Raw genomic sequence first — 137,241 nt, forward strand, 5'->3', positions numbered from 1 at the left:
CAAAGTTCAGAGAGGGCACACATTAACAAGACTCAAATCACCCTGTCCAGATAAGGACATTTAGATGTTTAAAGTTAGAGGTTTGTCACAGTCTCATGACTTCTCTTTTGTGATTTCTTGGGGTTTTTTTTTGTGTGTTTGTTTCTGTTTCTGGCTCCTCTCTTAATCAAAAACAAGATAAATATAACACTCAGATTATGGTTTAAATAGTATATATAACAAATTTGAAGGCTTGTAAAGCTTTATTTTGAGAAATTTATATTCAGATTTTAGAATACATTACTAGGGTCTTTTGTTGAGAGGTGTTTGTTGTTGCCGTCCATGTGTGTGTGTGTATGTGTGTGTGTGTGTGTGTGTGTGTGCCCACGCGCACGCACTCGCACAAACACATGCACAAGCATTCTTTATATCGTTGATGCTCCCACCTCAAAGAAAACATGGCCCAGGACATGTATTCAGGTTGCTTGGTCTGAAGTGTTCTAACATGGAAAAGATTACATGAACTTTTATGGATCCAGAACTAAAGAAAGTCATACTATAAATTAAGGCGTTTACCAAATGCATTGGTGGGGAGTCGGGTATGCAGTTTCTAGATACTGTCTGATGACATCCTTATATTTATTTGGGGTAGTGGGAGATAATGCTGTTATGTTAACACACTGGAAAATATTTTAACTAGTCCTTGAAAGGAAATTAGGTCAGATACACATGTGGGAAGAAATGGCTGATAAGGGGATTAAAAATCACCCCAAGTGATTTTGGTTAGGGATCTGCAATTCTCCACAGTTGTTCGTGTGATTCCTTACCGAAGCACAGACGTGGATTTTTAATCTAAGAATTTCAGTTCACAGTATATTCTGCATATTAAGCCTTTGGCAGATTAATTGTTTACAAACATCTCCTGGCATTCTGCACGATGTTTCTTTACTCTGTGGCTCGTTCCTTTGCAGCCAGAAGCCTCTCAGCCCTGTGCAGTCCCATTTGTCTAGTTTACATTTGTTTCCCGAGCTTTGTGGGTTCTGTCCAGAACATCATCACCTATCAAAGTGATGACATCAAAGTCTTCCCACTTGTTTGTTTTGAGATGGAATCCCAGTGTACACTTGGCTGCCCTGGAACTCACTGTGTAGCCAAGGCTGGCCTTGAACTACAGCTTTGCCTGCTTCTACCTCTGAGTGCTGGCATTAAAGGCAGAGGCCACCATGTCCCACCTCTCTCTGTTGTTTTATAGTTTCAAGTATTACAGTCATATCTTTGTTTTCAGTTGGTTTCTGTGTAGGAAGGGTTGGAGATGAGGGTCAGCTTTTGTCCTTACTTGTAGATACCCAGATTTCCCAGTACCATTTATTGAACAGTTGATTTTCTCTATTGCTGGTTTGGACATTGTTTTTGAGATCAGTTGACTGTAGATGCTTTGGATTATTTCTTTTTTTTTGATTGTTTTTATTTTATTTTATTAGATATTTTCTTTATTTACATTTCAAATGCTATCCCGAAAGTTTCCTATACCCTCCCCCCACACTGCTCCCCTACCCACCTACTCCCACTTCTTGGCCCTGGCGTTCCCCTGTACTGGGGCATATAAAGTTTGCAAAACCAAGGGGCCTCTCTTCCCACTGATGGCCAACTAGGCTATCTTCTGCTACATATGTAGCTAGAGACACGAACTCCGGGGGTACTGGTTATTTCATATTGTTGTTCCACCTATAGGGTTGCAAATCCCTTTAGCTCCTTGGGTACTTTCTCTAGCTCCTCCATTGGGAGCCCTGTGTTCCATCCTATAGATGACTGTGAGCACCCACTTCTGTGTTTGCCAGGCACTGACATAGCCTCACAGGAGACAGCTATATCAGGGTCCCTTCAGCAAAATCTTGCTGGCATATGCAATAGTGTCTGGGTTTGGTGGCTGATTATGGGATGGATCCCCAGGTGGGGTAGTCTCTGGATGGTCCATCCTTTCGCCTTAGGGCTTTAGGTTATTTCTAAGCTTTTTATTTTGTTCCTTCTGTCTATTTGTAGGAGTCAGGTCAGTATCAAGCTGGCTCTGTCACTTTATGGCTGTGGTGTATCTTGAGATCAGACACTATAATGCCACTAGCTCTGTTCTTTTTGGTCTGTTCTTTTTGATATTTGGGGTTTTTTTCTGTCTCCATAAACATGTAGGACTTTTTTTCTAGTTCTTTGAAGAACACTATTGATATTTTTATGAGATTGTACAGAGTCTATGTATCACTATAAGTTAACATGGACATCTTAACAGTATTAATTCTTCCAGTTCAATAATATGGGGTGGGGTTCCTTTTTCTTCCGTGTTTCTGTGAGTGAAAAAATGAATTTTTTCATTAGTGTCTTATTTATTTTTTGAGACAGGATCTCACTCTCTAGCTCTGGCTGTCCTGAAATTCACAGAAATCCACCTGCCTCCGTTTCCTTGGTGCTGGGATTAAAGGAGTGTGCCACCACACCTGATTATTCCCATCCTTAACACAATGTATCCCTAAGCAAGTTTTAGTCACATGACTCGCACCCAGTGATGCCGGGCTGGCAACCAAGCCTAGGGCTTTGTAAATGCAAGGCAAGCACCCTACCAACTGAGCCACATCTCCAGAACCCCTAGACTATTTATTTAGTAAATTAATTTGTCTCAGAAAGTTTGGTGCACAAAATGATGTTTTATATGTTAACTTTGTACACCTCAATTTTACAAACTTAATTTATTAGTTCTCTTAGCAAGGTCTTTAAGTCTTTCTATATATAGATCATATCACCTGCAAACAGAGACAATGTAACTTCTTTTTCAATTTGTATACTTTTATTTCTTTCTCTTCCTAATTACTCCACAGTCCAGTACTATACTAAGAGTGGCAAAAGGGGATGCTCTTAATGTTTTCCAGATCTTAGGAGAAATACTTCCAGATTTCCCCCTTCACTTTGACATTGGCTGTGGACTTGTATTATATAGCCTTTATGATGACACAAGGTTTTTTATTTATTTTATATGCATTGGTATTTTGTATGCATGTTTGTCTGTGTGAGAGTGTCAGATCCCCTGGAACTGGAATTATAGACAGTTGTAAGTTGCAATGTGGTTACTAGGAATTGAACCAAGGTCCTCTGGAAGAGCAGCTAGTGTTCTTAACCACTGCTTCTCTCCAGCCCTGGCACACGTTCTTTATACAGTTAGATTTGCTCAAAGGTTTTCTCACAAAAGGATGTTGATATTTTATGTTTTGGGTTTTTGGTTTTGTTTTGTTTTGTTTTGTTTTTTTGAGACAGGTTTTCACCATGTTACCCAGGGCTTTTCATTAATGACCACCTTACCCAGACTTAGGGGTAGCTGGCCTTACAGGTGTGCTTGACAGCTCCTGGCTGGAATGATGTCTTCGTTGTGCTGTTGGAATCGTGGCTAGATTGTCTGCTTGTTTGTTCTGAAATTTTTACTTCTTTGTTTCATCAGTGATCTCTGTCTAGACTTTTCATTGCCTTTCCCCCTTCTTTCTCCTTTTTTCTTTCTATTTTTAAGTTTTAAAGAAAATAAGTCTATTTTTGCCCACAACTCTAGTCGGGAGGATTGCACCTGATGATGCTCTTTTTGTTAGTAGTCTGAAGGTAGAACAAGACCTGTGGCAAGAGACTGTGTGTGAGCGTGTGCATGGGGGTGTGTGCATGGGTGTGTGTGTGTGTGTGTGTGTGTGTGTGTGTGTGTTTCTCTTGTGTCCTGTTTTGGTTTGGTATGAGGAAATGCTGGCCTACAAGAGTTTGAAAAAGCCCCATCCTTTCAAGTTTAGGAAATAGTTTGGGAAGAATTGGTGCTTTTGTTTGAAGTCTCCCGTCCTGAACCTCCTTTTTATGGTGACTTCTCATTATTTGCTATTGGGGTTTTTTTGTTTGTTTGTTTGGTTTGGTTTTGGTTTTGGTTTTTCGAGACAGGGTTTCTCTGTATAGCCCTCGCTGTCCTGGAATTTACTGGGTAGACCAGACTGTCCTCGAACTCAGAAATCTGCCTGCCTCTGCCTCCCGAGTGCTATTGGTTTACTCAGATTTTCTGTGTCGTTACTGTCTAGTTTCTCCGTTTATTCTATTGTTTCAAACTCGTTTCTTCGGTATTAGTATTATGTTTCGATTTGATTTGTTTGACTCAGAGTCTTGTACTGTGGCCCTGGGGGAGGGGGTGTAGTTATAGAATGGGAGGAAGAGGATTGGCAAGATGGCTCAGCAGGTAAAAGAGCTTGCCACCAAGCCCAACGATCCTCAGGATGGAGAGAATGACTCCTGAAAGTTGTCCTCAGACTTCGACATGACCTCCCAAACACACACACACACACACACACTACATAAATACAGTTTATGGGGGGTTTGTTGTTTTAGAATTTGCGTGCCAGGCTGGAAGGTGGCTCAGTGTTTAAGAGCACTTGCTGCTCTTGCACAGGACCCAAGATTAGGTTTCTCAACAAACACATGGGAGTCCCAAGGCCCTGGCCTCCTTAGAAGGCAACAAGCATGTGATGCACATTAATATATCAGGCAATATTCATGTGCACACAAAACAAAAATAAATATTTGAGGGGAAAATTTGTATGACAAAGCCTAAAATGAAGAATCAGGAGTAGAATAAGCCACAAAATATTCGCTTCTCCAGAGTTTCATTCAGAGCTGAAGGAACATGCATGTGCTGAGCTCCTAGCAGCTCGCCGGCCCAGCGGCCCAGAGCTGGGAGGCGGAGAACGCGCCCCGGTTGCCTTGGAAACCGGCCAGCGTCTGAGGACCGTTCCCTCCGCCCCCTTTCTTGGTGCAGCTCCCCGGGAGAGGGCGGGGCTTCACAGTGAGCTAAGATGGGTCACGTGTCGAGCCGAGGTTGCTGGGCGCCGCTGCCCTGACGCAGGCCGGCTGGTCGGTCTAGTGGTGGGCTCTCCGAGGGAAGGCTTCCACATTGGCAAGCGGGTCCTGCCTCTCCGTGCGGCCGCCATGGATCTGACGTTAAGCCGGGCAGACTACCTCCAGGTAAACCGGTTGGCGGGCGCCCTCATGGGTGGACGCGGGCCTGGGGAAGCCCCGGTCCCTCCAGGCCCGGGTCCTGGGGGTCTCCCAGCCGCTCCCAGTGGTCTTGACCGCCCTGTCAATCCCACTGGGCCTGACCACACCAGCCAGATTTCATGAACCATCACAGCCCTACTGAACTGACTAAATCATCACAAAAATTTGCTACTAAGGTAGTTAGTGCAAATGAAGAGTCAGGAGCCCAGAGTAGGTAAATACTTGGCCCCGTAGTAACAAATCATGCAGTTGCTGTTTGAATCAAAGCGCCGGACTCCAGAGCGGGTATCCCTGTGGTGCATGGCTTCTTATCCCTCCTACCCATCTCTTAAGAAGTTCTTCGTGGTATAAACATCCGCTTAGTTTCCCAGGGCGTTGGGCCAGATAGTTCTCTTTAGTATCTTATGGAAGCTACACCCTGACAATATCTCTTGGATCTGTCCAATTAGTCACCATCTCTGTGATTCCCAGTTTGGGTTCTCATCTTTAGCTTGGATGGATAGGACCTACAAACTCCAAGTCCATCTTCCCCAAGCTATGGTGCAAAGCACTTGACAATATCAAACTAAATGGATTGCTTAAAACTGTAGCAGCGTGCCTAAAAATTCAGAATAGTCATACGTGCACCAAGCAGGTTTTCTCATGATTGGTTGTTTTTAAGTTCTGGTGACAGTCACCTTTGATGAACAAGCCGTGCTGTTTTTCCTCCCTGTGCCTTTTGTAAATAGTCATGGTCAGTTACACTGGAATCTTATGATGTCAGCAGGTATATTATTTCAGCAGAAGTCCCCTATTTCCCATCACTAGTAGGAAGGGCTTCTGAAGATATTTTCTGAAGCTCCTTGCCAGTAATGTTACACAATTATATATATATATATTAAACGTTTTGGATTGTTTCCTGTATTCCGACCTTCTCTGACATATTTCATCAAAATGAAAGTTAACTGATAAGAATATACATTTCAGTAAAAAAAAAAAAACCCTAAAACTGAAAAAAAACTAAAACTCCCATGATGTGGTCAGTTCTTCTTAAATTGTCTATGTAAGAACTTCAAATTACAGCATGTCCGAAAGCATCCACTAGCTGGCTGTTCTGCTTCCTTAGGTCGGAGTGACCTCTCAGAAGACTATGAAGTTGCTCCCTACCTCAAGACAAAGGGCTACACAAAAGGTGCTGTAGATGCTGCCTTCTCCGCCTTCTCCTGCCTCTCAAAGGGCAGGCTCACGTTGCCATCCTTATTGGTACCTTGGTGTGTAACAGGTGCTCACGTTAAGATGGAAATGAACAAAGTTGAAATAGAAGCCAACATTTACAGAAAGTAGTTCTCGGACATTGATATTACATACAAGTAGTAAGTTGTGTGAGAAAACTCGGTAAGAGCCATACATGGTGAGCTTCAGTTGTAGTTCAGTAGTAGAGACGTAGTTACCATGTCCAAGGCCCTGAGGTCAGTCCCTAGCACTGAAAAAGCAAAACCAACACTCCATTTTTGGTACTAATTCACTCTGTGTACCATGGAAAAAGAACAGAACATTGATTTCTTTAAACTTTCTATTTTGTTGTTTTGTTTTTACTTATTTTCTTTTTGAGACATGCTTTGATGTGGCTGAGGCTGGCCTCGAACTCTTGATCTTCCTACCTCAGCATCAGAAGTTCAGGGATTGTAGGCATGTGCAATCATGCCTGGTTTAAATCTACCCTTACTGAATTAGTATTTTTAATGTTGAACTTTGTATTAGCTTGACATCTTATAGACAAAAAGTAATTATTTTGTAGAGTAGTATGGTATTTTAATAGCTGTAAACATATTATTTTGATATGTTAACATTTATCAAGATGAATTACAAGATTTTTTTCTTGATAAATGGACTTAAATACATTATTTGACCTTTGGCTGCATTTTTGAAGTGATTTACATAATAAGGTCAGTTCTTACAAATAAGGTATTTAAATATATGAGAGGAACCTGACATTTTAAGCAGAATTTAAAGAATAATAAATCACGATTATTGTTTATTATATTCTATATATAATAGCACTTCTCCAAAAGTTTACTCATTTAAATTGCTGAGGATCTGAAAGAACTTATGTATGTAATATCAGAACTTACTGTATGAAAATTAAATCTCAGAAATTCTTAAATTCATCATGTTTACATTAAAACCATATTTTTATTAAAATATCTAATAAATATTTATTTAATAAATATCTATTATTTTCAAAATAGGATAACTTAGAGATAATAGTGATATTATGTTATATTTTTGCAAATTCATAAGCCAAGGTAGATTTTTCTCTGCTTTCAGTCTGTTGTGATGATTTTGTTTTGGTTGCAATACATAGGAAAAAACTCATTAAGTCAGTTTACTTGGATATATAGTTGAAAATAGAGAAAGATCTTCAAGTAGCTTTTTCAGATAACTGTCACTGTTGATGCTATATTTAAATCTGATGGGGTTTCTTGGGTGTTCCTGTAGTGTATAACCTGAAGGACTGGTGAGCCTTTACCATAACAATAAATTTAGACTCTGAATCCATGTGTTACAGGTAGTTCTTGGAGATCAAGATGGGGTAGTGATATGCTTCGGCATGAAGAAAGGAGAGGCTGTGGTGAGTGGAGCTGTTCTAGGGCGGCAGCTTTTCCAAAAGACAGATGCACTACTTGCTGGGTACTCCGAAGTTAGAGTCTTCCTGAAATGTACAAGTGGGAAATATTTGTTAACATTGTATAAGTTTAAAACCATACAGGAAAATGTTTACAGTGAAATAACTTATACACTTAACTTTTTCCCCAATTGATTCTTACAGCCAGTGTTCAAGACTTTACCAGGGCAGAAGATCTCGAGGCTGGAACTAGGCGGGGCTGTTAACACGCCTCAGGAGAAAATCTTCATTGCTGCAGGGTCCGAGATTAGAGGCTTTACAAAGAGAGGGAAACAATTTCTCTCTTTTGAAACTAACCTCACGGAAAGCATTAAAGCTATGTATGTTTTGTTCTCTTTTATGTTTACATATGTGTCTATCATACATCTGATTAAGTTAGTATACATTAGTAGGTTTTTCTGGAAAGGAAATTTGGCTACAGGCATTTCATTAGTCAGAACCTGGAATCAATACACAGTTGATTGACAGTTGAAATGTTTTCAACTTCACATTGTGTGTGACTGTGTGTATGTGTGTGTGTGTCTGGGTGTTTATGTGTGTGTGTGTCTGTGTGTTTATGTGTGTGTGTCTGGGTGTTTATGTGTGTGTGTGTGTTTATGTGTGTGTGTATGTGTGTCTGTCTGTGTGTGTGTCTGCACTCACATTCACTTTGTTTTGTGATCATTTTTTAAAATATATTTTATATTTTTCATAGATATACAGTAATTGTGTGCATTTATAAATCACAGAGGCATGTTAATATGTGTATATGATATGTGATGTCAGATTGGAAGAATTAGCATACTCATCACCTCTGACAACTTATGTTGGGAACATTCTAATTATTTTTTGAAGTGTGCTAAGTATTTGAAGTGTGAAGTTGTATACATTCAACTTTCACTGTCTGGTTCAGTTATGATTATGGTAATGATAAGGTATATGTAAAAAGTTAAAAAAGAACAACGTAGGTACACAGGATCCTATTCCTCAAGTGCCTGTGGTAGTTCTGGTTCTGAGGTAACGACATTATATTAAAAGGGTGACCGGTCCCTGAGTGTGCTGGTTCTTGTCTGTAATCCCCATACTTGGGAGACTGAAGCAGAGGGTTGTCACAAATTTGAGGCCAACCTGGGGTGTATAATGAATTCACCAACCATATGGGCTATGGAGTGAGACCTGGTCTTAAGAAAAAAAATCCTGTCTTTAAAAACCCGTTCTTTAAAGTTGATGGCCACTAATGGTTGTAATTTCTGGTGAATTGGGTAAAACTACGTGAAAAATACAAGGCTTCCTGGCATGTGAAATTTCACAGTTAAAAATTTAGACTTTGTTTCCTATCGGGTGGTGGGGCAAGAGGGTAAGAGACAGAGATGGGCCTGCGTGGGCTGTGGTTTATGGTAGAGATCAGAGGACGAGTTCACAGGGTGACCCTCCTACCTCTATGTGAGTTCTGGGGCGAGAACGCAGGCCACCAGGTTTTACGTGGCAAACTCTTTGCCTTCTGAGCCATCTTGTCAGTCCTGAACTTTTAGTTTTTGAGCAATGGGGGCTAGGGAGGCCATAAAGTTCATGTAACTTCCCTCCTTTTTTTCATTTGTATTTATTTATTCACTCTACATGTCAGTTGCTGCCCCGCCCCCAGGTCCCCTCCCTTACACAGTCCCTCCCGGCCATGTCTCCCTCCCTTTCTCCTCTTCTCTAAACCCTATTAACCCAAGAGCTTCTTCGGAAGACTAGCAGCAGCAGCCTCCCTCACACTTGCTAAGCAGAGTGACTAGGAGTGGCTTTTAAGTTTCTTCCTTCGCTGCAATGCAGCCAAGTGGTCCATGTAGCCAGAGGCCTGGTTTGGACACTCCTAGCTGACAGCATCTCTCTATGGTGGACAGAAGCTATGTGCCATTCTGTGCAGGGCACGGCACTTCTCTCGACTGAGGACTTTAAACATCTGGTTTGTGAAGTGAGACAAGAGTCCAACAGCAACACGTGAAAAAGATTTCAGATGGTTTTTAAAAATATATAATGTGTTTGAAATGATCTTGTAGACCAAGAATTAGAAACTTGCTGTGATTCTTAGCTACACTTTGTTAAAGCCCATTATAAATGAACTTATTCCAAAGATAACATTCTAATGAAAACATTTCCATCATTCATTCATCACTTACCTTAAAATCAGTGAGGTGTACTTTTCTAGGCGCATTAATGTGAAGCTAACTCTGCAGCTGAAGTTACCCCCACCTGCCGTCTCTCATTTCCAATATGAGCCATTAGTCCTGGGCACACTTTGCTATTCGGTTATCAAAGGGACACTAACCTTCTATAGGATTGAGTGCTAGTGTGCTACTTTGGGTATATCAATTAGAACGGTGCTTGGCAAATGGTACACACTAAAAAAGTTTCTCTATTGATGTTGTTTTATAAAAACAAACAAATGAAGACACGTGTTGTTAGTTTTTCTGAGCCCTTACTGAGATTCCTGACTTACCATCCTTGCTGGTGGTTGTCAAGTTGTCAGAATTAGAAGTGGCTTATGCATCAAATGGCTAAAGATTAAAGCTGCACGGTTTGTGCCTATAATCCCACACTTAGTGGGGAGAGCCAGTGGATACTGGTTCCAAGGTTGTCCTCAGCCATTAGGATGAGATCAAGGACAGCCTAGAACTGCTCAAGAACCCGTCTTTAAAGAGAGAGGGTACATAGAGATTAAGTGGGTGAAATGAAAAAAAAAAAACAAAAAACAAAAAACTTACCTTTATTAAATGCAAGTAAACTGTTTTCACCTGTTTTAAAAAAAAAAAAACAAAAAAACAAAAAACTGTCAGTTGCCTGTGCTTAAAATGACCATCCTAAATTATCATGTTAATGTCTTCAGGTACATCTCTGGCTCTGACCTCTTCCTCAGTGCAAGCTACATCTATAATCACTACTGTGATTGCAAAGACCAAAATTATTATCTTTCTGGGGACAAAATCAATGATGTCATCTGCCTTCCCGTGGAAAGGTTATCTCGCATGACACCGGTGTTGGCCTGCCAGGACCGGGTGCTCCGAGTCTTACAGGTAATGTCCTTTGAATTTTTATGACTCTTCATTATTCAGTAAACCATTGTGAGTGCCATTAAAGGTTACTTTAATGCTTCTATCTTATTCCAGGAAATGTGCTGACATCTTTTGAACGTTTTTAGAATAGATACAGAGAGGGAAACAGCTACCTTCCACTCACGCATCCCCAGTCCGAAATGCCCACCATCAAATAGAGAACTTGGGTACTGATAACTATTGTCCACACGGTCCCCACTTGCTCCTTCAGTACTTTTCTAGTCCTCAAAAACTAAAAGGAAAATTGGATAGAAGAGGAGGCGACAAATAATTTGAATTTATCAATCATTCAAACACATGTGGAATAAAATACTCAGTAAATAATCCATTGCATAAGTAAACGGTAGAATGTTTGCCTAGCATGCTTGAAACCCAGTGCTACATAAACCCGATGTTGTGGAGCAGGCCCGAAATCTCAGCACACAGGAGGTGCAGGCAGGAGAATCAGAAAAGCAACATCATCCTTAGCTGTGTAGGGAGTTTGAGATCTGCCCAGGGTATATGAGATCCTGTGGCAAAATATACAAGGCAGGAATGGGTAAGCAACCAGCTAGAAGTTACCTAGATAACTTCTAGATTTTGCTTTGTTTCATAAGAGGCTATCTGTATTCTTATTTATGTATTTATTTATTTATTTATTTATTTATCATTTTATTTTTTCTAGACATGGTATTACCATGTAGCTTCTGTATGGACCAGAACTTTATAGACCAGGATAGCTTCAAACTCACAGAAATCCATAAGTCTCTGCCTCCCCAGTGCTGGGGTCAAAGGTGTGTGCTATCATGCCTGCCTGCATTCTTATTGTTAAAAGTAAATCACCAAGGACATGTGAAAGGAGAGAGCAGAACTCTTCCCTTCTGCTGCACTTATCTCTCCTTTCCTGCCTCTGAGAAGACTCCATCCTCTGAACTTGCCTCTTTTACAACTGTGCGTGTTCCTTTTTTGCTTGTAGATGTCTATAAATTTAAAAATGATTAATAAAGTATACACATATGCCTTTTTCCCAAGTTCTAAATCTACATTAAAATTTTATAAGTGGCATAGTATATTCACTGAATTATGTAAGTGGCAAAATTGAAAACAAACAAATAAAACACGTACAAGGCCCCAGCTTGTTTTCTTATCTAAGTAGTAGACAAGTTTGTCTCTGTGCTGCCGTGAGTCTGCAGAATACCAAAAGGCAAAGCCAGAATTTTCTTACGAGCAGCTTTGGGGGTGCTCAGAGTTTTGAAGGTATTCTATGTAAAGCTCCAGATAATAACAGAAAAGACAGAAGAAATGACACTTGTTACTGGTAAGTTTTTAAAGGGGTTCACCAGTCGGTGGTTTGCAGATAAGCAAACATGTTATAAATGCCAACACTCCTCTGTCTAGAGGCTCATTAAGTTGTCTGGTCTTTGGATCTGGCTATTATAGATTTTCTTTTTCTGATGAAATCCAAAGTTAAAAAATGAAAGCTATTGAAAGTAGAGAATATATTATGTATTTTTCTCCTTGGCATATATATTTTATTTCCAGTGTGTTAATATATGCAAAATTATTGACACATTCATATTTATGACCTATTTTCTTAAAGCATTTTGATTTGTTTAGATATTGATGTCTCTAATCATTTTCCATATTCTTTTGAATGTTCTTCAGTTTCAGTTTTTAAAATTCTTGTTTTCCTTCAGGGATCTGATGTGATGTATGAAATTGAGGTTCCTGGTCCACCCACTGTCTTAGCACTGCATAATGGAGATGGAGGTAATCGCATTCAGTATCGCAGCCAGCCATGATGCAAAGCGGGGCGTTGTTACACAGTGTAGCAGTGGTGTGCTCTCTTCCTCTCACTTCCTGCTCAGTTATAAATTAGGAGTCAGTGAGCTTCCTCATCTTGAAGTCAGTTGTAGGGAATACGCCTCACCTTGTGACGACATGGTGACGATTTCATTCTAATTTCTGTAATCATAGAAAGTAGTTACACGGTGTAGGGGAAACATGCTTGGTTCTCTTTGATGACAGACATTGTTGTCTTAATGAGAGCATAGACACGAAGGTCATATTGTTAGGATTCCATAGGCACCACCTCGGAGCAGAGGAATAATAATAGTCTCGAGTTAGAACTTAAGGGCCAGCTTTCTTAGAAAGAAGAAATGCTAGATAAAGTCATTTTAGTTCAGAAAAATTAAGTGTAACCAAAAGGTATTCTGGCATATATGGAATTTTTTTCTAATTTTTATAAGTTTATTTTATTTACATAAAACCAAACTATATATGAATGGTATCATGATGTTTTGATACATATATACCTAGTATTTCTCCTTTAAATTTTTCCCTTAATGTAGCATTTGAAAAATGAGAATTTTACATTAAAAGGCTTTTAGAAGGTATTTGTGTTTTTGTTTGTAGTTGTATGTTTGCTTTAATTTTCACTAGGTGACTCTGGAGAAGGTCTTCTGTTCGGCACATCAGATGGAAGACTTGGGCTTATTCAGATCACAACATCCAAACCAATACACAAATGGGAAATTCGAAATGACAAAAAGCGGGGAGGTAGGCTTCCGCACAGGTCAAGTTATGGAATGTCGGCAATCATTTAGTACAATAGAGTGTGCAATGCATCCTGTTTGATTTAGTTCTATTAGAGAGCGCGCTTAGGGATTTACCGAACCACCTCTGATGTACCTAGTGTTTGCTTATGGCAACTGTTATACTATAGATGTAATTTTTAAAATTAGAAATGCTACTTGTAGTTTGGGATAGACATACAGGTTAATACCCTTTAGTCCATGTTAACTGGGATAGAGAATTAATTGGAATCTAGGATATAAAGAATGTAGTAGTGGGTCAGAAATTATTCCAAGTTTTTAAAGACATTATATATTTCCAAAGATTTACACCCAACTTGGCAGCCAGTGAGATGTCTCTTTATACGCACAGGCTATTGTTCATCTGGTCAGGTTTTCTTTAGCAGATACTTCCTGTGGGCGAGAGCGCAGATGCTGACGCTGTGTTCTCCCTGCCCCTGGTCCTCTGAAGAGAGCACAGTAACGGTGTGTGGTAGAGGGATGGTGGGCACAGCTCCTCGTAGACTCCGTGGTCAGAGGAGGAAAGTGCTTGAGGAAAGGCAAATTTGAGCTGAGATTTGAGGAAAGAATATTCTAAGAGGAAGAAAAATTAATAATTGCAAAACCCTTGAGATGGAGGTGAGCTAGATTCATTGGAGGGCAATGGAAAGACCTGTGCGGCTGAGCAGCAGTGTGGCCTGAGGAGAAGATGCAGGAGCGGGGACAAGGACTGTAGGTCCTTAAAGCCTTGGAAGAGGGAATTGCAGGTAGAGACTAGCAGTGGGTAGTCCTGGGAGAATTGTATGTGGAAGGTTTGACATGGCCAAATGGATCTGGGAAGAAACACACATTGGAAACATCAAGAGCTTGGAAGCTGTTGTAGTTACCATGATTTATTATAGTTCAGAGCGTCCTGGTTCATCCTTCCTATTATGGAAGTAGAAAGAAGAGAAAGTCGGGACATATGTGGAGGCCATGCATGGGTTTGATACAGAGAGAGTAAAGAGTGATGTCAGAGATAGAGCCTGGAGTTGTTTCGTCTGTGCAGCTGAGTGGTGTAATTGACTGAATGGAGGCCAACTGGAGAGTGAGCAGTGCTGAAACACAGTAGTAGAGAAGTGAACGGTGCTTGGGAACAGAAGTGTGTGGGATGCCCGTGTGTACAGGGAGGTGCCAAACTGGACATAAGAGCCTAGAGCTTACTGAGGGTCAGAGCTAAAGGGAGATGTGAATGTGGGTGCATTGCTGTGTAAAGTGTGTTCAAAGCTTTGGAAAGAGGGAAACACCCAATTATGTGCAAAGTTGTTCTTTTTTTTTAACAATAAATTTTTGATGACTTGTATGAAGATATATGAATACATGTCTACAGTGCATCTATCGGTTTCCTATCTCACCACTCTTATTGCTTATAACTCCCCTTTTTATAGGTATCTTGTGTGTTGACAGCTTTGATATCATGGGTGATGGGGTTAAAGATTTACTTGTTGGGAGAGATGATGGAATGGTGGAAGTGTATAGTTTTGAAAATGCAAATGAACCTGTGCTACGATTTGATCAGGTAAGTTGATTTAGAAAGATTTGTGTGGGGACTGGAGTGGTAGCTCAGCGTGGAGGACTTGCCTGGCGTGTATGAAGTCCTGGTTCTGCCCCAGTACTGTAGACCAGAGCAAACAAAGCAAAACACAGACTATAGACTTACTGTTGGCTAGTTATTGTAGAGATGGGTGATAGTTTGAATTTTGGTAAATTAAGAATATAGTACAATATATTTAAAAAATAATAATGTTGTTATTCTATCCCAATCTGGTGGTGAGGCCTCTAAATCCCAACAGGAGGCTGAGGCAGAAGGATGAGGAAGTCCAGGCCTGCCTGGAAAAGTAATCAACTTTAATGAGACTCTGTTCTGTCCCAGAGCAGAAACAGAGAGGGCCAGGACATTGCTCGGTGGTAAACACTGGCCTAAAGTACCCAAGGATCTAGGTCTGGCCAGCAGGACAAATAAATAAATACTTGTAAAAATGTTCCCATTCACCATTGCACACACCAGCAAGATTTTGCTGAAAAGACCCTGATATAGCTGTCTTTTGTGAGACTAGGCAGGGCCTGGGGCCTGGCAAACACAGAAGTGGATGCTCACAGTCAGCTATTGGATGGATCACAGGGCCCCCAGTGGAGGAGCTAGAGAAATTACCCAAGGAGCTAAAGGGGTCTGCAACCCTATAGGTGGAACAACAATATGAACTAACCAGTACCCCCAGAGCTAGTGTCTCTAGTTGCATATGTATCAGAAGATGGCCTAGTCGGCCATCATTGGGAATAGAGGCCCCTTGGTCTTGCAAACTTTATATGCCTCAGTTCAGGGGAATGCCAGAGCCAAGAAGTGGGAGTGGGTGGGTAGGGGAGTGGGAGTTGGGCGGGTTATGGGGGACTTTTGGGATAGCATTTGAAATGTAAATGAAGAAAATACCTAAGAAACAAAAAAATTTAAAAAAAAATTTAAAAAAATGTTCTCATTATCAAAATCTCGTGTTTACTCGCAGAGTATTGCCCGTAAACTACAAAATAAATTCCTTTTTCATTATCACTCTTAAATATAATTTTAAATTTATTAGGTATTAAATATTTTATTCTAGCTTCTATAAATCATAACAACACAGTATAGGGGAAACGTATGTTTCAGTTTCATTGATGAGATTTTTGTTTTAAGGTAATAAGAGTGTAGACATGTAGGCCATACCATTAGAATTCCTTAGAAACTACCTTGAAGCAGGCACTTCCTAATAACAGTCTCGCATCTAGACACTTAAGGACCTGTTTTCTTAGAAAAGAAGAAGTACTAGGTAAAGTCATTCTAGTTCAGAAATTTTAAACGTAATGAAAAGGTATAGAATCAATATAGACAAGCATTCTGGCAACCATGGAATTTTTACCTTTTTTTACTAATTTATTTTTCTGACACATACAAGCAAAAACTATATATGAATGGTAGTATATAATGATACCAAATATTCTCCCTCTAGATGTTTTAAATTGTTTATTTATAAATTTATATATTAATGTTTGGGGAGCGGTATTTGTGTGTATGTTGTATGTAAGTGCATGCCACAGCACACATGCGGAGGTCAGAGGATAACTTCCGGGTGTTGGTTCTCTCGTTTCACCATGTGGGTCCCAGGAATCAAACTCAGGTCTCCGTTTGGCCGCAAGCATCTGTACTCACTGAGTTGTCTTGTGGTCCCTGAATATACTGTTTACATAGGGTAAACATATTTCTTGGGTGAAAATGCTCAAGATGGTTTCTTGTAGCCCTTTGAAACATATGCTAGATAATTGTCACCTGTAGTCGCCCTATACAGGGGCAAGCACTCCTCCTTCCTGTGTCATGATTCACCATCAGAATCTCAAGGAAAACTAAATCAAGGGTCTGAACTTCATATATATGTAACTATATCGATGCTCCTTAGCCAGCTTTCCCGGACTCATCCCTTCCCTACTCCTCAACAACTGCAGCACCCGCCATCCTGTCCTTAGCCCCTGTGAGGGGAGGGCGCTCTGCATAGGAATGAGAACATGTGTACTTTGTCTGGCTTATTTCAATTCTTTTTGTGGCTAGATAGTATTTTGTCTCATAGACTGTTGTTACCAGCACTGCTTTTGATGGCTGTGCTGATGTCTGAGCGGGCAGGCTGCTTCAGAGAGACAGTCAGTGTGGCTCGGTTCTTAGGAGAGAGCAGTAGGGTCATGGTGGTCCTGCTGACAGGTTCCTAGTACTCTTCTTGCAGAGGACCCACACTTTATTCCCTGGATGCGTGGCGATGGCTCACAACTGCCTGTAACTCTGGCTCTGAGATGCTCTGAGGCTTCACGCTTTTTTGGGTGCAGTCATGTGCACTTACCTCACCTACCAAATACATATAAATATAAAACCATGTTAAAGGAATTCTATCTAATTATATTAAAATGCATGAGCATGAGTATATTACACTAAAATGAAAATATATGGGGAAAGTGCAATGAAAATAAAAGTTGATACACACTATGTATGTGTACACATGCACAAATGTGTGTGTGTGTGTGTGTGTGTGTGTGTGAGAGAGAGAGAGAGAGAGAGAGAGAGAGAGAGAGAGTAATGTTGACTTTTAAAAGCAGTAGATCTGGCCAGACGGTTTAGTGTGTGGAGGTGCCACACAAGCCTGGCAGACTGCTTTCAGTCCCCAAGGCCATGTAAGGTGGAACAGGAGGGACAGCTCGCCAGGGTTGTCTGACTCCACACTCTCACTGGAGTGTGCATGCCCACACACTGCAAATGAAAATTAAAGTTCAAGGAGGAAAAGGAACAATGTAATGTTTATTCTCTTGCATTCAGTTATTCTAACTGCTGTTTCTTACGTTCAATGTCAATGATTTTGTATATACAACTTTCCTGGTATTTAGAGTCAATGGATGTGAATTTTTGTTTGTTTTTTAAGATTTATTTCTTTTATCTGAGTGCTCTATCTGCATTTACGCCTGCATGCCAGAAGAGGGCATCAGAGTTCATTGTAGATGTTTGTGAGCCACCATGTGGTTGCTGGGAATTGAACTCAGGACCTCTGGAGAGGCAGCCGGTGCTCTTAACCACTGAACCATGTCTCCAGCTCTGGGTATGATTTTTAAATGCCATGGCTTTAAAATATTATGTACAACTTCCATAAGATTATGATAAAAGTTCTAGACGTTAATTTAAGATTATGCAATGAAAGCATAGATTATTTTCATTAGAGAAATAGAAAGAACCCTCTGAAGAGATTTACAGACTACGTTCCTGAGCTGTTTTGTTTATATAATTTATATAATTTATATAATTTACAGACTAAGTTCCCTAGCTGTTTTGTTTATATAATTTATATAATTTACAGACTACGTTTCCTAGCTGTTTTGTTTATATAATTTACCAAACATCTCTTCTTTATGTAGTTTTGTCACAAATATACTAGCTATTTTGAATCTTCTTTCTTATATTTAAAAATGCTGGAATTTTCTAGCATTCGTTCAGGTTTTCCTCAGTGTTTGCACATGATGAACATACACTAAATATGTTTTGACTATCTGGAGACAAGAAGCAACGTTTTGTGACCTGTTTTAACATGTCTTTGAAATGTTTCAATGTTAGCGAAGTGGACTTTACATTTACTCTAGATGCTGTCTGAAAGCGTCACCTCGATCCAGGGTGGCTGTGTAGGCAAAGATGGTTATGATGAAATCGTGCTGGCCACATATTCAGGTAAGTAATGATAGCTGTAGTCAAAGAATAAGAAAAACTTCTAGGTTTAATAAAGGTTTTGACTAATTTTATTACATTCGTGTGTGTGTGTGTGTGTGTGTGTGTGTGTGTGTGTGTAGAGGAAGAGGGAGAGAGAGAGAGAGAGAGCGACTTGGTGTATGATACCTGTGCTTGCAAAGCCTGACAACTGAGTTCCATCCTCAGATGCCGTGTTGGGAGGAAGAGAACAATTCCTGCATGTTGCCTGGCCTGTTCACACAGTTGCCCTGCCATATTGCCCTTTATGCCCCTCCCTATCCAAATAAATGTAGTATTAAAGAGATAAGGAAAATGGCTGGGGCTATAGTTCAGGGGTTTTATTGCCTCAAATGTGTAGGGCCCTGTGTTAGATCTAAAATTTGAGTAATATTTTGAAGACAGTTTAGCCTGTCTCTAGTACCTTTAAAATTAAATTGTTCAATTTAAAGAGGAAATATTTACTAAAATCAAGACTATGTTTTGGCCTAATGCATTTCATATAAAAACTTAATTTTGATGTTTAAAAAAAAAATCTCACAGTAGTCATACCAGTGCAAATTTCCATGACAATAATTAGCAACAGCCAAGTCTGCTTTGTCAGCCACATTGAATTTGCTAGAATGTACTGACTTATACCATACTTGGAAACTGAAGTTTATAAGAATTGAAAGATTGTAGCACTTCAGGGAAAATGCAGTGTCATGAAATGCTTGAGTACTTCCTTTATAGTGTGAATAGTTTTTAGCTTGAACTTTTTGTTCCATTTTTTAAGAAGCCCTGGGCTTTTAGGTGGATGGTGATGGACATAGGGGGTGTAATTGGGGGTTCTACCTGCTATTGCACTCAGCATTGAGTCATGTGTGATTGTAATTCATCTTCCAGGCTGGGTGACAGGGCTGACTACAGAGCCAACTCATAAGGAAAGTGGACCAGGAGAAGAACTAAAACTTAATCAGGAAATGCAAAATAAGATTTCTTCTTTAAGGTAATGGGGTTTTTTCAAGATGTATTTATTTATGTTATGTATGTGAGTACACTGTAGCTGTACAGATGGTTGTGAGCCTTCATGTGGTTGCTGGGAATTGAATTCAGGACCTCTGCTCGCTCTGGTCAGTCCTGCTTGCTCTGGCCCTGCTTGCTCCGGCCCAAAGATTTATTTATTATTATATCTAAGTACACTGTAGCTGTCTTCAGATGCACCTGAAGAGGGCATCAGATCTCATTACAGATGGTTGTGAGCCACCATGTGGTTGCTGGGATTTGAATTCAGGACCTTCAGAAGAGCAGTCAGTGCTCTTAACCGCTGAGCCATCTCTCCAGCCCTAAGGTAATGCTTTTTTCTTTGCTGTTTCTGTCTCAACATTTGCACCTGTTTCTTCTTGCTAATCATAGGACCACATGCTTTATTTTATTGGTAGGAATGATACATCTATAAAAGTCAACTTGAGAAAATTAGCCATAAGTACTGATTAATATTTTGAGTTTGAAGTATACCCCCCCTGTGCATTATTCTTTCTGTTGTTGTTTTGTGGGACATGGTCTCACATAGCCCAAGGTGTTCCCTAACTCATTCTGTAGCTGAGGATGCCCTTGAACTCCTGACCCTTTTTGCTAGGTGCTAGATCCCAGGTATGCTGTCCCGCACCCACCTAGGGCATTAGTCTGTCCTACTGATCCAGAATCGCATTGTTTTCATTTGCTCAGCTGGAGGCAGTTACAGTGTTTGCTGCTGTTTTCCCAAAGCCTTACAAATAAACGAACAGAAGTGACAGAGTTCTTCTTTAACCCTAATGTTGACAGCCCGTGAACCCTTCTTATCTGTAAAATTCTCTTGCTGGACCTGAGTAATGCTGATTCCCTTCAGTTCTGAGATTGCTTTCACGGCCCACTCAATTCAATATGTCTTGAGAAGAGTTAACCCCATGCTCACATACAATAAGGAAATCAATAAGGAAATGGAAGATGATAAAACTTTATTGACCCTGTAGCCCTTGCTAACATGTTAGGGAAGTAAGAGCTCACCTTTTTGGCATAGTTAAAGGCTACAAGAACTGTTAAGGGAAGAGATGCCACAATTACCATTAGCATGTTCTTATTTGTAAAGACCACTAGGAAATCATTATACAAACTAATATGCCTGGCTCATTCAGGGCATCCTAGTTTCTGTGATAGGAAATAGGGAGGTGGCTCAGCAGAAAAAGCACTTGCCAGGAAACCATAAAGTCCAGAGTTCAGATCCCCAGCACCAATGGAAAGAGCTGGGCAGGTGGGGTGGGTGTACTGGCTGGTTTTGTGTCAACGTTACCCAGGCTGAAGTTATCACAGAGAAAGGAGCTTCAGTTGGGGAAATGCCTCCACAAGATCCAGCTTTAAGGCATTTTCTCCATTAGTGATCAAGGGGGTAAGTCCCCTTGTGGGTGGTGCCATCTCTGGGCTGGTAGTCTTAGTTCTATAAGAGAGCAGGCTGAGCAAGCCAGGAAAAGCAAGCCAGTAAGTAACATCCCTCCATGGCCTCTGCATCAGCTCCTGCTTCCTGACCTGCCTGAGTTCCAGTCCTGACTTCCTTTGGTGATTAACAGCAATGTGGAAAATGTAAGCTGAATAAACCCTTTTCTCCCCAACTTGCTTCTTGGTCATGATGTTTGTGCAGGAATAGAAACCCTGACTAAGACAGTGGTCTACCTACAATCCCAACACTCAGGAAGCAGAGATGGAGGCTTGCAGGCACTAGCTAGCTAAACTAACTGCAGTTACAAATCCAGGTTCAGTGAGAAACCTTGCCTCGATAAATAGTGACAAGAAGGCCCTACATCAATTTCTGTCCTCCACACATATATGACATACTTGCATATGTACCTATACACAATGCATCTCCATGCATGTAAACATGTGAACACACATGTATAGCACACACATATGTACTGAGATTTCTGAAAAATTGTTTCTTTTAAAAAACACAGAAATATTATATAAAACTGTGCTTTTGTTTTAATTCCAGGTGTAGGGATGTGGGGTTGCTTCAGCCTGACTGCAGCAGCTGACTATGATTTGTCTCCTGCTCTAGCAGAGATGTGGTTTTGCCAGCTGCAGACACTTTCTGCAGCTGTGGGACATTGGAATTCTGGGGACTTTTCAGAGAATCTATAAATGCTAGGGCCCCGAGAGAGGCAGGTTGGTGGTTGGTGGTTGTCTTAGTTAGGGTTTTACTGCTGTGAACAGACACCATGACCAAGGCAAGTTTTATAAGAAACAACATTTAATTGGGGCCAGCTTACAGGTGCAGAGGTTCAGTCCATTACCATCAAGGTGGGAGAATGGCAGCATCTAGGTAGGCATGGCACAGGCAGAGCTGAGAGTTCTACATCTTCATCCAAAGGCTGCTAGTGGAAGACTGACTTCCAGGCAACTAGGGTGAGGGTCTTACCCTCCAACCAGGTCACACCTATTCCAACAAGGCCACACCTCCAAATGGTGCAACTCCCTGGCCCAAGAATATACAAACCATCACAGTGGTTGATGGTTGGTGGGCGGGGTGTGTGTGTGTGTGATTTGTTAGTAGTCCTGCTCAAAGAAGAAACAAAAGGAAAGAAATTAGACTCAAGTCTCTCTCTCTCTCTCTCTCTCTCTCTCTCTCTCTCTCTCTCTCTCTCTCTCTCTCTCTCCCCCCGCCCCCTTCTATATCCAGTCTTCTTACTCTTCAATCTTGTGATAGGGGTGAAACTGAGGGATAAAGAGTGGAAAACAAAACCCACCAAGTGGCAAAGACCAGCTACACACATACTTTTTTAAAAGCATCAAATAGAGCTAGTGACTATTACTAGTTCCTCAGAGCAATTCCTAGAAGAGATTGTCAGATCCTTTGAAACTGGAGTTACAGTTGTGTGCTGCCGTGTGAATGCTGCAATTGAACCTGAGTTCTCTGCAGGAACAGCCAGTGATCTTCACAGCTGAGCCATCTGTCCACCCCCCAATAGCTGTTTTAATAATATAGTCTTCCCCTTCTTGATCATATTAGAATATAAGCTGTGTTACAAATTTTTATTCTTTTGTTCATTCAGCACATGGAATATTGGGGTAAATAATGTAATATTGATTAGAAATATTTCCTAGATAAGTTAATATTTTCCTTTGTTTATTGCATACATCCCATTCGCTCTCCTCAGACCATTCTCCCTGAATTTGGGCTAGCTACCTTCATATTGCCCCAGCTGTTACTTCATTTGCATGTAACAAAACACCCCTGGACAACACTCATAGAGAATCTGCTGTAACAGTTGATGGACTCCCAGTGGTGCCACTGGTTCACCATCCTTGTCGTTTCCAACATGCTAATATTTGGTGACTTCCTCCCTATTTTGTGCGTCTACCTTAATGACCTATAGAAAAGTGTATGTTTAACTGGCTTCATGCTTTTGTTTGTCATTAGGTCTTCTGTGTGTTCTTGTATTGGTTTCTCTTCTGATCAGCGCTGTGTGCAGCTGCCACCATGGTAATGTGTGAGAGCTGGTAATTTGCAGCCTGCCTTGATAGAGCTCTATTAATATTACTGCTCTTGGACTGAGCAGATGTTTTAGCCTTTGGATCAATGATAAATGATGTGGACTCATTTGGCTAGTCATAGAAGCAAACGTGTTCCTGTTGGTGTGAAATAGCTTAGCCTCTAAGCCTGGTCTCGCAAAGGGAAATATCTCACTTTTTTTGTGCACACTGCTGGGATCTCAAATGTCAGTGGGAGATAAGATTGTGTGTGTGTGTTTTCCTGCAGGTCTGAAATAGAACACCTGCAGTTTAAGGTGCTTCAGGAGAGAGAAAATTACCAACAGTCTTCACAGTCAAGCCAAGCAAAGTCAACAGTCCCTTCATTCAGTATAAATGACAAGTTCACATTGAATAAAGAAGATGCTAGCTACAGCCTCGTCTTAGAGGTGCGGACTGCAATAGATAATGTCTTAATACAGGTAAGCACAATGCCTTGTCTCTCACTGTTAAGCTAGATTTGTCTTTTTGGCAAACCAGACACATACACTTATTATTAATAAACATTTTAAATTCTAGACAGTAATTTTAAATGCTTACAAATCTTGTTAGGTAACCAGTTTACTTATGGGTTATTTTAGTTATATCTTTAGCTTTATTTATTATATAACCAAATGTAAGTGAACCTTAGTTTCCAGGAGGAATAGAAAGGACGACAGGGTTTCTTTCTTGGCCACCTTCTAGGAGCTCTTGTTTGTTTGTTTGTTTGTTTGAGACAGGGTTTCTCTATGTTACTCCGGCTGTCCTGGAACTCACTCTGTAGACCAGGTTGTCTCTGCTTCCTGAGTGCTAGGATTAAAGGCATGTGCCACCACAACCAGCAGAATCTACCCATGATGTGGCTAGGTGCCGTGTCTTAGCCGGTAATTGCAGCACTCACAGGGCGGAGATGGAGGGATTGCTGCAAGTGAGACCTTGCCTCAAACACAAACAAACAAAGCAAGGAAGCCTCAGATATTTAATGCCTTTATTAAAATGTTTTCTGAATCTCTAGGTACTAAGATGGTAGCTTACTTATTAACCCAGTGGATTCCATCTAGGCAAGTAGACAAGTAGACAATCTCAAAGGGTGAATTAGGAATAATAATGGGTAACTAACAACTATTTTTTTAACTAAGTTGGAATATAGCCATGAAATAGAAAAAGATAAATGGAAAATAACTAGATGAAAACCCCATAAAAATGAAAGGGTATTAAATTGGAAGAAGAAAATGTATCTGTCAAAAAGATGCAATAATGAAATGGATTATTAATTAAATAGAAGAAACCTTCTTGAGTTGTGTTAGTTCACAGACTGCCACACTGAACCTCTCTAGGAGCTCCAGTCCCACACACCACAGGGCAGCAACTTTCTCTTAGAAACTGCTCTGCTGAGGAGGTCACCTGGTTGTCTCTGTAACAGATGAAATTCAGCTTGATAAAAATGAGCCGTCAGCTAGGGAGATGACTGAGTTGCTGAAGTGCTTGCTGTGCAAGCATCAGGACTTGGGTGTGGATCCATGGGCTGCTGTGTCTAGGACACTGCACTAGGCAGAGAGAGGTAAATCCCTGAGGCCTTCTTGTCAGCTAGCCTAGCTAGTTGGTTTAGTGAAAGACTCTGTCTCAAAAACTAAGGTGGAAAATGACCAAGAAAGACACCTACACATGCATGAACATGCACACATACCATACCTAGATTCAGAATGGCTCCATGATTAAAGCCCATGATAACCTCTTTTCACTAATAAAAGCAAAGAACAGGGAGATTATTCTTTAAGGAGATAAGAGAGAATGTTCTATCATTTCTGATAACCTAAATATTAAAGAATACATAATAATAAAATAAATTATTTATTGAACTTACTTTCTAGAAATGTAAGCCATTGGCAGGGCATGGTGGTGCACAGCTATAATCCCAGCACTCAGAAGTGTGAGAGGAACCTAAGTTTTAAGGCCAGACTCCCTAGTGAGACCCTTTTTCAAAAAACAAATGGAGAAGCCAGGAGTTAAGCATGCCTTCAATCCCAGGAATGGAAAGGCAGAGGTAGGCAGATTGGTGTCAGCCTGGCCTATGTGTGGAGGTGTACAGTAGCTAGCGGTATATGGCAAGAGCTTTTCTCAAACACCACAGCCAAACAGGGAAGGAGGAGAGTAGATAAGTTAAAAGTATTCACTCTAACTAGGGAGAACCTTTAGAGTAGGCATTCTGTGGCTACCGTTAGGTTTTCTGTCTGAACCTTCCTGTTTTTAAATATTTGCTATAGAGTGATGTTCCAATAGATCTACTTGATGTGGACAAGAATTCTGCTGTTGTGAGCTTCAGCAGCTGTGACACAGAGGTGAGCTACAAAGCAAACGGAACCCTTCCTGTCTCTGTTTGTGTTGCAGCACTGAGTGACGTCTGTAGTGCTGCCAGGGTTTGAAGCTGCTGCGTGCATCATTTCCATGTGGGCTTTTCTCTCAGAATCTGCCTGGCCTTTCCCCATCCTCAGACATCCTTACTCTGAGGCCCTGCCCAGGCTCAACCCTGCACTCATGTCCCTGCCCCTCTGGTAACTCAATCTAGGCCCTATCCTAGGTCCTGCTACACAACCAGTTTTATTTACATCACCATGGAAGTATTTGAAAAGCTTATGCTAATTTAAAACTTGTTTCCTGGACTGTGGCTTCTTAAGAAATGTTGGGAATTTGAACTATTTTAAAAAGTAGGAAGACAAACAGTCATCTCTCCATAGCTATATGGCCCCTTCCTCACCGTCTTGCTGCTCCTAATTATTTTTTAAGTGAGCATTATTCAAATAAATAGCAAATTATTACTAATGCTGTTTTGTTGTTTCTCAACTTTAAATTCTTCCAGTCAAACGACAACTTTCTTCTTGCTACTTATCGGTGCCAGGCAAATACCACCAGGCTGGAGCTCAAGGTAAAATTGCTAGAAATTGACTTTATTTCTTTATTTTTGTTTTTGATGCTCAAGGACAAGTCTTACAAGTTTGGGGTCGTGACTTTGTGTGTTTACGTGTGTCTGTGTCTGTGTGTGTGTGTATGCACTCACACCCCTCTCCAGCCTCATTACCTTTATTTCCGAATGTTTGAACTTCCTTTTCCTTTGGCATGTCTTACATATGATGTCGTTCTGCTGCACTGTGAAGTGAATCTGTTTGAAGTAGCATCTTTGGAATGGTCAGTGGGTTTTAGTTTATCCTAGGCACTGCATAATCAGTAACCTTCTCTGGAACATTGCTCTGGAAGTTCCCTCCAACGGGAACTTTCGTTTCTAGTTTTCTTGCCTTTTGTCAGGGGACGGATAGTGGGGACTAAGTTTGGTCTCACTTTGTAGCCCAGGCTGGATTTGAACTTTGGCAGTTGGTCTCCAGAGTACTGGGATTACAATGGGTGCACCAGGCCTGGCTTTGCTGGTTCTATTCTGGAAAGTCCAAGCATGCTTGGAGTGGTGATTAATCCATAGCAATCTTGTGTTATGTCACTTGCCACCTAAAATCATTCTGAAGCAGATACAGTGGACTTGTATTTTATTTGTAAATATTCTAGAATGTTTAAAAGATGAGTGCTCTTTTTAAAAAATATATATAATAACTATTTTCAGTCAAAATTGGACAACTATTATTATCAAGTATAATGTTTAAATTCTACTGATTCACTTTTATATATTATCTATTCATGGTTTAACTATAATAGAATTATTGAAATTGTGTAGTCATTGTATTTTCCTACTGTTTAGATTTTGCCGATTGAATTCTAGTCATTTAATAATTTCCTTTATCCCAGGCCTAGTGACACATCTTTAATCCTAGTGTTTAGGAGGGAGAGGCAGGAGGATCTCTATGAGTTCAAGACCAATCTGATCTACATAGTGAGTTCCATGACAGCCAGTACCACATAAAAGAGAACCTATATAAAAAACAAAACAGCAGCAAACATACATGCGCGCGCGCGCACACACACACACACACACACACACACACACACACACACACACATGAATAATTATTACCTTCTGTTCTGGTGAAAAATTTAAAGTTCTTTTTTTTTGTTTTAGTCTTTGTTTTGTAGTGCTGGTCTTGAATCACCTGTTTTTTTTTTCTTTCATAATTTTGTCACCAATCAAGATTATATCAGTACATTTGGAAAGCAATGTTCTTTTTGAAAAGTTGAGCATAATAATACTAAATTCAAAAAGGAAGAAATAATACCTGAAAAGAGACCCAGGAAAAGTATGAAAGAGAAAAAGAATCAGGTGAGTTCAAGGCCATCTTGGACTACAGAGAGATATCCTGGCTCAAATAATGAGGAGGGAGAGGAGAAATAAATGGAGGGAAGGAACAAAAAAAAAGGAAAAAGGAGGAAGAAGAAAATAACACAGGGAGCATTTTAAGAGGAAAGGGCCAGGCGGTGGTGGTGCATGCCTTTAATCCCAGCACTTGGAAGGCAGAGACAGGTGTATTTCTGAGTTTGAGGCCAGCCTGGTCTACAAAGTGAGTTCCAGGACAGCCAGGGCTATACAGAAAAATCCCATCTCAAAAAACAAAAACAAAACAAAACAAAACAAAAAGACAAAAAACAAAAAACAAAAAAAAAAAAGAGGAAGGGTGTATTCTGGCTGACAGTTTCAGAGGCTTCCATATAGAGGAAGGCATGTTGTAGTAGAGTATAGAAGCTTACCTCACTGGCCAGGAAGCACAATGACTAACAGAGAACTGCCTCCAAGACAGCTGTCCCCAGAGACACACACTTCTTGTTCTGAGGTACCACCTACAGATATTTCCACTACTTGCCATTGATTCTGTCAAATTAGGAATCCATCCAGGGATCAATCTTGTTGGTTAGTCAAAATTCTTAAGTTCCAATCTGTCTTAGGGTTTCTGTTGCTGTGAAGAGACAGCATATGGCAATTCTTACAAAGGAAACCATTTAACTGGGGCTGGCTTGCAATTTCAGAGATTTTTGTCCATCATCATCATGGTGGAAAGCATGGCAGACATAGTGCTAGAGAAGGACTGAGAGTTCTACATCTTGATCCACAGGGAACAGAAGATGGTGTGTGCTTGAGCATATGAGACTTCAAAGCCCACTCCCACAGTGACAAATTTCCTCCAACCAAACCACACGTACTCCAATAAGGCCACACCTTCTAATAGTGCCACTGCTTATGTGCCAAGCATTCAAACACATGAGTCTTTCAAACCATCACACAGTCACTTCCCAAAAGGCCCCAGTGCAAGAACCTTTAGGGGACATTTCTTCAAATTATTAGAAAGCCTTTTGGCATGGAAGGGATTCAAGAAAAACAGAAAATGCAGATCCATACACACACACACACACACACACACACACACACACACACACACATGTATATAATGATAGGAAGAAAAGTAAGGAAAGAACTGTGCCATGGTATACCAAGGGTATACAGTGAGGGAGAAGCATAAATGGAACAAGAATGAAAAGGAGATAATAGCAGTAGGAGTAGCAATGAGAAAGGAGAAAGTTGAACGTTAAAAATGAAGCAAAGATGTCTAATCTAGCAGTCTTAGGGTTTTACTGCTGTGAACAAGTGCCATGGCCAAAGCAACTCTTATAAAGACAGCATAAGGGCTGTTTCTGCTCCCTGTTGGCAGCAGCATTCCTCAGCAGATATCCTGTGGCTCTAGCATCTCAAAAAACCTCAGGGTCTCCAAGGCAACTTCAATTTTATAGCTCCTTGTTTCAATGTCTGTGATCCAGACATGATCTTCTGAGCTCCTCCAAAAGGCTTGTGTCACTTCTCCAGCTCTGTCCTCTGTACCACTCGAAGCTTAGGTTGATCCACTCTACTGGTACTGCTGTCCTTGGTGATCATCCCATGGTACTGGCATCTCCAGTATACTGTGGTCTTCTGCTGCAACTAGACTTCACCAAGAGCCTCTCATAGGCTCTCTTCATGGTTCCAAGCCTCAAATACTTTGCATGACCCCTTCAGTCCTGGGCCATTAACTATAACTGAGGCTGCACCTTCATTAATGGCCTTCCATGGCTTCTCACAGTGCCAGCCCTCACCTGCTCTTCATGACCCCTTCATGCTTCAAAACCAGTACCACCCGGCTGACCCTTACACATCACCAAGTACAGCTCCAGCACGAGGTACAACCTAGGTTATCTCTGGAACACAGCTTCTTTGTGCTGTCAGAAAACACTTGCCAGAAGACTTCACCTCAGTGATGCTGGCCTCTTCTTAATCACTGCTAATCTCTTAGCTCCAGCTAACCAGCATCAATTGTCCCAGTAGTCCCTTTTATGGCAGAAGCTGCTGGGTTGTCCACTCCAGTACCAACTTCTTAGTTAGGGTCTTAACTGCTGTAAACAGACGCCATGACCAAAGCAACTCTTACAAGGACATTTAACTGGGGCTGGCTTACAGGTTCAGAGGTTCAGTCCATTATCATCAAGACAGGAACATGGCAGCATCCAGGCAGGCATGGTACAGGAGGAGCTAAGAGTTCTACATCTTCATCTGAAGGCTGCTAGCAGAATACTGGCTTCCAGCCAGCTGGGATGAGGGTCTTAAAGCCCCCCTCACCCACAGTGACACACTCCAGCAAGGTCACACCTACTCCAACAGGCCATGCCTAATAGTGCCACTTCCTGGGCCACCACACTAGCTGAAGCCCATCCATGCAGAGTTGCATGCATTTCAGTTTACACATGAATACAACCATACAAATGAACAGTGATCTAGATGGCTGAGAAGTCAAGTTTTAAGGGACTTGCACCTTTGTCCTACTTTTCCATATTGTATAATTTTAAAATAACAAATCTGAATTGCTATATTCATTACTAAAATAATTTTATAAATATCTTACATTTATCTTAATGCTCTTTTTTATTATAGATCTGTGCTACCAATGTCAGCTTACCTTTTAGAAATAAACCCCAAGTGTAGTTTTTTTATATCTATTTTTCTTTCTATATTTTTTATTTGTTTTTTGTTCTGTTTTTTTTTTTTTTTTTTTTTTGAGACTGGTCTGTCTACATAGTCTTGGAACTCACTATGTAGACAAGGCTGGTCTTGAACTCACAGAGCTCTGCCTGCCTCTGTGTCCCAAGTGCTGTGATCAAAGGTGTGTGCCACTATAACTGGCTCTTTCTGTATTCTTAGTTATCATCTTTATTAAAATTTTACCTTTCTCCTTTCCACCCTTGCAACGAGTTTTGTTTTAAACAATAATTTATATTTAACACTTAGATAAAAGGTTATTTCCTTCATGTATTGGAAAAGCATGAACTAAAATCTCAGTTACAGAAGTTACTTTTGTGGTATGAGAGAGATCTGGCAAAACAAGTCAAAGAGGCTGTGCACCTGGAACATTCCTCTGATATTATGTCTTTGCGGTTTAGTAAGCCAATCTCGGTGTTTTCAACTCTCTCCAGATTCAACCAGTCATATCAAAATATCCTGGAAGAATATCCCAGTCCAGGTATAACTGGTTATAATATGCTCTCTGCTTTCTTTCCTGGAAGCATTTATTTCTGTGAATAGACTTGTAACAATACCTCTGTATAACCCCCAATTCTGAGAAAAATGAAGTATTTTAATTTAGTTTTAGTTATTTCAAGAATTTACTTCTTTAAGATTTATTTATTTTATGTATGTGAGTACACTGTAGCTGTATAGATGGTTGTGAGCCTTCATGTGGTTGTTGGGAATTGAATTTTAGGACCTCTGCTTGCTCCAGTCAACCCCACTAGCTCTGGTCAACTCTGCTCACTCAGTCCCTGCTCGCTCCAGCCCAAAGATTTATGTATTGTTATACATAAGTACACTGTAGCTGTCTTCAGACACGCCAGAAGAGGGTGTCAGGTCTCATTTCAGGTGGTTGTCAGCCACCATGTGGTTGATGGGATTTGAACTCAGGGCCTTCAGAAGAGCAGTCAGTGCTCTTAACCCCTGAGCCATCTCACCAGCCCAAATTTACTTTTCTATTTGACAAAATGCCCAGTTTTTATTATTTTTCTTGTGAATATTTAAGTCTATTATGCACATATCCTTTGGACATACAGGGTACTATCTGAGAATGAGCATGGGACCTTTGAGTGATGAGTGTGGGACAAATGAACTGAGAATTGAGAATACACGATGGAAATAACTGGGAGGATGATTAATGTTAAAGACTGCCAAAACCATCTGAAGCTTTCCTGTACGCTCATGAAGGAAAGTGTTTGCTAGATGTTTTGTATCCTTCAGAATAGTCCAGGACAGACAGAACTGAAGCATTCAGTACTTAAGTAAACATAGGCAAATATATTTAGAGCTGGGCGTGGTAGCGCATGCCTTTAATCCCAGCACTTGGGAGGCAGAGGCAGGCAGATTTCTGAGTTCTAGGCCAGCCTGGTCTACAGAGTGAGTTCCAGGACAGCCAGGGCTATCTATACAGAGAAACTCTGTCTCAAAAAACCAATATATATATAATGTGTGTGTATATATATATATATATATATATATATATATATATATATATATATGCTGCTAACTTTTCCTTTTATGTTATCAGATTCGTTCGATTGAAGGCCAGTATGGCACACTCCAGGCATATGTGACTCCAAGAATCCAACCAAAAACCTGTCAGGTTCGCCAATACCACATCAAACCTCTATCGCTCCATCAAAGAACTCACTTTATTGACCATGACAGGTAAAGAGCTTGGGAGAGTGGTGTTTTTGTAAGATATTACATTATTCAGACAAGCCTGCTTTGACTTTTATTTGATTACATCTTATTGACTGTCTGTGTGTAAGCATGTGTGTATGTGTTGTATGTGAGTGTGCAGGTACCATGATGCAAATGTTGAGGTTCGGTGACAGCTTCAGGATGTTGGTACTCTCTCTCCACTGTGTGAGTCTAAGGGATTGAACACAGGTTGCCAGGCTTGGCATATATATCATATATACATCCTTGAAGTTACCTGTTGCTTGTAGTTTTACATCACGTTGCTGCCTCTACCCAGGAGCTACTGTGCTCTGGCCCCTCCCTGCTCTCTTTTGTTTCACCAGGCTTAGCACCAGGGATCACAACCAGTCAACCCTGCTCCCTCCTGTGGGCCCTGCTCACTCCAAAGATTTGTTTATTATTATACATAAGTACACCATAGTTGTCTTCAGTTGCACCAGAAGAGGGCGTCAGATCTCATTACAGGTGGTTGTGAGCCACCATGTGGTTGCTGGGATTTGAACTCGGGACTTTTGGAAGAGCACTCAGTGCTCTTACCTGCTGAGCCATCTCACCAGCCCGTGAAAGAAAGTGTTATATTTGTCTTTCTGGATCTGGTATCTTACTCAGGATGGTCGTTTACTGCTTCCGTCCATTTACTTGCAAATTTCACAAGTCTACTTTTTCTTATCAGCTAAATAGTGTTACATTGTATATCTGTTAGTTATATCAACATTTAAAAGTTAAAATTATTTTAATTTAAATGTTTAATAATTTGCTCTTGTTTTAATATTTCTTTATTTTGGTTGTTTGGTTTTTTTTCCCGAGACAGGGTTTCTCTGTGTAGCCCTAGCTGTCCTGGAACTCACTCTGTAGATCAGGCTGGCCTCAAACTCAGAAATCCACCTGCCTCTGCCTCCCAAGTGCTGGGATTAAAGGCGTGCGCCACCACTGCCCAGCTTAATATTTCTAATACAAGGTACTTTGTCTTATTTTGGAAGCTGTGTTGAGTTAGGCTTCCCTGTCATATATTGCCATTCTGAGATCACTGGAATAGCAAGTTTCCTTAAGTGCCTATGGAGAGCAAATAGTGTCTAGCATTTACATGGCACAGTGGTTCCCTATGAACATGTGCTACCCTTAACATTAGATTCCCTTCTGCTGCACCACAAATAATAGTGGTAAGGCAAACAACTATGATGGCTCCTGATATTTCTGATGGAAGTATCTTAATGATGGTAGTTTTTTGGGACAACATGAAATTAAGAAAAAAAAAAAGGAAGAAAAGAAAAGGAAAGGAAAGGAAAGGAAAGGAAAGGAAAGGAAAGGAAAGGAAAGGAAAGAGATACACAGTAATTTAATACTTTGTGACATGTGTTTGGCCAGGTGCTTATATATTTTCTATTATTTAAAAACTATTTTATTAGCATATATTACTTTTACATAAACATGGGTTTATAATGAAATCTTTATTATGTTCATAATACATTTTAACCATATTTTCCCATGCCTGCTAATTCTCCCCCTCTTTCCAATTGCCCCATCTCCTATTCCCATTCTATTCTCTTATCTTTATGTGTGGTCCAGTTAAGTTCATTAGGGCTATTTACAGAGCATGGGTAACTTGCCATTGAACTTAAACTTTTTGTGTATCCTTAGGGAAGGTTGGGGCCCAATGACCAACTCCTTGTTCTGTGTGTGACAAGATAGAGATGGCCCAGTTTTGTGCAGATTATCATGGCTACAAGAGCCACATCATGCCCACAAGTATTACCACTTGATCCCTTTTTTAATATATAATTTTATTTTATGTTCATTGGTATTTTGGCTTCATAGATGTCTGTGTGAGGATATCAGAAGCCCTGGAACTGGAGTTAAGGAGAGGTGTGAACTGTCATGGGTGCTGCGAATTGAACCCTGGTCTCTAGAAGAGCTGCTAGTGCTCTTAACTGCTAAACCATCTCTCCAGCCTCACCATTTGATTCCTCCCCCCCCCTGCCAAAGATGGGGGGGTAGGGGGTTTGAGACAGGGTTTCTCTGTGTAGTCCTGGCTGTCCTGGAACTCACTCTGTAGACCAGGTTGGCCTCAAACTCAGAAATCCGCCTGCCTCTGCCTCCCAAGTGCTGGGATTAAAGGCGTGCGCCACTATGCCCTGCTTTAAAGGATGGATTTTTTTTTTTTTTAAGATTTATTTTATTTATATGAGTACACTGTAGCTGTCACCAGAAGAGGGCATCAGATCTCATTACAGATGGTTGTGAGCCACCATGTGGTTGCTGGGAATTGAACCACTGGATTCCTTTTTTTTTTTTTTAGAATGGAAGCTTGTGTTTTTATTCATGGCTCACCAGTCTCCCTCCTGTCCAGGAGGGTGAAGTAAGAGGGGTGGGTTTTAGTCTAGGATGGTGCAGACTGCAGCTGCCCTTTGTAGAAGTATTCCAGCACGGTGGCAATGGTGCGCATGTCCAGCTCCATGCTCCGAGCCCAGTTCTCCACATCCCCAATTTCCTTAAGTGCCTGGTTGAAGTTCTCCACCATTCCAATCCATTGGCCTGTCTGCTTGGCAAACTGGGCAGCCTGGACCTGTAGGGTCTTCACCTCATGGTCCAGCTTTCTCTGGTTCCTGTAGGCCTGGGCCACACCCACGTTGAGGTGATCCACCAACGCTTCGGTCAGGCAGGTCTCTGCAGCGATAGCTTCTCGACTCCTCTTCTCCTGCAGCTCCTTGCGTTCTGTCCTATGAACAGAAAAGCTATTTACACCATCCAACTGTAAGACATCTATCACGAGCAAGTATAGAAATAGACAGGTGCCGGGCGTGGTGGCGCACGCCTTTAATCCCAGCACTCGGGAGGCAGAGGCAGGTGGATCTCTGAGTTCGAGGCCAGCCTGGTCTACAAAGTGAGTTCCAGGACAGCCAGGGCTACACAGAGAAACCCTGTCTCGAACCCCCCCCCCCAAAAAAAAAAAAGAAATAGGCATCCAGAATTTTATCTATAAAATTAAAATGTTCGCCGGGCGTGGTGGCGCACGCCTTTAATCCCAGCACTCAGGATGCAGAGGCAGGTGGATTTCTGAGTTTGAGGCCAGCCTGGTCTACAAAGTGAGTTCCAGGACAGCCAGGGCTATACAGAGAAACCCTGTCTCAAAAAACAAAAAAAAATTAAAATTTGATATGTAAGATTAATTTTAGAAAGCTTTTTTAAAAGTATTCATTTAAAGCTGAGAGTGGTAGCTCCTCCCCTGTAACTCTGTCTAGCACTTGGGAGACTTATGCAAGAAGACTGACAAGCTTCTGCGGTTAGCCTGGTGTATATGGTGAGTTTCTGGGCTACATGGAGAACGCCTGCATAAAAGTTTAAATAGGAATAGGATAAAATGTTTAGCTGTATTTGAAATTCTGCTTATAAATGTATATGTATAGTTTTTCCTTGACCCACACAAATGTCTGCCTCTACTGTTAAACTGCAGGCCCATGAACACACTGACTCTAACAGGCCAGTTCAGCTTTGCTGAAGTTCACTCCTGGGTGGTGTTCTGCCTGCCTGAAGTTCCTGAGAAGCCTCCAGCAGGGGAGTGTGCCACATTTTACTTTCAGAATACCTTTCTGGATACACAACTTGAGTGTGTGTACAGGTAAATCAGATTAATTATTTGTTAAATCCTCTTATAAAACATCTATGTTTTAATTTGTTTTAAGACAGGAATAGTGCTGGAGAGATGGCTCAGTGGTTAAGAGCACTGACTGCTCTTCCGAAGGTCCTGAGTTCAAATTCCAGCAACCACATGGTGGCTCACAACCATCTGTAATGAGATCTGACACCCTGTTCTGGTGTGTCTGAAGACAGCTACAGTGTACTTAGATATAGTAATAAATAAATCTTTACAAAAGTAAAAAAGCCGGGCATGGTGGCGCACACCTTTGATCCCAGCACTTGGGAGGCAGAGGCAGGTGGATTTCTGAGTTCGAGGCCAGCCTGGTCTACAGAGTGAGTTCCAGGACAGCCAGGGCTACACAGAGAAATCCTGTCTCGAAAAACAAAACAAAACAAAACAAAACAACAACAACAACAAAAAGTAAAAAAGAAAAAAGACAGGAATAATTTCAAAATAATGTAATTGAAAATCTATAATGTTCAGCAGAAGCTATTAAATAGAATTAATGAGTGTAAAAATGTTATTAGTAAAGATGAATATGTAAAGATTATTTTCCCAATAATGTCTGTATAAAATCTATGGTAATATTTGAATTATAGATATAATTTTCTACAGTTTTTAGATAAAATATTCTAAAAATAGCTGTTAAACCAATTAAATCTATGGTGTCACTTAAGATGTCTCTAATTTTTACCCTTATGATCTGTCAATAAGAATGGGGTATTGAAGTCTCTTGCTATTCTTGTATGGGGGCTAACCTGAGACTTTATCAATATTGGTTTTATGAGATAGAATGGACCCATGTTCAGTTCATGTATGTTTAAAATTATATTGTCCTCTTGACAGATTGTTCCTTTAATCAATATGAAGTTAGTTTTTTTTTTTTTTTTTTTTTTTTTTTTTTTATCTTCTCTGACTAGTTTTGGCTTAAAGTCAATTTTGTCAGATTTCAGAACAGTGACATCTGCTTATTACGTCATTTGCTTGGGATACATTTTTCCTTCCTTTTACCCCATAGTAGCCTCTGTCTCTGATGGTGACATGACATATGAGCTTAGAGACAGCAGGTAGATAGTTCCTGAATTTCAGTCAACTCTGTTAGTCTCTGACTGGTGACTAAGAAATTGAGAGTATTAATATTCAGATTTATAACGGAAAGCTGTATATGATTGCCTGTCCTTTTGTTCATTTTGTAGTATTTTAGTGTTTTCTTTTTCTCTCCTGGTTAACTATTATTACTCAAAAGTGGTTTATTCTTCCCTGGGGCCCCATATATGTGTTGTCTTTTTCTTCAGTTGGAGAATTCAGTCAAGTATCTTCTGTGAGTTGTCTTAATGGTCATGAATTGTTTTTATTATGAAAAAAAATTCTTACCTCTTCAATTATGATTGATGGCTTTGTTGTGAGCTGTAGTCTGGGTTGGCAGTTACTCTTTTCTAGCTTTCTAAAGTTGCCCTCGAGAAATCTGTTGTTATTGATCAGCCTTCCTTTATATGTGATTTGATGATTCTTTCTTGCTTCTTTCAAATATAGTTGAATTTTCTTTGTTCTAAACATTTAGTGGTTTAACTATACTGACAAGGAATTGATCTTTTCTGGCCTTGTCTGTTTAACATTCTGACTGTCTCTGTATCTGCCATTTCTTTGACTAACTTAGGGACATTTTTTGCTATGATGTTGTTGAGACTGTTTTCTATATCTTTGAAAAATAGTTAATTCTCAAAACTCATAGATTTTAAATTTTCATTGTGTCCCAAATATCTGAAAGTGCAGCTTGAACCTTATTAGTTTATCCGTGTCCTTGGTGGGGGTTCTAATTTCTGAGATTACAAGTGTGCTTCATTTTTCTAGCATGAGAAGTAGAGATTCCTAAAGAAAACTAAGGGTCCTGAGAACGTAAATTGTAGCAGTAAATGCTGTTCCTGAAAAATATCAGATGTCTCTCTCTCAGGTTGGATACCAGGTTTATTTTTAAAATAAAGCATACAGTAATACAATTTATTTGTGTAATTATATTAAGGAAAAACATATGTGTGTATGTGTGGGAATAAGCAATTCTAAATACATTTTATATATGAGGTTTGCTATTGGCAATATTAATGTCCACGAAGAAAATCAAAATTTCTCATCTTAAGAGGTATGTGTGTAATAGGATATTTAGTTTTGAGTTCAGAAGCTGACTTGGTATGGCAAAGGTCAGAATACATGTCTATGCTTTACCTTAATGATATATACAGATCATGTAAAATCAAATGAAATCTAAACACTAGCTAAAAGTATGTATTTATGGGGTCATTTGCTCCTACAACTTTTCTTTAAAAATATATTGATTTTGTAGGAAAGGAGAAGGAGTTTTTAAATCTGACAACATTTCTACAATATCCATCCTAAAAGATGTGCTTTCTAAAGAAGCTACAAAAAGGAAAATTAATCTCAACATATCATACGGTAAAAAAGGAAATTGTTCATTCCAATTTTTGCAGTTTTAATAGCAATGTTTTTCGTGAAAGTGACTTAACTGTGGCTGACTAACTTCTTGTAGAGATAAATGAAGTGTCTGTCAAGCACACTTTAAAGCTAATCCACCCGAAGCTGGAGTATCAGCTGCTTCTGGCTAAGAAAGTGCAGTTAGTTGACGCCTTGAAGGTAAGGGTGTGCCAGTGGGACCGTGAACATGACTGTGAGCTCCTCCGGGCTTCTAAGTTATAAGCACATTGTTACACACTAAAACCTGACCATTAAGGCGCTTCTATTTCCTTTTCATTTTTAATAAGGAATTGCAGGTTCATGAGGGAAATACAGACTTTCTGACTCCAGAGTATCGATGTATTCTAGAAGAGGCAGATCATCTACAAGAGGAATACAAAAAGCAGCCTGCACATCTTGAAAGACTCTATGGTGAGTAGACCAGAAAAGCCTTTCCAGAAAAGCCTGCTCTGCTTCTTTTCAGCAGTTCTTTGGGGTTTTTTACTTGTTTGTCTGTTTTTGTGTTTTGTGTTTGGGAGGGGGGGGGTGTTTGTTTGTTTGTTTTGCCAAATAACTATGAAAGGAACATGGCAGAGACTACAGCAGCCACGAGCCTGTGGCAACCAGTTTATTGTACAAAATATTTATGTATTTTTCCAAGGTGGCCTTACATCTTAACCTTACTTTAAAATGCAAATAAATGTGAAAGTGTGTGAACATCTGTGTATAATGAAAAGGTGTTGCAACCTACACAGCCTAGACATCCACACTGTTTCTCACAGTGATTTTCAGGTTCTGTTGCTACAATAAAAAACTCAGCATTTAATCTATTTAGGCAAAAATTAGTAGGAATATTTATGTGATCTTTAAGTTAACAGCTTAAAACTTGTCTTATTTGGTGATAAGTTGGGTATGTTACAGATTGTATTGAAAAAAGGAAAAAAGACCAAGGGAAGGGAAGACAGAGATGGAGGGAGGGAAGAGTAAGCAAAAGCTTAGATAGCAGTCCTTCTCTAAGGTCTGTTGTGCGCAGCACACTGCACTCTCTTTCTTGAGATATTTAACTGTTGCAGCAGCTCTGCAAGGGAGATGATTTTATCTTCATTTTCAGTAATCTTTAGATAAAATATGGGAGTAAAGTTTGCTCTCGCATACCTAGTTAGTGGCAAAGCCTTCATTAAGCCCTTCTCTCCCTGACATGCAGGCCTGGGGCCATCACGACTGGTGTCCTCAGCCCATACTGATCCACTAACCTGCCTACAGAATTTATTATGCACCCAAGACTTTCTCACAGATGAACAGTACTGATATCTGAGTGTTCACTATATGCCAAGCACAGGGTCTCTTTTACAATATCCTTACATAATGGTGTTGCAGATCTATCGTCTCTTATCTGTGATTCCAAAATCTAGGAAGCAGCTTTGAAAACCAAAGTTTTACTTTTGTAAATCATTTACCAGCAAAATCTGTCTTAATCTGATTGACTTCATGATAAAACCTGATTTAAACTGACACGAAACTTTTTCTATTTTTTTTTAATCCCACTGAGTGCAAGTATTCACCTGTTTACTTTATTGTAAAAGCATTGCCATTCTGTTAGCAGGTATCAGCACTCAGTCTTATTGGACCAATACCATCCATGGTATAATATTCTTTTTCTCTTCCTAAAATATACTTTTTTTTCAAGGGTCTTGTATAAATAATAGACAACTTGAGTTGTCTCTGTGTTACATCTTGAAAACTCCAAGGTGCAGTAATTTTCCCAGACCTCTGCACCCAGTCAGCCCATAGGTGGAGTGCTTCAGTTCAGCCGTTCTTCCTAATGGAGCAGCAGTCAGTGGCTGGGATGCAGTGTGCACCGACAGAGATTCAGAATGGCTGCCAGTGGCTTGTCTAAGTCAGCAGTTGCAACCCATTGTTAGGAAGGTTATCAAATATTTATGTCTTGAAAGTTGCTTCAAACCTTCTCCACATACACATCTGTTTTTAAAAGCACCAACCTCTTCCAGGCTTGTATGTGTTGAATAATGGAGTCTCAGGTGGTGAGAGAATGCCACATGCATTGTTAAAAGAACTAATCAATAACAAGAAATAATATTTTTCTTCCTAGGTATGATTACTGATCTTTTCATAGATAAATTTAAGTTCAAAGGCACTAATGTAAAAACCAAAGTACCCATGCTCCTGGAGATTCTCGACAGCTACGACCAGAACACACTGATTTCTTTCTTCGATGCAGCATGAAAGATAAACAAGGTAGGCCCAACAGGACAGTCGGAGAAGCAAGCGGAGCCTGATCAGACCTGAGGAACCTCAGATGGATGTCCCACATGTAATCAGAAGAGTGACGGCCTCTAAGATTCCCCCTACGAGCATCCATGAAAGTCCTTTTTATTGTGTACGTGAGGGGAAAAAGAAAATCTTTTAGTCATTCATTTCAGGGGACTATTGCATTGAAAGTTTTAGACTATTAAATAAGAGAAAATAAGCTGTCTTTTGTTTTCAAAAGGTAGTTATGAAAACAATAATTACATTTTATTATATTTTGTGTGATTCTTAACTATTAAATGTGAACATTTAAGGTAATATACTTGTGTCTTTATTTATATATATTTATTTAGGTTTTGTATATATTTCTCTGTGTGTGTTTGGGTTGGTGGTTTGTTTTGTTTTGTTTTGTTTTTTGTGGTTTTGTTTTGTTTTTCGAGACAGGGTTTCTCAAGACAGGATTTCTTTGTGTAGCTGACCTGGAACTAACTCTGCAGTCCAGGCTGGCCTTGCACTCAAAAGAGATCCACCTGCCTCTGCCTCCTGAGATGCCCATAAAAGGCTTGGCCATCGCCTCCTGGCTGCCCGGTTTTCTTATAAACACTTTTTTTTTCTACTTTTGAGACATCATCTCACTACATAGCTGACTTGGAACTAACTTGAATTCTAAGATCTGAAACTCTGAGATTAAAGGTATGCATCACAATGCACTTCATTTCTAAATGTAATATCTATTTGGGTCAGTGGAACTTCATGGTCTGATGTCACAACCAAGGATTAGCAAAATTAATGGACATCTGAATTTCTTGTAGTACACCACTTGTTATCAACAATAGCTAAAGTTGGCATTTTAAATTAATCCATCTTTAATTGGGGGTGGGGGTGGGGTAGTTTACTGGAATGCGGGGCATAGAAACACGCCTTTAATCCCAGATCAGTGAGTTCTGATAACGGATATCAGTGAGTCACAGGACAATTGGGACAGCATTATGAGACCCTGCCTCAAAATCAAACAACAAACAAATAATATACAGGAGAGGTGAAGCAATAGTAAACAGTAAAAGTTCCAGCGTTTCCCTGTGTTGTATGGCAGCATCACCGAGAGAGAGAGAAAGGAGTAGTGTACCCGGGACGGGGCAGCTTGTCATTCAGATCCATACGCTCCTGCCCAGGCGCCACCCAGCGACCAGGGGAAGGCGCTTCACCCCTTAGCTGAGGCGAAGGCCGACACCTCGAAGCCCGGAGGGCTTGTCTGGACCGCCCAGCGGCTCCTGCAGGATCCTATGAGGTTACAGATCCGCTGAGCAGCAGAGATCGGCCGAACGCGGCCGCCCGCCCCGCCTTCCTCTGCGCAGGCGCGTCCTCAGGCGCCCGCCCTGTAAGATTCCCGTCGGGCCTTCACTCGCGGCGACCGGCGCTCCGGTGACGTCACGGGCTCCGGCCGCCCTCATTGGTCTATTTCAATAGTCGCGGGCTACTTGAACTACAAGACTAGCAGCCGGCGGGCGGCGCGCAGCTCGCGGCTCCTGGGCTCTGCGCTCCTCCCGCCTGCAGCCTCTGCTCCGCGGGTCGGCCGCCAGGGTCCCGCGCTGCTCCGGAGCGGCGGGCGCCGTGCACGCTCTGCCGCCGACGGAACCCGACAGGAGCCGCGATGCCGGGCACCTCGAGGCAGTCGGGTCGCGATGCGGGCTCAGCCCTGCTCTCGCTGCATCAGGAAGACCAAGAGAATGTCAACCCCGAAAAACTGGCGCCAGCCCAGCAGCCGCGGGCACAGGCGGTGCTGAAGGCCGGGAACGTGCGTGGACCCGCGCCGCAGCAGAAGCTCAAGACTCGACGGGTAATAGGGCGCGGGGGTCTGGAGGAGGGCCGGGCGATTGCGGTCCTGGGTTTAGCAGCCCAGAGGGCCGGAAAGCACGCTGAGCATTCCAGGGGGAGTCGGGCTGCAGTCTTCGCGGTCCGGGCGTTTCTAGTACCAAATAGTCCCACGAGTTCTGCCGACCCGTGTAGACCGCCCTTCAGCACTAGTGGCGCCGCGTTCCAAAAAATGCCCGGGGTCATATCATACCAAGCGTTGCCACTCGCGTGTCGACTTCCCCCAGCTGTGTACCTTTCCCTCCACTTTTAAAGCCAGGCATTGCATTAGGATGTAGATCCCTTCCCCCTCACCATCTGCTTCCCAGATTACTACTTCAGGGAAGGACATAAAGCAAGTATTCTGCGTGGTAAATCCGCCATTTTAGCCAGACTTGCTGTTTTGCTCCACCCTGGGGCTAAAGTTGTGACTCAGTTCTTTGCCCTAACTTTAGTCTTTGATTAGTTTGGAATTCCAATCCGTTCTATTTATAGAAGCCTTTGTAGAAATGGCTGTGAGAAATCCGATTTACACACCTTTACCTGGGCTTTGCCTCATGAACTTGGAATTAAAAGCTGATACCCACGGGGCTAGAAGCAAAGTTGTATTAAAAAAGATTCCTCCTCTTTAGGTTGCTCCTCTTAAGGACCTTCCTATAAACGATGAGCATGTCACTGCTGGTCCTTCATGGAAAGCAGTCAGTAAACAGCCTGCTTTCACCATTCATGTGGATGAAGCAGAAGAGACTCAGAAGAGGCCAGCTGAGCTTAAAGAAACAGAGTGTGAAGATGCCCTGGCTTTTAATGCAGCTGTCTCTTTACCCGGAGCAAGAAAACCACTGACACCTCTTGACTATCCAATGGATGGCAGTTTTGGTAAGGTTGCTTTTTATTTTTACCAGTCTCTCTTCCTTCTTTCCCTCCTTTCTGTCTTTCTATTACCCCTCTGAGTTTCTTGAGTATCCTTGACTGTCCTGAAACTCACTCTGTAGACTAGGCTGGCCTTGAACTAAGAGATCCACCTACCTCAGCCTCCCAAAGTGCTGGGATTAAAGGCATGTGCCACCACCACCACCAAGCCTGTGCCTTTTATTTTGAGGTCTCAACCTGTAGCTCAAACTAATCTTGATATTTTGAGTTTTAAGATTATGTCTTACCGGATCATAGCACAGTGAGTTAAGATTACTGCAATCTCATGACTAGTACTGACCTATAAAAGGACTCAAATCTTTAACCGGCTAACCGGCAGGAGGGCACTGCAAACCAACATCAATTTTAATTATATCATAAATATCTATCTAAATTGACTTTATAAATGTTTGGCTGGGAGAATAGATTTCAGTTTTATGTCTGACTCACTTCTTAACATCCCAGTCCTAAGAGTGCTCCTCGAGGCTACAGTTTTAAGCATTACAATATCTGCCATTCGTCGTTTAAACTTATTTGAATGTTCATTAGATTGTAGATCAGACACATGGAAGGCAAAATAGCTGCTGTAGACAGCTCTGCGGTTACTATGACATCACTGTGTGGAGACCAGAGATACTGGTATCTGTCACACTCTACCTTATGCTGTGTGTCAGCAGAAGGGGTGTGCTTGCCTGTGCTGGTACAAGTAGAGACTAGTGGAGTACTTGACTTTGGGGTATCTTCAACCACTCTTCCATCTCATTTCTTGATAAAAGGTTTCATTGGAGCTCAGCGATTTGGCAGCCTGGCCATCAAGCCACAGGGATATGACTATTTTCAACCCTTTTCCTCTCCCACTCCTAGGGTTACAGATAATGCTTCTGTGTGGTGCTGGGAATGCAAGCCATATCTTCATTCAGGTGTATGCAGCAGGCACTGCACTAAGCCATTTCCCAGCCGCTTTAGTTTACTTAGTTCTGCTGATGGGGAAGGAGTATATGGAAACAGTTTATTACACAGATTCCCCCATCTCAAGATAACTGAAATGGTAAAAACTAGAGCTGAGTATATTTAATGCCTATAAACAGCACTCAGGAGGCTGAGGCAAGATTGCCAGCCTAGGGCTACAGAGTCAGTTTCAGGCCAGTTTAGCCTTTAGAATGAGACCCAATTTTAACAAATACCAAGTCCCTTACAGATCAGTGTTTGAACATGATATGACAAACTTGACATCTTTACTAACATTGTTAATCATGCCATTTACCTGATTCTAATGACTCCCTCATTATGATCTGACTATGGCAACCCGTGGGATCTGCAGTCTCTCTTAAGACAAAAATAATTATTTTAAAACTTTGCTGTTAAGTTCTTGTCCTAAAAGAACCATTGTTTCATCTGCTCATCTCTGTGGAGGATGATACTTTAATTCTCAGTCCTCTTAGTAGCCTACTGGTGTACATACATACATTTATTTCTGTTTTGGGACTAAGGTTACCCTAGAGCTTTGACAAAAGTCCTAAAACCAGAATAAGATGTTCTATGATGCTTTGCTATTAGGGTGTTTTTGATTGGAAGAGATAAATACTTTGGTTTTAATATCATGCACACAGAATCACCACATGCTATGGATATGTCTATTGTCTTAGAAGAAAAGCCAGTGAACGTTAATGAAGTACCTGACTATCAAGAAGACATTCACACGTACCTTAGGGAAATGGAGGTAAGGCTCTGCTCGTTACAAATGGCTCAGTGAAGCAGAGAGGATAATGCTGACGCCTGCTAACTACTAGCAAGTTACTCTAAACTTAAGATTATGGTGTATGCATCTTTGTGAATGATGAAGTCACCTGATAAATTACGTTAACACTGATTTTTTTTTTTTTTTTTTTTTTTTTACCCCTTCAGGTTAAATGTAAACCTAAAGTGGGTTACATGAAGAGGCAGCCAGACATCACTAACAGCATGCGGGCCATTCTCGTGGACTGGCTGGTTGAGGTGGGAGAAGAATATAAACTACAGAATGAGACCCTGCATTTGGCTGTGAACTACATTGATAGATTCCTCTCCTCCATGTCTGTGTTAAGAGGGAAGCTTCAGCTTGTGGGCACAGCTGCTATGCTGCTAGCTTCGTAAGTCCACCTAGTTTGGTTCAAAGTCATCACTCACTACTCCCTGTCCCCCACCCCCTGCCCCCATTTATATTTTATTGGACATTTTGCCTGCATGTATACCTGTAGCACATGTGAGGTCCCTGCTGAGGCAGAAGAGGTCATTGCGTCCCCTAAGCTTGATGTAACTGTTAAGAGCACCATGTGAGTACTGAGAATTGAACCTGGGTCCCAGCCAGTACTCTAACCAATGTGCCATCTCTTCAACCCCCAGTTTTAGGAATGGCTGTGGGATGATTCTGAACAGAGAGTGAAACTTATTTTTTGATCTAAAATATAAAGCTTTCTAGATCTGGATTTCACATGCCTTGAATGAGCATAGGCCAACCACATTTTATCATACTAGATTAAGAGTTTGAAAGTGTGGCTCTTCTGCAATAAAGTGCTTTCTGGAGTATAAGCATTATCTTCCACCAGGAAATATTATGTGCAGGAGGCAAATCAGAAGTCCTTTAGTGACTTGGGCCTTTGAATTGGTTTTAACCATCTCAGCTAGAGATGTCCGTCAGCTGTCAGTGGGATGTGGTTGATGGAAGTGAGTGGAGTCTACAGTCTTTGCGCTTTAGATTAAGACAAGACCTTCTGAATAAACTCACTCACAACTGCTTTTGTTATAGGAAGTTTGAAGAAATATACCCCCCAGAAGTAGCAGAGTTTGTGTATATTACAGACGATACCTATTCCAAGAAGCAGGTTCTGAGAATGGAGCACCTAGTATTGAAAGTCCTTGCTTTTGACTTGGCTGCACCAACAGTAAATCAGTTCCTTACCCAGTACTTCCTACACCTGCAGCCTGCAAACTGTAAGGTTGAAAGCTTAGCAATGGTAAGTCCAGTTTGGGGGTTGTTTTTAGGTTGTAATTAAGGGGCAAGCACTGGTTTCGTCATATAACACTGCCTAAGTCTTTTCGGACAGTTAATGCTCCAATACACAGAAAATGCTATGGCCATCTGTGGGCTCTGCACTTATGGTGTAATGAACAGGCATTAAACGTAGCTGCCCATGTACTGGATAGGCACACACCAATCATATGTATATTGTCTATTTTGTATTACAAGTAATTTAGTGATATTCTATGTATATAGCATTAACTTATGAAAATAGCATGTATCTTTTATATGTAAGAGATTTAAGTATCTAGTGTCCATGGATAGGGGCTGAGGTTCAGGAGAGAATTTCCCAATGAATACCCAAAAGTGACCATGCTGGAAAAGCACTAACTAGTGGCTTAGTATATTAGGGGAGAGAAATGTAAGCCGAGAACAGAGGAAAACATTGAAATAATTTTCTCAGGGCTGATAGAACCAGTGAGTATCCAAGACAATAGAAACTGGTCAAGAAGCAAGGATTCAAAATCTGAGTCTTATGTGTGATTATAAAAGTTTGGGTTTTGTTTTGTTTTTCATTTCAGTTTTTGGGAGAACTGAGTTTGATAGATGCTGACCCGTACCTTAAGTATTTGCCTTCACTTATTGCTGGAGCTGCCTTTCACTTAGCTCTCTACACAGTCACAGGACAGAGTTGGGTGTGTATTAACTGTTGCCTTCTCCAGTATGGGTGCTGCTTTGACGTGGGCTGAAATCTTAGCTATAAAGGTGCATTGAAAGCTCTGCTTCAAGAATCTGAGCCATCCACCTGCTGCTAGCAGGGGAAGTAAATGGTAAAGTAAAAGATGGAGTGAGTGAGCTAAAACAAGGTTGGGGGGCACCCTGAGTGAAGAATTAGGGGAGCAACATTTAGAAATAACAAAACATCCTGTCAAAGATTAGTGCCAATATTTAGATCAACTGTGAGCTTGTGGTCCATGCCCTGTGCTGTTACTAAAAACTCAATGGTTGTCTCTTCTCTAGCCTGAGTCATTGGCACAACAGACTGGATATACCCTGGAAAGTCTTAAGCCTTGTCTTGTGGACCTTCACCAGACCTACCTCAAAGCCCCACAACATGCCCAACAGTCGATACGGGAAAAGTACAAGCATTCAAAGTAAGAATCCAATTCTTGTTGAAGAATCCAGTAATCTGCCACAGCTACCTCAGTAGGCTCTTAAGTATTAGGAAGCTTTTGTGCCTTTGCTTCTGGTAAGAGAAGGGTCAGGGAACAGATGAGTGTGTTCTAAGTCTCAAATCAAGTAAAAATAGCATTTCTCCAGTCTTGGGGTACATGAATTGTTATGTAATCTCCCCAATGAATGTTTACGAAAAGTTTTTTTTTTTCTCTGCTCAACAGATATCACAGTGTTTCTCTTCTCAACCCACCAGAGACACTAAGTGTGTGAATGAAAGACTGCCGGCTTTGTTTGAAACAGGGGTCGCTCGGAGTCCATGCTGTACAGTTTTTATGTCGGGTTTTAGTTTCACAATCACTTCTGAATGTAGATGGTATAGCCACAGACAAATTATGGTATCCATTGCTTTTAAAATGGTTTTAATTTGTATATCTTTTGTACATGTGTCTATTTGGATAATTTTAATTGGTTTGTTAACATTGGTGCTGCCAACTGTCACGATATTGAGAATAAACTGATTTGGAAATCTTTGCAAGTCAAAGTTAATTTGAGGTAAAAATATGAATGATGTCATTTAGAAATAAATTTGATTTGTTTTATTGTACAGTGGGGAGTAGGAAAAGATTTTATAAAACTAAAATATTTCAGGGAAAAAGACCTTCAAATTCTGGCATTGATTATTCCAAGCATAATAACCAAAAGTAGACAAATCTCTTTTCAATGTAGCAGAACTCATTAGGCTCTCACATGTTACAGTAGTTTATGGAGATATTTTATTTATCAACTTTTACAAATAAGGTCTTACATGAGTTGGGAAGCTTGTGCAACAGAAAACTTTTCCAGAAAGTTTATTCAAAGCGTAATGTTAAGGACAAAACAATGTATCAAGAAGTTCAGCTTATAAGAAATATCCAGAGCTGTTAGCACTGAGTAGTGTATGTGTGTGTATATATATGTGTATATATATATATATATATACACACACACACACAGATCCACCACTTTAGCTTAGTTAGCAGTTCTCTTCTTTTTCCTTTTCCCTTGGCCTTTACTTGGTGCCTTCTGATTTGTACTGGTCTGAGCTCTGTGAATGAAGTAATAAAACAGTTCACTGTATCCCATCTGTCCTGGATTGGGTCACTGGGACTCTGAAAGGTGCCCCATTTTATAGAACCAGCTTTTAATGTATATTTGAAAGAGGCCAGAAATGTGTTACCTTATTTTCTTTGGGTTCTTCTCTGGCTCCAAAATGATCATTTCTTCTTCTTCACTATCTGATAGCACTATAGGGGCGCCTTTGGAGAATTCCAAAGAAGGAGTTTACTACTTAAGCACATCAGTGGTCCTAATGCTCCCATCTCCATGCTAAGGGAGCTCCCAAGCTCTACTGCCTGGAGGCTGACACTCTTTCCAAATCTTACCCTGTTCTAAGTAGCTCCTTGCAGCTCTGAAAATTTGTAAAAATTGATGTTTTCTATAAACGTTTTCTTTCCTTTTTCCCCAGTGGACATGTAGGCCAGGATGCTCTTAATTCTTGCTACCAGGGCTGCCCATGAAAAATGTAGAAAACTGCTTTGTTTGCCCATTTTTCTCTTGAACAGTAATTATATATGTGTGTAAATAAAGTATGCAAATTAACCCTTTACCCATTTGGTGGGCTGTGTGTTGTCTCATCTTTATTTGTTCACATGTTTTAGGAAAGCTCTACCTTCTTCACCATCCTACTTATTTTAGGCCCACTTTCATTGCTCAGGGTTCTTAAAACCACAAACAGCCTCTATGAAAAGAGAAATACATGTGCAAAGATACTAGCACCATAATAGTGAGAAGAAACAGCATTACTGATGATTAAACCAACTGGATGATTCTATGCAGCACTTGGTAGTCCTAATTAATTAGGATCTTTCATTTACCTGGTTAAACCAACATTGTTCCCCTGCCAAAACAATACCACCAAAGGCTGTAAGTAGCAATTCCCTTCTGTTAACAGAGTGCATACTGCTATGAGGTCAGGGAATAGCACTCATGGGGGCAGCTCACAATTGCCTGCAACTCCAGATTTGATGCCTGGCTCTAGCCTTCAAGGCACTCACATTCAGTGAGAAGTCTTTAAAAGCATGCACCTACAAAAGAACCAGAGTTGGGTTCCTGGCATCCATATTGGGCTACTCACAACTTCCTGGGACTCCAGCAAGTTCCTCTGAACTCCCCTATGCAAGCCCTGGCATACTCGAGCACATACATATACATAAGACCTTTCTGGGGGCTTCTAAAGTTTCCCATATACCAATGTGGCCATACTAACTCAGATAAGCCACACTTAAAATGTTCAATAGTAGGCTGGTGAGATGGCTCAGAACTGAGAAGAGTACTGACTGCTCTTCTGGAGGTCCTGAGTTCAAATCCCACCAGCCACAGGGTGGCCGACAACCACTCGTAAGAGATCTGACGCCCTCTTCTGTGTGTCTGAAGTCAGTTACGTGTACTTAGGTATAATAAATTAAAACAGAATTGTTCAATAGGTGAAGCTGCTGCCCCTAGCCAATGTACATAATTTCTTACCACAGAAAATACTACTGTGCAGTATCTCTATGTGTGCTGGCATCCACAGAGGCCAGAAGATGGTGTCAGTTTCCTTGGAGCTAGAATTATGGAGAGTACTGGATCCAAACTCTGATTATTGTGATTGAGCTCCAAGTGTCTCCAGAGCTGAACCACCTCTCTAGCTTATGTCATGAGCTTTTTTATATCTGATTCAAACTAAACAAGGCTGTTGGCAGGAAAGAAATCTTTAAGAAAAATCTTTAAATGCCCATGGATATATTTTTGTTTGTTTTTGAGACAGGATCTCTAATCCTGCTGCCTGAAACTCCCTATGTAGAAATGTTCCTGCCTATGCCTCCACAGTGCTGGGATTAAAGGTGTATACCACCACACCTGGCTACATGTAATTTTAAAAAATTGTTCAAAGTATCACTAGTATGCCAAAGCATACCACCAGTTTACAAAAATAAAAACATTCTTTTAGAACTGGTATTAATATTTCTATTCAATCGTTTAATTAAAATTTAGTTTAAATGCTAAAATACTTAGCCTTCCAAAACAAGAAATATCCCTATGTATGATCTATAATCTCCATACAAAACTTTGTCTATCGTTTATCTCAATTGTAGCTGTCTCTACACATTAAAAGCATCACCTACCTTGACTCCCAATATCAGAAACTTCTCCAGTGTCCATCTTTGTATCATCAAGAATGACAGCTTCATCAATGCCACCTTCTTCCTCCTCTTCCTTCTCAGAATCTTCAAGGTCACCCCAGGAGTTTTCTATTCCGTCTCCAATCTGGGCAGTTCCAGGAGTCCACAGCACAGGTTGAGAAACACTTTAACAAGTTAAGAAAACTGAATATCCACAACACTGTTATTTAACGAGCTACCAAGAAGAAATCAAATTTCCTGAAAGACTGTTTCATGAGTTCCATAAATTCTTAGGAATTAATATATTATGGGCTGCTAAATAACATGAGTGCACATGATCTCAAGATTATACGCCAATGCATAAAGAACTTGGCCATGTCATTGTCATTAGCACTGAAGTGCCATTTCTCAGAGGGAAATGAACGCTGGCTTTTGTTTGCATTTTCTTACAGTGGTGGAATGGAACCTAGGGCCATAAACAGCTAGAAAAGTGCAGCACCAGTGAGCTACATCCCCCAGCTCTTAGTTGTTGCTTTTGTTTTGTTTTGTTTTTTTCGAGACAGGGTTTCTCTGTATAGCCCTGGCTGTCCTGGAACTCACTTTGTAGACCAGGCTGGCCTCGAACTCAGAAATCCGCCTGCCTCTGCCTCCCAAGTGCTGGGATTAAAGGCGTGTGCCACCACGCCCGGCTAGTTGGTTCTTAAAATAGAAAAATGGACGATTTTTAGAGATAGGGAAGAGAAGCTAGATGTTACATTATCAACTCAGTTTGGCATATTTTTCTCTTATAGTATGAGGTTCCCCAAAACAAACATCAATATGTACACTCTAGCCTTAGAAAAAACCCAAAACAAAACAATTATGCATCTTATTACTGTACAAAGCAGCCAACAGAGATACACTTACATTTGTGGGGGAGGTTCAGCCTCAGCGATAATCTCCTCTGCTTTCTCCTCTATGTTGGAGGTATCAATAGGGGCCTTCTCCATTTTAAACGCTGTGATTCTCTGGTTTGCTATAGACTCTGCAAAGCCAAATTTTCCACCTTCTTTCCTGTAGATGGGTTTTTGGTAGTGGTTGTTTTGAAGATAAGAAGACGAAAGAAAAAACGAATTATTTCGTCCTTGGTAGGTAACTAGACTTGCTTCCTTACTAGACATTGATAGCTTTAACTCAACTTGACACAGCCTAGAGTCACTTGAGAAGGGAGGCCTTGACCAGACCAAAAACTATCAGTGAGGGAGCATCCTAACTGTTAATTACAGAAGAGGGCTCACCCACTGTGAGGGGCACCATTCCCTGGACAGGTGGTCCTGGGCTGTCTTAAGAAACGTAGCTAAGCATGGGCCTGGGAGCCGACATCAGCATTCCTCTGGATCTGCTGTAGCTCCTTGGCTCTGGGTGAGTTCCCTGACTAAGAGAGAATGCTACATGGGTAGTGAGGAAGCCTAACTCCAGGTCCCTCACCACCAGCAGACTGGGAACTGGAAACGTAAGCCAAATACATCTTTTCCTCCCCTATGTTGCTTCTGGTCAGTGTTTTATCACAGCAATAGTAATCAAACTAGAATACTACCGCAGTAATCAAGACATAAAAGTCATCATAACAATTTTTTGAAACTCGGCTGCACATGCGTGAGGTACTTGAAGTATATTCTCCAGTTCTCAAGTCAGCTGGAAGGCACAGCTCCCACAGAACAAGAACATGAAGTTGCTTAAAGTAACAGGAAGTTGAGTGGCAAACCAGCATGTTTGTTCTATTAATTTATTAGATTCTTCTTTCATAAGAACATATTAACTTTTAAAGAAGACACTTCTGTAACTTTTCAGAATAAAGTCTCAACCAAACACAAGTATGTACAACTGAGATTAACTAAAGAGCAAGCATGAAATCATATGGCTGCCCTTGCATGAGAAAATCTCATAAAACAAGAATTTAAAGAGCATATAATTTTGAAAAATGATACTTACCTGACTCTCTGGTCATTTTCCAAAGCTTTCTGTATTAGCTCTGTGATTTCTGCTACTTTCACACCAGCTATTTTACTGCATCTGAAAACCTGTTTACAAATACAGGATGTTACAGACAACAAATAGAACAGCTTTTTTTAATGAACCCAAAACCATGACATCAATTTTCTACCTTTAATGTTTAAGCATTTCTTTTCCAAATACCAAATTAAGGCGCAGTAAATACAAGACAATATGTATAAATTACAGAGATCACAGATAAAATGTGCTCAGGAATACAGACTTCCTTTCTGTGACAATAATCCACAGGAATCAATGGTTGCAATCCTATACCAATGGTGCTGGTGACAATGTGGAAAGGACACTCGCTGAGCACTTGGTACCTACAGCCTTACACACAAACACTTCAGTTGCTTCTATGGTGCCAGCAATAACATAATTTCCTAATATACAGATACGATGACACCCAGAGTCAAATCATTTGTCCAAAAGTTATAAACTTCAGTTACAATATGACTTAACACCTCTCCCTAGCATTTAATATTTATAATAGACGTTACATGGCGCTCTATTTTCTAATATCCTCCATGTGATCCTGATATGTGGCTGGATTTGAGTACTACTGCTGGTTTTATCCAAATTCAAAAAGTAAAATTTATTTTTCTCTTAATTTCTACATTTAATGCTTAAAAATAGTAATATGAATCTTTGTTCACTTGCCTGGGTTCCCTTGCCAGACCCTAGAACAGCAGTTCTAAACCTGGGAGTTGCAACTACTCTGGGGTGTGTGTGTGTGTGTGTGTGTGTGTGTGTTTGTGTGTGACATATCAGGTATCCTGCATATCAGATATTTACATTACAATTTATAACAACAACAAAATCAGTTATGAAGTAGCAATGAAATAATTTTATGGTCGGGGTCACCACAATATGAGGGACTGTTTTAAGGAGTGGCAACATTAAGAAGGTTGGAAACCACTGTTCTAAAGGACAAATACAGGGAGAGGCAAGGAAGAAAGGATACCTCACGGCCACTTTGACATTACATGGCCATGTAGTGACGGTACCGAAGGCAGATGCTAACATAACTAGACATAGTCATCTAAGGTACCCTTGTGGCTTTGGTTAAAAGATGCTTTTAGCAGACAGGAACCTAGCACATCCTGTCTCCTGAGAGGCTTCATCCAGCAGCAGACCCACTGCCAAACATCAGGCAGAGTCCGGAGAGACCTGTGGAAAAGTGGTGAATAGAAGCAAGCAAGGTGGAAGGCAAAGGACACCACAGGAAAAGCCAGAGTCAACTAACCTGGGACCATGGGGGCTCACAGAGCCTGGGCCATTAATCAGATGGGGTGGTTTGTATATGTTCTGCCCAGGGAGTGGCACTAGAAGGTGTGGCCTTGTTGGAGTAGGCGTGTCACTGTGGGTGTGGGCTAAAAGTCAGTCTTCCACTAGCAGCCTCCAGATGAAGATGTAGAACCCTCAGCTGTGCCTGCACCATGCCTGCCCAGATGCTGCCATGTGCCCACCTTGATGATAATGGACTGAACCTCTGAACCTGTAAGCCAGCCCCAATTAAATGTCTGCTCATAGCAATAAAACCCTAACTAAGACAGAAGTTGGTACCAGGGACCAGGATATTGCTGTGATAGGCCTGACCATGCTTTTGTTTGGAAGAATGTAAATTTGGGGACTTTGGATTTGGAAAGCTGTGGAATGCTTTAAGTAGGGCTTAATGAGCCATCCTACTAGGAATATGGAAAACTTTGCTGCTGTGAGTGATTTGAACCGTGCAGACCTGGCCCAAAAGGTTTCAGAGGAGAGGAATTTCAGTATGTGGTTTAGAGACTGTTTTTGTGGTGTTTTGGTGAAAAATGTGGCTGCTTTCTGCCCTTGTATAAAGAGTCTACCTGAGGCTAAGATAAAGAAATCTATATTAACTGAATTGACAAGGGAAGTCTCAAAAAAGCCCAACAGAGACTTTGTTGTTTGTTAAGTCTCACAACAAGCATTTTAAAAAGCACAGAAAGCTTAGAAAGGAATAATATAAAACATGTGGTTCAAGTATTAAAGGTGTACCAGGAAGTGAAATGGAACTGAATCCTATGTTTTCGGAGATGAGAGATTAAGGAACTTTGGGACAAGATCCTACCCAGATAAATTTAGATACAGGTATGGTGGTACACACCTTTAATTCCAGGAGACAAAGCCTTGTAGACCTCTGAGGTCAAGGCCAGCCTGTGATAGAACAGGCTCTAAGTGAAGAAGAGCTTAAGTCCAAGTGTGGTGGTATACACCTTTAATCCCATGAGACAGGCATGCAGACCTCAGAGCTCAAGGTCAATCTACAGAGCAAGATCCAGGACAGACAAGGAAGGATTTGGAAAACAAAAAGCTGGTAAGACTGTAATAGAACAAGGGGCATGTTCCAGCCCCAGCACAACTCAGCAGCTTTGGCCATAAAAGGGACTACTGGGACAACTGATGCTGGTTAGCTGGAACTAAGAAATTAGCAGTGATTAAGAAGAGGCCAGCATCACTGAGGTGAAATCTTCTGGGAATCGTTTTCTGACAGCACAAAGAAGCTGTGTTCCAGAGATAGCCTAGGTTGTACCTTGTACTGCAGCAGGACTTAGCGATGTGTGAGAGTCACCCAGGTGGTACTAGTTTTGAAGATATGAAGGGGTCATGAAGAGCAGCTGAGGCTTGGTACTGTGACTGGTCATGGAAGGTCATTGGTGAAGGTGCAGCCTCAGTTGCAGTTGATGGCCCAGGACTGAAGGGATCATGCAAAGGATTTGAGGCCTGGCACCATGAACAGAGCCAATGAGAGGCTATTGGTGAAGTGTAGTTGCAGCAGAAGACCACGGTGTACTGGAGATGCCAGTACCATGGGATGATCACCAAGAACAGCAATGGCAGTGGAGTAGATCAACCTGAGCTTAGAAAGCTACAGAGGGCAGAGCTGGAAAAGTGACACCAGCCCATTGGAGGAGCCCAGAAGATCATGTGTAGATCCTAGACATTGAAACAAGAACATTACTCCAAGGTAACATTGAAGTTGCCTTGGAGACCCCACGGATTTTCAAGATGCCAGAGCCTTAGGGTATCTGCCAAGGAAAGCTGCTAACGGAGTGGAACCATTCCAGGAAAAGAAGTTTGTTGCAGTCAACAAAAGATGAAAATGAAGTTGAGAACTGAAGCCAGTTTTGATATCAGCCGAGATGCAGAGTTTGTAGTTTACCCAGCTGCTTTCCTGTCTTGCTTTGGGGATTATAGTTGAGTGATTGGATGAATCTCAGAAGAGACTTTGAACTTTGGACTTTTAACATTGTTGAGACTGCTATAGACTATGGGGACTTTGAAAGTTGGATTAAATGTACCATTTTTATTATGTTATGGCTAGATATTGCCCCCACAGACATGTGTTTGAACAAGCCTATAGGAGCCAGGAAGTGGAATGTGATGGTTTGTATATACTTGGCCCAGAGAGTGGCACTATCAGGAGGTGTGGCCTTGCTGCAGAAGGTGTATCCCTGTGGGCATAGGCTTAAGACCCTCATTTTAGCTCCCTAGAAGTCAGTTTTCCACTAGCACGCTTCAGATGAAGATGTAGAATTCTCAGCTTCTTATGTACCTTGCCTGCCCAGATGCTGCCATGTTCCCACCTTGATGATAATGGACTGGATATCTAAATCTGTAAGCCAGCCCCAATTAAATGTTGTCCCTTATAAGACTTGCCTTGGTCACTGTGTCTACTCACAGCAGTAAAACCCTAAGATACTGTACTGGCTATTTTTGTGTCAACTTGACACAGCTGGAGTTATCACAGAGAAAGGAGCTTCAGTTAAGGAAATGCCTCCATGAGATCCAACTGTAAGGCATTTTCTCAATTAGTGATCAAGGGGGAAAGGCCCCTTGTGGGTAGGACCATCCCTGGGCTGGTAGTCTTGGGTTCTATAAGAGAGTAGGCTGAGCAAGCCAGGGGAGGCAAGCCAGTAAAGAACATCCCTCCATGGCCTCTGTAACAGCTCCTGCTCCCTGACCTGTCTGAGTTCCAGTCCTGACTTCCTTTGGTGATGAACAGCAGCATGGAAGTGTAAGCCGAATAAACCCTTTCCTCCCCAACTTGCTTCTTGGTCATGATGTTTGTGCAGGAATAGAAACCCTGACTAAGACAAATTGGTACCAGGAGTGGGGTATTCCTGTGACAACCTGACCATGTTTTGGGGAGGACTGTGGAAGGACTTTGGAAATTTGGGCTTGAAGATCCATTCGTTAAAAGCTCTGTCAGATGTTGTGTAGGAGCTTGGAAGATAATGCTGAGAACAGTGCAGAAGATGGAGGCCTGGTTTGTGAAATTTCAGAGGGAAAATTAAAGACTCACTTCAGGGCCATTGCTGTTTTTATTGTGAAGATTTTGTAGTTCTGGTTAGCTGGGGCTGAAGAATCAGCTGTGATTAACAAGATACCAGAACTACTAAAGCAAAAACTTTGCATTACTGGGATTATTGATGCTGGTTAGCTGGAGCTAAGAAATTAGCGGTGATTAAGAAGAGACCAGCATCGTTGAGGTGACATCTTCTGGGAAGTGTTTTCTGAAAGCACAAAGAGGCTGTGTTCCAGAGATAGGCAAGGTTGTACTCCTTCTGCAGTGGGACTTGGTTATGTGTAAGGGTCACCCAGGTGGTACTGGTTTTGAAGGCATGAAGGGGTCACACAGCATCTCAGGCTCGGCACTGTGAGAGGCCATGGAAGGCCATTGGTGAAGGTGCAGCCCCAGTTGTAATTGAAGGCCCAGGACTGAAGGGGTCATGCAGTGTTTTGGAGATGCCAGTACCATGAGATGACCACCAAGAGCAGCAGCAGCAGTGGAGTACAGGCATCTGGAGCCCAGAGGACGACAAGTGTGCTACAAAGGGCATGGCTGGAGAAGTGACCCAAGCCCTTGGAGGAGCCCAGAAGATCGTGAGCTGGATCCCAGACATTGGAAGGTTGGAGATTGATTTTTGCTTTGTGACTGTGCCCTGATATTTTCCCTCTTGAAGGAAGAAACTGTTTTAGTGGAGCCCACAGTTAAGAGACTTTAAATTGTAAAAAGACTTTGGATTTTAAAAGAGATGGATATTTTAAAGAGATTGAAATCTTAAGAATATGTAAAGACTGTGGGACTTTTAAAGTTATTTAGATCTTGGGGATGAAAAAGAATGTAAGGGTTGAGGCTTACTAGTGATGTATTTGTGTGTCAAGTTGACAAGGGGTCAATTGTACTGGCTATTTTTGTGTCAACTTGACACAGCTGGAGTTATCACAGAGAAAGGAGCTTCAGTTAAGGAAATGCCTCCATGAGATCCAACTGTAAGGCATTTTCTCAATTAGTGATCAAGGGGGAAAGGCCCCTTGTGGGTAGGACCATCCCTGGGCTGGTAGTCTTGGGTTCTATAAGAGAGTAGGCTGAGCAAGCCAGGGGAGGCAAGCCAGTAAAGAACATCCCTCCATGGCCTCTGTAACAGCTCCTGCTCCCTGACCTGTCTGAGTTCCAGTCCTGACTTCCTTTGGTGATGAACAGCAGCATGGAAGTGTAAGCCAAATAAACCCTTTCCTCCCCAACTTGCTTCTTGGTCATGATGTTTGTGCAGGAATAGAAACCCTGACTAAGACAGACACCAAGGAACATGCAGGGGCTGGACCTAAGCCCCTACACATTTGTAGCAAATGTGCAGCTTATTGTTCATGTGGTTCCCCTAACAAGTGGCATGGGGGCTGTCTCGGTCTGTTCTCTGCCATTGGGTGTGCTGCCCTGACTTGGATGCCTGGTTTTGTCTCAGTGGGAGAGGATGTGCCTAGTCCTGCTAGCACTGGATACCAACAGGGGCTCCCCTTCCCTAGGGAGAAAGTGAGGAAGCAATGGGAGGAGGGATTTGTGGGTGGGAGGAGAGAAGGGAAGGGGCTGTGATCAGGACATAAAATGAATTTTAAAAAATGAATAAATAAATAAAATGTACTTTAAAAAGATAATTTTAAAAAACAAAATAACAATAAAAGTTCTAAAAAGAGCGGCCTTACAGGGAAAGGAGTCAAAGCACTCACCTGGTCTTTAAGCAGCATTATCCCACCACTAGACTGAATAGTACAAATCTCTCGATGCTTATTCATGGCAATCACCAGCAAGCCATCCATTACTCGTTCTTCACGTTCATTGGGGTCTACCAATAAGTATGTTCTGAAACAAATGTTAAATGGTCCTTAACATATCTGAAGCTGAGTTCTGTTTCTAGGAGAATGGGTTTGTCTTTTTCTTAAATTATTAAAAATTATTTAATTATTATATATAAGTACAATGTAGCTGCCTTCAAACACTCCATAAGAGGGTGTAGGATCTCATTACAGATGGTTGTGAGCCACCATATGGTTGCTGGGATTTGAACTCAGGACCTTTGGGATAGAAGTCAGTGTTCTTAACTACTGAGCCATCTCTCCAGCCCCATGTCTTATTTTTTAATTAGCATTCAAAGTCAATACTGAAGGATTTGAGTCACTTCAACTCAGTAACTTCGTTACATGAAATCTATGTCTCTCTGGCCATTACAATGAAGTCACATTAAGTTCAGATAAAGACTTAGATAACACTAGTTTGGTTCATTTTAAAGTGGCCCTGAGGTCCTGCCCTCTAAGTTCTAGAGTCTGCCTGCCTCTGCAGTGTCCTTTTCCTGATAGAGAACCACCTACCATGGTTCAGTGCCTAACAGCTGAAATCTTTTCTCTAGTTCTTATGCATGGGAGTCTCTCCTTTCCTGAAGATCCAAGAATCATGTTTCACTTAGAAGTACATTACATGGATGTATAAGCCTCTCCAGTTCATACTGTGAGCGTTTAACAGGAATTGTGAAGAAAAGGCTAGACAGTTGAAGGAAGCAAGTTTTCTGGTTTGCCAACCATTTCCCCTTGCAATGGGCTCATCAAACTACTGCGCATAACATGCCTCCCACTGCCAATGTTCTATTAGTCCACAGTAACCCTTACCCCATTTGCAATCTCAATAGAGCTCACATATCCTCAAGGCCTTTCTCTAGCTCAGGGAAGGGTAGATGCTACCATGCCACTTCAAAGTCTTACTTTCTAAGTATGCTGTGAGCAGAGAAACGATGGAGGTACATTCGTAACAGCTGAATTTGCCAGTTCTATTAAGAAAACCTGGGCTGGTGAGATGGCTCAGTGGGTAAGAGCACCCGACTGCTCTTCCGAAGGTCCAGAGTTCAAATCCCAGCAACCACATGGTGGCTCACAACCATCCGCAACGAGATCTGGCACCCTCTTCTGGAGTGTCTGAAGACAGCTACAGTGTACTTACATATAATAAATAAATAAATCTTAAAAAAAAAAAAAAAAAAAAAAAAAAGAAAACCTTTACAGAGACAGGAAGAAACCAGTAGATGGTCTAGTATTAAGGGCAGCAGGTTTATGCGTAACTGAACAGAGTAATACAGTTCTTAGCTTGGAGCTGACATAGCTCAGCTGGCAGAGTGTTACACACCATACACAAAGCCCAGAGTCCAGTCTCCAGCACTATATGACCAGGCACAGTGGCACATGTCTGTAATCCCAGCACTTGGGAAGTTCATAGTCAACTACTCAGAGATACAGAACTGAGCTGCAGGACCCATCCAATTGCTAGGTATACTTACATTTTCAACCCATGGCAAGGTAACACTTACCCTTGCTGAAAGAAAGCAAAACTGACACAAATGGGCATATGGTGGATGCTCAATGGCACAGGATCACGCTCTTCAGGGGTATACTGTTTCAGAAGAAAGGCCAAAGTCTTAAAGTTAGCAAATGAGAAAAATACAAAACACTAAGATATAAATTCTTAACAGTGAGTAGCTAAACAATGTCTTTTATAGTTACCTATGTGACTCTGACAATTGTGTTCCTACTTAATTTTTATGATGATAAAACATCGATCTCACGTCTAATCTCTCCCAGAGCTTCAGTCCAGTGGCGTTTTTAGGAAGGTATATGTGCAGTGCTACCTAGAAGTTCTTGATGCCCATGTAAATTAGCCATGTAAATTCTGTGGTCCTGCCTCTCTCCTCCTCCCTAAGCAGAGCCTAGGAGTGCTGTTAGCAAGCCTCCAGGCAGTTCTCATGAACAAAGGGCCTGAAGAAACATGAAAATCCGGCAGCCTCAGTCCGTCTCAGGTACCACAGGCCTCTCATGCTGACCTACACAGAGACCAACCCTTTCCTCTAGTAGTCAGTCCAAAGAAAGAGTCACAATTCTATTACAGGAGACCAAGCTGGGTCACGCTATTATTGACAGGCAATTCTGTGAGAGAACTTGAAACTTCTAGGGCATTTCTGACCATTTGCAGTTTTTGTCTTGTGAACAAAAACTAGAAGAAACCTAAATGCTATCTGCCATGTCTCCTGTCAGCACACGGAGGATTCGCTCACAGGAGCGATTCTGATCGGAGCCCTGGAAGCTTACCAGTGTTACTTCCTCTCCTTGGACAGAGACATCAGGTCTTCGGAAGTGACACAAGGCTACAATTGCAGCAATGCTAGCAGCATCAATAATATTCCCATCATGATTTAATAAATGGAGGTCTACACGGATCTGCCAAACCTGAAAGTGAATTTAATATAAAAATAAATCCCAACTGATCATGACCAACGGCCACTGGTAAAGAAATACTGCACTTTTTTTTTTAACGTATACAGCTAATCCTTCCAGTTTATCCAGCGAAAATGCAGTTAATTTTAAAACAAACACTTGAAATACTAATAGTTAATTTATCTATGGGATTCATTTGAAAGACTAAGAATATGTAAATGAATGGAAGCATTCTAACATTTGAAACTTAATTATGTTTTTAAAAAAACACATTTATTTTTCCATGTATGCACATTTGCTTGCGTGTATGTATGTGCCACACTCATGCCTGGTGTCCCCAAAAACTGTGTTAAAGCTTCTGGAGCTACAGTTACAGAGGTCGTGAACTGCCATGTGAGTGCTGGCAACTGAACCCAAGCCTCTGCAAGGTCTCCAGGCTCCTACATCTGTTTTAATTGCGTCTGAGTCAACAGTATTCATTGTTAAGATATTTTGAACATATTCCTCACCTTTTCTCCAGCGACAACACAGAGAGATTCAGTGTCTATACACTTTGAATTTCGTAGACACCTTTCTAAGAGTCGATTCAGCTTCACCAAGAGATCTGACTGCCTATGGAAAGAAGAAGGAACGAATGTGATAAACTTCGACTGTGAGCAGGAAAACAATATCTCACTGAGGGTAAGTTCTTCCACGGCTAGAGTTACTTAACCAAGAATGAGATAGATACCTGCCAGGTTCAAAAGCTGGAGCAGCCATCTGAGAAAGCTCAAGGTTAAAAAACAGGATACCTTCTGTTGCCCTATTGAGTTTCGGAGAAACAAGTTCACAGGAAACCTGTCCAAGGACTCTGCAAAAATAAAGGTGCAAAGCAGTCAACTAAACATACTTTCTTTTCAATTAAAAAAAAAAAAAAAAAAAAAAAAGGTGACGAAATCTAAAACAACAACAAAAACCTAAACAACACTATGTGACATAAGAGGCAGAAATTACATATAGAATGTAGTAAACTGGGCCCAGCAACCTGCCTACACACACACAATAGTGCACATACACAATAATAAAGGGTTTTTCTTTTTTAAGGGTAAGTAGATTTCGTGCAGAAATAAAAAATATTGGTATACACAAAAGGATGACAGAAAGGAAATCTCTTATTACATCATTTGAGAATAAAAGGGAAACTGAAGCTTACTGATGACATGATCGATACACTCCTCACACTAGAAAATGAGACATGCAGATAAGCTGTGTGATCAATGTTAGCTGCCTACATGATTTATAATGGTCACACGGAACTATGATACTCATATAACAGAAAGCACTAATGATTGAAAGTTAAACTGCGCACAAACCTAAAAAAGGCTGGCATTAAAGAAACATATTTCTCATCAGAATAATGATAATAATAATAATAGCACGTTTGGAATTCGGAGCTGCTCTATAAACAACCGAGTCAGTATGTTGTGATTTTCACACCTCCTGTTGCATTATCTAACATGAATCCTGTTACCTTGTTTTTCCCAGTTCTACAATACAGCATCCATAATCCGTTCCGAATGAGATCCTGATGTTCCTGTAATCATAGGTCTGTCTGCCGTCCAGGCGCTGTAAGCAAACACCATTTACTGCTTTAACATATTTATGAGTGGCAACTGTGTCTGTGTGGCCCTGGTTCCCAATGTCCCTGCCACTGAATACTGCTGGCTTGAGGTTCAAAGGAACTGGTCAGGGTCAAATACTGCCCTGAGGCTTGGGGAATGGGCAGAGTCCACACTGGGCAGCCCCCGAGTCCACACCACGACCACACAACAGGCCGAACTGACAATGTATCCACGGACAACCCGAGTCTACACCCAGAGCCACTGTGTCCACACCGCAGGCCTCGCACCTTCTTCTCCTCAATTGCGCGGAGCAGGAAGCGGCGCTCACAGTTGGAAAGCGGCGTTTCCTTCATAGTGGCGGGCCACGCAGAGGATGAACCGCACCGAGACAAGTCCGCACACCGGCTTCTTCCCGGCGCGGAAAACCGACGTCATCCAGGCGCAGGCTCGGGGGCGTGGTGTGGGCGTGGCTAGAGATCGGGGAACGCTGGGGCCGGGACAGGCTGTGTAGCAAATCGACGAAGATTTCCGGGGTTGGTCCTGCCCGGCATTGCAGTGAAGATTAGCTTATGCAGTGCAGTCCTGTTCCTAGTTTTTATTGAGACAAAATCTCACTCTATCTCTGACTGAACTCAACAGAGACTTACCTATCCCTACAAGTCGTAACAGTTCTTGCTTTGAGGGTAGGAAACGAAGATTTCCCCAGCTCTTGGGTCTGGATGTCTACCATCTTCCAGGCTAACCTAAGTATTTGGATTCCTTGGCACTTCACCACAGAGACAGTCTACAGAGGATGCTGACTTTTGTCAGAGAAAGATGGAAGGGTGGTGCGAATCGGTGGAGAATCCTTGTAAGGGCTTGGGACGGATGGGGAGGATGTAGCCGACTTAAGGTGGTTCGCATGAGACCTGAGGACGGGAAAACAAGTGAAGTGTAACGTCACTGACTGAAACCTCGTTTACTGCTTATATCTCATTTTAAACCGACAGGCTTATTTTTTACAGACAGACACGTGTTCTCCATCTGCTGGCCGGTGTCCTGGTTCATCAAGAGCTGGTATTTGACAGCTTGAGCAACGAGTGAGGCAGCAGTAGGTGGTCCTTTAGTGCCCAGGTCTCCTGTCTCTCCTTTTTTGTTATTGTTTTTTATTTTTTATTTTAATTACAGAGTCTCACTGTGTATCACTGGAACTAACAGAGATCCACCTGACCCTGCAAAGTTGTAACAGCTTTTATGGATTTAGGAAATAGGGATTTCCCCCAGCTCTTGGCTATGGCTAGCTAGCAGCTTCCAGGTTGACCTAGTTTTTGGGATTTGCAGCAACAATGAATGCTACAGCTCTTGGCCCATGGTCTGAGACCTTGGCCCCAAAGATTTAACAACTCTGAAACGTTCCAGTTGTCAGGACTGTAGCTTCTGGTCTCGCTCTCTGTTCTCTCCAGCTGTCCCTTTTCTGTGCTGCCTTTCTTCCAGTCCCGGCTGCTTTTGAACTATTCAGCTGCTGCTTCCTCTGCTGCAGCTGTCTGGCCTTGCCATTGTCTCAGCGTAGCCTCCAGGCTGCACAGTTGCGTATGCATCACCACTCTCAGCTGCCCCAGCTGCTTTTCTCGTTGCCCCCTCAGTTCACAGAACAGAAAGAGAAAAGTTTCCTTGAATCAGATGCTTCAAATCCAGAGAAGACGGCACAGAGTGGTGCCTTCCAAGCAGCTCACTAGGTGATCCTGAGCATACATCTTCTATTTTTCTGGAGTTTTTTCTCTCGTAAATATAATGGTTTAATTATGGAAAACAGAGAAGTTAATGTTTTTCTACCATTATTCTTCAGCGTGTACTAAATCAGTATACCTTTGAATTATACTGTGTTAAAATGTTTGGTTTATGGGCTGGAGACGTGCCTTAGAGTTAAGAACTGTTGGTCTTCCAGAGGATCTGAGTTACCAAACAGAGCAGTCACATGGGGTGATGCACAACTCTAACTACAGCATCGTGGGATCCTAATCACTCTCCTGGCCTCTGAGGATGCGGTGCACACATCATAAACACAGAGACACGCACTCATACACAAGTACCTCCAATACAGTGCACACATGCATAAACACAGAGACACGCACTCATACACAAGTACCTCCAATACAGTGCACACATGCATAAACACAGAGACACGTACTCATACACAAGTACCTCCATTTTAGTAGTATGCAAATCTCCTTTTATTCTTATCATTGAAAATGAGTTTCTTATTTGCTGGTTTTCTTGTTTTTGTTAAAAGATGAGAACAAGCTGGGCGTGGTGGCACACACCTCTGCAGCACTTGGGAGGCAGAGGCAGGTGGATTTCTGAGTTTGAGGCCAGCCTGGTCTACAGAGTGAGTTCCAGGACAGCCAGGGCTATACAGAGAAACTCTGTCTCGAAAAATAAAAAAAAATTAAAAAAAAAAAAAAGATAAGAACAATAGTCAGGTGGTGGTGGTACTCTCTAATCTCAGCACTTGGGAGGCAGAGGCAGGCAGATCTCTGAGTTTGAGGCCACAAAGGTCTACACACTGAGTTTCAGGATAGCCAGGGCTACACAGTGAAACCCTCTCTCAAAGAACCTAAATAAATAAGTTCCCTCAAACTTTATTATATGTTTTATTTGCATGCCTACTTTACATACTTGCATACTTAGGGGTACAGAAAAGTTTCTCAGGTGAAAAGAAGGCAAGAATGGGGAAAGTTTAAGATGCCCTAACATGGAGTTTACTAAGGCTCGTGATACCAAAAAAATCTGATCCAAACTGTTCCTAAAAGCGATGGCTGAGTCCAGAAGACTGACAACCAGTATGTTGTGTTCTCAGTGTCAGTGGGTGGTCACGAAGGCTGGTGCTGGGTGGAAATACAGCTGACTGATAGTTCTTTTACTCAGGCAGCAGGAAGAAACCAACAGCTGCTGAATAGGGAGTCATGTTGCCCAACCCCACTGTCTTTAATAACTTTTTTTTTTAATTAGAACGAACACTTACTATAAGAACACTAATAACCCTAATAGTGCCTTTCAGAGTTCCAAAGTGCCTAAGAGCATTCAACATCTCTCTGTGCCCCAGGAAGAAGCAGCCCCCCTCATCTATTGCACAGAAACTCTGGTGATGCTGTGAGAATTAACACTCACTTGGGGGGGGGGAGTTACAATATAAAGTAATTAAAAGCAGGAACTCTAAATTGTTTGAGCTGGAATTACCCTTTGCCTTTGACTGTTTCTAAGATTCTGGACAAGTTCTTTAGTGTGCTGGCTAGTGTCGTGTCAACTTGACACACAAACTAGAGCTATCAGGAAGGAGAGAACCTCAATTGAGAAGACATCTCCATAACATCTAGCTGTAGGGCATTTTCTTAAATTAGTTATTAATGGAGTGAGTGGGGTCATCTCTAAACTGACGGGCCTGGGTTCTCTAAGAGAGCAAACTGAGCAAGCCGTGGGAAGTAAGCCAGGAAACAGCCCCCCTCCATGGTGTCTGCATCATCTCCTACTTCCAGGTTTCTGCCCTGTTTGAGTTCCTATTCTGACTTCCTTTGGTAATGAACAGCAATATGGAAGTATAAGTTGGATAAACCTTTTCTTCTTCAACTTGCTTTTTGGTCATGGGTGTTTCATCACAGCAATAAGAAACACTAAAAAGTCAAGTTGGTATCAGTATAATGGGGTATTGCTGTGACATTCCTGACCGAATACTTTGGAAGATAGTGGAAGGACTTTGGAAACTCATGCTAGAAGAGCCATAGAGCATTGAGAGCTCAGTGGAATGTTCTTTTGGAGCTTGGCAGATAAGAACGTTGAGAGCAGTGCAGAAGATGGAGACCTGGCTTGTGGAGTTTCAGAGGTAAGTTTAAGGACTCTGTCGGGGCCATTTGCAATTTCAAATTAAGATTCTGTTGTCCTGGTCAGTTGAAGTGGCTAAGATTAACAAGAGACCAGAACCATTGAAGGGAAACCTGGGTGTAACAAGGACAATTGATGCTGGTTAGCTATAGCTAAGAAATTAGTGGTGATTAAGAAGAAACCAGCATTACTAAGATGAAATCTGGAAAGTGTTTCCTAAAGTCCAGTGAAACTGTGTCCCAGAGATAGCCACAGTTGTGTGTCATGTTGACAGCTGAACTTGGGTAAGTGTAAGAGTCACCCAGGTGGTACTGGCTTTGAAGGCATAAAGGGATTATGGAGATCAGCTGAAGTTTGGCACTGAGAAAGGCCTGGAGAGGCCATTGGTGAATGTGGGGTCTCAGGGGCAGTTGAAGGTCTAGTACTGAAAGGGTCATGCAGAGTTGAGGCCTGGCACCAGAAAGAGAGCCTATGAGAGGTTATTGGCGAAAGCACAGCCCAGTTGCAGCAAGGGGCTCAGTACCACCAAAAGTAGCAGCAGCAGCGGAGTAGAGGTAGCCAGAGGCTGGAAGACAAGCTATGTGTGCTGCAGAGGGCACAGCTGGAAAAGTGACTCAAGCTCTTTGGAGGAGCCCAGAAGACCTGGAGTGAATCCCAGATAATTGGACATTGAGTTATTTATACAGTTGGGATTTGGTTTTGCTTAGTTCAGATTATAACTGCGCTCTGCTTCTTCTCTCTTGAAGGAGGCATTTGATTTAATTTTGATTTCTACAGAAGTCCTTGAATTTTTAAAAGAGGCTTTCGATTTTTAGACTGGATATTTTAAAGAAGCTGTAATTTTAATGTGTTTAAATTTTAAAGACAGTGAGACTTTTAAAGTTATTTGTGTTTTTAATAAGATGTCTTGGGGATGAAGATAGGAAAGTATGGCTTAATAGTGATGTGTTTGTGTATCCGATTGACAAGGGGTCAATTGTGCTGGCTAGTCTTATGTCAACTTGACACACAAATTAAAGTTATCTCAAGGGAGGGAACCTCAATTGAGAAGATGCCTCCCTAAAATCCAGATATAAGGCATTTCTTAATTACCTAGTAATGGAGAGGAAGGCCCAGCTTATTGTGGGTGGTGCCATCCCTGGGCTGGTGGTCCTGTGTTCTATAAGAAAGCGAGGTGAGCAAGCCATGAAGAGCAAGCCAGTGAGCAGCACCCTGAGCCGAGCAAAACCAAACTCTTAAGTGTATAAATAACTCAATATCCAATTATCTGGGATTCACGCCAGGTCTTCTGGGCTCCTCCAAAGAGCTTGAGTCACTTCTCCAGCTCTGCCCTCTGTAACACACATAGCTTATCCTCTAGGTTCTGGCTACCTCCATGACCTGTGCATCAGTTCCTGCCTCTAGTTCCTGCCCTGCTTGAGTTCCTGTATTGACATCCTTTGAGGATGAACAGTAATACAGAAGTGTAAGCCTGATAAATCCTTTCCTCCCCAACTTTTTGGTCACGGTGTTTCATTGCAACAATAAAAGCCCTAAGTGTATGCTTTGGGGCTGCAACCTCGGGGGAATAGAGATGAGTTGATAGTGTAGAAAACTAGAGTAAAGCGAGGTGGAAGAGGAAATACCAAGAAAAGGCTTGCATGTTACTATGTTTCCTTTTGCTTTAGAAGTTGTAGGCTGTGCCCATGTTGACCCTCAGATTTCTCCTCCCCCCACTCCTATTTTTCCTACCAGTGATACATTGTAGTCTCCATTTATAAAACTTCTCAAATGTATGTACTTAGTAAATACTTGAATTTTTATTGTTTTAAGAATGAGAGGGGGTGGGTAAAGCTTTAATCCCAGTACAAGGAACACAGAGGCCAGTGGATCTTTGTGGGTTCAAGGCCAGTCTAGTCTATGTATTGGATTCCAGGCCATCCAACAGGGTACAGCCCTGTACTAAAAGAAAAAGAAGAAAGAGAAGAAAAGAAATCTCTGCTAGAATAGGGAATAGACAATTCTGTCAATTCAGAGGATTTAAAGTCTCTCTTCAAGAGACAAAATCCTAAACAAATTAATAGTTTCACACACTGATCGGTGCTGTCTGAGGACTTGACTGTTTAGTAGGATTCTAGAAAGTGGTGACTTTTAAAAGGTGTTTCAAACAGAAAGAGTTTGCAATGACCAAGATAAGATCGGCTCATGTGGCCAGGGGACAGCAATTGTGTCCATACACTTAGTTCATTAGCTTTCGTGATAGCCAGCAGACTGAGGGACACAGTCTCTTTGAGCTCTTTAATGACAGATTCATATTTGTAGAACAGTTTCACACACTGTTGGGTAAGCTAGTCATTTGAATATTTGGCCTCTCACTCAGTAATTTCTCTCTTTTTTAATCTTTGTGTGAATGTGTGTGAAAGTGCATGCCATAGCACGTGCGGAGGTCAGAGGACAATCACTCATGCCATGCCTTCCTTCTCATTTGTTTGAAACGTGCTCTGCTGTTATTTGTCCCTCGATATGTATCCCAGGCTAGCTGATCCAAGAGCTTTTAGGCCTTCTCTCATTTCTGCCTCCCATCTCGCCGTATATTCTGACATTGCAGACACACGCAGTTCTGCATAATATGGCTTCTGGGAATCCAAATTGGGTCCTCTGAATTCCACTGCAGACATTTTACTCATTGAGCCCTTGTCCCAGCCCATGTGATTTTTCTTTCTTTCTGAAATAAAACAGACTTTTATAGACATCTATTCTTTCCTGCAAGGCAACTTGGTAGTAGGAGAAAATTGTTTTGTTTTACTTTGTTTTGTTTTGAGTCACAGTTTCATTATATCTCAGGTTAACCTGAAGCTCGCTGTCATACAGGGTATGGGTAGCCCAGGATAGCTATAAACTCATGATAATCCCCCTGCCTCAGTCTCCCATAGACTGGGATTATAGACATGAGCCACTATTCCCAGAGAAGATTGTTTTTATTAACTGTGGCAGTTATTGAACTTTAATGTTTAATTTAATGCCAACCATTAAATTTCTTCAAATAGGATCATACTTTGTTTTTAAACATTTTTCTATGTTAGTACACTGTAGCTGTCTTCAGACACACACCAGAAGAGGGCGTCAGATCTTGTTACATGTGGTTGCTGGGATTTGAACTCAGGACCTCTGGGAGAGCAGTCAGTGCTCTTAACCGCTGAGCCATCTCTCCAGCCCCATACTTTAACTTTTTATTGTGGAGTGTGGTGGTTTGAATAAGCATGGCCCCAATTAGGTTCATATATTTGAGTTCTTAGCCAACCAGGGAGTGTAAAGATTTTGAAGGAGTGAAGGAGTGTGAAAAGATTAGGAGGTATAGCCTTGTTGGAGTAGGTGTGTCACTGGGGGTTCCTCATGCCAACAATAGATCCAGTCTCTTTGTCTCTCTCTGTGTCTCTCTGTCTCTCTGTGTCTCTCTGTCTCTGTGTGTGTGTGCGCGCGCGTGCGTGCATATCTGCCTACAGATCAGGCTGTAAAGCTCTTAGCTACTGCTCCTACCAGCACACCGCCATGCTCCCTGCCATGATAATAATGAACTAAGCCTCTGAAAGTGTAAAGAAGCCCCCAATTAAATGCTTTGTTTTATAAGAGTTGTCTTGGTCATAGTATCTCTTCACAGCAATAGAAGAGTGACTAAGACATGGGGTTAGCTGGCAGCAATGCACATAAATGTCGAGAGAGTTGCAAGGTAGGCAATCTAATGGCCTTTGTAAAGGTCATACCCTGATTGAAGAAGATGGTGACTGTCAGTTAATGTAACAAATGTTTTGTAGCTGTGATTAACTGGAATTCTGAGGTCCATGAACTATCCTGGATTACCTGTGAGCAAACAAGCCTCTTGTAGTTACAAGAGTCTTTAATAGAGGAAGGCAGGAAAAGGAAAGAGACTAGGCCATGGTTGTGATAGGAGCTGAGATCCAGAAAGAACTGTCCAGTCGGCTTTGGAAATGAAAATGGTTTCTAAACAGAAGGTTGCCTTATGAATATCTTTTAGAGCTCTGATCACCAGAGTTCTAAACTGTTATGTTGCTCAGAGCAACCCTTGAACCCTTGAATTTCTGGTAATTTGCTATAGTGATGTCTTAGCTTAGACCACTGTGATAATACGCCACGGGCTGGGTGGCTTATAAACAACAGAGATTTGTAACTCACAGTTCTAAAAGCTTGGATGCTCACAATCATTGCAAAGCCAACTTGATGTCCAGTAAGAACGTGTTTCCCAGCTTGCAGATGGTGTTCATCTTGATCCTCACACAGCAACAAGGTACAGGAGTTTGGAGGTCTCTTACAAGCACAGTATCCCACTCACTAAACCTCTTCTCTCATGTCCCAAACATCTTCTCAAGCCCACTTTCTCAAACCATCGAATGGGGGGAGGGGCCAGGATTTCAACACACAAGAATTGGCAGGTGGGGCAGGGGATGAGTAGTACAAATAGCTCACCTACAGCAAGAAGCAGAAAGTCTGTTGTCAGATAGCATAAAAGGTGTGTACTGAAAATGGAATTTCAGATAAATACATTATTTTGTTAGTGTGTATGTCCAAATGGTCCCAGATATTACAAAACATATGCTAAGTTGTTGGGAGCACAGCGTGAAGGTGTGAAGGTCTTTGTGTCCACAGTTCTCCAGGGAAAACCAGCAGTGTTGTGTAAACAGGGTTGTCCTCTCAAAGGAATAGATATGAAACCTGTTCTTCCATCCAACAAGCTGAGAACTGGAGATGATCTGTGGTGTCTATCTATTGAGCCAGGCCATAAGCTCCTACAGCCAGAACTGAAGGTGGCCAGGAATCTAAATGTCCTTTAGGGTCAGGGTCTCCCCCAAGCTCCCACAGCCAGGACCAGAGGTAGCTAACAGCCCAGAAGACATCCCTATCTGTATGACCACACTAGGCCAGAGCCTTCCCGTAGGCCCTTAAACTAGTACAGTCAGCCTCTTTCTAGAACCCATCTTCTTAGACGAAATGAGTTTCAATATAATTATGATTCCTTGTACACCAGAGATTGTATTATACCAGGAAACTTTTTTTTCCAGCTTATACTGTGTTTAAATTAGTTGGGAATAAACTACCTGAGACCAGACTTCCCAAAGTCTTGGTCCAGGTTGAAGAAGTCAATCTGACCCGATTTGCATTTCTACCTCCTTGCTGTTCACTTTCCTTCCTGCCATGACCACTGGAAGGGTCCCGGATACAAAGTTGAAATGTTTTATTTTATTTGAAATTCAAATGTTACTGAACTTTTCGTAATTTTTTTTTTTGCGAAATCCTGAACTAATATAATTTGCTTATAGATTAACTTCTGAATAAATTGTGAGAACTAGTTTTTGTTAAATAACCCCCAGATCCCATTCCAGAAGAAACTGAATTAGAAACTCCGAGAGTGAGACTTAGTGGTCTGACGGTCCCAGCCTTTATTTAACATATTGTAGTTATTCTAAATCTACCTATTCTAAATATTCTCATTGTTCTAGATCAGAACCTCTATTCTAAATTTCTTGGAAAAAAAAAAATACAGCCAGTCTCATGAAGCTCTCAGTGCCCGATCTGCTTTGGACAAAATTATGGCAGATGTAAGATCCTCTTCCTCTTCCCAGTGGGCGTTAGCTACTTACAGAATCCCAGAATTAGAAGGGATCAGAAAAGCACGATGAAATTCCCTCTGTGTGGTAGGCAGGGTAATCTAACAAGCACGATGAAATTCCCACTGTGTGGTAGGCAGGGTAAATCTAACAAGCAGGATGAAATTCCCTCTGTGTGGTAGGCAGGGTAAATCTAACAAGCAGGATGAAGTTCCCACTGTGTGGTAGGTGGGGTAATTATAAAAAGGAGGATGAAGTTCCTACTGTGTGTGGTAGGTAGGGTATCTATAAGAAAAAGAAATGCTTTTCTTAAAACATTTCCAATTCACTCTTCATTCATATTTTGTGACCTTCAGTTACAACTTCATCTTGAAGCATATTTAACATTGTGATTTTTTTTTAATGCTAAATGTTAAGAGCAATTTTAGGTCTTCACTGGTATGGTGGTTTTAATATGCTTGGCCCAGGGAGTAGCACTACTAGGAGATGTGGCCTTGGTAGAGGAAGTATGTCACTGTGGGGGTTGGCTTTGAGACCTTCCTCCTAGCTGCCTAGAAGCCAATTTTCTCCTGTTGGTCTTCGGATCAAGATATAGAACTCTAAGCTCCTCTGGCACCATGCCTGCCTGCACACTGCCATATCTTTGATGATAACGGACTGAACCTCTGAACCAGTAAGCCAGACCCAATTAAATGTTTTCCTTTTAAGAGTTGCCTTGGTCATGGTGTCTCTTCACAGCAATGGAACCCTAAGACACTGGAAATTACATTCTGTTTATTCCCTGCCACAGCCTTTCTTCACACTCAACATCTCCTCCAGTGCTGTATTACTTACAACAAACCAGCATTCATTACCTGTTTTATAAGTATGTACTTTACAAAACATAGAGAACTTGAGTAATTTTCCCATTTGAAAAGCTAGTATGTGCAGAACCAATATTTATAACCATATAGCATATTGCCAGCTCCATTCATAGCTATACCCCATTACAGGATATTTGATCACTGTGAACCCTGAGATTGTGTTGTTGTCTGGGAAAATCTGTTTCTAGTTGTGGAGTGGCTCAACCTTAGCACACACCTTTAATCCCTCTGGGTGGAATACAGACATGCCCTTAGTACACACCTTTAATATCAAACAATGAAAGTAAAGTTAGTTTATAGAAGGAAGCACCCATGTGTAAAAAGGATGTCTAATAGAGCGGCAGACAAAGTGACAAATCAGAGAAAGATTTGGCAGAATAGGATCTGCCCAAACTCTCATAAGAACAGAGAAGAAAGAGAAGCTACTTAAGAGAGAGCAGTGCAGGAGGAAGGAAGCAGTTTTATAGGGAGAATTTTACAGGGACAGGTTGACGAGAGAACAAGCTAGACTCAGGTGAAGACAGAATGAATCAGAGGATGAGAAGGAGCCAGAAGCTTAGATGGAATTGCCAAAGGTAGTTTGAGACCAAGCAGAGCAAGTCAGTCAGAGGCTGAGAAAGACATCAGATTGAATCAGTCAGCTTGGAGAGGAGTTTGAGCCAGAACAGCTGAGTTGAACCAGCCAGCCAGAGATCAGAAAGAACTAGAAAGGGCAAGCTTATTCAGCAGTAAGTCTCAGAGCCTGAAAACATTCTAGGCCTAGATTAGATTGTATAAAGGCCAGGAGCTAACAGGACTAGGCCTAGATTAGCAGATGGAGACAGCAAGCCTTGGAGAAAACAATTACATCAGGCAAATAAAAGTTAAATTTACATACCCCATCTTCCATCTTCCATGGGAACCCACTTTCAGCTAAGTGTGTTTTCCACGCCTTTACTATCAAACCAGGTTGCTTCCTATCTATACTGGCTGGTTTTATGTCAACTTGACACAAGCTAGAGTCACCAGAGAGGAGGAAGCCTCAATTAAGAAAATGCATAGACAAGATCCAGCTGCAGGCCAATCCCCTGTAGGGTATTTTCTTAATTGGTGATTTATGGTGGAGGTTCCAGACTGTTGGGGGTTGAGCCATCCCTAGAATGGTGGTTTTGGATTCCATAAGAAAGCAGGTTGAGTAAACCATGAGGAGCAAGCCAGTCAGCAGCACCCCTCCATGGCCTCTGTATCAGCTCCTGCATCCAGGTTCCTGACCTGATTTCCTTCAGCGATGGGTTATGATCTGGAAGTATGAGCCAAATAAATCCTTTCCTCCCTAACTTAATTTTGGTTAGGAAGGAAGCAAGAGTATCACATGGTCTCACAGCAATAGTAACCCTGACTAAGACACTATCTTCTAATGTGAAGACTTAAGCACCTCTCATTTGATTACTTTGCCATCTCACAGATAGAGAGAGAACCAACTGCTGTCATTAGGCTATTCAAACTCAATTCACATGCAGGGCTCCCTGGTGCAGAAACATGACAAGGTTTAATGTGGCCCAACGCATAGGCAAGGAAGAGCATAGCACAGGACCTTCACTATAAGAAACGGAAAGATTGATCTTCAAGCTCGGTGGACTCTTAAAAAGGTGTTACACAGTGGTGACGACTCCATTATATCTAACCTGTTGGGATGCTGAACTGATGTCATCCATCAACTGGTTGTACAAACTAGTGATGTAGCACTGACTTTGTTTCACCTCTTCTTAAAAGAAGCAGATGTGGGTTTAGAAGCTGCAGCTTCAGCATAAGTGGGACACCATCAGACAACTCGGACTTTTAGTGAATGTCAGTGGGTTGCCAAGGTCATAACATGGGATCGTGTAAGCCCCATCTGTCAGCAAGCAAAGCAGTGTTATATTGCAAGAGCATACCAGTGGCTTGTAGCCTCTAGAAGGGTCCCTGAGACTCCCACCTTTGAGTATCTAGGGCTACTATCATCTGTTTTTTCTGGAATAACTTTCTTCACCCTTCTGCGGATCCCTTCTCACTGTTGGCTGACCAGGTGACTTTCCCAAGGTCACACAGCTCTTTTAGTCAGAATTTTAATGCAGGCTCTCTGGCTTGCTTCTGGTCCATCTTCTGAAGCCCTCTCTCCTATGACTCTTGCTAATAAGGGTTTCCATTTCACAGATAAGTGTGTTTTACAAAAAGGGTGCCTGAGCCCATGGTATGGCCCAGGACACAATATGACAGCTTAAGAAATAACTGTGGAATGTTTGGCTTTGCAGAATTATATCCTTAGGAAGGAAAATAAAATACATGTTTTGTTATAACAAAATAATTATTTGTTTATAATAACTAACTAGTTGTTATATATTATGGTTTAAGGTTCCCTGTGTGTGTGTTACATCAGCTTTGCAAATTAAAAATTTTGTAAAACTAATTTGATTTTACTTGAATATTAGATTATCTGGCAAATTTGGCTTGGACTGAGCCCATGCTTGCTTCTCATCCAGTTCGAAGAGCAGGCAGACCATATTTTGGGGAACTTGTTTTAGGATATTCTCCAAACACAGTAAAAGGGCTCCCCCCCTCCCCTTTTAGTTTACAGTTTTGATGCTTCTGGATATTTGGGGACTTCTGTTTGCCTCCAGATAAAATATTATTTATATGCATAAGTAATGAGGTCATAAGACATTTTCTTCATAAGTTTAACTTTTTCTAAGAGGAACAAGATGATGGCACAGCCCCGAAGAACATTTAAATATACAACAATCAACTGGTACCCATTTGAAGCTATAACTCCATCAAACTGTGGGGATGTGCCAACACAAAATTAGAACATCTGTTAGCAAGAAAAGTTCCAACAGGAAAATGTAGGTAGGACATGAGTCATATGGTATGACATGCTCGCCCTGTAAATAAATCCTATTTAACTAAACCTATGTTTGGAAGGAGTTTTTTGTTTTTTATTTTTATATTTATTTATTTATTCGTGTAAAAGTGCTACATATTTAACCCACTGACCTCTAGTCCTCTTACATACTTGAGCATCTCAAGGTAATAGACTTTGGGAATGTAAGTCATCATCCTTGTAGAAGCCTTTGCTGCCACCCATGCTTTCTTTTCACAAGTAATTTGCAATCATTAAAAGCCAGCAAAGAATTAAGCCATGTGTGTTTTCCTTTCATTGTGTTGTTTTTGTTGTTAGTGGTGGTGGTGGTGGTGGTGTTCAGATGGTATGGTCTGACACCAAGGCTAGTATTAAAGGCTATAAAATATTAAAATGTGGAGCCCTCCCTTACCAATATTGTTGTTAGGAGGTCAGCCTTAAATTCCACAGTGCTGGCTGGTCAAACTAGCAGTTAACAGAGATAGCATTTTTAAAATGATGTTTTAGCTCCCACTGGGCATTCCAGCCAACAGCCTGAATCAGGAACCACTGGGAAAGGTCTGGCTTTGGTTCCAGAGCTGCGAATCACATCCCACACTCTCTTCTCCCTTCTCTTCTGCTTTCAGAGTATGGAAAGGTCTCAGCTGAGTCATGGAACAGCTACAAATGATGGAGGCACCCAGAGAGAAGCAAAGCCAGCTCTGTGATCCTGAGGCAACGCTAACAAGGTATGGTGCTCATATCAGGCTGTGTCCCTGTTGTGTCTGCAGCTCAGACTGAGCTTGCCTCTTGCTGTCAACGAATGAAAACCTGGTCTTTCTTACTTGGTTTTTCTGTCTCATGTGCCTTTGATGACATTTCCTCTCCTTTCTTCTAGGGGCATTGTAGTTTCTCTCACTTTTCCTTTACTCTTTGGCCATTTCTTTTCTGCATTCTTTGGGGATTTTCTTCTTCACAAAGTGACCAGGATGCAATAGCTCTTGACCTCTTAGCTGAACTCTGGATGCTTCCAGATGTCCCATGGGTATTTCTAGTTCTCTTTAGCCACGTGGACTTTGATATATTCTCCACAAACTCGTCATCCTTTGTGTCCCATCTGGTGAATGCCAACACCCTCAGAAGCCAGTTTTTATACTTTAATTTTCAGTTCCTCCCTCACCACACTCCCCTTTCCCTCATTAATCCCGAGTCCAGATGACTAGAGCCAGGCTGGTGACCTAAGACCTATAAATTGTTCAGAACTGAGACACTTCATATAATTTAAACCATCCTAAGCTATCTAACCATTCAAAATGTGTTTCACAAGCTCTTCTACACAAAGAGCTGTCTTGGGCATATTAGTTGATAAACAGGTTTCCCCAAAGGAACTCAACGCTGCTTTCCACAAGGAAGGGCATCAGGGCTCTCTGATCCTCCCTGTTCTAGAGACAGCTGCATCTTATGCAGTGCCTGTGCCAGCATCATCCCTTAGACACGATAGTGAAGGTTAGAGTGAACGGATTTAACCTGATTACCAGGGCTGCCTTCTCATCTGCAGTTGGCAGAGTGGAGACCGTTGCTCATCAATGACCCCTTTATTGACCTCAACTACATGGTCTACATGTTCCAGGATGACTCTCCCCATGGCAAGTTTAGTGGCAAAGTCAAGGCTGAGAATGGGAGTCTTGTCATCAATGGGAAGCCCATCACCATCTTCCAGGACAACTCTGGCTTTGTGGAAGGTACTCATGACCACAGTCCATGCCATCATTGTCACTCAGAAGACTATGGACGGCCCCTCTGGAAAGCTCTGTCATGATGGCCATGAGTTTACCCAGAACATCATTCTTGCATCCACTGATGCTGCCAAGGCTGTGGGCAAGGTCATCCCAGAGCTGAACGGGAAGCTCACTGGCATGGCATGATCTCCTACCCCCATTGTATCCATTGTGGATCTGACATGCCGCCTAGAGAAACCTTCCAAGTATGATGACATTAAGAAGATGGTGAAGCAGGCATCTGAGGGCCCAGTGAAGGGCATCCTAGGCTACACTGAGGACCAAGTTGTCTCCTGCGACTTCAGTAATAACTCCCACCCCTCTGCCTTTGATGCTGTGGCTGGCGTTGCTCTCAATGACAACTTTGTAGAGCTCATTTCCTGGCATGACACAGAGTTGCAGACCTCGTGGCCTACATGGTCCCCAATGGAGTAAGAAACCCTGGCCCACCCACTCCAGCGAGGACACTGAGAGCAAGAGAGAAGCCCTTGGTTGCTGAGGAGTCCCTGTCCCAACTCCGTCCCCAAGATCTCCCTCACAGTTTTCTATCCCAGACCCCCACATTAATGGGAGAGGTCTAAGGAGCCCTACTCTTTTTAATACCACCAATAAAGTCTGCTGCACCCACAAAAACAAACATAAAACAAAACAAAAAAGAAGTAGATCATGTGTATTCATTGCTGAAGTGGTTTTAAATGGGAACACTCAGGTTTTATCCTGAAAGAGACACATGCTAGTGTATTACCATTGTGTAAGCTAAATTCATTGCAGTAAGTACTGAGAAAACTGATACATAAAATTCAAACCAGTGAGTGAAAGCACTAGAGTGGTGAGATATCTTTGTTTTTGATATTTGTAAAGCAGCATAGTAAAAATCAGGAAGACACAAGATCTGCTTAGCAAGAATATAGCTGCTTGAAGGGAATATTTGGCTTATTATCTGAGTATACTCAACAGCCCTGGGAATTGCAGATGGGTGGCTTCCCTTTGTGGTTGCTTCTTGTGAGCTTATACATGCTTTGTGCGGAGGGAGGGTACATGTGTGTGTCTGTGTATGAGGATGTGAGTGTGTGTGTGTGTGTGTGTGTATGTGTAGATCAGAGGTCAACCTTGGGTGTTGCTTCTCACGAGTTGACAAGACTACGTGACCAGTGAGCTCTAGGGATCTGCTGTTCTTCACTGCCCCAGCAATGGAATCACTGTCAATGCCACCACACCTAGCTTTTAAGTAGGGACTGGAAGTTGAGCTCAGTCCTTTCACTTCTCGAGTCCCTACAGACCTGTTGTGACTGTAGACTTACAGCATTGGTTAGCAAGACTTGACTCTGTCCCAGCAAACTGATGGTTGGTGAGCTTACTTGCACTGTGGAGTCCTGAGCTTAGCCATATAGCCATGCACTCACACTTGGTGATACATGGTGGCTATTGAAGAGCCTCCAGGGAGTTCAGAAGCACACAGAGAGATGCTTTCTGGGGTCAAGCTCACCCCACTCTCTCTGTGGGTGTTGGGAAACAGCTGGAGAGAGTTCGGGCCATTAGCAGGAAGCAGGCTTGATGTCAGAACCCTTTTGGCAAGGAGCATTTGCTGGTCCCTGTATGAGGAGTGCCAAGATTTTTTTCTGAACTGCCAAGAACAAGTGTGGGTGGGTGGGAGAACAGAGGCAAAAAGAACACCACAACTCCATCTTTGACCATGAGTGGGAATAAACAGAGGATGCCCCCAGAGATGGGACACAATCGTTGATGGCTTTGGGAGGGAAGACATGACCCACAGTGGGTGCGTTACAGACAGGGAAGGCAAAAGAATGGCCAGACCATAGACGCTCAATGATAAAGTCCCCAAGAAGCCAAGAGCCTCCTCTCACTCTGAGCCAGCTGGGAGAGGGAGGCAGGGCTGCCACAGCATTGTCTACTAAGCAACTGGCCTCTGCAAGAGTGGGAGGTGCTCTTTGTGGCTGATCCAAAAATCTCACCGAGGACTATCGAGAGGTGTATAAAACTGAAGAGACCACACATTTTCCTGAGGACACCAGGGACCCAGCCCAGAGGGCTGATGTTCTCACCCTGTGCTTACTCAGGACAGCAGGAGCCCAGCATTCAGGAACTCAGTGGGACAGCTCTGCACAATGGCAGGGAATTCTTTGGAGACAGGAACGGCACCCTGAGTCCGTGAGTCCACTAGGAAAGACAAGACTGGCTGCTGTGAACCCCAAGACGAGACTTGCCCAGTGACAAGGAACCCCTGAGAACAGGCTCTCAGGACCATGAGGTTGAACTATGTCTTGCAACAAGGAGACACCAGCAAGTCTTTGCAAGCCTCCAGCTCTTTCTCAGTTTCATAGCTTCAGATCTGAGTGTTGCCTGAGGCCTCATGGGCTGTGCCCTCTGGGCAATCTACTCTGAACACACTATTAGACAACTTCCTCAGATGAAGGAGAAGCTCTGACTTTAAAGCAGGATGTGGGACACAGTGCTGCCAGCAGATGCCAGGATGCTCATGATACACACAGTGGAGCTCTGAAGGGTTTCCTCAACCAGATGTCAAAGGGGCTGGGGCTTTTGGGCTACTGTCTGGAGGAGTTGGAAATGGTGTGGCCATCAAGGTGAAAACATTTGAAGCTGAAAAGGTTTAGAACAGAAGGGAGAGGGCCCCTCCCATCCTCCAGCTTCCTGGGCCCCCACGTCCCCACTCTCAATCCACTAAGTGCTAGCATACTGAAGCAGAAAGACAGGAGCAGCCCAAACTGACAAACCCACCCTCATTCTACCAAGGCTCCTTGGTAGGATGGCTGAGAATCTCCTTTTTGGGAGCTAAGAAGAGAGATGAATAGAGTGGGCCATGGAGACAGTCTTCCATATGTCCTCAAATTTACAACCTTCCTGCCTCAGTCTCCCAAGTCCTGATATCCTAGGCGCAAATCACTACAACCAGTTGTATTTTTTAAAGTGATTTTATTCCTTCTCAGTGAAGACATAAACATCACACTGTTTGAAGCCTATCATTATTTGTTCAAAACTTCAATAAACTTCTATTTCTTCTTCTGTTTCAACTGCCATTACTCTTCCTATTTCCCCTTAGTGTTTTATCCTAATGCAATATACTTATGCTGAAAATATCTTACTAGTTAATCTTTTTTTAAAACCTTTTTTGTTTTGTTTTGTTTTGTTTTGTTTTTGTTTTGTTTTTCGAGACAGAGTTTCTCTGTATCGCCCTGGCGGACCTGAAACTCACTCTGTAGACCAGGCTGGCCTCGAACTCAGAAATTCACCTGCCTCTGCCTTCCAAGTGCTGGGATTAAAGGCGTGCGCCACCACCGCCTGGCTTTACTAGTTAATCTTATCACAGTTCATTATGATCATAGTCAGTGAACATAGCTACAAAACAATTTCTATTGTACTGACTTTCTGTTTCAAGCACTAGTAACCTACTTTTGATTGAAACGGCAGAAACTACAATCGTAATGAATAATCACGATGACCGCTAAACAGCACGGATAACACAGGAAACACGAAGCAAAGCTTCCGGGAAGTCTCAGATCCAAGAGCCTGCGCACCCGGACTCTGTCAAGCTCAGCCCACAGAAGGGGTGTGTAGCTGCATGACCCTGTTTATGCAAATCTGAAAAAAGAGGAAACTCCTTCGGCCAGGATAGTCAAGGAGGTGGGCGAACTGCGTTAGAATAGGCAGGCAGCCAGTGCTTAGTGAGGCTATCAACAAAGCCATGACCCAAAATAAAACTTTTATTCATAAACTTTCTTTTATTTGTAATGACCTGAGACTTCATAGGAGGAAAGATTGACTTATGCCTGGTCTGGTTTGCAGACAGGGCAACTGGGCAAAGAGAGAGTTGGAGCCCCCAGTTCTTAGGAATGAAGCCAAGGCTTCTAGTGCTCAGACAGGGAGTCACCACCTTCTAATGGGAAGTAGTGTCTAATGTTATATGCTTCTTGAAAATGCTTCATATTCTGGGGTGACAAAGTTCTCAAAGTTGTATCTACAGTAATAAATTTAAACAAATTTCATATTTCCATTAGTAACCTTCTAGTAAAAGTATTACCTGTACTAATAATTCACTTAAAACATACAATTGTTTTTACAATTACTTTTATATGCATTTCATAACTGGAGAGTACAGCCAGCATTGTTGCAAAACTTATCTCACAACTTAATTTCACATTATAAAAATAAATTGCAGTGTGAAAAGTAGCTTTAGATATACTGTCACTGTGAGTGAGCTAATTTTTACAAATATTTATTCATAGTGTTTTTATAGAATGGCAGACACAACAAACATTCTTTTACTAATATTCTGTTTGTGTTCAAGCTGAGTGTAGGTATTATTTTTCCATGGTAAAGCGAATTTGGGAAATTCATTAAAAATGCAGTTCATGGGTAAACCAGCTTTCTGATACTTCTGTGAAATGATTATTGTGTTATAAAAGGCAGATCACAGATTACCAACTACTTGGTAACAAATATTCTTTAAGTATTACTCACTGTTGCTAAAGAAATATATAAAATGAGATAAATTTATGCTCAAAATTAGCTGAAGACTAACTAATAGAATCCTTTTCCTTGGGGTGAAAAATGCAGGATTCTCACATCTTAAGCCCAGACAATACATTGGTATGTGCCTAAAGACCACAGGAACAAACTCACTGCCACTATGGTTATCTGTACAAGACCTGGATAAGAACATACCTATCTTCATTCCATCCCAGATTCCTTCCCTGGGGAGACATAAAGTATATCTATCCCTTCTTCATTTTTTCCCAAGGACAAACCAAAGAACAATTGCACCAAAGTTTGCCCCAGGTAACCAACTATTTGTTATAGAGGCCACTCGCCTATAATATGGGGGAAGGGTTGCCTGCCAGAGCGTAGGTGACCCCCCAAAGCAGCTCCACTGGAAAGTCTTTAATCAGCACTAATGATGGTTTCCCTCACAGCTGTCCCTCTTCTCCAACCTCCCCTAGTGTATAAACTCTTGTATCTACCAAGACACTGAAGGCATGTGTAATTAGAGAAGGGTTGCTGACAATGCCTCAGAGGAGCTGTGGGCTCCCAGGTAAGCAGCCAATATAACTCTGCTAACGCCTCTTCCTATGAGGGAATGTCAGTGGTCAGCGAACCTGATGGCAATGGATACTATGCAAGCAGGGACAGCTAGGGCCAAGGTCTACAGCTACAAGGGAGGGGCCCACGAAGCCCCATGCCTCCCAGAGGGACTAGAAGTTATAGATCACGGGAAAGGGGATGCCATTCTTCAGTGATGTCACTATTGACAAGTTGCCTGTGCTCCAGTAGAGAACCCCATATCCATTCTTGTACTGGTAACTCAGTGGGTCACACACAGAAAAAAAGACAGGAAAGTAGGAGGGGAAGAAGGGGTTGGGTGGGGGAGGGAGGGAGGGAGGGAAGGGGAATGGGTGAAACTGATAAAAATTTGTTATATAGACTATGAAACAAAAGCCAGGCATGGTGGCGCATGCCTTCTGATCCCAGCACTGGGGAAGCAGAGGCAGGCAGATCTCTGTGAGTTCAAGGTCAGTCTGGTTAACAAAGAGAGAGTTCCAGGACAGCCTGGGCTACACAAAGAAACCCTGTTTAAAAATAAATAAATAAATGAAATTATACATACATACATATATATATGTACATATACACATATATGTGTGTATATACATATATATATATATATATATATATATATATATATATATATATATATATGAAACAAAGAATGAAGAAGGGAGAAAAATAAAAGGCAGAAAACAAACCATCATAGAACCCCAAACAAACAACAAAACACCAGCAAGCGATACAGCTCACCACAGTCAGGATCTCGCTAACATGGCTGCCTTTCTCACACCCTTTCCAAGTAGCAAGTGCTTTGGGCTCGCTCAAGGAACTTGGAGAGGTCTGTGTCAACAACTGGGAGCCTCTGTGGGCAGAGTCCTTTCAATTTCAAAGAGAATCTGTTACCTCAGCAGCTGGTTCAGGCTGGTGCCCAGGTTTTCTATAAAACAAAACACAGGAGGGACACATTTCACCACAGAAGAAAGAGTTAAAAGAAAGGCAGGGCCTGCCCCTGAGTCCTTGATGATTTCCTCTGGGGAACCGCCCTGCTGTGCTCAGTCGTGCTTCCTGGTTTGCAGTGAAGTGGCTGGTTAGAAACAGTTCCTTACATTGTATAACTAGCTAAAGGCAAAGGGAATAATGTCTGGACTGCTGGAGAGTGCAGAAGTCTCTGTTGTGAGTCAAGATCCTTCCAAGAGCAAATTGCTCTCCAGGAAAAAAGGCACTTTGGGTTTTGAACCGTGCCTATCATTATAGCAGCTGGGGACAATTCACCCGGATAATCTCCCTCTTCCACCACCCCTGGTTTTGGCAGAAAGAACGTAAGCCGTTTGAGTCTTGGAACTAGAGGATGTGGAGATAATTGTGTGTATGTCCCTAATTTAGGGGGACAGAGACACAAAGAAGCTGCCACCATGCCCAGAGTTCAGGACTTGTGCCAGCAAAGACTGTCCAGAATGCTGGCCCCTTACATATGGTAGAGCTGAGATCCAAATACTCACAGAGATCACAATGTGCGAGGCAAAGATTTTAACTGGGCCAGGCCACCTGCTCTCTTAGGCACCAGGACTCAGCAAATGACCCCCAGCGGCCGCAGGGAGAACCTTTTATAGTTCTTTCATGACCTTTGCAAGTAAACAAAGCTTAATAGAAGCGGAATGTTTGTGATGAGCATTTATATAAACACACGTTACAAGTTTTTAAGTCGTTGTTGTCGGCTGTTTTCAAGCCTCAGTTTTCAAATCAAGTCGACCTGGCTCAATAATTTGTGGTCTGTTGGTTTGAAAAAACAGTCTGCACAATAGAAACATAAATCTCCTTTTACCTGAGAAATAGAAATACCGGAGACCCCGTTAACATTTAACCCATATTAAAGTCAATAGTAAAGGCAGAAATGGGGGAGTCGGCTTCTAACATTAAGCTTTTGCCACAGCATCTGAGAATCTAAGGGAATTCCGCAGGGGCGGGAGGGGGGTTGGGGGAAGGGGTATCACTTGGTAAATAACCAAGGTGTCAGCAAACAAAGCTGATGTCTGGCTGGTTTCCTCCTGCAGAAACCCTTCCAGCCGGCAAATACAGGAGAAAAGAGGGAAACGGGTGAGGTACGGCGGTGTTGGGCACTGAGTTATGAGGGGTGGCTGTGGTACAGCTTGGGTGGGCGGAGAAATTCTTGATGTATCGTGAAGTTCCAAGCCCGCAGCTCAGCCCTACAACCCATAGAGTGATTGATAATAAAGAGCACAGACGGCGGCGGAGCCGGCGCCCGGGGAGAAGGAACATGCACTTCTTTGGGGTACGGCAAAGTTTCCGTTTCATTATTGAGTGTAGTCCGACCAACAGATTTCAGATGGGGTGAAACCTACAGGGGCGTATTGGTAGTCAAGTACCTTTAGGTTTATCAGTACCCTGAACATTTTCTTTTTACATGCTCTCTGGGTCATAAAGGAAAGAATAGGACAGTCTCTTCGCTGTTGAATTTATCACCCATGGCTTCTGACCTTGTAAGGAAAGGGTTAGAGTCCATTTACACCTCTGAAACTGGACATCTTGTTTAGGGGTTGAGATTTCTTCCTCTAATGGCAGCACGTTCGATCAGAGTGTGCATAAATACAATTAAACTGTACCAGTTGAGCTCTCCAGAGGAAAAGATCCCGACAAGCTGTGTGTATATTTTCTTTGCTTGCTTTACACATTATTCCGCGTAGTTACAATTCAACTCCTGGATGTCTTTAAAATATTTTAGCATCATCTGACAGATAAGAAAAGTGATGGTTTCTGCAAAGTACTCTCAGAAATGCCAACTTTTAAGATGATATAATGTAGTTTTGTCCAAAATAGGACAAAAGCAAGCCTTAGGGACTGGTTGGATTGCTAGGCCAACAGTGCCACCAGGGCTACAGGCTCTGTCTGTTTGCTTTGCCATGCATTATCCAGTGAGTTTACCCTGGGGCTGTTTCTGGAGGATGCAGGCTGACTGCCAGCAGAAACTTGGATGCCATTCTCATTTGCTTATATATGGAGAGAGAGGAGAAAAAGAAAAAAAGAACAGGAAGGGAGAGAAGAAAGGAGAGAGGGTGGAACGGGAGAGGGATGGAGAGGGAAAAAGAGAGACAGAGAAAAAAATCCTTAAGTGTGTATTGTAGGATCACATTAACCTTCAGGGCAGAAACTCTCTTAGGCCTTTTTCTCTTCCCTCCTGTGGAGAACATCTGGACCACCTGCTGTGGAGGAAACCTCCCCACCCGCTGGCTTCTTGAGGTATCTTGGGAAGTGGCAGATAACTGGCCCTAGCCTCTTGCAGAAGGAGTCAACTCCTCCAGCACTTTGGGGGCCCTCCCAACCCAATGACAGTGAGCTCTGTAGTACTGATCAGTCCTTTGTGCCTCCAGCCCCTGGCCATGATTCTGTGGTATCTAGACTTCACTGTTTTGCATCTCTCCCCACTCAACAGCCTGTATGCCTACAGATGATGAGGTGCTGTTCAGCCTTCGGGAAGGCTTACTCATATATTTCCATTAGATTAAGTCAATGTAGGCCACAGGCTCTCTCTCTTGTGGACCAAAAATAAGAAATCATTCTATTCTCTGAGTGCATTTTTAGACCATTCAGGACCCACTTCTCAGTTTTATCCGTGCCATAAGGGAAGAGGGAGACTCCTGAATCGAGTCAGAATTCTGATTAAGAACACTGGGTCTCGGTGGTAACTGAAAGTGTCCAGGGGACCCAGCTGGCAGGGTAGAGTGCCCAAGATAACAGCACTTGAAATACCAGGGCACCTCACAGCACTGTGTCACGTAGAAAAGGATAGAGTGTTGGGGGCCAGGGCTGGGATCCAAGTCTGGCTGTCTCCGTGTTCACTGTGGATGTGTGAACAACAGCTTGGAGCACCAGATGTGCTGAGCGCTCAGGCTGCGGCTGAAAGAGTAGCCAGATCTGACAAGCTACTGACTCACCAAGGAGGCCTTGGGTTATAAAGGAAGGGCCCTTTCCCTTCACTTTCTTTTCCTCTTTGGGTAGCCCATTTTAGCCATGCTTGACCTGTGCTTACGCTCACGCAGCTCCCAGCATCATTAGCTCCTATAGAGTCTGTAGACCTTGTTGGTGTCAGCAGCTTCACCATTGTTAATTAAAACTGGGTTGAACAAAGATTTGTTGCTCAATAATGCTAAGATTCTTTCTTTTGCTCCATGACAGTATCAATCCAAGTCTCAGGTTAGCCACAGACATATTGACTCCAGTATTCCTAGCTAACTTACCAGAAAGACTCTAATGTAAAGAAATCCTGCTTGGTCATAATTGCACTCTGCCACTTAATGTGTATCTTCAGTAATGGATGGATTTGATACATCATCTGTTGTGTTTAAGGCATTCCATGCCAAGAAGAGAATCTCAACTTGTTTTTGCAGAAGTTTTCTACGTGATAAATTCTGGGATCATCCTACAGCCCTGGTGTCTTAGATAGGGTTTTACTGCTGTGAACAGACACCATGACCAAGGCAAGTCTTATATAAAAAACAACAATTAAATGGGGCTGGCTACAGATTCAGAGGTTCAGTCCATTATCATCAAGGTGGGAGAATGGCAACATCCAGGCAGGCATGGTGCAGCAGGAGCTAAGAATTCTATGTTTTCATCCAAAGGCTGCTAGTGGAAGACTGACTTCCAGGCAACTAGGGTGAGGATCTTATGCCCACACCCACAGTGACACACCTACTCCAACCAGGCCACACCTCCAAATGGTGCCACTCTCTGGTCCAAGAATATACAAACCATCACACCTGGGCTGCCTAGTTTTCTGTCAACCTGAGTCATCTGGGAAGAGGAAACCTCAGTTGGGAAGATGTCTTCATAAGGTGGGGCTATAGGCAGGCACGCCTGTAGGACATTTTGTTAATTAGTGGTTGATATGGGGAGGCCTTGCCTACTGTGGGTGGTGCCATCCCTAGGCTGGTGGCCTTGGGTTCTATAAGAAAGCAGGTTGAGTAAGTCATGATGAGCAAGCCAATAAGAAGCACCCCTTCATTGTCTCTACATCAGCTCCTGGCCTCTAGGTTCCTACCCTACATGAGTTTCTGTCCTGACTTCTTTCAATGATGGATTATGATGTGAAATATAAGTCAAATAAACTCCTTCCTCAGTAACTTGATTTTGGTTGGTTGGTTTGTTTTTATCATAGCAGTAGTAATCCTGACTAAGACAGACCCTTACAGAATCTCTTCCCAGGTATCCCTGCTTCTTTCCTGTCTTCCCTTCTCTCTCCCTCCTCATTGACATCCCTAGATGGTTATATGAGACCATCACAAGTAACTCATCACAGATGTCTTGAGTCCTGAAGAGTATCTCATTGTAAAAGCATTGCATAACCATCTCAGGATGGAGTGGAGAAGAGAAGGTATGAAGTATGGATATTGCTGTTGGGTTGATGTGTCAGCTGTTGGCTAGTTAACTTTGTACAACATCTTCAAGTAGAATGACTCACCTTTCTGCCCTCCCACAGACGAGGATATTCTCACAGCTTTTCCAATCCTCATCTGGCGTTTAACAAGCACGAATAAGGACAGTTTCAAGAGACTGTGTTTCAAGATTCCAGTTTGAATCACTTAAAAATGGACATGGTGCTGTATTGGTGAATGAACCAGAGGCAAGGAAAATGTGTGCATCACAGTCTTGTGGGCAGTATGGCTATAGGACTTATATTATTGGCCACGATGACTGGGGCTGCTTTCGGCCTTTACTGACTAGGACAGCATGTCCTGGGGCCTAGAGACATCCACAGAGTGTGGATTCCATCCCAGAACGTAATGAAGAGCTTTAAAAGCTACTTTAACTAATCAGAGCTATCTACAACAAACTCAGTTCTCATGGCCCACAGCACCTAGGAAAATGTGCAGAAGAATCCAGTCCTGTCAGTCACGATCACACCACCTCTCAAGATCAGAGCGTGGAGCAGAATGTTTCTTTTGTTTCTCTTGTTCATTTCAGACCAAACTGAGCCAGCTTTATAAAGGTTCTGGAAGCTTCCTGCTCCTTTGCCCCTGCCCCTGCCCCTGCCCCTGCCCTTCCCGGCCCCACTCCCCACTACAAAGCTGCCTCCATCCTGTAGCAGCCCCAACAGGTAAGCCTAGGGACTTAAATATGTCCACATTCTATTCTGGTGCCCTTCTAGTTCTGAAGTACAACCACAACAATAAGACAAATAAGCTCTGTGGACTCTTAGCTCTTTCTGTAAATGTCCATGGTGCTGGCTATGACATGAGATACTCTCTATGCCAGAGGAGAGGTAGGGAGGAACCAGGAAGCCGAATAGCTTTCAATGAAGCACCACAGATGTTATAGGCCGGACGTTGGAATCTGGAGCAGCATTCCTGTGGGGAGGAGACAAAAGGCTTGAAAATGCACAAATCCTGATGGAGGAGGTGGGGGACCAGTGGAAGTGTGTGTACCACTTTGTGGGTGATGGGATGGATTCCCCCATTCCTACCTGTGCAATACAAGGGCTCTTTTTAGCTGAGGAATGTTCATAGCTTTAATCTGTAGTGGGCTCCTCTACCTTTAGGAAAACTTAGGCATTCTTTCCGTGAATTTCCACTAATATGCAGACCTAGGAAGAGAAAGATTTGTTCCTTTGAGCCATCTAAATCTTGGAACCCAAAATTCAGATGATATAAAATGTTTTCACAACCTGAGAACATGGGATACATTAAATATGTTTCTTATGGTAACAAAGTTAGTTTAACTGCAAATTCTATTGAGAGTGGATTAAGTATTTATTAATATTTATAATTTTTTAAGTTACTGAGATAATGTGTAATCTAAGTAGTTACCTTTAGGAATCTGAGCCTGGCAACATAAAGCCTTTAACCTTCAGCCTCTTTCCAGACCATTCTTCAGGCTGATACTAGTTCACTTGACGTTTTGTCCTTTGAGTTTTGTTTTTTTCTCCTGAGGCAGGGTCTCACGCTGCCTTTGGATTACTGAGCCTCCTGTCTCCTCTCAAACTCTGGGGTCGCAAGTGTGCTCCAGTACATCCACCTCAACCCGGAAGATTTCCAGAAGAGGGTCAAGCCCTTTCATCCTGGCCTTGCAGGCTTCTGTTTTTTCTATTGCATTTGTTCATTCTGCCTCCAGGAGCTTCTCCTCCTACCCTACCTCATCCTGGGGACTCAAGCTCTTGGTGCAGACCCAGGGTCCCCTTAGCTCTTTCTGTCTACCCTCCTAGCTCATCTTCATGCCTTTGAGTCAGCTTCTGATCTGCAAAAGCACTTCTTCCCAGGGACCCCCAGTGGCCACAATGGGCTGGAATGAAAGTAAACAATTTTCACTATCCTTCCTGCCCCCCATTCTGGTCTCTCCAGAATCACTCTTAGTTCTCTTACCTGACCTCCACACGCTGGGACTCAGGCTCTTCATGAGAACCCCAGTCCCCACAGCTCTCTACCTCTGCCCTCTCAGCCACTCCTCCTAACCCAGCCCCATTCCTCTGTGTCACTTGCTGAGCAGCACAAGCAAGCACTCTGTTCCAGGGACCCCAGAGCCACCACACTTGCCTGGGTTTCCGAATAGGCAATGGTCAAAGAATAAAACAAGGCCAGATATTTATCCCAAGAAACACTGCAAATATTCCAGATTCCTAGATCCCAGCGCAAAAACACAAACGTGAACAGCCAAGACAATATGCCTCCTTAAGAACTCAGACACCCCATTTCAATAGGCCCAGAGAAAAGCAGTTTAGATGAAGCACAAGACAAGCATGTCAAAATAGCAACTATAAATATGTTCAAGGACTTTAAAGAATAAATGAAGAAATGCTTTAATGAAGACCATGAAAACACAAACAGAATGAGATAACAAAAACATTTTAAGACACAAAAGTAGAAACAGAATCATTAAAGAAAAGTCAAACTGAAGTAAAACTTGAAATAAAAAACTAAGAAGTTAAAAAAACAAATAAACGAACAAACGAAAACCAAAAAACCCTCAGAGATCAGCCTCACTAACTGACTAGAAGACATGGAAAGAAAAGCTCTCAGATGTTGAAGACAAGGGAAGGAATGGTTAACTCATTAAAGAAATGTAAAATATTAAAAAAGTCCAGGCACAAAACATCCAGGAAATCTGACACTATGAAAAAACCAAGTCGAGGCTGGAGAGGTGGCTCATCCGATGAGGGCATTGGCTGTTCTTCCACATGGCAGCTCACAACTGTCTGTAACTCCAAGATCTGACACCCTCACACTTGCAGGCAAAACCACCAATGCACATAAAATAAAAATAAATAAAATTTTAAAAAAGGAAAAAGAAAAGACCAAATCTAAGAATAATAGGATTAGAGGAAGGAGAAAAACACAGGTCAAAGGCACAGAAAATATTTTTCAACAAAATTGTAGAGGAAAACTTCGATTAACCTTAAGATGCCTACAAAGGTTCAAGAAGTATACAAAACACCAAATAGATTGGACTAAAAAAAGAAAGTCACCTTTGCACATAATAATCAAAACACTAAACATACAGAACAAAGAATGGCTGTTATGAGCTTCAAGGGGAAAAAGACCAAGTAACATATAAAGATAGATTTATTAGAATTACACCTGACTTCTCACTGGAAATGCTAAAAGCCAGAAGGGCTTGGATAGATACTCTACAGATCCTAAGAGACCACAGATGCCAACCCAGACTACTATACCCATCAAAACATTCAGTTATAGCAGATGAAGAAAACAAGATATTCCATGATAAAACCAAATTTAAGCAACATCTATCTACCAACGCAGCCCTATAGAAGATGCTAGAAGGCCAACTCCAATCTAAAGAGATTAACTGTATCCAAGGACACAGAGCAGGTGAGCAATCAGGTCATCAGGTCATTCTGGGCTTCAGGTTTCATCCTTGAAACCAGTGGATATCTAGCTAGTTCATGAGGTTTTTTTGGTTTTTTTGTTTTGTTTTGTTTTTGACTCAAACACCTTGTTGACTATAGTGCTTATCTTATGTGCAGTGTGTGAGCAATGCTTTCCTAGTCAGTCAGCATGCATATCTGTAAGCTGTCTTTAGCCACCTTACCTAGCTGCAGGAGGAGAACCCCTCGAGTACCAGTGGCAGCTTACAGAGTGGAAACAAGGCAGAGGTCCCCGTTTGGGAAGGGCCAGGAGTCAGGCTGCTGTGGAGGTGGGTAGCAGGGACCAGGTCCTGACCCTGAGATAGTTCTTGATCTCAGAACACCAGCGTGTAGACTTATGGACATCTCTAATCATTACCCCCAGTCTGTCCTTTCCCAAGTGTGAGTCTGGCATAGAAGATGTTTAGTCATGTTTCTAGAATGACTCTTCATGCCCATCTCTCTGCACTGTGTCAGAGTAGGGCAGAAACTATATCTGATACCCAGGTTTCCATAATAGCATGAGGAAACGGAAACTTAGCTTGGGGATTTGTTCTCTTGCCAAGATTACATAAAACAGAGAAATCTACCCAGAGGAACATGTGGTGCTTCCAGCTCTGGGATTTTTGGAAAGTCTGAACTCTTCAATGTGGAAAAGAATTTAGGTTCTACTCAATAGCCTTGTGAGAGTGGGTCGTTAGATAACACTAGCAATAGGCACTGGTCCTGATTGACCCATTTTCTGGAGGCAAACTCTCTGCCTTGTTTGAGTTTCTGTCCTGACTTCCATCATTGATGAACAGTGACATGGAAGTGTAAGCCAAATAAACCCCTTCTTCCCCAAGTTGCTTTTGGTCACAGTGTTTCATCACAGCAATAGAAACCCTAACAAAGACAATACCTTCACTGAGCAAGCATGGTTAGGGAGAATCAAGCAAGAGTATGTAGCAGACCCATCTGACAGCAGCAACAGACATACCACAAGTCCATTAATAATGGAGATGCATATAAAAATCAATGGGAGGATGAGGCTCGAGTAGTCATTTGTTGTTAACATTATTAATTTATTCAATATAATTTCTAATAATAGTTTATTTTAGCAATTTTCTTGAAACACTTAAGAATAATTCCTAGGAACCAACTCCATCATAGATAGCCCTGTCTACAAAGTAGATCTATATCTCTATATCTCTACGCCTCTGTATCTCTATATTCTATATAGTGTATATATTTATATATAGTACATATATAGTGCGTGTATATAGAAAGAGACAAAGGAAGAGAAAGAGAAATAGAGACAGAGGCAGAGAGATAGTGAGAAGAGCGAGATAGTGGTGGATTACAACTATCTATCATCTATCTATCTATCTATCTATCTATCTATCTATCTATCTATCTATCATCTATTTATCTATCTACTTACCTATCCATCTATAGACTGACTTTGTGCCCAGTCAGATGCTTGCAGCAAAGACATGTAAAAATTTAACAGTAGCCTGTAATAGCTGAGATCCTAAAAACAGAATATTGGTGCATGACATACATATAGAAAAACAAATTGTTAACATCCCAATCATTTGACTCTCATAGCAAATCCAAGGGAAAAGCAGGCAAAGGGAGCAGAGACTGGGAAGCTGTAAGCATTGCAGGTAGAGCTGAGACTAGAACTGAGTCCTGAGTCCTTCAGTTTACTCCCACCATCCTGTCTGTGTGACTTGTGGCATCACTGAAATGATGTCACTTACTGTGCTCAGGCCATTACTTAATCTGGGATGTGTTTGTCAGGCCTCATCCCACAATTTCAGTCTTGGCAGCTCTCGAATCTTTACACATAATGAGATAAAATTGGAGGTCTGGGAAGTAGCTTAGGTAAACTTTAGTGACAGCCAGACTTGAAGGCCTCCAGGAAGCTTTTCTCTGGAGTTCAAGCCCCCAGACCCTAGGGATGTGAACTGTTAGCCATTAGGGCGTTGCAGAAGTGATGGCTTGTGACTTCTGCAGCTAGTGGGCACAGGCCCTACAGCCTCTGCCTAACTCTGGCTGCTGCCTGATCTGTTCTGCCAGATGCTGGTGCCTATGGAGGCCTATGGAGAAGGCCATTTCAAAGGGACTGAGGCCTCCCACCATTAACCAACATTACTCCCACTGGGAGTCATCTGTCCTCACAGCTGAAGAACCTGGGCTGCAGAGCAGTCCTCAAACAACAGCAGCTATTCACCCAGATTTTAACACACACACACACACCACACACACACACACACACACACACACACACACACACACCACTGCAGGGGTGGATGCTCAGGGTCAGCTTGGCCTAAAATTTGCTTTGTAGTCCCAGCTAACCTCAAAATCATGAGCCTCCTGCCTCAGTACCCAAGTGCTGGGACTGTGTGGTGTGTATCAGCACACCTGACTGAAAGTAACTTCAAAATATTCTTGACTCACAGATCCATGGAGAAATCAGCAACGTCCTTGCTGGTTTTAGTCACTGAGTTTGGGTAACTAGTTACAGAGTGTTACTGTGGGTATGAGGTGTCCTTCAAAAGTTGCAGGTGCCTAGGGAGTGTCCCCAGCCGGAAGTGGCAATTGCGAGATGCCTGAATCGTGAGGATGCAAACTTCATCGATGGATGAACGAATCCATAAATAAATTCAGGCCAGAGTGGGCCCTCAGAAAGTGGGGCGTGGTTGGAGATACTAAACCACTGAGGGTGTGGCTTTGAAGAATGCCTGTTGTCCCTCCCACTTCCGCTGTCTTCTCTTTGGCTGCCTGAGCCCAGCCGCCTGTCTTGAGCTTCTTGGATAGTGCAAGAGGTCTAAGAACAGTGGAGCCAGCTAACCAGGACCCAAACTCCTGCAGTGATGATCCCCAATCACCCTGCCCTCCTTAAAGCTGATTTCTCCCATGCCTTTTGTCACGTAAATGACAACTGACTGGGACACTCAGTAACAAAGAACCTTCTTTCTCACAGAGCTTCACCACGGAGGTGTGGGTAATTTCAAATACGGGGCTATTGGGGGTCTCACAAAACACCTGGAAGACTTTATGTCTCTCTTTTCTCCTCTCTTCTCTCTTTTCTCTCTCTCTCTCTCTCTCTCTCTCTCTCTCTCTCTCTCTCTCTCTCTCTCTCTCTCACACACACACACACACACACATTGAATTTCAAGTCAACAACAGAAAGCTTTTGTAAAATATCACATTCGAAATGTCGAAATGTCTTTGGCTGTTAGTGCTCTGTAAGGACCTATAGCACAGAGGAGGGTGTGGGGAAGCCTGTTAGTGCATGCCCTCTGCAATTCTAACAGGCAAGGCAGCTTGAAGTGGAACTGTGGATGCGTTGGTAGTTCACTTCACAGCTAGGAGCATCTCCCAACCCTTCAGACCGCACCTTCAGGCACCTTTTATTTTTCTGTGTCTCTTTTGGAAAAGTACAAGTGGCGCAAATTACGAAGAACCTTAATTAGGAAGGGAGGGGACAGAGGTTCCACTGGCTGTCCCCAGTGAGAGTCTTAAAGACACCTGCAGGCAATCAGCTGTCCACACCGGGGAACACTGGACCATTGCTCCTCGTCTCCACCCGCTGAAGTTAGCTCTCCAGAGCTAGCTCGCATCCCCACACAGAAGATCTGCGGCGCTCGCAGGTCCCGGGTCCGGCGCTCCTGGGGAGCCGCGGGGGCCGGGCGGACCACAGCGGAGCTGGGAACCCGGGGGCGAGCGTGCGGAGCCTTTCCAGGCGAAACGCAGCGCGAACCGCCCAGGCGGCGCCCAGCATGGAGTGGAAGCTGAATCTGCTGCTCTACCTCGCGCTCTTCTTCTTTCTGCTCTTCCTCCTGTTCCTCCTGCTCTTCGTGGTCATCAAGCAGCTGAAGAACTCGGTGGCCAATACGGCCGGGACCCTGCAACCCGGGCGCCTGTCCCTGCACCGGGAGCCGTGGGGTTTCAATAACGAGCAAGCTGTGTGACCCAGCTGGCAGGGTTTCAGTTCCACCGGGATTCAGGTACACCCCTCTAGAGCAGCGGCAAGGGGACACACTCTCTTCCTTCCGGGTCTCTGGACCGGCTATAGAGCAGAGGACCCCAGGGACACGAGTCTAGTCCTGGACCCGAGTTCTTCTAGAGTAACCCTGATTTCGAGAGAGAAGACTCGAGAAGAGAGGAGGATAGCTTTGGGGATGAGAACAGTATGCACACCTGAGAACTCTTCTTCCCAGACCAACTTCCCTGTATCTAAGGGTGGAAAACTCTATTAATCAGTCAACTTAGTTCAGCCACTTCCAACAAAATTATCTAAATACTGAAGAGTGCGAGCTTTGAGAGGTGGCCTCCTGGGGGTGGGAGATATCCTCCTATTCTTTATTGCTATTCGTAGTCTAGCCTGAGGTTTGTCAAAGGTGAGCTTAGACTCTGGGATAACAGAAGGCGAGTAGGAGAATGAGTCGCTGGAAAATGACCTTTGGATGTTGGCTTGGAGGGCAGACAAGGGGCTACTTTGTATAGTGTAGGAGAAGCAGAGGGAGCTGGTGTGAGGGGAGAGGCCTGTTTGTGGTTAGTATAGTAGACCTTTTGGGAAGGGCTGTCAGGAGTAAAAGTCACCTGTGCAAGGTGGGACAATGGTAGTTTGAGAGATCCTTTCGTCCATCAGATCCGATTGCTTTTCCTAGATCTATGTCATCGGGACCCAGCCTGGTACCCTTGACCGGTGACACCCAGGACCGAAACTCCTATCACAGCCTAGGAGCCCTGCAAAGCCGGGGAGTGGAGAAGATCTTGCAAAAGGTCTGCTGGGGCTCCTCCCTATGACTGTCTCAAGATCCAGGGTTTAGGAAGAGATGGGTCGGGATGCAAGAAATAGGTACCAGGAAATTAAGGGTTTTTCTCCTGCTCTGAACTGGAGGGCTTCCCCCAGAATCAAGAAGTCAAGGTGATTTCAGAACCTTTGCAAAAATGAACGAGGAGACCAGGGTTTGTGGGAATTAGAAAGAGAAGCCAGGGGCATTTGCAAATTTAATAGCCACCCTTCCCATCTTTTTTTGAAAACAGTAGAGGTGAGAATATCATTTGTTTTCAGTAGGGAGGGTTTAGAGTTAATTTTCTCAGGACAGGACAAACTGCTACAAGAAAACACTCATTTTACACACACACACACAGAGAGAGAGAGAGAGAGAGAGAGAGAGAGAGAGAGGGAGAGGGAGAGGGAGGGAGAGGGAGAGGGAGAGGGAGAGGGAGAGGGAGAGGGAGAGGGAGAGGGAGAGGGAGAGAGAAGAGAGACAGAGTCAGACAGAGTCAGAGATAGAGACAGAGACAGAGACTGGAGCGTTAAGATCCTTAACATTAAATTTTGCCTAGGCTGATAACACAGAGAACTGTTGGTATTTTAAACAAAAGGGAAAACAGGCCCATCTCCGCGAGTCACTATCAGGAATGAATTTTGCCTGAGACAGTAAGTTGATTTCCTACAGATTCTATTTCATTTGGACACAATAAAGCCAGTCTTAAACAAAGAAAATGGCTCATTTTAGCTATTATGTCTTGAGTAAATTCTCATCTCCTTATCACATCTTTATCAGAGCTATAGTAAGGCTTGCTTTTGATTTCCAGTCTGAATTCCAAACTTAGAAGACATGAATATACATTATGATTTGCACAATAATCCTCTAATTAGCTGATATCTCTGCGGCGATGTTTTGTTACAGGCCAGCAAGGTTAATATAAACGTGGGAGTGATTAATGAGCAATTATAGTTGTTTATAAGGACAGAAAGTAATGATTTCATACCTGATAAATAATCAGAATATAAACTATTTAGCCACCAGCTTGGCTTCTTGACTTTGTAATTTTTTTCATCTTCCTGGCATTTCTGCCATCCAGAAGTGTGATTCACCCCAACTCTTCCCTGACTGGAGGGAACAGAAAACCTGGGCATCTCAGTACGAGGCTGAACTCTGTGCAGATTAATAGACAGGTTGCTAAGAAAGACCTGGCTGCCTTTCCATTTTGGGCTCAGGGCCATTTTATTACCACTACACTAACTAATTTGTTAATTACTAAGTTCTCCTTTGCGTATCCTCTCCCAAGCTCCGCCCAAGCCCCGCCCAAGCCCCACCCACGGTTTTGTATTCTTCCCAGCTGGAATCTACTTGGAACTTATTTCTAAACGACGGGAGTTAGGATTCCTCATATCTGTAAAATGGGTTGCTGGCACTTTCTGCCTGCTCTTTTGTTAGTAATTCTGCCTTTGAAAATTTGACATCTGTAGAAGAAATGCCTTTTCTAATTCTTTTATCCCACTACCGTTTTCCAAGACCCAGCACAAGACTGATTCCCCAGAGTTAACTCTCTTCCATTTGTTTTCCTGAGGTAGAGACTTGCTATGTAGCCTGGGTCAGCCTGGAATTTGCTTTGGAGACCAGATTAGCCTGGGGCTTTTGGTGATCATTCTGCATTCTGGTATTACCGTAATGTGCCACCATGCTTGGCTTAAAAACCTACATTTGTACTAGAGCTAATGCGCTGACATCCACAATATCACTTCTATGTATTGATCACTCAATTCAGTGACCACACCTTGGCTCTGATAGTGTATGTCAGTTCTAATATGTGTATGACTAAGCTAGGGCCTCATTCTGGAGTCCAGGCTGACTTGGAACTCAGAATCTGCCTGGTTCATCCTCTTGGTAAGGATGTATCACCCACCATGCCTGGCCATATTTTGAAAGATGATATAAATGTGAATTAGTCACTAAAACATTCAGTAAGTCAGGGACATTTAAAATAACTGCTCATTTTGTGAATGTAATTTTATTATAAAATATTATTGATTCATTTTTTTTTTTTGTCAAAAAGACCTCACAAATGTTAGAATGCAAATTTCCTACATTATAAGGAAATGGGCCATAATGATAAAATGCATTATTAGTGTTTATTTTAAATGTTGCTATTTAATAGTTAGGTATATATTTTGGTTGTTTAAGATGACTTCCCCTCTTAGCACAATCTTGATTATTCACTAATTTCTAAACTTGTAATATAATGAATCTACAGTCCTGACCAGGGAAGATCATTCTGTTGAATGAGAGTGTATCACATTCCCATTTGCAAAATCTAAAATGTCTGATAAAATAGGTTCCTATGTCCATACTTCAATTGCAGGGTACAGGTGTAGCTGCGGGCCTGATGCAGTCTGGTGCAGCCCCACAGCATGGGGGAGTCACCCAGAGTGAGCCCAGCACTGGCTTCTGGGGAGAAAGGGTTTGTTTTTGGTTCATTGCAGAGGTGGAAACTTGGAAGAAGGTATGCAAAAAACACGCAACACCCTATTTTTAATGTGACATTCTAATGTTCCCAATTTTGCCTCGTTTCAGATTAAGTACAGTAGAATTCAGTTATAAACAGTGAGAATTTTGAACATTTTGAATGGTTAAGCCATTTAAAGAGAGTAGGGAATGGGGTTTCCCCCTCTAAATCATATGATCTAGAGATTTTTAGAATCCTAGTTATACTGATGCAGAAAAAGTATCAGCAGGGCTCTGTATATTCAAAATAGCTCGGGAGCTAGTCTGAGCTACTTGTTCTTATTTAAGCTCAATCCATAATTAAAACTCTAAAATCACTAGAATTAGTCGGGTATCTGTATTACATACAAGGGCAAGTGAAGAATTGAGCTCTTGGGGTAGTGGGGTCTTGTTCATTTTGTTTTTTTACTTGAATCAGTTAAACAGATTCTTCCAATATCCGTTTGCTATTTTGTTTACATAAATAAATAAGGACCCAGGTTAAATGTCCCAGTAAACAGGGGCTTGAACAAATTAGGGGTCTTGTTATGTCTCATGGAACTCACTCTTTATATGAGGCGCTGTTTGTTTTTCAGATTCTTATGTGATCTTCGTGGCTCCCCAATAGAAGGAGGAAGCAGGGAGGAAAACAGAGTTTGCCTGTCCAAGTCCATCTTCCTTCTAAAGAGTTTCCCGGGGACCAGGACAACGTCACAGGCCACTGTCTTTTAACAATATGGATGCCGTTGCCTTCAATCAAAACCCAAGCTCACTAGATTAGGACAAAGAATCCTGGGTGGACAAGATCCAGAGGTCTGTGCTCTAGTACAAAGCACAGTTGTGCAGAAAGCAGTGTTCAAGATGGAACTCCTGGTTCCCTCTCAGCCCCAAGCGATGTGGCTGAGCAGAGTGACGATGTCTCCCTAGTTCTCAAGAAATGTTTGTCAGGACTGGCCTCCTCTCTGGTCAGCTGACTCCCCTGTCCCAGGATTTCCTAGGCATGTAGCCTGGAAGCCTTACATTTGTGTGTGTTGGGGGATCTGGAGGTTGAGGGAGTCTTCATAATCTCCTCACGGAACTTTGGTAACAGATCAATATAGGTTGTTTTCTTTTGCTCCTGTTTGGTCCCCTCCATTACATTCCAGTTAATTAAATTTTGGTGGCAGCTAAGTTTGTGTATTTGGTCCCTATAAAGGCCATTCCTTCCATGCACAAGGAAAGGCACTCTGCTCAGAAAGGCTACCTCTCTTCCTTCCACCCTCGATCCAGGAATATCCCGGGAGATTGCCTCTCGAGCTGCTTCTACTCACAGCCTACGTACTGGCCAAGCCGAGGGAGAAGAAACACTTCCCACACCCAGAGATGTGCAAAAGAACTTTCTGTGATATGAAACTGTTCTATATCTGTGGTGCCCGATACGGCAACTACTAGTCACATGTGTCTAGTAAACACTGAAATATGGCTAACGGGGCTTAGATTTTATTTAATTTCACCCGAGACAGCCACTTGGGGCTGGTGGCTATTGTATGTACAGTTCACACCATTCTTGTGTGTGTGTGTGTGTGTGTATGTGTGTGTGTATTTTTAGAGTCAAAGTGGGGAGGTGGCTGCTAGCCATGGACTCCACATCCCATGGTCTTCATTGTTTTTCTTGCTTTCAGTTTTTCTCCTTGATGAAAAAGAAAGTCAGTATGTTAGCTCTAAATTGAGAATGCTATCATCTACCTATTGCATGTCTTCTTGTACCAAATGAGATAGGTTTCAGTGATAATTGACCATGGTAAAAATGGAAGTGTTGATTCACTACATCTCCATATTCCCAGTCCTTGCCCCTGACCAAGGTCACATTGTCCTAGGCACTTTATTCCATTTTAGTTCCCTTTTTAATATTGTGAATCCCAAGCAATTATTGTATATGTTTTTCAAAATACCTAATGGTTTATATTTTTTAAGGTTGTAAAATAAAAATTGACAATTACATGTAACTCAGGTTTTGTGTGTATGTGTGTCTGTGCAATTTTTAGTAACTTACTACCCAAACTTTATTGTATTGATTAGGATATGAATAAATGGAAAGTGATATTGATTTTTGTATCAGATTTCATTTTTTTTTTTTTTTTCGAGACAGGGTTTCTCTGTGTTCTCTGTGTAGCTCTGACTGTCCTGGAACTCACTTTGTAGACCAGGCTGGCCTCAAACTCAGAAATCTGCCTGCCTCTGTCTCCCGAGTGCTGGGATTAAAGGTGTGATCCACTACGCCCCGGCTGGGAGATTTCCATTTTAATGGACATATTTATATGCCAATGAATACTTTATTTAAAGAAAACATTAAATGTTATGGTCAAAGTTTGAATAATGTAGTTGTCTCCAGGTTCCCTGTTTGGGCTGTTGTATTGAGTTTTAGAAATTATTAGACCGCCACAGACATATTCCTTTCACAGACGCATAGTCTCCCACCTGTGGTTAATCTATGGATTTAATTGCAAAGATTTTTTTCAAGGTGTATTATTAATTTTGAAGTTTTTAATGTATCCATGTTTTGTTCACTGCTTTCTGTGTCCTCTTTAGGCGACATTTGCCTACTCTGCCCTCCCCCTGGCTACCAAGTGGGATTCTGCTCTGCCTTCTTCCACACTAGAAGTACAGTTGTAACTGTTATTAATCTATTTCTCATCTTGAACTGAGGTTTGTACATGGCATGGAGTAAAGAACAATTCTCCCTTTTCATAGAAACACGCCAGCTTTCCTCATCCTTCCACTCTTCCCTCTCCTCCCCCGCTCTCTCCTCCTCCCTCATTGGTTGAACACACTTTACATCCCCACTGTGTCACTGTGCCTCTTTCATCGACCCCCAGTGTGTGAATAATAGTGGGTCTCTTTCTGGATCTCGTCTGTTCCATGGACCCCTCCAAATGCCAGTGTCTTAGTCACACAGTAAGTCTTATCCTTTACCATAAATAGTATGAATGGAATTACTGACACGAGCTCCCAGCCAAAGGCTGACAGTGCACACTCGGAAGCTTGAGGACTTTGAGTTAAAGTCAGTAAGAAAACTCTAATGGAGACTAGGATTCCTTCATTTAAATCTGAGCCCTGATCTGGGGGGTTTCTCCGTCCTGTCTGTCATGGCCAACAAGAAGCATCCCCTTTACTGTTGGTCCAGGTGGGACAAGCAGTGTCCCTGAAGTCAGAGCTCAGGGATGAAGCTCTGCGTTGGTTTTCGTTGCACATAAGCCTACACATAAACTTTCTTTACCCAGTCTATGATGAGTACGGTTCCCCATGACCATGTCATCTACACTGCTCCATATCTTTGTATGGTCTCGTCTTCACTTGCTGACATGGGGCAGGATGGGTTGAAGATACAGGCAGTTTCTGAACTTACTGTCTATAAAAGTGGTTGGGAATTGAATGGTGTCCAGGAAGAGAATATATGTTTTTATGTTTCCATGAACAGAGCAAGAGTGTCCATCTCGCTACCCACACAAACTCTGCATTTGGGGATCTTTTGGTCTATCAGCATGATCTGCTGAGGAGGCTTAGTTGTGCTCGGCGGCGTTAAATACGTTTCTAGTTTGAGCATTGATAATTTCTCTGTGTTCTTTCATCAGCTTCCCTTCTTGGTCTCAGCGTTCTTCAGTTCTTCATTAGTCTTCAATGACGCTTTGTCTTTATCGGAGAATTTTACTTGTATATAGGAACACAATATGATTAAATCTTTCTCCTTTCCCTAGCTCCCATTAAAGTTCTTCATCATAGCCGGGCGTGGTGGCGCACACCTTTAATCCCAGCACTCGGGAGGCAGAGGCAGGCGGATTTCTGAGTTCGAGGCCAGCCTGGTCTACAAAGTGAGTTCCAGGACAGCCCGGGCTATACAGAGAATCCCTGTCTCGAAAAACCAAAAAAAAAAAAAAAAAAAAAAAGTTCTTCATCATAGCTACCAGATTCTGGTGGTGGTAGCGGTGGCAGTTTGTTTAAGATATGGTCTCAGTCAGCCTATACTCAAAGTTATCCTCCTGCTTCAGGACCCTGCCATAGCATCCTGAGTGCTGGAACTATAGGTTGGAGCCACCATACCCTGCATGACCACCAAATTTTTATGTATCCTTTTAGATATGAAATATGCGTCTAATATTGATGCACATATTTACATTTTAAAATGGAATTATAATGTAACTAAATGTAAAATGTAACTAAACGACAAACTATATACAAATTTTGTACTTTGTTTTAAAATGCATCAACTATTTCATATTCATTTATTAATCAATATTTACTGAAGGCCTAGACATAATTCTAGTTTCTTAGGCTTGATTCATAAGCAAAAAAGACAAGTTCTTTTCTCATGGGGCTTCCTTATGCTGAACACATGTGACTGCCTCTTTCTAACAAGTTTGTAGTATCCCAGGAAAAAGAACCTTTTGCTCAACTAATGCTTTCTTACCTGGAGTTGTCTAGGGTTTTGGCACTTCTGGGCACATGTGTTCCATTAAACTTTGTAATACAATTAAAAAAAAAATTCTAAAAGTAAAGGAAGCAAATTTTCTCTCAGTTTAAAATTTAATCTATCTATCATCTATCTATCTATCTATCTATCTATCTATCTATCTATCTATCTATCTATCTATCTATCTATCTATCTATCCAGTTTTTTGAGACAGGGTTTCTCTGTGTAGCCTTGACTGTTCTGAATCTCACTCATTGGACCATGCTGTCCTTGAACTCAAAGAGATCCACCTGCCTCAGCCTCCAGAGTGCCGGGATTAAAGGCACGTGCCACCATGACCTGGCTTAATTTATTCTTTAAATAGTTCCCACAGTTTGAGAGAACAATTTTAGGATTACTGAAAAAATTAAGTACAAAATAGTTTTAAAACAAACCCCTTCCTTGAGTGACACAGTCTCCTCTATTACTCTTAAGATCCTGTAGTTGTATGTCATATTTTGTGTGGATCTAAGATTTTTTTTAAAAGGTTTATTTGGAGCTGGAGAGATGGCTCAGCAGTGAAGAGCACTAACTGCTCTTCCAAAGGTCCTGAGTTCAAATCCCAGCAACCACATGGTGGCTCACAACCATCTGTAATCAGGTCTGATGCCCTCTTCTGGTGTGTCTGAAGACAGACACAGTGTACTTATTTAATAAGTAAATAAATAAATCTTTTTTATTTAAAGATTTATTTATTATTATATCTAAGTACACTGTAGCTGTCTTCAGACACACCAGAAGAGGGCATCATTACGGATGGTTGTGAGTCACTATGTGGTTGCTGGGATTTGAAATCATGACCCCTGAAGAGCAGTCAGTGCTCTTAACCACTGAGCCATCCCTCCAACCCATGGATGTAAGTTTTAAACCTCTGTGGGCAGATACACTGGAACTCATTGCTGGATGACCATTGGTCTGCTGGCATTGTTACCTCAATGTTCACTGGTGTCTGCACAGCTTACATTAAGATTCAGTCTGTGCTGTAGCTCTGTTTTAACAAGCTGATGTGACATGTGTTGCCATTACTACATCATAAAGAGGTTTCACTGCCTTAAGATCAGTGTTCTATCTCTTTATCTCTTCCTCTCTCCTGTAAGCCCCAGGCAACCACAAATACATTTACTGTCTCCAGCTTCTCCCTTCAGAGAGCCATGCAGTCATGATCAGGCAGGGCTGCAGCCTTTCTCAGATGACTTCTTTCATTCAACAAGGTGCACTTAAGCTTCTTCCTTCTCCTGCATGACCAAGAGTTCATTTCTTTTGACCCCTGATAGGTATTTCAGTGTCTGGCAATACAACGTTTGTTCATTCACTCACCAAAGGACATCTTGCTTCCTTTCAAGTTTCACAATAATGAACAAACCTTCTGTAAGCTTTTCCATACAAGTTACTGTGCGGACAAAACACAGGGTGGGTAAACACCACGGCACAAGACTGTGGGAGTGTTGGTCAGACGATCTTTAGTTTTGTAAAACGACTGTCTGGCCTTCCCAACATGAGTCCCAGTTACCCTGCTGGGGAGCCTCTTCGGCATCCACTGTCACTGGAATCTCTGTCTGTATTCTCATATTTATTGATTTATTGTGCAGGAAAGGTGGAGGGGTGCATGTCACAGCACACCTGTGGAAGCCAAAGCACAACATGTAGGAGTCAGTTCTCTCCTTCCACCACGTGGGTCATGGGGATCGAACTCAGGTCCACAAACTTGGTGACAAGCACCTTGGACCAATGAGCCACCTCACCAGCCCCCAGTGCTTTCTATTTTTGAGAGTTAAGCAGGTGTGCAGAAGTGTATCATTGTTGTAATCTGCAGTTCCCTGGCAACACAGGGTGCCGAGCGTCCTCCCACACGCTCACGTGACATCTGTTATTGTCCTTGCTCCAATTTATCTTTTAGATCTTTTGCCCACTTTAAACTTGACCATTTTCTTATTGTAAAATGTGACTTCTTTGTATGTTAGCACCTTATCATAGGGGTGGCTTGTGAGTATTCCTGCTTTATTGTCCCACACTTGTCGTTTTTATTCTCTCTACAGTGTCTATTGATGAAGTATCCCTTTATGATGGAATCCAGTTTATCATGCTTTTCCTCTCGTGGATTTTGGTGTTGCATCTGGGAATCATTGCCTAATCCATTTTCTTGTAGGGTAAAGTCCTTAGAGGACTTTATTTGTATTTTTTTAACCCTCCCTCCCTCCCTCCCTTTGTTTGTTTTAGACGCGGTCCAGAATTAAGGATGCTTTTTCTGCTACCCTGGGCTTCTGACTCCTTTTCTAAAGCCCCCTCCCCAGCACGTGGTTGCTTCTCCTCTGAGTGTCTGATCTCCATGCCAGCCATTAGCATGGCTTCTTGGTGTCTCCTTCGTTCTCTTCCTGAGTTGGGAGGAGGGAGGCAGCTGGAGAGATTTACAGGAGTTAATAGGTTAGGGTTCTCTAGAGTCACAAAACTTATGGGTAGTCTCTACATAGTAAGGAAAGTTTTTGATGACTTACAGTCCAACTCCCCAACAATGGTCAGTAGCAGCTGTGAATGGAAGTCCAAGGATCTAGCAGTAGCTCAGTCCCACAAGGCAAGCAGGCAAAGAAGTGAGCGTCTTCCTTCTTCCAATGTCTTTAAGGAGGTCTCCAGCAGAAAGTGTGGCCCAGATTAAAGGTGTGTGCCACCAAGCCTGGATCTGGGACTTGCTTTGTCCCAGTTGACCTCCAACTCAGAAATCTCCTTGCCTTAGTCTCCTGGGATTCATAGCCACTATGCCTCAAGATCTCCATATCAAGATCCAGGTCAGAAACTTGTATCTTCCAGCCTCAAGATCAGGATCACAGTTGCCAAACCAGGACGCTACTGTGGATGCAGGGAAGTGCTTGCTGAAGAGAGCCTGTTATGTCTAACTCCTGAGAGGCTTTGCCTGAGTCAGACAAATACAGAGGCAGATGCTTGAAACCAACCATTGGACTGAGCATGGAGTTCTCGATGGAGGAGTTGGAGAAGAGACTGAAGGAGCTGAGGGGGTTTGCAGCCCCATGGGGGGAACAACTGTGTCAATCGGCCAGATCCCCCAGAGTTCTGGGGGACTGGATTACCAATCAAAGAGTATACATGGAGGGACCCATGGCTCCAGCTGCATAATGTGGCTGAGCTTGTTGGACATCAGTGGGAGTAGCGGCCCTCGGTGCCCTAGGGTAGGGGAATGCCAGGGTGGGAAGGCGGGAGTGGATGGTTGGGTGGGGAGCACCCTCATAGAGGCAGGGAGAGCTGGATGGGATAGGGGGTTTCCGAAGGGGAGACCTGGAAAGGGGGAAACATTTGAAATGTAAATAAAGAAAATATCCAATAAAAGGAAAATAAATAAATAAATAAAAACCATCAGGATCACAGGTGAGCCTTTCACTTCTGGATTGTAGTTCATTCCAGATATAGTCAAGCTGACAACCAAGAATAGCCACTACAACAGCTTCCCGACTGCAGGAGATTTTTCTTCTGATAAAATCGTCTTTGAGTTATGGTTCCCAGAACTGCGTGGTTCTGGCTCCTCTTCCTCTCCTGTATTTTCCATCTTGTCTCCTCATCTCCGTCTTATTTGTATTTTTGTTGTTGTTGTCTAGGTCTGTAATCCATTTTGAGTTAAATTTTATGAAAATTATGAAGCACAGATCCAGATTATTTCTTCCTTTTTCTCCAGTTTTGAATGCGGATGCTCATTTATTCCAGAGTCAGTTTTGAAACAAATTATTTCATCAAAAAGTAAGTCAGGGGCTGGAGAGATGGCTTAGTGTCTAAGCCATCTTAGAACTAAGAACTAGAACATCTAAGAACTGGAGGTTCTTCCAGAGGACCTGGGTTCAAATCCCAGGACCCACAGGGTGAAAGACCCACAACGTGAGGACTCCCTCACGTTCTGACTCAGGAGAGGCGACACCCCAAAATCACCCACAAGAAACGATCTTGCTGCAACTGCAAGAGGATTTTTATTCGAGAGCGTTCTCGGGCCCATGGTCATACACCACGCAGGGGTAGAGGACCATGGCGCCCCGAGTAGCTGAGTAAGGGGATATTTAAAGGAAGAAACCACAATTCATGGAGGTGGGGAGGGCGTTGTTGGAAAATACCAAAAATACCAGTTAAGAGTCACAAGGAAGTATAAAGTCACAAGTGTCAGGTTATCTCTCAAGACAGTTTCTAAGAGCCCCTAACAATCTAAGAGCCCCTAAAGATAGCACATTTGCATTGCAGGTTTCAGTAATGGTCAGGGTGCCATTCTTTGAATTGAACCCAGGAAGCGGGTAGGTGGAGGAATGTCGCTATCTGTTTTATGACCAGTACTTGGAGCACTAAGCCACAAAGGCTACACTCCCAAGCCTGGGCCCAAAAGCCTCGAATTTTGTTTTTACTTTGCTATACTTTTTTAATACTTCTTCATTCCCCACTTCTTCTAGTTAATAGTTCTAATCTTAGAACTAGACACTATCTTCTCCCTGACATAGTTGATCCTTTAGGGCATGGTACTGTTATCTCAAAACTAAAAGCCACACTGCATTAATTCTTGTTTTAATAAAGGTGACTTGCCTATTTAACACACATGGACCTATAATGAAAAGCAGAAGCAAAATCAAAAGGGGTCCCATAAAGGTAGAAAGTAGGGTGGTCAAGAGTACAAGATAAGGGCCTTTCCACCCAAGTCTCAAGGTTTTCTGCGTGGAGACGTCTAGCAGGTCTTCTGCAGCAGGCCTTCTGGAGCTGCTTTTTCACTCGCTGTCTCACTCACTGGAGCACCTTGAGCCTAGAGAACAAAGGCTGGGAAAGCAGCATGTCAGCACTATGTACAGAGGCTATTTTTACCAGTGGAGGGGGCCCCCTGTAGAGTAATTTATAAGGGGGTCAGTCTAAACTGTCCAGGGGTGTTTCTAACTCTGAAGAGCAAAGGGTAGGAGAGGAGAGCTATCCAATCATTAGCGCCAGTCTCCGCTGTCAATTTGGTAAGGGTCTCTTAATGGTTTTATTTATTCTCTCTACCTGTCCTGAGCTTTGGGGCCTGCATGCACAAAGTAACTTTTAACCGATCTCTCTTGGCCAGTCCCTGATTTACCTGGGCAACAAAGGCAGGTCCATTACCTTGGGAAGATTTCTTTTAGAAATTCTACCTCATCATAGCACAGGCCTTGCAGCTTTTGGCTATTTCTTCTGCCAAGTCAAAGAGTCCTATAACATAGTAGTGAAAGGACCTAACCACACCTTTGAATTTCTTGGCCCCCAGGCCAAGTCAAATACTGTCCATAACTTGATAGTGCTCAGGGGTGTATCTAAAGCTGGTCTCTCTGATGTCATAATAATCTTTAGGCTCCTTGACTGCCAGGATCATTGCTCCTTGAGTCACCTGTTTGGCAGTTAGATCTGCTATCTGATTTTCTTTAGCCACAGCATCTTAGGTCTTTCTCTGCAGATGTCAACAGCCCTCTCTGTCTGTATATTGCTCCGTACAGTGGCAAAAGCATACCTGCTGTCAGTGTAGACTTTTCTTTTGCCATTTATGGACCTTGTCTCAAAGTCACAAGTTCAGCTTTCTGGGCCGACGTCCCTTCAGGGAGGCTGCTGGCCTAGATCACTTGCTTTCTGTCCACCACCATACTGCTGTCCCCGCCTTCTGCTTACCTTTAACCTTGAGGCTGCTGTCATCAGTGTACCAGCTCGAACCCTCAGGCCAAGGCTGATCTGATCCTTCAGATCATTTCAAGTACCAGTTTCTCAGCACAGTGATGAGTAGGTGCAGTCTCACGCAGTGGGACAGCAGGTGGAACGAAGCGAAGGTCACTCGTTCAGTCAACAAAAAGTTTTGATGTGTCACAGGAGCGTTGGTAGTCATCCATCAGTCGGGGGCTTTCAGATAATGCTTTCAAGAGCGTGGGATGCCATTACAGCTAGTTGCTGTCCCAGAGTGAGCTTATCAGCATCCTTGACAAGCAGATTATGGCAGCAATAGCTTTCAGGCAAGAAAATCACCCGCTGGCAACAGGGTGTAACTTCTTGGATAGGTAAGCCACTGGCCTTTTTCAAAGTCCCAAAGTCTGAGAAAGGACTCCTCTGGTGACCCCTGATCTCTCTTCCACATAAAGAGTGAAAGGCTTGGTTAGGTCAGGCAAAGGCTGGCCATCAGTAGGGCCTGTTTTATTTCTCTAAAGGCTTTCAGGTGATCTGGGATCCACACAAACACTTCCCCTTCCTTGGTTAGGAGGTAAAATGGGAAGCTAAGGTCGCCAACCCAGGTGTCTAGAGTCTGTAGAAGCCAGCAAGTACCCAAGAATTTTCTTACTTGCCTTGGCGTAGTTAGCCACTACTTCCCGTCTCGAAGGGTGTATCTCAAGTAAGTAACTTCAGTCTGACACAGCTGAGTCTTTTTAGCTGAGGCTCGGTCTTCAGTTGCCCAGGTTTCCTGTCTAGATCCTGTCTTTTTCTTTCTCTCCTATCAAATTTTTCTCTTGTCTAAGATCCCTCCTGTTTTCTCTTTCTTCTGCCTCCCGCCTCTCTCTCTCTCACACACACTTTCTCTGCCTCTTTCACTAGATCACATAACTGTCTCTCTCTTGTAATACACCTTCTAATCTCTGAAGTTTCTTCCTAGGTAAGATCAAAGGGAGTGAACCGCCTGAAGGCTTCCATAAGCCTTTCAAGGAACATTGAGGGAGGTTCGATCGGGCCCCTGCATTACCTCTTACCTTAGCCAAATTAGTGGGCCTGTCTCGAGGCACCTTGGAGACCAGAGCCTGGCATTAGATTTTCAAGCTCTCCTTACCTTCAGCCATGTCGCAGTCGCAACTGGGGCGAGTCAAAAGGAATCCCATGTCAATCTCATTTTGTAGCTGTGTAGACCGCCCGTTGGCTCCCTGGCTATTTTTCTAGCCTCTAACAGAATTCTCTCTCGCTCTTCGGTTGTTAAGAGCATCTGCAACAGCTGTTGACAATCATCTCAAGTAGGCTGATGAGAGAACATAAGGAACTCTACAAACCCTGTGAGGCATTGGGGATCCTGAGAAAGGGGGTGGTTAGTTCTCCAGTTATAAATACCAGCAGAGGAAAATGACCAGTACTGAAGGGTTAAAGTTTGGGCGGGTCCACCAGAGTCCGCCCGGACTCTGTGCTCTGCAGCTCCATGTACCCGCAGCGGTCCGTCTCTCAACACCCCGAGGGGTTTGGGGTTCCCTCCGCGGCTGGGGTTGAGGCTGTGGATAAGGGGAAGGTTGTGGACTAGGCCACTCAGGAGGCTTCATAGATTTTGGAGGAGCCGAATTGGCTGGTGGCTGCGATTTGGGAGAAACCTTCAATTTTTCTTGTAACATAAGAGTACAACCACAATTTTGAGAAGCAAAACCCAATTTTAACAGTGAAAACAATCTATTTTTTCTTTAAAAAATGAACTCCAAAAACATTACTTGCTATAAATTTTGGTGGCCTGTTCCTGCACACAAACACAAGAAGGTGTAGCCGCCAATATTTCAAAAAGACACTACCCTAAATCTTATCTTTTATAAATCAGATTTCTAGGATAAGAATTACATAGAATATTACTCAATTTAGGCGTATCTTTAGAGACCTGTTCCCATGGGTTGTCTCATGCTGCATGTTGTAGTTCTAAATTACTCTAACCCAGAGTTAACAGTTTTAAGTCAACTTTTTGTTACCAATGTTACAAATTTTTAATCATAACTAATAACTTATGAGCCACTAATCTATAACCAAGACATATAAAAACATATTTATACTTTTGAAACTATTTAGAAACAAAAATGAAATGGCCGCATACATTTGCTCATTTAAACCAACCAAAATTCTTAATTTTTCTAGCTGTAACTTCAAGAGAGGAGCACCTTGTCACCTGATGAATCCAATTTTTACAAGCACAGAGATTTTTGTAGGAAAAACAGCCATTTGTTTCCTTACCATAGAACTTTAGAAGCTGCTGGTCCCTATAAGAGCAGCGTTTATAATCAGCTCCTAGCAGGGCTTCTCTAGCCACACTAGATTCCTAACTACAGGTGCAGGGCTCCAAAGACCAATTTAAACTGTTTATTTTATTTTTTTACCAAATTATCCCCAGATAGTCGGAGAGTACTGCTTTTCTCAAAACCCATTCTCTCACATCTCAGGTTTAAACTATCTCTAGTCAGGGTATAAAGCACCTATGAGAATTACCTTTGTTTTTCTAGATTTTTACATAGCTCTAAACACATACACAAAAACACATAAAACAGAAACCAACAGATCCAGACACATTCGACCCTTTCTTGTCCTCCACAAGCAGGCAAAAGAATTAGACGATTTTGGAGGGGGAAGCTTCCGCTTCAACAGAACTCGGTCCCTCTGACCGATCCGGAGACGGCCAGGCGTCCCTGGCTCTCCTTACCTCCCAGGGCGTCCCCCAGGGCCACAGCCTGTGGTCCTCCTAGCACGTCTGCCGACCACAGTCCTCCGGTCCTTACGGCCCAAAAGGACAGCTGCAAATACCGACCGCGCGCGCATTTCAGACCCCATCACCCCATCGTCTACAAACACCAGCATCCATTTCTACCTAGACGACCAAAACCAGAGAAGCACACTTGTTCCTCACTCTGCCAGGTGTAAAACCAAGGCACGAGGTGGGACTCGAACCCACGATCTCGCAACCCGAAAACCAAGACACAAATTCAATAAACTCAGATGGATCCGAACTCAGATTTCGCCATGCTTCAGAAACATAGGACAAGACACAAACAACCCAACACAACAAGCACATGTTCCAATGTTCGTTTCAGAAAACAGACACTCAAAACAGAGACACCGGCCGGCACACACACAAAAGGGGATCCCCATACCTCCAAGTCCGTTCTCGGGTGTGAGGGGTGGTCGCGTTTCCCGGCCAATGCACCAAATGAAAGACCCACAACGTGAGGACTCCCTCACGTTCTGACTCAGGAGAGGCGACACCCCAAAATCACCCACAAGAAACGATCTTGCTGCAACTGCAAGAGGATTTTTATTCGAGAGCGTTCTCGGGCCCATGGTCATACACCACGCAGGGGTAGAGGACCATGGCGCCCCGAGTAGCTGAGTAAGGGGATATTTAAAGGAAGAAACCACAATTCATGGAGGTGGGGAGGGCGTTGTTGGAAAATACCAAAAATACCAGTTAAGAGTCACAAGGAAGTATAAAGTCACAAGTGTCAGGTTATCTCTCAAGACAGTTTCTAAGAGCCCCTAACAATCTAAGAGCCCCTAAAGATAGCACATTTGCATTGCAGGTTCCAGTAATGGTCAGGGTGCCATTCTTTGAATTGAACCCAGGAAGCGGGTAGGTGGAGGAATGTCGCTATCTGTTTTATGACCAGTACTTGGAGCACTAAGCCACAAAGGCTACACTCCCAAGCCTGGGCCCAAAAGCCTCGAATTTTGTTTTTACTTTGCTATACTTTTTTAATACTTCTTCAAGGACAGCTCAGGACTGTCTGTAATTCTGGTTTCAGAGAATCCGACACCCTCACATAGGCATGGCTACAGACCAAACAAGAATGCTCATAAAATAAAATTAAATACATTTTTAAAAAGCAGATCTGTATCTCTTCATACTTCAGATCGCTACCTAGTAATTTGTTCTGGCTCTGGCTCTCCTTTGCTGTAGCCCAGGGTGGCTTCAAATTTAAGGTACATTTAAGAAGAATGACCTTGGACTCCATATCCCCTACCTCCACATATCCTCTACCCCCTCCAGGGCTGGAATTTCAGGCATGCACCTCCATGCTCAGCTTTGTTTACAATTCTCTTGCATAACAGAAATGGTGGCCATGTTTTGAACCTATTAGATATTTAAGCTCTTAGCTTCTTGATCTGGCCAGCCACTGTAGGCTGAGACCTGCTTCCTTGTTAGGACTGGGTGGCAAATGAGAAGTTCAAACTCAAACTGGGGCAGCAGACAAAGGGAAACCTTTTTTTGACCTGCTCAAGGAAAGACCCTGAAGTCGATTTAGTTAAGGCACAGAGTCCTACTGGATATAGTGGTGCTTCCCTGTAATCCAGGGTAGTCACACTTCTTAGAGCTCACACCCACCTGTGACGCCACTACTACTGGGAGGAAACTCACTGTACTGGCTGGTTTTGTGGGTCAACTTGACACAGTTGACATTATCACAGAGAAAGGAGCCTCCGTTGAGAAAATACCTCCATGAAATCCAGCTGTAAGGCATTTTCTCAATTAGTGATCAAGATGAAAGGGTCCATTGTGGGTGGTGCCATCCCTGGGTTGGTAGTCTTGGGTTCTATAAGAAAGCAAGCTGAGCAAGCCAGGGGAAGCAAGCCAGTAAGCAGCACTCCTCCATGGCTTCTGCATCTACTCCTGCCTCCAAGTTCCTACCCTGTGTGAGTTCCTGTGCTGACTTCCTTTGGTGATGAACAGCAGTATGGAATTGTAAGCTGAATAAACCCTTTCCTCCCCAGCTTGCTTCTTGGTCATGATGTTTTGTGCAGGAATAGAAACCCTGACTAAGACACTCACTCAAGGCAGAGACTACATCCTTTATCCAAGGTCAAAGTCTAGAAGCTGTATTAACAAACAGCTCTCAGGGATCTAGCAGCTGCTTATGTCAGTCATCACCTGACAAGGCCAGGTGTGCCAGCTATGTGCTGCAGATATAAGGACCTTAGTCACCCCAGATGTCTCTCCACCATGTCTTTTCACGAGGACAGATCCTTGTCTCCCCCCCCCCCCCGCCCCCGTCTCTCTCTCTTTCTTCTCCCCACTTGTTCTTTCTTTGTTCTCTATCTTCCTGTTTCCCTGTCTGCACGTCTGTATGTCTGCTTGTCTGCCTCTCTCTCTCCTTCATGTCCTGAGATGTCTTTCACTCTCCCCTCCCCCAGTAAACCTCCTACACCAGATCTGTTGTGTGGCATAATTTCTCAGAGACACACCTTGGCGTGGGCCCACCAAAGGTACTCCACCCCTCGCTGGCATTCTTATCCTACCAAGCAGTTCGCCTCTAACTAGGAGGAAACATAAGTAGAGGACAGGCATTATTTTGAACTAAAGGCCTGCACAGACGCCAGGGACTTAGTCAAAGAGAATAGAGAGACTGGCTTCGGTTGCAGACCACCAAGCTGAAAAGAGCTACTCGCCTGACTTGGCAAGACAGCAGCCATGCCTCCCTAGCAGGCCAATTTAAATCAGAACAGTATAGATGCTCTCTCTCCTTGTCTTAATCCTTGCACAAAAGAAACAGTGTGAAATACCCAGATGCTCCTGTCGTCCTGCCCCATCTCTGCATTACAAGCAGGGTAATTTTGAAACAGCCAATGTCCTTTTGTTTTGTTTGTTTGTTTGTTTCCCTCGAGTTCTTTTCTGTTCATAGAACCAGTCTATTCAGCTGGCTGGAACATGATTCTGTTTTTACAGAATGAAGTGTTGTCTGATTCTAGACTTCAAAGTAAAACCATAGATAGATTCCAGTGTCATCAAAATCCAGTGTTTCTCTCAGATCGCCTCCCAACTTTGCTTTGGGTGTTTGACTCTCCCTCAGTCACAGTTATTGAGCGCCTGCATTGTTTCAGGCACTGCCTAAAATGCTGGGAAAGCATTGTGAACGGGCAGGTGAAGCCCGTGTGTATGTGTGTGTGTGTGTGTGTGTGTGTGTGTGTGTGTGATGTGTGTGTGTGTTTACATGGACACGTGGAGGTTGAAGGTCAACCTGGGATGTTGTTCCTCAATTGCTGTCCAACTTGTCTTTGAGACTGGGTCTCTCACTGACATGAACCTTATTGACTGACTAGGTTATTGATTAGATTGGCTAATTAGTGAGACTCAAGGATTTACCTGCTTCTACCTTCTTAGCACACAGATTATGATAACACTGAGACCACTGTTCCCAGCCTTTGCTCCTGGGGAAGAGCTCAGATCCTCATGCATATGTAGCAAGGACTTTACTAATTGAGTTACCTTCCCTACCACCAAGGACTTTCTTTTGATAAGCTTACATTCTGGTAAAAAAAAAAAAATTCTGATGAGACATGAGCAAGCCCTGACCCAGTCACCTGGTCAGTGGGATGCAATGTGTTGACACAGACGGTCTGGGCATGTTTTTCTTGACCATTGAAGATTGGCCAGAATTTGACCTTAAGCTAGAAGGCTGACAAGGAATAGAGATGGGTCTGCATCTTGATCACTTGGACTAAGAGTGTGCAGAACTTGAGGCCCAATGAAAATCTGGGATGTTGTTGAGAAAAGGCATACTCCATATTGACAGACAACTGATCCTTTTCATTAATATATTTGGGATTACTCAGAAGGTTGAGGCATGAGGATCACTGTAAGTTCAATGCCAGTCTAGGCTACCTAGTGAGGCCCTGTATCAAAACAAAACAAAAATCCAAGAAGTTATCTTCTTAACAATGTGTCTAACGGGTAGGATGTTGTCTTAGTTAGGGTTTTACTGCTATGAACAGACACCATGACCAAGACAAGTCTTTTTTTGTTTGTTTGTTTTGTTTCTGTTTTGTTTTTTGTTTTTTCGAGACAGGGTTTCTCTGTGTAGCCCTGGCTGTCCTGGAACTCACTTTGTAGACCAGGCTGGCCTTGAACTCAGAAATCTGCCTGCCTCTGCCTCCCGAGTGCTGGGATTAAAGGCGTGCGCCACCACACCCGGCCAAGACAAATCTTATAAGAAAAAACATTTAATTGGGTTGGTTTACAGGTTCAGAGGTTCAGTCCATTATCATCAAGGTAGGAGCATGGAAGCATCTAGGCAGGCATGATGCAGGCAGAGCTGAGAGTTCTACATCTTCATCTAAAGGCTGCTGGTGGAAGACTGACTTCCAGGCAGCTAGGATGAGGGTCTTAAAGCCCACACTCACAGTACCACACCTACTCCAACAGGGGCATACCTTCTAGTAGTGCCACTCCCTAGACCAAGCATATATAAACCAACACAGATGTATTCTGCTTGCCCAGGATGCTCTTACAGTGTACACATCCCTGGGCCTTTGTGGAAGAAACCATATTTTGTTTAGAATGACTCTTTTTTTTTTTTTTTTTTTTTTTTGGTTTTTTGAGACAGGGTTTCTCTGTATAGCCCTGGCTGTCCTGGAACTCACTTTGTAGACCAGGCTGGCCTTGAACTCAGAAATCTGCCTGCCTCTGCCTCCCAAGTGCTGGGACTAAAGGTGTGCGCCACCACCACCCGGCTTAGAATGACTCTTGATACACAGCCTGTCCTAGGTTCTCTTCTAATGAACCAAAGGCAGACTGACTTTTCAAACAGCATTTTCGGTAAGTCTTCTCCATTACAGGAAACAAGCTAGAAACTTGTGATCATCCATTCTGCCTTCTTTCTCCCTACTGCCTGCATGACATGGCTGTCTGGCCTCTGGCAGCTTTGGTCCCAGCACTCCCTTTGGGGCATTTGTCTATGGTTATGATGGGAGCTTAGTGCTATACCCCTGAGCTTCCTCCTGCCTCATTTTTGCAAATATAAAGTAACATAATCAGGGCTGGAAGATGGCTCTGCAGTTAAAAGCAATGACTACTTTTCCAGAGGACCCAGGCTTGAGTTCTAGCACTCATAACCATATGTAACTCCTGTTCCAGGAGGACTGACACTCTTTTCTGGCCTCTGTGGGTACCAGGCACACATACACATGGTGTACATGCATGTGTACAGGCAAACATCCTCCCACATAAAATATGAAAGGAAAATAAAGGAACATGTACAAAGCCTGTTCACCTCTTGTTTATCAGGTAACAAATGCCTCAATTACTAATGTGTTGATTCCTCCTATAAATTTTTATATATTGAAGTTTCTGAATGACTATTAATGTAATATTTGAAAAAGATGAACCTATAACCAGTATGGATGCTAATTAGATATGAATTTATATAAATATTGGATTATCACAGTGCTAATTTTTATATAGTAAATGTAGGTATTTTTAACAGACACTTTATAGAACCACAACAAGCTGTGAAAAGAGTTCTCAGGCTCACTTTGTAAAATCTTAAAACTGTTTTATAGCTCTATTCTTCCTGAGTTCCAGATGCCACAGGCAACATAATAAGGATGGGGTAGCTTGATGGCTGCTTTGTGCCCCGAGTCTCTGAAAGACACACTAATTCAAGGGTAAAGACTCCTTTGGCATTATCTCAGGAAACAAAGGTGGAATTCTGTAGGGCTGGACAGCACCGGGAAGGGGCTTCTGGGAAAGCAGATTGGGCAATATGATGAGACTCTCTTTAAAACGATTCTTTCTTTGATGCTCCATTGTAAACTTTTGAATGTATCATCTCAGCTTTGTGTTTGGGCATTATTTGAATTGTTCTTTTTTCTATTCCAGAGCCATATACCACAGATGTGAAGTACTTAAAAAGTTGAAATTGTCCTTGTAAGTCTAATATAATTAGTCTGCCGGATTCTTTGTTGTTGTTGTTGTTGTTTCTTCTTCTAGTCTTAGGCAATCTCAAAAAAAGACATAATTTTTGAAACAGAACAAATAAAAATATGATTTTTTACACATTCAAAATATCCACATATCTGAGCCTGTGTGTTAATTTTACAGTCAACTGTTTGTTGCTATGGACAGCATTAGCTTCTAAATTTACTCAGTGCATATGTACCACAGAGGCACTTCAGTGGTTCTCCATGTTCTCACACTTGATTAACAGAGGCAACACAAACCTAAACACCTTTGCAGGTCAAATGGATTGTAGAAAGGCATAAGGGTGTGTGTGTGTGTGTGTACACATAAATGCATTTATATGCATGGAGTATCAGTGTATATGTGGTTGCGTGTCTGTGTTGTTTGTATAGTTGTGTGTCTATGTGTGCATTTTTGTGTAGCTGAGTGTGTGTACTTTTACATGGTTGTGCTATGTGTCATGTGTTTCTGTTTGTGAATTGTGTATGTGTAGTTGTATGTAAGCACATATGCACACAGGCATGTGCATGGGGGAGAGCAGAGGGCTCTGACGAGCTTGATGACATCTTCTGTACCTTCAAACATCCTTCAGAAATCATAAACATCATGCGGGCCAGACAGACACAGCAGGATCACGTTCTGTGGTCAGGCGTGCACAAGCTGTCCAGGTTATTTCTGATAATAGGAAACTTGAAGGGACATCTCAGGAAGTCCTTTTATCCTAAGATTTCCATGTCAGAAGTGGACTGAGATTTTGCAGCTTCCGTGTTACATGGCATCTGTGTACTTAAAACAAAGAAACAAACAAACAAACAACCCCACATCCACCAAACCCTTGAGAATATTAGCCTGACCACAGTTTTAAAATGTGTGAAAATAGTCTGGTGCTAAAAATTGTTTTCAAAACATCTGTGCTACTGTTAAAAAAAAAGTCACTATAGAAACTTTCAGTAAATATTTGACAACAAACTCAATCTGGTGGCTGCAGGATGATTCAATACAAAGTAGTTACTCAATGTGATAGCATGTAGTTACTTAAAAACGAAATGTAACAGGTTGATTAGGTGGCTCAGCAGCCGAGAACACTGGCTGCTCTTCCATCGGTCCCAGGCTCAATTCACAGCAGCCCTATGGTGGTTTACAACCATCTGTAACTCCAATTCCAGGGACTCTGATGTCCTCTCTGGCCTTCTAGGGCACCAAGTACACAAACTGCATAAACATATATTCAGGGAAAACACCCATACATACAAATTAATTTTTTTAAAAACAAAAAAAAATTCAAAGTGTTAATTTAATAATAACAAAAATAAAACATAAGAAGCCCGTGTAGCGACAAAACAATATTCTAATGTATTATGCTAAAAGTCCTTCCATAAAATTTTATGTTTACCATTGCTATAACTACACAAAACGCACATACAAATAGTCCATAAACAAATAAACATAACTGTGGGCTCTAGGGTTCTCTGACTTTTTAAGCTTTAGAGCTGTCTTACTGCTTAGTCATTGAAAAGTGAATTCATTACTGATAGACTCACAGATGGAGGTCAGTGAAGTCGCACATCTGGGCGAGGAGTGATGACATGCCAGCTGGGCACGAGGCAGGAGAATTTCTGAGTTCGAGGCCAGCCTGGTCTACAGAGTGAGTTCCAGGCCAGCCAGGGCTACACAGAGAAACCCTGTCTTGAAAAACCAAAAAATAAAAATAAAAAATAAAATAAAAAAGGATGCTTTATTAACAAAAGAAAGAAAACCTGGTTCTCCAGGACTCTTGAGGTACAACATCTTCTGTATGGTTTTTTTTTTTTTTTTTTTTTTTATCCCTTTCACCAAAAAGTATTAAGACATATGTTTGTGTTCTTTTTCTGATAATATTCCATAAAAGCTTTCAATTATTTTATACCCTTTCCAGGTTACTGTCTTTGCCTCATGCTGCAATTTGGGTAAACATGAGACATTGGGAGATCTGGGGAGATGATTGAAGATAAACTGCATACCGTGCAAGCTGGAGGGCCTAAGCTTGGATCCTCATCACCCAGGTAAAAAGCTGGGCGTACATTATTAATAGTAAAATATAAAAACCAATTAGTGGCTGGTTAATTGCTAATTAATTAATGGCCAAATGTCTTAATTTATTCAGCAAATGTTTGGCATGGCTCTGGCTTGTGGGGTGTGAACATGAACAAAATAGGGGGGCACCTCCACCTTTGTGGGGGTTAGTTTGAGACAGGGAGACAGAAAATAAACACTAGTTATCAGCAAGTTATTGCATATATTTAAAGGAGATGGTGCTGCTAAGAGATAAAGCAGAGCCTAGTGAGAGCATTGGGGTGGAAAAGTAGAGAGCCCATGGTTATCAGGCTGGCAAGCAGAGGAGGTCCTGATGGGGCAGCTGAGCAGGGATGCCTGGCTGGGATGCTTCCAGCTGAAGGGACAGACATGCAGGCTCCCTGCTGTGGCTGGTGCCAAGACTCACTGTAGATTCCCTCTGCCAACACATCTAGCTTACTGGGTTGTCAGGGTACTCACCATGCATGCCAACGGGCACAGCAGAGTATAGCTCAGAAAGGCTGCCACTGAAGAAGAGGAACTGCAGAAATCCACCCGGAATATCAATCACCTGTACCCCAACAAAACATACCTGACTCGCCGGTTTTCATCCAGCGTCGTGGCTACCTCCTGACAGCTATCATACTGGATTTTGGTGTAGATTGAGACTCAGCTCACTTCACTCAATCCAAATACACAGGTTCCTTTGCCTCTGATCACACTGCCTGATCTTTGAAAGCAAGACCCTTTGCCTGCCCTATGTGTATGGTACCCATGTCTATCTGCAAGGTTCCTCTGCATCCTTGAGCTATGAGGAGAAGTGAGAGGCTGCCACTCCCAACCTCTGTTTCTTCAACACAAGCAGGACAGTGGATAACAGCTTTCGCGACAGCTATGCCTACTAGTCATGACAACACTTGTCTCTGTATCCGCTGGTCCTTTGAGTCGGGCTGCACTGTTCTGCCTGACATCTGGCCAGGATGCCCATTTCAGAAGAATTTCTATTTTCTTTCTCATTGTTCCCCAACAGAAATGATCTCACCGTGACTCAGCTCTAGCTCATGGATTCCCCTTATGTATTACTTACTGCCTGATGCTCCCAGTTAGAGAGGCAGCACTAAAAACGTCAGAGCACTGACATCCTGGACTCATTCCCTCGCTCCCCGTATGAAATACAGAGATGATGTTCTTCTGTGTCGTTGGACTCTGTGAGACACATGTGCTAGCCATTTAATCCCTGAGCTATAGCAGTTTTTTGAGACTGGTTTTCATGTAACCCAGGCTAGCCTTGAACTTTCTCTGTAGCTAAGGATGAGCTTAAATTCTTGGTCCTCCCCATCCCAAATGCTGAGTTTGCAGGGATGCCCTCATCATACCCATCTGTGCAGGTATCTGAGAGGGTCTGAAGAGGTGTTGGATCCCCTGGAACTGGAGTTGCAGGCAATTGTGAGCTACACAAAATGGGTGCTGGGAATCAACTCCAGCTCTCTAGAAGAGCAACAAGCATTACTAGCCACTGGGCCATCCTTTCTTTCTTCATATCCACAGCACATCGTTGGGGTCGAGAGTTCACTGTTATGACTGGAGGATTCTGCAGACTGTACTTAGGGAACTGTTATGGTCCTGATGTAAATTCTACACAGCATGTGGGGGCTGGCATCTTTGAAGGTGTGGGCCTGGAGAAGATAAAACTGTGATTCTGAGTAGACTACAAGGATGCTGCACACTGGTCACTTGTGATAGACGTTTGCTCCTTTTGTTTTGCCTTATACATGCTAGGCAAACACTGTACCACTGTGTATAAGCTATGGCCCTAGAACATTTATACTTTTTTTTATATCAAGTGTGTGTATGAATATGTGTGTGTATGTGTGTGTGTGAGGGTGTGTATGTGAGTGTGTGTATTCCAGTGTGTGTGTGTCTGCATGTGCAAACTACAGCCTATACTTATGTGAAGGTCAAAGAACTCAGCTCTCTTTTCCCACATTATGGGTTTTTGAATTGTACTCATCATTTGGGCATGAGAAAAAGAGCCAGCCTAAGAAGAAGTGGCAGCTGCCCACGTGTGGGAGAAACCAGTGTGCAGTTACCTGAAGCTGCATGAAAGCATGTAAAGAGGGTATTTAAGGAGAGACACAGGCCTGGTAGACCCCTGACATTACACCCTGGCCTTGATCTTCAGCACCGTAAGGAAACCAAAAATCCACAAAAGACACAAAGTGGCAAATATGAGGTCCCTGGCGCTGGCAGCAGGGTGGCTCTCTGGGCTGCTTGGGCCCAGTAGATAACAGTGGAGTACTTGAGAGCAGTGGTACTCACATCTCTCCTGAGCATGGACCACAAGATCCCACGTAATCACCTTCATGGCGCATCTGGTGTTCCTGGAGGGTCCCGATAGAGAAGGCGTGGCAAGCCATCCTGTTGGAACTATAATCCCTTTCTTTCCTTACTTTGATTTATTTACTTTTGGTTTTTTGAGACTTGGTTTCTCTACGTAGCCATGAATGTCCTGGAACTCACTCTGTAGACCAGCTTGGCCTCAAACTCATAGAGATCTCCCTGCTTCGGCCTCCAGAGTGCTGAGATTAAAGGCATGCACCACTACCGCCTGGCTCCTTCTATCTTTAAACACCTCTTTTAACAAGCTGTTTTAGACTTTCACTTGGAATGGAAAGGGCTTTTTTTTTTTTTGTTTTTTGTTTTTTGTTTTTTGTTTTGTTTTTTTTAAGTCCAGAAGCTGCCTGAGCCTACAGCCTGGCAATGCACCAGAGCAGCAAACGCTTGAACATGCTGAGTCAGCGCCTGGAATCGCTAGGGCCACGCACACACAGCTGGCCAGAAAATAACCAGTCAGTAAAAATAATCTAGGTGAATTCTTTGCTTCTTAGGCAGGGTCTCACATAGCCCAAGATGCTTTAAGTTCCTACGTAGTCAAAGAGACCCTGAACTTCTGGATTTGGGATTTCAGGTAGGCACTGCCCTGCCCCAAGAATATACTTACCTCTGTTCCTTAAAGAGGACTTGAAAAGAGGGAAGAGACAGCAAGACTTTTAAAATATAAATATTTTCAGAAGACAAAAAGGTTAATATATTTTGCTGTTAGTCATTTCAAGCAGAAGTATGAAAATCACTTTTTAAAAATTCACGGGAAACAGGCAGTAGATATATATACAGGCCAGGCTTCTCTCAAAACGTGTTGGAGCATCTGTAAAAAAGTGGTTTGATTCATTTCAAACAAAGCTTAAGGCAGGAGCAACACAAAGTAAAATGCAAATAAAGGAGTAGGCAAAGAAGGTTGAAGTAGCAAACGAGTCCTTTTCTCCAGGAAGGAATGGTTGTTTCAAATCAAGCGTTTCTCACACGAAGGCTGCCGAGAATTTTATATTCGTGAACACACGAACTTTGTCTTCTGTGTATGTGTGCACAGTGTGCATATGCATTAGTATGTGGGTGGGTGCTGATGCAGGTGTCTGTGCTGATTGCGTGAGTGCCCCTGTGCATGTGGAGGCCAGAGTTTGATGTCCGGTGTCTGCCTCACTCCTTCCCATCTTAGATATTCAGGTATAGTCCAGTACTTGAACACAGAGCCCCCTGATTCAGCCAGTCTAGCTAGCTGGAGAACTCCTTTCTCTGCCTTCTGAGCACTGGAATTACAGATGGGCCATCACATCCACCTGACATTTGTGTAGGCTTTGGGAGTCTGACCTGGTGCCCTTATGCTTTTGTGGCAATAGTCTCACCCACGTATCTCCCAGGCTCTCCTCCCCCTCTCTATGGAGACGTTTTCAGTGTATCCCTAACTGACCTGGAACTTGCTATGGAGATCAAGCTGGCCTTAAACTCAGAAATCCTCCTGGCTCTGCCTCTCAAGTGCTGAGATTAAAGGTGTGGGTCACCGTTCCAGGCTCTCTCTACTTTTAAAGTTAAAAGAAACAGGTTTTTTTCTTATGAATAAGCAACTTTTCCTTTCTAGAATAGTTTGGTTAGACAGGCATTAGAGAAATTATTTATTATTAATTTTCTCACTCCTGATTTTAAAACAACCATAAACTACTTGAAGCTGCTAGATTCCTGCTGTTACCTACATGTTACAGCCTGTGTGTGTGTGTGTGTGTGTGTGTGTGTGTGTGTGTGTGTGTGTGTTAGGAAGCTCCACTTGTCTTCAGGGAATCATGCATCAGGGGTGCGGTAGGTTATAAAAGGAATCTGAGTCATGACTCTATGAAGCCGCTTGGGGGCGGCATCTCGCCGCTGTCTCTTGCAGACATGGCAAAGCTGTGGGCCCCAAAGTCGCAAAAGCTCTTCAGAAAAGTCTGAGAAGCCAGTTCAGCTTCGGGCTTTCTCTGCCTGAGCCTCTTCCGTCCTGGTGAACTCTGTCAGTCCTGAATCCTGGGTCTGAAACAGCTTTGTCCACAGCAGGCTGTCTCCAAACCTGGGCTGAGGACTATTCTAGCAATTCCGTGCACAAGGGTAGGCATCAATGTTCACCTAGGACACAGGGATTCACAAAGGACAGGCGGCTGGAAGTGACTACCCACTAAGTCAAGCAGAAAGTCTTAGTATAGAAAGTCTATTATTTGGTGGCAACAAATAATGCCTTTCCTACTGGGATCCAGGACCCAGCAAAAAAAAAAAAAATTGTCTCTCTGCCAGGCCAAAACCCACCTGAAAGGCTAAGCCTGAGAAAGTCACTAAACTCTGTCTTAGCGGCTCTTCTTGGCACTGGCCTTCTTCACTGGCAACCAAAGCTGCCAAGTAAGGCAGGGTTCCCAATATTAGGCCCGGGACCAAAAGTCTTTCCTTAAAGGATACCCCCGCCCCTTGAGAAAAACGGAACATCTAATTCTACCTGGGCGCGCGCGGGGGGAGCAGTCTCTAAATGTGAGCATTCATGAAGTAGAACATTATAATTTGTTTGTTTTTGCAGATTCCTTGAGGGCAGTGACTGAAAACACGGACATGATCCCTTCTAGGTATGGTTGAAGAGAAGGTTTTTATTGTAGATAGGAGGGAGAGAAGAGCCAGAGGCATCTGGAAGAGTGCGGATGGACGGAACATGGCCAGCAGAGAGGAGAGATGGGAGGGAGAGAAGAGAGGAAGAAGAAGAAGAAGAAGAAGAAGAAGAAGAAGAAGAAGAAGAAGAAGAAGAAGAAGAAGAAGAAGAAGAAGAAGAAGAAGAAGAAGAAGAAGAAAGAAGAAGAAGAAAGAAGAAGAAGAAAGAAGAAGAAGAAGAAGAAGAAGAAGAAGAAGAAGAAGAAGAAGAAGAAGAAGAGAGACAAGAGAGGGGACCAGGAGAAGACGAAGAACCAAGAGGCCAAGAGTCCAAAGGGTAACTAAGAAAGCTAGAGGTCAAAATGGGTGGGTTATATTGGAACCAGAATAATGATGCTCAGAGGCTGGAGAGGTTTGGGGAGGGAGGTGGGGGGTGGTACTGAGAGATGCTGAGAGAGTCTGGCCACTGGCATCCGCTTTTGTGAGTTAAATAGGCATTTATTTCAGTTAGCCTTTTGTCCTGAGTTTCTCTGAGACCTAACAGGCAGGAGCCATCAGAGAACTGCGCAGGCCTGAAAGACGACCCAGGTCCCGAGACTTCCGTGAGCTGACTCTCTTACACACTTCAGACAGAGTCCGCCAGGTGGCGCTGCTTCCTGCTTCCTATCAATTGAGGCGCTTCTCCAGCCAGGAGAGGTCACAGCCCTGGGATAACAGCACAAAGCTGACGTGATTCATATCAGGCAGTTAACAAATGTCCAGCCATGACTGCTGCTGTTGTCATTACTAAATAAAGATAGCTAAGGAATCATTAGCTATTGGTCCTGTGCCACCTCAGCTCAGGATATTAAATTAGCCATTAGCTCAGGATTTTAAAAGCGATACCATTACTTTTCGGCACCCCTGACCTGCCTATTTTCCGGCCAACCTGACTTTGCCAATATATTGTGAAGCAAGATGGAGGTCACCACCGCAGGGCTAAGGCTTCTGACATGGAAATATTGGTCACTTTGGTTTGGGTCCAGAGTAAGCTGAGAGAAAGTCTCCAGGCATTGTTGGTTGTCTAATAGAAAATGCAGCTTCCCAGATAGTCAGCTTTGGCAGGACTGGCATTGAGGCTGGGCACTTCCTCCTTGTCTGGGGCTATCCTGCACACTGCAGGGATGCTGGCAGCTTCCTCTGTCTCTGCTTCCCAGAGGCCACAAGCAGCTTCCCTGCACACAACTCTGATGAAAGTTAAAAACGCCTGGTTATTCTGTGATCTGTGACAAACGGTGGGCTATAATATATTGAGACCCCCTCACTTCTCTTTTGTAGCTGGATGTAGTACAATTTTGATGGAAACTGCTAGGGGAGATTTTATGCATTAGTATTTTATTATGACTGTATAATATCTAATAATGGTTTGGCTTATAGTCTTTTTAAAAAGAAATTGTATTCTGTACTTCACAGAAGTAATTCCAGTGCATCTGCTGATGGCTGGAGGAAACTCTAACAAGCACAGGGTTTGGAGACTCACTGTTCCTGGTCCCTCAGCAGTAACACAGGCTGAATTGGGTGCTACCCCAGGAAACTTTTTTTACTAATTTATTCTCTCATATATTACATCCCAACCACAATGTCCCCTCCCTCCTCTCCTCTCAGTCCCCTGCCCTGCCACCTCTTTCCTTCTCATCCACTCCTCCTCTATTACCTTTCAGAATGGCGCAGGCCTCCCAGGGATATCAACCAAACATGGCATATCAGGTTATAATATGACTAGGCAACTCTCTTTATAATAAGACTGGACAGGGCAATGCAGTAGGAGGATGGGGTCCTAAAGGCGGCAAAAGCATCATAAACAGCCCCTGCTCCCTCTGTTAGGAGTCCCACAAAAACACCAAGCTAAAATAACTAATACATACACACACACAGACACACACACACACACACACACACACACACACACACACACAGAAAGGCTAAGTAACAAGGAGGGCTCAGGAGGGGATGCACGGATCTCCCTGGGAAGGGAAAATAGAATAGATGTGGTGGTGGACTGAGGACAGGTGGGCACAGGAACAGGAAAGAGCCTGATTGGGTCTAACCCAGGCCTCCAGGAAACATTTAATGACAGTCCTGTGGTTTGTTTGTTCTGTTACAACTTGAAGCAAACTCAGGGCATCCGTGGCCAGTGACTCACCTACGAGAGCATTATCTTTGGCAATTTAACCTCTGTCTCATTTTCCTCCTCTTGACGAATGACAATGATAAGAATAACTTCTCTGCCCCACATATGAAGCTTAAATAAAGTCAAAACTCTAAAATACAAAACCACACACAGTGCAAGCTTTACTCCTGAATAACAGAGCCCCCAGATATCATTCTCTTGGCTGTATGCCCCATGACATAGATCTAGCTGAGTTCTTTTCTCTCGGAGGCTCTCTTTACAAAGGACCCTGATCTCAGGTAGCACTTCTTCCAGCATTGTGAGTGATGTCTCAGTGCTGCCTAGCAATAATGGCCATAGCAACAGAGAGTGCACACTGAACATTAAGAACACGCTCAACAACCCTGCGAAGGAGGCTCTATCATTAACTTCCTGGATGGAGATGAAAACAAATGAATTATTTGTAAAGTGCCACAGTTGAAACAAGGACATCTAATTAGTAAAGCCCCACTCTCAACAAACATGTACTGAACAGACATTTGTCTCCTGTGTGTTTGAGACTCTGAGAACTGAGAATAAAATACACTTCAAATCCTCAGAAGACTTATGATCTAGCAGGTGACACAGACATACACAGAAGAATGTTCACGGGACGATATGAGAACAAGAGGCCAGTGTTTGGTACAATGGAAACACTAACAGGGCAATGACAGTTTTCTGGGTACTTTTCTTAGGGAGATAAAGAGACCTTTGAATGAATGAAAAATGTCCAAGGCTGTTCCAGAATATAGAACATAGATTGCAAGAGTTCTCCATTGCTAAGGTAATTGTGAGACCTACTGAGATAAGACTCAAACTGTCATTAGTCACTCATCCCATTATTTTATTGCCAGGATTATCTTTGGGGAAAGAAAAATAATACGCCACTATTAGACTTGAAGCAAAGTGGTTGCGCGTATCGCTCTTATCAGCGAACCCAGCGAAAGTGATAAGCATTACCCTGTCCTGCAAAGACAATGTGATGGTTTGATGTTTCTTCTCTGTGGTGACTTGCTGCCTTCAGCACTGGGCTTTAAGATGATGGTCTTGAGTTTCCCTCTGAGCTGTAAGTAATTAGAGATGTCTGGTGCTGTGCCCTTCCTCTGTGGATCCACTTTCTCTGTTGAATACTTGTTTTCTGTGTTGTTAGGGAAAATGTGAAGTGGTGGGGTTCCTCCTGGGGCAGGCTGCCCACCAGGCATATGTTTGTGTTCTTCTCCTGATGGGGCTGGAAGAGAACTGTGGTTTGGAGATATGCCTTGGGTCTGGAAACGCCCATCTGTAATGCTCTGTGGCTTTCAATCGGGGAATTACTTAAGGGATGGGAAATCAGTTTCCATTTTGATGTTTCAATAGAGTGCAGTCCCTAGAAGCCACTACTTTACTGTTGGATCCTGTGCTTCCCCCACTCAAAAGTACAGTTTAATGGAAGTCTCACATACAGATCTCCTTGGGACCAGCGTTAATATGTATAGGCAGAGTTTTAAGCATTTTAAAAGGTTGTTGCAGAATCCAATAATAGTGAATTCCAAGCCCGCAATAACAGGCTTCCTCATGAAACTGTTTTGTGTTCTGAGAGGAGAGAGTCTGTAGAGCTGTGGATAATGTATTGGAGAAAGGATGAGGGATAAGCCTGAGGGCATGAGGACTGTGAGGGAAGAAAAGTACATAAGTGACACTTCCCAGAGGTCTGCTGTGCATCACACCAGCCAACACACATCACATTTGCACTGAAAGCAACTGCAGGCTGGGTAACTGAAGCTCTCGGTGTGGTGGGAGAATGGAAGAGATGGAAAAACAAGGAGAAGGATGGGGAAGAGGATTTCACGGATTGCAAAAACAAGTAGGTGAAGGGGAATCGAAGCAATCTCTCCTGCTGTGAAGAATCATTGCTCGTGGGAGTTTGAATGGGAATGGCTCGCATAGGCTCATATGTTTGAATGCTAAGTTCCCCTCTTAGTGGAACTGTTTGGTAAGAACTGGCAGATGTGGCCTTGTTGGAGGAGGTGTGTCCCTGGGAGTGGGCTTTGAGGTTTCAAAAGCTCACACCAGGCTAGTCTCTCTGTGTCCCCCATCCCCCTGCTACCTCTGCCTGCTGCCTACAGATCAGGATATAAAGCTCTCAACCACTGCTCCAGCACCATGTCTGTCTGCTCCCCACCATAATGACCATGGACTAACCCCCCAAAACTATAAGCAAGCCTCCAATTAAATGATTTCTTTTATGAGAGTTCCTGTAATCAGAGTGTCTCTCCACAGCAATAGAATAATAGCTAAGACACTGAGTAATATCCATGCTTGTGAACCTCTCTGATTGATGCCGTTGCTTCTCAGAGGTTGGCTGAGCTGCCTCTTATTGGTTCGCTGAACTTTTCCTGGGATTTCCAGAATGTTACTGCTATCTCTTCCTACCCTACTGACCCCCCAGTTATCAGGAGTCTCAGATTCCTTCCTAGTTGAACTTCTGCTATTCTTCCCTTACACATCATTTCCCCTTCCCTACCTCCCTGCACAGCACCAGGGGAGGCCAGGCAGGCTGGGAAGCAGGCCTCCATACAGGATCAGCCAGTGGCAATAAGTCACCCTCCACAATCACCAGATGGTGAGAAAGTCAGGGTCACCTCTCCTCAACACAGATTTATCCATGAGGAAAAAAGGGGGCTCTTCAGGTCATATGCCTGCCAGTGTTTCAGTGAGTGAAGACTTGAGTGCAAGATTCTGGACACTTGAACTCATGGAGAACGAATCAGCCTGCATGCCCAGGAAAACACTCAACAGAGAGCTAGTCAGAGCAACCTAGGAGAAACCGTCAGCACAGTGAGGAATCTGGCCTCTGCCAACATACCCAGCACCTTTTAATTTCACAGAGTGGGATGGTCCCAAACCTGTGGGGCTTCTAAAGATCTCTGCTATTACTAAGGTGATGGCTTGTTATTTCATTGTAGACCAAAGGCTCACACACAAACTGTAAGAGGCTTCTGCTAACTCTTATACATTGTGCCTTACCTCAAAGTCCAAGTCCCTGAATGCAACATTACTTGCAATATTAAAGGATCTTTAGAAATGCAAATAAGTAACAAGGTATCACACAAGAGTTACGCTGGTTTAAATGGAAGAACAGAGGACAGTCAAACAAAAGCGCTTCTGTGAGCGCTCTTCCTGGATACACAAAGTCTTCTGTCAAAGTCATTAAAATTCATTATAAGCATCTCCCTTGTGCCTGATACCACCCCAAGTGTCTTCAAGCTTATTATTCTTATGAAACCCTCAACAGAGTCTGTGAGGTGGATGATGTTGTTTTAACCTCTTAATGATTCAAAAAAATAAACCCACACGCTCTCTGACAATCATCTTAACAGGTAGTTACTTCGTCACAGCAAAACTTCACCACCCTCCTGCCATCACAGGTGGATGGAATCCTCATCAATTAGTACTAGTAAGAACAATGACAGCTGCTTAGAAGATGCTTGAAGAAATTAAATCTAAAGGCAGGTTTTCTGGGCCAGAAGAAAGCATTGGGAAAGAGTGCAGGGTTGAGAGGAGGGGAGCGGATTCCTGTGTTGAGTTTGCTGTCCTTTCACATACATTTCTGCACTGTTTATGGTAAGACAGTAGAGCCAGCATGGGCACCTATCCACAAGGACTGTGTGTGCCAGCTTTACTTAGGGCAGAGAGTACCTGTGTGCTGGAATTCTACCCAAAGTTAGGACAAATGAACGGACTCTATCATGTTATAGCCAAGGACACCCAGAGATCAATGGTGGGTGAGTGGGACATGTTTAAGTTTGCAACATGACTTAAGAGCTTATGATATCAAGCACATTTTCATTTGTATGCTTCTTTCTGTGAGCTTTCTCTTTTAATTTACTTAACAGGAAGTATATTTTTCTCATTCTTTCATATTCTCAGACAATTCCAACCCAGTAACTATTGGGCAGCACTATTTTAAAAATTGCCTATCTTTACATGGTTGTTAGTAACCTTTCATATTCTTTTGGATCATCTGCAACTGTTGTGTGTAAGTAGGACCCATGATGGAGACAAACGTCCTTGGGTTACACTCCCTGAGCTCGAATCCCAGTTCTTCCGTTTACTAATCTTTGACCAGAACCATTTAACCAGCGTGTACTTTAGTTTGCTCGTTCATAAAGAGGGGGCAATAATAGCATTTATTTCACAGACTGTAATAAGGAATTAGATGACAAAAATGTTCTACATGCAATAAACAATAAATTTGAGAAGCTGGTTTTGGTATATATTGTACTTCCAATATATATTTGGCTTTAAGTAATGACAGGGTTTATTTTTGTAGCCCTGGCTGACCTGGAACTCACTCTATAGACCAGACTGGCCTCGAACTCACAGGATCTGCCTGCCTCTGCCTCCTCAGTGCTGACACTAAAGACATGCCACCACCAGCTGGCTGCAGTTTTCCCTACACGTATTAGTCACATATACTGTTTGTACTAGTCAGAATTCTCCAGAGGCACAGAACCAACAGAATGAGTATGTATTAAAAGAGACTTGTAGATTGATTGGTTTACATGATACAGCCTGGCGTGTCCAACAGTGTCTGTCTTAGTCCTGCAAGCCTGGATGACTCACAGTCCCATTCAGGTGCTGAAGGCCTAGAGAGCTCCCGGGGGGACAACTGGTTTCCACATCATGTTGGGAGCCAGGAGAATCTGGGTTATGATGTCAGCGAAGGACGGCAGTGATGGCAGCAGCAGCAGCAGTGGAGGCGGCAACAGCATAGGTAGGTGAACTCAGAAAGGAGAGGCCAGGTAAGGTCCTGTTTGGGGTATGGCTTCCTGTTTCCAATAACCTAAGAAAGTACCTCATGGCCATGCCCAGAGGGTCCTCATGTATGACTCTACATCTTGTCAAGGAAACAAACTTAACAGTTGTAAAAAGGAACCAAACTGAAACCATTTTGAATAGGGGTCAGATAAAATTTAATCTCCCAAGACTTCCCTGGGTAGCTGACATCCCATTTGGCAGAAAGAGACATATACGTGGGTAATTGACATCTTGGTTGGCAAGTTGAGACATGAGTGCTAGGCAAGTCACCCCACCACAGCTGACTAATCCAGCCAATTGGAACAGGATACATGTACCACAAGGACATGTTCCCAAGGACGTCCCCTATCCCTAAATCCTGATTGGTAGAAAAAAGTAGTTGCAATGTGGCACAGATATTAGTGGTTCTCAAGCTTAAGAGCTCTGGAACATTCTGCCTGGGCTGGGGTGGGGTTGCAGTTCTGATAGATCAATAGTGACTTGATCACAATACATTTTTGTCATCTGCATTGACCTGGTGTTTGTGTTGTGTTGGATCTAAGCTGACCCCACAACTCAGTCACACTGCTTATGGTAACTAAAGTCTTTGGATTAGATGTCTATTCTGTGTTTTTCTTCTTGGTTTTTAGGGATCCCCCCTCCATCTTTTGGAATTCCCTTTGACTCAGTGCCAGGTATTGCATTTTAAAGTCACACAAGCGCCACGGCCATAGCCATCTCCAAAGGACATGATGGGTCTTCTCTCCATTAGGCACCTGAGACTTTGAGAGACTGACCTAGCTCCAGGGTGCAGTGAAGGTTGGCTGGCTGGCTGGCTGCCTTCCTTTTATTTTTCTGTTATTTCCTCTTTCTTTTTTTTTTTTTTTTTAATTTCACATTTCTTTTCCTTTTTTTTTTTTTTTTTTTTTTTTTTTTTTTTTGAGACAGGGTTTCTCTGTGTAGTCCTGGCTGTCCTGGAACTCACTCTGTAAACCAGGCTGGCCTCCAACTCTGAAATTCGCCTACCTCTGCCTCCCAAGTGCTGGGATTAAAGGCGTGTGCCACCACTGCCTGGCTAGTTTTTATTTCATAAACTATATGTAACAGGGCTTCAGACCTTAGTAGGCCCCAGACCTTAGCGTAACTGACTCCATGATAGAAATGCCATTCAGACTGTAAAACTCAGTAGCAGACAGCACCATCTGCCAAAACTGAAACAAAGGCCTAATCTGTCAGCCCCTCTAGTTCTGGGAAAGTCTCAAAATGTACTAACCTTGCTCTTTGGCTTCTGCAGTTCTGCAGTTTTGGCTAACTGTTCTTGCTAACTGAAGTATGTCAATCTAGAACATGGTTTTTATGTTTTTTAAAAAGCTCACTCTAAGAAAGATTCAGTGCTATACTAGAATTTGAACACCGTTTGTAGTCACTGGCCAGCTAATAAAGACTTTCTATTGGCTTACACCCATGTCTGAGCAATCTTCCGGGGTGAAGACCTCACAATACGTAGTCTTAGAGTCATAGCAAAATTAAGCCTAACTGTAGAGATTTCTGTCTTCGTCCACACAGAGCCTTCTCCATCTATGACATCGTCTATCTCGGTAGTACTTTTGCGAACCGCTGAGCCTGTACTTGCATCATGATCATCCGATGACCAAAGCTTACCACCCAGACCTCACTCTTTACAGTGCATACGCTGCGTGTTCCGGCATATGCACATGCACACACATCACATTAACACATCAAGCAGAGCGTTGCTCCTTCCCTAACACTCTTCTTGCCCGCCTAGACCACTCTCCTGCCCAAACCTTGGAAGTGTCAGTGTTTTCGGTCTCTATAGCTTTGCCAGAAATCACGGAGGGAGTCCCTTCTCCATAAGGTCCCTGGAGGCTCTCTTCTGTCTCAGACTTAGCTGGTTATAAATGAGTTCCATCCAGGGTCTACCAGGGCCTGGGTGCTCACCATGGCAATTCTCCTGAATGTGTCTTTTTTTTTTTAGACAAAACAAAAGGCCCAGGTGTTCATGAAATGAAATTTTTTGGTTCCTTTGGAGACTCAGTTCTGTCATATGTTTTTCCGAAAACTGTCTTATGAGAGGATATTTTTGCTGAAGCAGACTCATGGGAGGATGCTTTGCTGAGAACAGACACGTGACGTTTTTCTGGAAGCCGCCTGGAAAAAGGGCACGCGATGCTTTGCTAGAACGGATGCTTGTTTGGGAGAACAGAGTATAACTATAACCCAACAGACACTGTGTGGTATCGGTCCCCCTTGTCATTCTTTGCTGATCATCATTTGTCATGAATTTTGGAGAGAGAGAAATGCACCAAAGAACTTCTGGTGGTGTTTGGCAGCTTCTTGACGATTCTGTAGACTCGGGCTGATTGGCAGAGCCTCGTGGTTTCTTCCGTAGCACACCACCCTTGCTAATTCATGAACGTTTGTCAGTGGATTTGCCTATCACTGCGGGTTCCTGTGAGCTGAACTGCTGCTATCCTGACAGTGCAGATTGGATTCACTCCCCCAAACTATTTCTAAACAGGTCCACATCTTCCTTTGCCTCATTAACCTTTCCTTTGCACTACCTCTGGTGGGTGGTGGGCTAGATGGGAGGTTAAACCATTTAAGTACACTTATTACAGTAGGTTTTGAAAAATATAAACCTGCATGCTCATTATCAGAGAAGCTTTCTGCTTGATTTTTCATGAAGCTCCAGAATTTGGTAAATAGTTTGGTAGAAAACCAGTCCGGTCTGAGCTCTACACCTTCTTGTTAGGACCCCAAAGGCCAAAATTCTGCAGTCTCCTCGCCGTTAGTGGCTCTCCTCTGGTCGTTGCCTGGCCTCCTGACCTCTGCTCCAGTGCTCAGAGTGAGCAGCTGTCCAAAGGAAAAGCCAGTTTCAAAACAGGCTTCTCCAGGGTGCCTCCTTCTCTGGGGTCATCTTGCCCAACACCCAGTGTCTCAGCAACCCTTCCAAGCTTCTGAGTGATCCTGATCTGCGACCTTAGCCAGCCTTCCCAGCAGCCCCTGCACGTCTCTGACCCTAACCTTCATCTCAGCTGAAGGGGTTTCTGACATACATTCATAGCAGATGATTTCTCTTTTATTCTGTATTTCTTTCTATTGATAACAGCATGAACATGGTGACTGTGGCTGCAGCCACGCTGAGGAGGCGAAGGCAGAGAGATCAGGAGTTTAAGGGCAGCCTGAACTTCATAAGATCTTGTCTCAAGAAACAGCAAGTCAAACCAACCAACCCAAGAGATTAATAATAATCCACTATAAACTTTGGATGAGGAATCTATATGTCTCATTGTGTGTTTAATTTTAAAGATGACTTGCCTTAAATTAGCATGTTGGTATATTAACATACTCGGCTACTGGCCACTAAAATAGTATTCTGTGACTTTTTATGAAGTTAAAATTTTATCATATTTATTTTTATTTTTCTCTGTCTCTCTGTCTGTTTGTCTGTCTCTCCTTTCTCTGTGTGTATGTTCACATGCCATGTCAACCAAGAATGGAGGCCAGATGACAAGATGTGGGAGTTAGTTCTTTCCTTCTTCCCATGTGGGTCCCAGGGATAAAACTCAGGTCGTCAAGGTGGCTAGTAAGCACCTTTACCTGCTAAGCCATCTTGTCAGCCATATATCTGTGGATTCTAAAATGGCTATTAGGTGATCAGAATCCCCAGATTGGATAGTGAATATGAGACCGAGGCTGGGGATGATAGCACACACCTGAAATTAGGCACTAGAGAGAGGCAAAAGGATCACCATTAGTTTGAGAATTTGAGTCTAGCCTGGTCTACACAGTGAATTCCAGGCTAGCCAGAGAACCCTGTCTCAAAACAAAAGAATAAAGTAAAATAAAAGAGCTGATCAAGAGATTGGGGAAACATGTTTATAACTAAACATTTTAATTCTAAGTTTCTATTTTACTTTGGGTGATAAAACTTAACCTCAGGAAATTTGGGGTTTTCTTGGGGTTGTGTATTAGCAGCAAGAAGCTTATGAATTGCCAAAGCATCAAGGTTGGGGTGGGGGAATCATCCACTCAAGATGTACCCCCAAGTGGGTGCTTCCTGTCTGCTCATAACCCATGTTCCCTTTAGAGTTCTGCCTTCCTCTGAACACTTCATTCATGAAGGGTGAAGGGCTTGCCCTGCTCCTGTTCCAGTCTAAAGAGAAGAAACTGCATGTGGCCTAGCAGACATGTAAACCCTGTGCACACATGGCCCTGGGTCTCTCTCCAGCTATAAAATGCTCCCAGTTGTCTACACACACTAGCTAATGACTTTTTCCCCATTGGGCTTCACTGTCTCTGGGGAGAGAAGTGTAGCCTGTCTTTCAGGCCATCTTCTGCATTTAGAGAAATGAGGTAACAACAGTATCACCATATTTGACCCAGTATTTTACATTGCATTTTAGTTTTACTAAAGATGTAAGCTTTTGAATATCAAACTAGGAATAGCCCTGCGTGTTCTCTAGAGGAATAGTCAAGCAGATGAAATGGGAGATGGGTGACGCTTTGGAGAAACTTGGTGAGTGTTCAATAAATACCACTGAACTGGATGCAGGTCCTCATGTGCTCAGCGAGCTCCTACTCTGTGTTAGGGTTTACAGTAGACCCTAATACTGAGTTGGTTAGAGGCCTCACCTCAGCCTACCCCTGATTTAACAAGAAATATGGGTGAGAAAAGGGATGACTTTAAGGTTAAAAATGGCAGCATGAATACATGTTCATCACTATCCCTTCCAAGATTATAAAAAGTGACAGCGAAGTGATTTTATAGAGCTAACAAGGCACGCAGTCATAAAAATAGGCGTGAAGCATATGTGGCTGTGGAATTCTGGAAATGAGCTGGGTTAGCTTTAAAACCAATGTTAGGAGGCAGAGCGAGTAGAAAACTCAGTTGGAATCAGGAAGGCTGGTGGTCTGAAACAAGGAAATTCAGAAATATTTTAGAGACATCAGAATAAAGGTTGAATAAGAGGATTTACTGCACATCTGTGAATGAAGCGAGTTGGCACCCAAACTTTTACTGGGGTAGTTGGCTGGGAGCAAACCCAGAAGAATCTAACACAGTTAAACTGCCCAGCTCACTCTCGGGGGTGTGTTTCAACCTCTTTTCTACCGTTTGTTTGTTTGTTTGTTTGTTTGTTTCTTTGGAGACAGGGTCTTGCTACGAGGCTTAGGCTGTTCTCAAACTTCACCTTTCTCTTTAGAGCTGACACTGAAGGCAGGTATTACCAAGGAGAGCTTTTTTTTTTTTTTAATGTGAATCATCAGACATTCAAGCCGAACATATATCTTGATGGATATAAACAAACAAAATAGATACACAGAAGCAGCAGCTGAACTCAGAGAGGAAGGAATCTTTTTTTAAAAATTTTTAATATTTTTTTATTACGTATTTTCCTCAATTACATTTCCAATGCTATCCCAAAAGTCCCCCATACGCTCCCCCCACTTCCCTACCCACCCATTCCCATTTTTTTGGCCCTGGTGTTCCCCTGTACTGGGGCATATAAAGTTTGTGTGTCCAATGGGCCTCTCTTTCCAGTGATGGCCGACTAGGCCATCTTTTGATACATATGCAGCTAGAGTC

The 137,241-nt window shown here is 42.7% G+C and overlaps 5 protein-coding genes and 1 long non-coding RNA gene across 8 annotated transcripts; 4 read left to right on the forward strand and 2 right to left on the reverse strand.

The window, feature by feature from the left end:
* The first annotated feature begins 4,817 nt into the window (after positions 1 to 4,817).
* Bbs7 (Bardet-Biedl syndrome 7) lies at positions 4,818 to 40,529 on the forward strand. Its single transcript, XM_085835951.1, has 19 exons — positions 4,818 to 5,001; positions 6,140 to 6,205; positions 7,583 to 7,645; positions 7,844 to 8,019; positions 10,548 to 10,734; positions 12,450 to 12,522; positions 13,195 to 13,311; positions 14,753 to 14,883; positions 18,504 to 18,588; positions 19,489 to 19,591; positions 23,372 to 23,564; positions 25,386 to 25,460; positions 25,979 to 26,044; positions 31,671 to 31,810; positions 35,298 to 35,462; positions 37,822 to 37,931; positions 38,026 to 38,129; positions 38,258 to 38,381; positions 40,060 to 40,529. Exons 1-19 carry the CDS (start codon positions 4,966 to 4,968, stop codon positions 40,191 to 40,193), a joined length of 2,148 nt encoding a protein of 715 aa, XP_085692077.1. The 5' UTR covers positions 4,818 to 4,965; the 3' UTR covers positions 40,194 to 40,529.
* LOC147005658 (biogenesis of lysosome-related organelles complex 1 subunit 1-like) lies at positions 34,035 to 41,550 on the reverse strand. Of its 2 annotated transcripts, none has more exons than XM_085835953.1 (2): positions 41,344 to 41,550; positions 34,035 to 34,558 (listed from the first exon to the last, which is right to left on the reverse strand). In XM_085835953.1, exons 1-2 carry the CDS (start codon positions 41,363 to 41,365, stop codon positions 34,224 to 34,226), a joined length of 357 nt encoding a protein of 118 aa, XP_085692079.1. In that variant the 5' UTR covers positions 41,366 to 41,550; the 3' UTR covers positions 34,035 to 34,223. The 2 variants fall into 2 exon arrangements, with proteins under 2 accessions (XP_085692079.1, XP_085692078.1); XM_085835952.1 differs by having other exon boundaries at positions 34,035 to 34,563.
* Positions 41,551 to 41,771: 221 nt separating this feature from the next.
* Positions 41,772 to 47,759, forward strand: Ccna2 (cyclin A2). Its single transcript, XM_021158644.2, has 8 exons — positions 41,772 to 42,054; positions 42,701 to 42,944; positions 44,588 to 44,697; positions 44,883 to 45,106; positions 45,763 to 45,970; positions 46,557 to 46,670; positions 46,996 to 47,129; positions 47,373 to 47,759. Exons 1-8 carry the CDS (start codon positions 41,869 to 41,871, stop codon positions 47,419 to 47,421), a joined length of 1,269 nt encoding a protein of 422 aa, XP_021014303.1. The 5' UTR covers positions 41,772 to 41,868; the 3' UTR covers positions 47,422 to 47,759.
* A 142-nt stretch (positions 47,760 to 47,901) lies between these two features.
* Positions 47,902 to 62,964, reverse strand: Exosc9 (exosome component 9). The gene is made up of 12 exons (XM_021158643.2): positions 62,827 to 62,964; positions 62,449 to 62,543; positions 61,669 to 61,788; positions 61,448 to 61,550; positions 60,813 to 60,950; positions 60,038 to 60,120; positions 58,413 to 58,545; positions 52,323 to 52,411; positions 51,258 to 51,404; positions 50,355 to 50,536; positions 48,368 to 48,446; positions 47,902 to 48,235 (listed from the first exon to the last, which is right to left on the reverse strand). The coding sequence occupies exons 1-12, from the start codon at positions 62,890 to 62,892 to the stop codon at positions 48,160 to 48,162; spliced, it is 1,311 nt and encodes a 436-aa protein (XP_021014302.1). The 5' UTR covers positions 62,893 to 62,964; the 3' UTR covers positions 47,902 to 48,159.
* Positions 62,965 to 70,516: 7,552 nt separating this feature from the next.
* Positions 70,517 to 81,368, forward strand: LOC110290585 (uncharacterized). The gene is made up of 3 exons (XR_002377460.3): positions 70,517 to 70,676; positions 76,359 to 76,460; positions 80,937 to 81,368. It is a non-coding gene; the product is annotated as an uncharacterized LOC110290585 (long non-coding RNA).
* A 13,525-nt stretch (positions 81,369 to 94,893) lies between these two features.
* Positions 94,894 to 100,770, forward strand: Smim43 (small integral membrane protein 43). 2 transcript variants are annotated; one of them, XR_015046635.1, is made up of 3 exons: positions 94,894 to 95,444; positions 96,108 to 96,222; positions 99,314 to 100,770. XR_015046635.1 is itself a non-coding variant. In XM_085835349.1 (2 exons), the coding sequence occupies exon 1, from the start codon at positions 95,217 to 95,219 to the stop codon at positions 95,406 to 95,408; it is 192 nt and encodes a 63-aa protein (XP_085691475.1). In that variant the 5' UTR covers positions 94,894 to 95,216; the 3' UTR covers positions 95,409 to 95,444; positions 99,314 to 100,770. The 2 variants fall into 2 exon arrangements, 1 of the variants encoding a protein (XP_085691475.1); XM_085835349.1 differs by lacking the exon at positions 96,108 to 96,222.
* Positions 100,771 to 137,241: the final 36,471 nt, after the last annotated feature.

The sequence above is a fragment of the Mus caroli genome, unplaced genomic scaffold (assembly GCF_978045245.1).
Source record: "Mus caroli unplaced genomic scaffold, Mus_caroli_1 scaffold_3, whole genome shotgun sequence".
Lineage (NCBI taxonomy): Eukaryota > Metazoa > Chordata > Mammalia > Rodentia > Muridae > Mus > Mus caroli.

What these genes read in the sequence shown, in the direction of transcription:
- Bbs7 (XM_085835951.1), top strand. Translation starts at nt 4,966, where the DNA reads ATGGATCTGACGTTAAGCCGGGCAGACTACCTCCAG. An exon ending in GACAAAGGGCTACACAAAAG is followed by an intron (nt 6,206 to 7,582) that starts GTGCTGTAGATG and finishes CATGTGTTACAG; the next exon opens with GTAGTTCTTGGAGATCAAGA. An exon ending in ACTGCATAATGGAGATGGAG is followed by an intron (nt 12,523 to 13,194) that starts GTAATCGCATTC and finishes AATTTTCACTAG; the next exon opens with GTGACTCTGGAGAAGGTCTT.
- LOC147005658 (XM_085835952.1), bottom strand. Translation starts at nt 41,375, where the DNA reads ATGGATCTGAATGACAAGCTGCCCCGTCCCGG. An exon ending in GACAAGCTGCCCCGTCCCGG is followed by an intron (nt 34,564 to 41,343) that starts GTACACTACTCC and finishes TTCTGTTCATAG; the next exon opens with GACAGAACGCAAGGAGCTGC.
- Ccna2 (XM_021158644.2), top strand. Translation starts at nt 41,869, where the DNA reads ATGCCGGGCACCTCGAGGCAGTCGGGTCGCGATGCGGGCTCAGCCCTG. An exon ending in TCCAATGGATGGCAGTTTTG is followed by an intron (nt 42,945 to 44,587) that starts GTAAGGTTGCTT and finishes TCATGCACACAG; the next exon opens with AATCACCACATGCTATGGAT. An exon ending in CAGTCACAGGACAGAGTTGG is followed by an intron (nt 46,671 to 46,995) that starts GTGTGTATTAAC and finishes TCTCTTCTCTAG; the next exon opens with CCTGAGTCATTGGCACAACA.
- Exosc9 (XM_021158643.2), bottom strand. Translation starts at nt 62,892, where the DNA reads ATGAAGGAAACGCCGCTTTCCAACTGTGAGCGCCGCTTCCTGCTCCGC. An exon ending in GAAAATGACCAGAGAGTCAG is followed by an intron (nt 51,405 to 52,322) that starts GTAAGTATCATT and finishes ACCCATCTACAG; the next exon opens with GAAAGAAGGTGGAAAATTTG. An exon ending in AAGAACCCAAAGAAAATAAG is followed by an intron (nt 48,236 to 48,367) that starts GTAACACATTTC and finishes CTTCATTCACAG; the next exon opens with AGCTCAGACCAGTACAAATC.
- Smim43 (XM_085835349.1), top strand. Translation starts at nt 95,217, where the DNA reads ATGGAGTGGAAGCTGAATCTGCTGCTCTACCTCGCGCTCTTCTTCTTT.